This window comes from Cornus florida, unplaced genomic scaffold (genome assembly GCF_030987335.1).
Source record: "Cornus florida cultivar Cherokee Brave unplaced genomic scaffold, ASM3098733v1 CherokeeBrave_3.0.0_Hap2_Chr10, whole genome shotgun sequence".
Taxonomy (NCBI): domain Eukaryota; kingdom Viridiplantae; phylum Streptophyta; class Magnoliopsida; order Cornales; family Cornaceae; genus Cornus; species Cornus florida.
In genome coordinates, this window is record NW_026775580.1 from 89,167,259 (window position 1) to 89,280,404 (window position 113,146).

The window sequence follows — 113,146 nt, forward strand, 5'->3', positions numbered from 1 at the left end:
TGATGACTCCACTGTACACGTACTAATGGAATAGTCTTCGTGCGCAGTATCTGATTCCTACGATCGAGAATACAGTAAGGTTGTTCCAAATAGGTTGCATCGGGTTGCAACTCAATCTCACCCACATCAATGTGTTGATATCGATCTTCTTCCCGTAGAAATTTTCGCAGCATAGATACATGAAAAACATTATGTACCCTATGAAGATTATCTGGTAGAGCCAGATGATAAGCTACTGCGCCAATCCGATCTGTAATCATAAAAGGACCCACAAAACGAGGCGATAACTTACCCTTTGACCCAAACCGCATTACTCCCTTCAGGGGAGAAACCTTAAGCAAAACCTGATCTCCAACCTTAAACTCCAAAGCACGAGTTCGACGGTCAGCATAACTTTTCTGTCTGCTTTGAGCTGTACGCATCCGATCCCTAATGATAGCGATCTTTTCTGATGTGTCCTTAATAAATTCAGGACCCAAAAAGCTGTTCTTACCAACTCCAAGCCAACAGACCGGAGACCTACACGGTCTACCGTACAAAGCCTCAAATGGTGCCATACCAATAGTTTTCTGATAACTATTGTCATAAGCAAACTCTGAAAGCGGCAAATATTCCTCCCAATTGCCCTTAAAATCAAGAACACATGCCCGCAACATGTCTTCTAAAATCTGATTAACTCGCTCAGTCTGTCCATCTGTCTGAGGATGATAGGCAGTGCTAAGATAAAGTTCTGTACCCAAAGCCTGCTGAAAGCTCCTCCAAAATCCTGATACAAACTTCGGATCTCTATCTGATACGATGGACAATGGTACTCCATGAAGTTTCACCATTTCTGCAATATACAGCTTAGCATACTGTTCTGACGTAAAGTTTGACCGAACAGGCAGAAAGTGAGCGGACTTGGTCAATCTATCAGCAATGATCCAAATAGAGTTGTGATTATGCTGTGAAGTAGGTAATCCCTCTATAAAGTCCATGGAAATACTCTCCCATTTGCACTCTGGTATGGGAAGTGGGTGTAACGATCCTGGCGGTCTTTGATGATCAATCTTAATCATCTGACAGGTACTACATTTAGAGACAAAGATAGTTATATCTCTTTTCATGCCGGCCCACCAAAACTGGCGTTTCATGTCCTGATACATCTTGTCTCCTCCTGGATGTACAGAGAACTGAGAAGTGTGTGTCTCTCTCATCACAACATTTCTCAAATTGTCAGCTGAAGGCACAATTAAACGTCCCTTGTACCTCAATCCTCCATCAGTCCCTATAGAATAAAAAGGAACATCTCCGGAGGCTAACTCCGAAACCCGATCAATACACTGTTGATCTGAGAGTTGCGCTTGAATGACCTGAGGAATGATAGAAGGAGTTACTACCACACATGCCATAAAAGCGTCTGCTAACTCATCAACAGTCTTCAAAGCATCCCACTCTGTTGCAAACAAAGCTGAAAGGCTGACATGGGGTCGGCGGCTGAGTGCGTCTGCTACAACATTCGCTTTCCCTGGATGATACTGAATAGAGAAATGATAGTCTTTCACGAACTCCAACCATCTGCGCTGTCTCATATTCAGTTCCCTCTGTGTGAACAAATACTGTAGACTTTTATGATCACTAAACAATCGAAAAGTCTCCCCCAAAAGATAATGTCTCCAAATACGCAAGGCAAAAACCACTGCTGCGAGCTCTAGATCGTGAGTCAGGTAATTAAGCTCATGAGGCTTAAGCTTCCTAGACCCATAAGAAACTGGTCGCTCTTCTTGCATCAACACACAACCCAAACCCTTCAGAGAAGCGTCGGTAAATACTAAATACTCGATTCCACTCTGAGGTGTGGCTAAGACAGGTGCAGAAGTTAACTTACTCTTCAATTCAGCAAAAGCAGTCTGACAAGAATCATCCCATACAAATGGTACATTCTTCTTAGTCAGATGAGTAAGTGGACCCGCAATTTTGGAAAATCCCTAGATGAACCTGCGATAATACCCCGTCAATCCCAGAAAACTGCGAATCTCTGTCTGTGAGGTAGGCTGTCCCCACTCCATAACGGCCGCAACCTTGGCTGGATCTACTGCTAACCCTTCTTCTGACACTACATGTCCCAGAAATTTGACCTCTTTCTGCCAAAATTCACACTTCTCAAACTTCGTAAACAACTGATGTTCTCGAAGTGTCTGCAATACTGTGCGTAAATGTCTGGCATGGTCCTTCTCCGACTTAGAGTAAACCATAATATCATCAATGAAAACAATGACAAACTGATCTAAGTACTCTCTGAATACTCTATTCATCAAGTCCATAAAGACAGCTGGAGCGTTCGTTAAACCGAAGGGCATAACACGAAACTCATAAGATCCGTACCTTGTGAGAAATGCTGTCTTTGGAACATCTTGTTCTTTGACTCGTAGCTGATGATAACCAGACCTCAAATCGATCTTTGAGAAGTAAGTAGCTCCCTTCAACTGATCAAACAGGTCATCAATTCTGGGCAACGGGTACTTGTTGCGAATAGTGACCTTGTTCAGTTCTCTGTAATCAATACAAAGACGAAGAGATCCATCCTTCTTCTTGACAAACAGTACTGGTGCTCCCTATGGTGCAGTACTCCTACGAATAAATCCCTGGCTGAGCAACTGCTGAATTTGATCCTTCAACTCTCGCATCTCCACTGGTGCCATTCTGTACGGCGCCTTAGCAATAGGCGTAGTGCCTGGAGCTAAATCAATGACGAAGTCTATCTCTCGACTCGGTGGCAAGCCTGGAATTTCCTGGAATATATCCTGGAATTCCTGTACTACCGGGATGCTGTCAAGAGATACCGTAGTCGCTTCCTGTGAGTCTTCCTCAAGAACGAATAAATAAGTGCTAGGCCCTCTATCAGGTTGTGGTACAACAAGAAGATACATCTCCTGTCCTGGTATAGAAAATACAATAGACTTTTCGTAACAGTTAACCTGAGCATGGTACGGAGATAACCAGTCCATCCCAAGTATAACATCATACGAATGCATATCTAACACTAACAAATTTGCAAGAAATCGAAGCCGGCCCATATCTATAAGGATATCACCGCTACACTCTCGTAAAATTGCGCCAACTCCCAATGGTGTATAAATATTAAGAGGTTGGTCACATAGAGTCGTCATACCAGATAAGATGACAAAAGATCTAGACACAAAAGAATGTGATGCACCAGTGTCAAACAGTATACGAGCAGTTCTACCATGTATAGAAAACATACCCTCAATAGCCTGAGGAGCCTGCGCATTATGTGGCATGAAGTTATAAACTCTGCCATGATGTAACTGCTGTGGAAGTTGTCCCGGAGGGAATGGTGGTGCTGGAAGTGCCGGAAAATTCTGAACTTGCCCACGTGGCATCGGTGGGGCCGGTAGAGGTAACGGCTGATTAGGTCTCGGCTGCCCATACTGTCCCTGCTTAGCTTTGGGACACATCTTGGCCGGATGCCCAATCTCTCTACAGTGATAACAACGTCCCGTAAAAGGACCTGCCTGCCTCCTCTGTTGACTTCCCGACCACTGTTCCTGTCCGGTCTGAGGTATCCCACCTTGTCTACCCTGATTTGGGACTCCATCCCTCTGCACATCTGGGTTTCCTTTATTTTTCTTCCAAGGTTAATGTCCTTGAAATTTGCCCCGATCATTGGACTTGGTACCACAGCTGCTTCCTTTCTCCACTATTTGGGAGCCTCGGTTAGCCCGCTTATCTCCCTTGGACTTCTGGTAATCACTCCTCATCTGGCAGTGTTGTAAGGCGGTATTAACCACCTGGATATAAGTAGTATATGCCGGACTACCTATGATCACCACTTTAATCGGCCATATCAACCCTTTCACAAAGCGGTCTCTCTTCTTTTCTTCCGTATTGACCTCCTCTGGTGCAAATAATGACAAATTAATGAACTTCTGTTCATACTCAGCCACAGTCATATCCTCCTGTTGCAGATCCAGAAATTCAGTCTTCATCGCTGATCTTACTGACATAGGAAAATACTTGTCGTCAAAGCGAGTCTGAAATTCAGCATACGTCAATCTGGTCCTCTCTTCGACAGTAGTAATAGACTCCCACCACTGCAACGCATTGCCTATCAGCATAAACGTAGCTAGCATCTGTTTCTGCACTTCGGTACAGATTACCATCCGAAGATGACGCTCGCTCTCCTGTTTCCACTGATATGCTAACAAGACATCTGTGGACCCCGCAAATGTCGGTGGATTCCCCTGATAAACGAGTGATGAGTTTTGTCCTATGACATTGGCTGTGCCACTGGTTCAGGAACAGGTACTATCGGAGGAGGTTGCTGGTTTCGTAGAGCAGATGCTACTCCTGCTGCCACAGCTCGTGCAATGATATCAGCAACTTGAGGGGAAAATTCCTGATTCTCATTTTGAGTTGGGGAAATACTGCGATGCTGGTTCGCATTTCTTGTCCCACGCCGAGACATCCTTCTTTTGAATTCAAAAAAAATCTAACGTCAGTACATTATAATAGACCGACTAAAAGAATACAAAGAACCCTAATACTTAGGCTCTAATTATCAGAATACACAACGCGGAAGTATAGTAATCACAGATCCCTAAGACACTCGAATCTGGAATGCTCTGATACCAACTGTAACACCCCCACATTTTCCACGCATAAGTTGATCAGGCTTATACACGAAAAACGAGGGATATCAAAAACAATTGGCAATATACAAGCATGGAATACAAAATGATGATAATAAAAGAATTTAGACAGGAAAGGAATACTAAATAATACAACATCCATCTATCCTTTATTTAATACCGTACTTCATTACAACTTGGAAATCCTATGTCAAGGATCCCTAAATATAACCCTGAGAGTTCAACGTCAAAAGTAAATAAAAACTGAAACTGAAGTAATACATAAAACTTCTACCCTGAACTGGATCGTAAGAGTAGATGAGTTCGGATGGTGGTCCCACACTGCTAACCTCAACCTTGGAACGGGTACTGACCGTAACCTGAAATAACAACAAGGGTGGGTCAACCCCACGAGCAAGTCCTCTCTACTATGACCCAAATCAGAGAATCAAACAAATTAATCATTATGAATCGGTTGAGTAATATATCTGTATACATCCTAAGGGAACTATCCAATGTATAACATGACCTCAACCAGAATAGACGGTGATCACTTAGACTCACACTAGGTGGTTAAGTGTCGCATTTCCCTACCCGGGAAATCAGCTATTATACATGGTGCACGGTACTGACAACACAGACTATAACGAACTACACAGTGATAACACTTCGCAAAGTACCGATGAATATACTGAGCATATAAATTAAGCAACACATGCCGACAATATTAATAAATATACCGAGTATGTCAATTAGGCAACACATGCCAATAATATTAAACCACATACCCCGACAGCCACACATCTGTCTATAGCAACGAATGCATAAGGTATAAGTGAGTCTAAACTTATTAGCCAGCTCATATGGTTCTATATGGCAACACATCCATATAATATAAATGCGACTTAATTAAACAGTCCATTTATTTCCTGAAATGCACACAGCATACTAATCATGGTTTATATATCAATTAACAGTATAAACATCCCATAAGATATCATGGATAATTTATCTGACTAACACCGTGGCCTTATTTAATTTAACAGTAATGTTTGATACCATTTAATACGATAATAACACTATTTATATTTAACAATGTCGTTAAATAAATCACATTAGTATCTGTACTGTGAACGAGCCAATAAATGCTTAGAAAAGATTAATCGGTCATAAGAATAAGTAACGGGTGTTAAAATAAAATTTTCGTGGCCCGTTAAACCCGTAAATACCAACACAGTACCTAAAAATCCAAGTTTAAGGTTCTGGAATTTACAAAACAGGCCCTAGGGGTATTCTGGTAATTTCCAGCAGCTGTAGAGACCCCACACGCGCCCTCACGCGCCTCCCAGAGCCTCCCCACACGTAGCCCAACCTTCCCCACTCTCCCACGAGCCTCCACGCGCGTCTGGCATCAGCCACGCGCGCGCACGCGCTCCCACGCGCGTCTGGAGAGTTCCATGCGCGCGCATGCGCTCCCACGCGCGCGTTGATGGCTTCCTGTTGACGTGGCGTCCTCCGGTTGGTTGGCTGCATCACCTTTCCTACATGCGCGCCACACCGGATCAATCCACCTATGCTCCTTTCATCCTACGGCTGATGATTAGCGCGCACCATCATATGGTGTCCCGCGCTACACCGAATCAATCTAAGGATTCACAACCCATCTAACGGCTGCTGATCCATGCGCATGCTTGTTACAATACACCGCAACACACCAGATAACTCCGGTCACCTTCCTCACTGCCGGTGGCCGGAAAACTCGCCGGAGTCTCGCCGGAAATTACAGAAAATGCCCGGAAAATTCCTAAAAATTCTAAAAAAAATCCTAATGCCTTAAGGAAATACTTTTAGATATTTTGAACATCATAGGATAATAACTAATTATATACCGTCCTAAATAATTAAAAATTCATTAATTTAATAAACTAAAAAAAATCATTTAATAAAATTTAAGCATGCTCTCAATGCCCCATCATAATCTAAATAATTTAAACAATTAATTTATGAATTCAAAGGGGAAAAATAGATAATAATTTGCCTTTAGGATTTAAAATAAATCCACCGGTCTGCGCGTAGTCGGGTAAATTGCCTACGCCGGTCCAAGCTCCCTTCTTTCTCTCTCTTTCTTTCACTCTTATCAAGTAACTCACAATTACTTATTTCTCTTCTTCCTCCGTGGATCCTCAACCCAAAGATAACTAACTTCTATATATAACTAATTTATATAATTTAAATATTACAAATATCTACTTATCATTACTTCCTTAACCTCCCCATCCTCTCACCTATATTCCATTAAGCCTAATGCCCCTAAGTCCTCTATTTCACATAAATGAAAGTTTCATTTCAAACATACATCATGACTTTGGCTTAATAATATTATTATTATTATTTCCACTATATTATTATATTCTAATTATTGTTATATTATTATTATTCTTATATTCTAATTTTTATAAAACATAATCCATAAAATATAAATACTAACCTTAGGATAGGTAGAGCACGTAATATACAAAGCCCAATATAATATTATTTTATTATTTATTATTCTTACTTTATATTATTATAAAACACAAATAAATAAAATATAAAAAATTAGCATTATAATACGTAGTGCACATAATCAACATTTCACGCACAAATAATTAATTTAATAATCTAACATTAAAAGATGAATAAACCTACACACTATAACATTAATTTAAATAATCACTTCCAAAAATACGGGGTATTACAGGTTTCTTGCAATTGGGGCATAGGTCAGGAGGGTTTAATGCACTTTACCCTAATTTATATTTTTTGTTTTAGACGTTTAAATGACAAAGAAAATTACCAAATTTCCACATAACATCTTTATTAAGACAGCAACTTAGAATTTATAAATAGGCTACTAATTGTGTTAAATGGTCTTTAAAAATTTAATAAAAAGTTAATAAAATTTACTAAAAATCTATTTTTATTTAATTATGTTGTAAAACTTAACGTATAGTGTGTTTTTAAGAATGTTCCACTGACTTTCCGTCCGCAACGAGTTACTGTAAACTATGCGGCCCACGTGGGGAGGTCTTGCTTAAGCCATTATCTGCCTTACCTTTATGGCTTTATGTAAAAAAATTCAAGCAACGGCCCTCGGTTGATCTCTTATTCCCCCGACCGGTCGGCAAGTTAGTCAAGACTCAAAAGCGCTTAATTGTGGGAATATATAAATTACATCAGGTTTCACAACTCCACCAGAAGTGGACCAATCATTCTTTGCCAAATTGTAATACATGACTAACTGCTAATCAAATCACTGCATTATTATGTAGAAACACAACCATGCGTTGCACAAGATAACAATTTGAACCTTACAAAGCCCACCAAAGTACGTCACAAATTGTTTTCCTACCGTCATGCGGTTCTCCAAGCTAAATAATGTGAGACAGATTCTACATCTTGAAACCAAGGCATTATGGTGTGAGACAGATTCTACATCTTGAAACCAAGGTATTTTTGGAGCGCGTTTCTCGTCAAACAAATAGGGAAATTTGCATTACAGAAAGAACACCAGTGAGAGAAGGAAGAAACCATCGTCGGAGAGAAAATGACACCGTCATCGGAGAGCAGTCCTTCACCTAGGCCTGGCGGTATGAGGTAGGCATCACTCTGTAAGGTATCAACACATTGGTAGATACCCATTCTTGATACCTTTTTAATTATTTCCATTTCAAGTGGGTGTCCCCCTGTTATATGACGTCTTTTAGGGATGGCTTTTATTAGCATCTGTAGTTTTGAACTCAATTAGTACTAGTAGTTTATAATGGTGTCGAATTAACCTCTTTCCATTCATTCTAGTATTTGTTAGGCTACAGCATACAGTATAGCTATTACCAAGTTGTTTAATTCCGTTAGATCACCATGTATCTAGTAAATTAAAATTGACTTGCGGAAATTCAAATTAGATCTGCAACTCAATTTCCTTGACAACACACTAAATTTTTTCATAATTAAATAAAAATATTTTTGTTTTTTATTTTTATTGTTATTTTTATTTTTGATAACTATCTTTGCTCTGTTTTGCATATATCAAGCATCAACAAATGAAATTTTTTGGGATATGATAGAACTTTTGAAAAAAATTATACATTTCTTTATTAAGAAAGGAAAAAATATATATATATTGAAGTAGTGACGGACCCAAAAAATTTTGTGAGGGGGCGACTTTTTAATTTGTGGGTATGAAATTATATGTTGGGTTCTTTTTGTAATTTTAATAGGGTTTTTTTTCATAAATTTTAAAAAATTTAAAGTATAAAATGAAAAAAAAAATAAAAAATCAATGGGATAAATTATAATTCTAGTGGGGGCATCTTCATGAATTATCAAAATTTGAAGTATAAGACATCCTTTGCAATGTCAATTTGGATGGTTAGGAAAAGCAGGTCTTTAACCATCAAGCCTTTTCAGCTTTTGCCCTCCGAAGTTTAGGTACCAATGCAAAGTAATATCTTTAAAACAACCCTTCAAACAATCAATGGAGACAATCAGTCAGTTTTTCCGTATTAGGCAACTTGTTATAGCTAATATTTATGGACATTAAAGACTCTTTATTAGAGTTTTTAAAAGAAAACCAGTATTGTTTTGAAACACTTCATTCCATCATTAGTTTGATTGAGGTCAAGGGTGGTTCAGTTAGAGAGAAACTGTCAAGCATTTGGAACATTTAATTGGACACGCTTTGAGCTAGCTTAGTGCTATAATGAGATGGATTGTAGAGATGTGTTTGAGCTTTGTTTCAAATGGTTAGAAAGGGGGTGAATTGCTGCTAACTGTTCGAGCACAGCAACAGTCTCCATATTCTTAATTGCTAATATGAGACAGTGTGAGTGTGTAATACTGATACATGTAGTATATTTTGGAAGGTTATGTATATAATAAATATATGCTCTATATATTGCCACTGGGCAGCTTGCGTTAATCTTACTGCAGAAATTATGTATAATTGCATTTGAGAGTAATTAGTTTGAAATCTGAAAGTCTAAAGGATTTTATTTATTTGATGATGCTTCAAGGGAGGAAGGTGTGATTTGGTCTGGGGAATTTCAAGCTATGTACGCCGCGTTTATTGGTATATTAGGTGTCCTCCTTCAACTGAAGGATGATTCTCCATTCAAAACTCACCATGCAAATGCAATGGCTTCCTTGGTAGCCACCTGTGTATATTTCTCGGCAGTATTACTACCACAAATGAGGAAGAGAATGCAACAGAGTAAGCACTCTCCAATCTTCAACCATGTTATTCACATCATTGCAGCTCTTTCTCCAGTGTGTTTGGTGTCGATCTTCCTTCCAAACTGTCTCCGTTACCTGGTGTTGAGTGCTTGGACCTTGATTTCGGCAATAGTACTGATACGCAGCTTATTTCCGGATGCCTGTGACCGGTTTTACCAAAACACCATGAATGCCTGTGACTGGTTTTACCAAAACACCAGGAATGCAGCTTCCCGCCTACTCGACGTGTTGAGAAGGTTAATGGGACGCAGCTCAATGGAGCCAGGAGGCCCAGGACGTTTGCCCGTGTAATTCTCTATTGGTACTTCCTTTTTGAAGAACAAAACTTTTTTCCTGGAATTTTAACCCTCTTACAAATTTTGTTGCTAGCAATTTGAACTTTGGGTGGTGTTGTGATACTGTATACAAATGTAATTAGATAACGTTAGTTATCTCTATATATATATATATATATATATATATTCTTGGAAGAAATACGAGATACTTTTAATAAATTGTATGTTCATGTTTTGCTGGCCACAAGAAAGATGACACTTCATCATTTTCAAAACAGTAATTCAAAATTCTGGAGTTGATAGAGATTTATCTACTGGCAGCTTAAATTTTTGTTAATAATCATTTTATTATTTTTCGAAGCCTAAATTCCCAATTCCATGAATTTAGAAATAGATATGGATGGGTTTAATTAACACCAACCATGCCAATGCAATATGAATTGCTCACATTAGTGTACAATTATATATATATTTGGATGTTTTCTCTCATAGATCACATGCTTTGTTTCTGTTTTCTCTCCTTTGCACCTCTTAAAAAATATTCCCAACTCTGTTACCAAATACATTAAAATTTTACAAGAGAAAGCAGAGGAGGTTGTACCTTTGGAGAAGATTTTGGGCCCTGTAGTGGATAAAATTGTAAACATTAGATTTACATTGCCCCGATGATTTGAGTGACTAGAGGTGATCTTTGAGGCAGGTAATACTCCATATGGGCCATATCGGCCCAGGACCTTCCTAAATAAGAGGCTTTTTTTTTTTTGCAATAAAAGGCCTAAATAAGAGGCCTTTTTTTTAAAAAAAAATTTACAGAGGTCCATAACAATACCTTAATACAAGCCTTAAAAAGTAGGGATGTTGTATCGAATAATTCCGTAAATGCATGAGAGGCAGAGTTTGTACTATTTTGATCCGGTGAAACCTGAACATGCATTGTGTAAGAGGGTCCGGTGAAACCTGAATATGCATTGTGTAACAAGTGGGTTCTTGGCAAGTTACTTAAAAACGCTTAAGGTAGTGCGACTGCATACCATCTATTTATACCCATGTCAATTTCTATTTGGATCCGATGTGAAACAAATACTGTTTGTAACACACTCCCTCACTCGATCTCCCAACGCCCTCTTTGCAATTAGGTCACCCTGCCTACCCAAGTGGGCTCATCAGGACACTTCCAGGCCCAACGCTTAACGCGATGCGAGATCAAGGACTATGTTTCTGATACTAACTATAACAGGTGGATGTTTGTTCATTTATCAAAAAAGAAGTTATTGGATAGTACTATATACCCATCCATTTATATTTTTTTTATTTTCTATACGGATATGTTGTGGAACAAATATGTAACATATTGCATGAGTTTCTTTCTTCACATTTTTTATTTTTTTATTTTTTTTATTTACACATTGCTTTAGTAATCATGCCAGGCATTGGAAAGCAAATTCATTTGGAAGTCTTTCGGAGACCCACTTTATCCCATGTCAGCAGCATATATCACGATGAAAATTTGTACAGAATTATTCAAAGGGTTCAATATACAGGATTGATGTTGAAGAAATGCTCTCTTGGCCTTGTGGTTTATAAAGGCAGTGGCTAACAAGTTTTGAGAGAAAAAAATAAATAAATAATTCCTCTCCGAAGACCCATTATAGTGCTAAGCGAGTCAAAGAGCACTAAAAAGTTTGATATTCTTTGATGGCCCTCTGGCAACTTGAATGAAACCAGCAATGGTGTACCGGGTTTATGGTGTCAATTGTCAAAGATACAAATCTAAATTGCCAGAAGTTGCTTATCATCGATAAATCTCTATGCATCAGAACTGGTGAAATCATCAGTGTGAATTTGTACAAAATGACGCCACTGAGTGGAAGGAGAGGACACAGAGACATATTAAAGCAGTAGTCCACGGTAGTTTATACAGGGTGGGTCCTGAGATTAAAAAAATCTTGAGAGGCTCTAGACAAATTTTAAATGTGAGGCCCTTCATGCATAAATTTTCACATACGCAAAAAAAAATTATAAAAGGGCGAAATTGTCGTTAAAGTAAATGTGCTGTATTGCATTCTGAGTTACAAAATTATCAATTAAAGTGCTCTAATAAAGTTTTTCCAACATTTTTTTTTTTTAATAGATAAGATCAATTCATTCAATCTTTCTTGTGTAACCATCGGTAAGATTTGATTAACTTCAATTTTGAAAAGCTTCTTTTTGCTGATGCAATTGAGATAATCAATAATATTGTATATGCAATCCAAGCATTTGGAAAACAATAACCTATCATTTTTATAAACTTCGATACTTCAATTACCTTTTTTTTTTTTTTTTTTGTTGGTAAAGCTTTTCTCAACTTGTAGTTCTAAAAATAATTATGTCCCAATAATATTAGAAATCATGTCATGTTTTAGGAGATTTTCGAAGTTACGACGTGAACACTTCAAACTATCATTATTTGCAAACTTCAAACTCTCCAAATTAAACAAAAATGAAACAAAAAAATTCAAGCAAAACCCATGAAGGATAATACAATGAGGTGCCACAAAATCTAATAGATTGAAAAACATAATAAGCCAAATTAACCAATTCAATGAATGAATGAAAGATCTCAGACAACACATAGGCACTTGTTAGCAAAATAATGAAGTGGGCCGACTATGCAATGTGAAAACAATAAACCCAGAGAAAAAAATATCTGGGGCCTATAAATTTTGAGGCCCCATAAACACAGAGTCATTTTTTTTTTTTTTTTTTTGGGTGGCCCATCATCCATAGGCCTGTATAAATTTTGAGGCCCCATAAATTTTGAAGCCCTAGGTGACCGACTTGGTTGCCTTAGGTCAGGGCCGGCCCTGAACTTATAGCGGACACTTTCTCGGAGAAGGCATCCGACGGAGTCGATCGGAAATGCATTGTCCGACAGTATTTCGGTCGGCTAAGATGTAATGATGACTACCATCAAGTACTATACTATACGTTTTTTTAGGAAGAACACGAAACTTTCTTGTAGGACAGTTCTTTTTGGCGGGTAATGTTATAACTGAAATAACTGTCAACCATATTTCAGATTTTCACGCTTCTTATCAGTCTCCATTTCAACGCTACAACACTAGAACCCAAAAAAAAAAAATGTCACTCTCTTCTTCACTTGCCATTCCCTCCAATCTCCACGTCCTCTCCGCCTCGGATCCTCCATACAAGCCTCTCCATAACCACCCATCTCTAGCTCTCCTCTCTAAATGCAAAAGCATCGAAAATTTGAAGCAAATTCACTCTCAAATCATCAAAACTGGCCTCCACAACACCCAATTTGCACTGAGCAAGCTCGTCGAGTTTTGTGCTGTTAACCCTTCTGGTAACCTCTCGTATGCCCTCTCAATCTTTGATTCAATTGAAGAACCCAATCACATTATTTGGAACACCATAATTCGAGGTTACTCGTTGAGCTCCTCACCGATTCTAGCTATGGATGTTTACATCCATATGCTCTTATCAGGCGTTGAACCGAATTCGTATACATTTCCTTTCCTTTTGAAGTCTTGCGCGAAAGCCACGGCGACTCCTGAGGGGAAGCAAATCCATGGACATGTTTTGAAGTTTGGACTTGAGTGTGATGTTTATGTACATACTTCCCTTATAAACATGTATGCCCAAAATGGTGAATTGGGTAATGCACGATTGGTGTTTGATAAGAGTTCCTTTAGGGATGCTGTTTCTTTTACAGCATTGATAAGTGGGTATATATCCAAGGGCTATTTGGATGATGCTCGTCAGCTGTTTGATGAAATTCCTATCAGAGATGTGGTTTCATGGAATGCTATGATTGCGGGTTATGCACAAAGTAGCCGATTTGAAGAGGCATTGGCTTTCTTTCAGGAGATGCAAATAGTAAATGTAAGACCGGATGAAAGCACTTTGGTGAGTGTCCTCTCCGCTTGTGCTCAGTCAGGGTCACTTGACTTGGGAAATCGGGTTAGGTCTTGGATTGATGACCATGGACTTGGCTCCAATCTTCGGCTTGTTAATGCACTTATTGACATGTACTCGAAGTGTGGTGATCTGAGCACAGCTCGCAGATTATTTGATGGTCTACATAGGAGAGATCTGATCTCATGGAATGTTATGATAGGCGGTTATACTCATATGAGCAGCTATAAAGAAGCCTTGGCTCTTTTCCGGCAAATGCAGCAATCAAGTGATGAGCCTAATGATGTCACCCTCTTAAGCATACTTCCAGCTTGTGCTCACTTGGGTGCTCTTGATCTTGGCAAATGGATTCATGCCTATATAGACAAGAACTATCATAATCTACATAACACTTCTCTCTGGACAGGTCTCATTGATATGTATGCCAAATGTGGAAATATAGAGGCAGCACGACATATATTTAATGGTATTGAACCTAAAACTTTGGCTTCTTGGAATGCAATGATATCAGGGCTAGCCATGCACGGGAATGCACTTGGAGCCCTCAAGCTTTTCTCAGAAATGGCCATCGAAGGATTCAAACCAGATGACATTACCTTTGTCAGTGTTCTATCAGCTTGTAGCCATGGCGGTTTGGTTGATCTTGGCCGCCAATATTTTATTTCAATGATCCAAGATTACAATATCATACCGAAATTGCAACACTATGGATGTATGATAGATCTCCTTGGCCGAGCTGGGCTGTTTGACGAAGCAAAGGATCTGGTCAAGAATATGGAGATGAAACCAGATGGTGCCATCTGGGGTTCTCTACTCGGGGCTTGTAGAGTTCATGGGAATATCGAATTGGGCGAATATGTTGCCAGCCAACTCTTTGAATTGGAGCCCGAAAACGCTGGGGCTTATGTGCTCTTATCAAACATCTATGCTGGAGCTGGTCGATGGGAGAATGTAGCAACAATAAGAACCATGCTAAATGACAAGGGAATGAAGAAGCTCCCTGGTTGTACCTCCATTGAAGTTAATAGTGTTGTTCATGAGTTTCTCGTGAGTGACGAAACACATCCACAGAGTGACGATATATACAAGATGTTGGATGAAATAGACAGTCTTTTGGAGATGGCAGGGCATGTGTGCGATACATCTGAGGTGCTTTATGACATTGACGAGAAATGGAAGGAAGGGACATTGTCTCAACACAGTGAGAGGTTGGCAATTGCTTTCGGGTTGATCAGTACAAAGCCGGGGACAACAATCAGAATTGTGAAGAATCTTCGCGTGTGTGGTAATTGTCATTCGGCAACAAAACTGATATCAAAGATCTTTAACAGAGAAATTATCGCTAGGGATCGTAATCGTTTCCACCATTTCAAGGATGGTTCTTGTTCATGCATGGACTATTGGTGAACTAGTTTGTATCATTTAAAATTGATTATTGGTGAGGAAATTGTAATAATATATATACAGTTCACTCTAATTAACAATTACTATGTGAAAACCATAATGTTGTTGAAACCAGATCTCTATCTTTATTTATATTAAGAAGGCGGGCCATATTACATATATATCAAATTGCATTAAAGTTCAATTTGAGTACATTTAGCGTACGTTAAGATCGATTTTAGTGCTAAGCTAGTGATCATGGTTGGGTGATAGAGACTGAGCCATTCTTGAAGGAGTTTCGCCGTGCAGATGCCAAAACAGTCTTGTCTGCGACTATGAAATATGCCGCCCCAGCCGCTGTCATCAGTCACATTTTTCATTAGCACGAAAGAAAATAACAAGAAAGATGAAGGTATGGTGATAGTAGAGAGAATAATTAACCTGTGGAGATTATGAGAGCTTGAGCAGTAGGATTCAGATAGGCTTTAGCCCAAGGCAGCATCCTCACACTAGCCAACTGCATGTTCAAAATGTCATCAGTCCACAGTGTTAAAAGTGGTCAAATTATTAGTAGCAAGAGTAATGATTATTTATTTATTTTTTTTCCTAAATAAGAGTAATGATTATTATTATTTTTTTTCCTAAATAAGAGTAATGATTATTTAAGCCGAGTATGATACAAATTTGCTAAACCGACCCTTTTTTTGGATGCATTTAGGTTATACTTGAATGTATTAAAGAGAGAGCCTCATTCGTTGTTCTTTTAATAATGAAAATTAGTGTATAAAATATTTTAATAAAATTAATAAATCATAAATCTTACTTTATATTGAAGATCATAAATCTTATTCTTTTTGTTTGTGTGTGTGTGTATACAAGTAAAAAGAACCGGGAAGAGAGTAATTGTTAGAGAAAAGACTTACAGTTGGTATAGCAGTGGCAATACTAGCAACAATAGCAGCTTTAGCTCCGGAGATAACCCCCTCTGTAGTTCCAATTGGGAAAAATAAAAATAAAACCAGAGTTAGTAAGGATATTAAAACAATAGTTCTGTTAAAATTAAGGGAATTAATTAAATCAGTTTAAGATATTTCTTGATGAGAAATAAGTACTATATAATTAAATTAAAAAATAATGATAGTTTCTAGCACCAAGTCACGTGGCCTTCTATATATGACCCACTAATAATCATCAATGTTGACTGTAAGATCAGTCAAATGCTCAAAGCTTCAACTCAATACACATATATTTTTCCAGAAAATATCAGTAGACAATACCTTTTTTTATAAAAAAAGCTGAGGGCCTAAACTTTATACATGCAATTGGGAAAAGCATGACACTTTTCTTGCTAGCAGTACCAACTAGTATATACATTGGGACCATCAAGTACCAAAACTTCCTCAATGAACTAAGTATATATGCACCACAAACATGTATGTATAGAGATATATATATATATAGTTTAATTTGTGTTATCCCTTTTATCTCTCAAAGTCAAAAGTGTAAGTTTTAGTGTAAATAAGTAGATGGCAAAGTGTAAAATAAAAACAAAAATAAAAAATAAATAAATAAAATTCCAAAGAGTTAGCCTAGTTGAAAAAGATTTGGACTCTAACACTATCAGAATTGATTTCTCTTAAGTGTAAATGATTCCTTAAGGATCACGCTCGCAGATATAATCGGAATTTTATTAATCCGTGTGAGGTGCACTTTACAATGATCCCGTGAACCAATCCTATCAAAAATAAATAAAAAATTAAAAATTGGGAATATCATCATACTTGATAACAAGAGAGATAAAATGTACCATGAGAACAACGCTTGGCCATGGCTAGCTTTTGGTCGAATGAAGCCAAGCTGTTTCTTTCAAGAGGAGACTGAGCAACATTTTTGGCCATTGTAGAGAGTAGAAAAGCCAGTTAAAGAAATTATCAAAAGAAATTAAGGTGAAAATTAAAGTGGTTTGTGATGAGAGAAAATTGATCGAGAAGGTTTTTGAAGGCGTGCATGAAGAGGAGTAAAGGGTGAGTTTGGATATTTAAAGGCATTTTTGATGGTGGCAGTAGTAGTTGGTGAGAGAGAGAGAGGTTCAGGTGGTGGGATAGAGTTGGATGGTTTCAGATGATTTCTAGCGTCAGAGACACTTGTTTTCAAATTTTCACCTCGGCTTCTGTTATGGTCGGTTGATTCTTGTTGCCCTGTCCCAATTACGCCCGTAGTTTTTGGAGGGATTTTATGTTTTTCTTCTTTTTAGGTGGTAGTGTGTAACAGGGGGTGCTAGTTTTTTAGGTGTGTGTCCATTGAGCGTTAGTCCTACTTAATAACTTTAGTTTTTGAACCGAATCGTGAATCATTCATCTGTTATAATTAGTATTAGAACTAAACTCAATTCTTGATCCAGTGTTACGCCAAACGTCTAGTCCGGAGGGCATACGGGTCTGCAACCTGGATAGACAGGGTGATCTAAGCCGCAACGAGGGCGTTGCTAATTCAGGTGAAGGAAAATGTAACAAGTGGGAGTTTGTCCCACGTCTAGTCCGGAGAGCGTACGGGTCTGCAATCTGGATAGGTAGGGTGATCCAAGCCGCAACGAGGGCATTGCTAGTTCGGGTGAAAGAAAATGTAACAAGTGAGAGCTTGTCCCACGTCGAATCCGAATGAAAAAGTGAATTGGTATATATGGGTTGAGTGTTAGCCCCGTCTAATAATTTAATATTTTAAATCCAATCGTGAAACATCCACCCAGTGTGGAACTTGGACTTGCATAGTACATTACAAAATGGATGAAATTACTTTATGGTCCTTGTCTTAATTAATTTAATTAAATGAGAGAAAGAGAATAATGATCTTAAAACTTGGATGTTCCATTAATTGGACATTAAAAAAAAAAAAAAATTCAAGATATAAGTGGACAAACATATGGACTGTTTATTAGATAATTTTTTTTTAACAAAAATCCCTGTATTAAGGAGGAAATGAGGTCTGAACCGTAATACTAATAATTAAATGGCTCACCACATTCACTAGTGTATTTATGATATCAGGTTTATTAATTAATTATACTTAAATATTTCTGAATTGCTGCACAGAAGCCACTGGTTTGGAGAAAAACTTTGCCCACAAAACCATGGGTAAAACTTTCCATCATCGTCATCATCACGTGCTATTTCTGGATCTAGTGCAACCTGCCAATTAAACCCATGAGATCGAAACACGTGTCCAAAATGAACGGCTCAGATTCACGAGTTATATGCAGGTACATAGCACTAAAAGCACGTTTGATGGTTTCACCTTGTTTCATGCTTTTGGTCAGTAGCCACTAGCCACCGGTTTTATTTTTTTTGTTTTCTGGCTCCTCCCCTATCTTTTCCTTTTTAAGTTTTTTTACCACAAAATTCTTTTAAAAAAAACTTTAATAAAGCAAGAAAAGCAGATACAGAATTAAAATGCCACCTAACATTAGCAAAAGTAGTAAAAGCAAGTTTTGTCGCTTCCTCAACTATACAACCACTCAAAAATATTTTAGACCAACTCAGTTGATCAACTGTTCATTGGGCCTTCTGTGCAGCAATTCAACGAGAATTAGATGAAGGTAGCTAGCTAGACAAAGACCATCAAATTTCCATCAAGCCAAAATCCTTTTGGAATTGACTAAAGTTCAATTCTTATATAATTCACCGATTCTTATATAATTCACCGACTTTAAAGGTATAATAATAGATTGGATTCGAGTTGAGTAGTTAAGATTAAATGTTGAGTTAGATTTGAATTGATATATAAAATTAAGTTCAAATTATATTTCTAAGTATAGGAGTTGCTTCCTTTTTGTTTTGTTTTTTTTCACCGGGACGGTTATGTAGGCCGGTCTGACTCGTGTGCTTATTTTGTTGTTGGAGTCCTAGTGCCCTGTTTATTCACACTCACTTGTTTGTTCCGTAAAATTTTGAAAACAATTGGTTGTGGATAACTCTATACTAATACCATTGAGGGAGTGATCTAATTTTCTGTTCTAAATATTCAATATTCTCAAAAAAGTTCATATCTTGAATGTATTATAATTTTTTTTAAAAAAAAAATGTCAACTAAAAACTCACACTTTTTTCAAAGAATTTATTTTTACTTTTTTCTTATATAAAATTACTCAATATATCATGTAAAATTTATCGTGAAAGTAAAACAACTTTTCTAGTAATAAATAAAGACACTCTTCTGGTAAATCTTCTCATTAACAAAAATGAAATAACACTTAACATTTGTTTTTAAGTCTTTAATTGATCATGGTGAGTAGCACCATATTATTGTAGTTAAACTAAAATTTGCAGTAAATTTTAGTAATTCTGAATGTTCTGCAAAGATGGGTTGTTGTTTCATGTTGCACTTAGCATACCATAATCTAACCTTTTGGTTTTTTGGTAGGTGCCATAATCTAACTTTGTAACAAATACATGCATTTTTAGAATAGATTTTGAGATAACAACATGGATTCGCAAATTGAGTTATGGATCGAATTGTATGTGTCTAACACTTGAGAGTGGTACAATTACAAGAAAAATGAAATAATAATAATAATAATAATAATAATAATCTGAAAATATGTTTATTTAGATAGCTAATTTTGTAAACGCCGCAGTTTTAGAAAATCATTTTAATTTTTTATATTAAAACACAGATAATTAAAGAACCAAAAAAAAAGAAGAAAAAAGAGCAAGAATCATGATGAGCTTGCCATTTTTCATCTTTCTTTAATCAGTAAAAGGACATACGAATGCGGGATATGAAAGTGGTGGATCATATGAAAAAAAATAAAAAGAAAAGCTGGTAGACATGCATGTTGACAAAAAGAAAAGAAAAAAAAAAGGATAGGTTGAGAGTAACTTTATAATTTATTATTTTTCCCATCATTGAGAAAGTAATAATGGCAATCACATGAGTTCATGAGTTCTCATAAGGAAAAAACATAGCTAGGGACTATAATGGGCTACTTGTGGCTTTACAGATCGATATACACAACAACTATATGTTATAAGGTAGGTTTCGGTCCAAATCTGCTACTTCTCTTTTCAGTAATTTAGTGCTTAAAAGTTGCAACTTCAGAGTGAGAAAAAAACACACATTTATATGTACATAGTTAAGTGACTTGTTCACATTTTTTTTCTTTCTAATATGATCGGGTTATCAAACTTGATGATATAGGTTCGAGTTATAATAAGAGTTGTGTTATGTTAATTACCAAAAAAAAAAAAAAAAAAGTTGTGTCATGCATAATCGTAACTGTTGTGAGTGTGCAAGATAACCAATTCCCATAATGAGATCACATGATCCAAAGTAAGTGATTATGTCATTGTCGTCTGATTCCATGCCAACCTTCTCAATCCTCTTCTTTCACTCAATTGTATCATTCAATATAGATCTACTTCTTTTAAGGTTTTATTTTTTAAGAAACCTTTCTCTATGAATATTGTGTTTTTTTCTTTTTCTATTTTTGTGTGGATGATGGTGGTGTCGAACTTCTTAAAGTATCTCATAATCTTTTATCATGTAGATGTTGTCTCCTTATTCCACATTTACCGAGCAATTATTAAAAAAAAAAATTCTGATGGTAGCCCTTTGAAGATTTGAATTCTCAACTTCTAAAATGTGAAGCAAGAATCTTTATCATTACGCTATCCCTGTCTCTTTTTATTCTATGAAATGCCAAAAATATATATAAGTTTCATGGATCCTATGTATGTAACATGCACTCACAATAAAATAAACCGTGTAAACAATATTCTTGGCAATTAACCTGCTCATAGTTTCATACATTATCCAAATCTTTATGATTAGCTAGCTAGGAAAAACAGAGAAAAACAGCTCCTTTTTTTTCTTTTCTTTTTTTCTCTTCTGGGTCATGTCATACATGATATGTGCTTAATTGCTGTCCTGTTTATATCTATTTTATATATCTATAGCTAAAAGTAGTCAAAATGATGAGGGATCTGAAATGGTGCATCTCTTTCTTTCTTGCTCAACTTTGGCAAGATGGCTCTACTCCTTGTCTTGTGAAGAACATCATTAGGGACCTCAGGTGGCCTAACGGACCTAATCAGAGCCCAATTCACACCCTTGAAGAACTCATGCCTCTTGATCTCCACAGAACCCTTCAAGCTTCCAATTCTCTTCTTTGGATTCTTCACTAATAACTTGCTTATAAGGTCTTGAACTTTCACCATCTCTTCATACTCTTTGCTACTACTAACTCCTATTCTTGGGAACACCAGTGGCTGCTTTAAGATGTTAATGAGAGTCTTCTCATTGTTCTCTCCTTTGAAAGGTGTCTTACCATACAAAAGCTCATACAACAACACCCCAAATGTCCACCAGTCCACTGCACTTCCATGGCCTTGCCCCGATATCACCTCCGGCGCCAAGTACTCGTGGGTCCCCACGAAGGACTTGGATCGAGCGTTGATCGGTTCAGTCACCAGTTCTGGATCATATTCTTGAACCTGATGATGATCAACATGCGTTGTGATTGTTGTGACGGCCTTGGCTTTGTTCTTTTTCTTGTTGGAATAAGCTGAGAAACAAGAGAGCACAGGCTGCATTGGAATTGCACAAGAGGGTGTTGAGTCCTTTGTGCTCTTACAATCAGTGCTAGCCTCCGGGTTAGGTTTAGGCCTCCTAACAAGCTCCGGGACGAAGTCGCATTTGAGAGAGAGATCGAAATCTGAGAGCATGATGTGACCATCTTCTCTAACGAGCACATTTTCTGGCTTAAGGTCTCTATAAACAACACCCATCATGTGAAGATACTCTAGGGCTAAGAGTGTCTCAGCAGCATAAAACCTGTAATTTTATAGCTGAGTGAGTGAGTGGTTTTATAATAAAAAGTGACAAAACACAACCAACTTGGTGCATATTTAATAATACACATTTTTACAATGTCAATATTATTCAGACCTAATAGTCTAATTGATAAGACTAGTAAGTGAATTTGTATCCTCCCATGCATGTTGGCCAAACTAGGAATAAAAATTCCTCCACTAACCTTCTCAGTTAGGCTATTTTCACTCTCTTTAAAAACAGTTATAGTAAAAATAAAAAAAAACAGTTGTAGTGTTCATTTCAGATAACTAAACCAAACAGGCCTGATATTTAAAAATTTCCGGACAAACTTACTTAGCTGAAGAAATGCTAAATCGCTTCGTGGGTTGGCGTTGGCGGGTGGCATGCAAGTCACCGCCGGGACAAAACTCCATAACCAAGCAAGAGTAGTGAGAAGCATCAAACTCAGCATACAGAGTAGGTAGAAATGGGTGATCAAGCATACCCAAAATCTCTTTCTCCATCTCTGCTCTTTGTAGCTTCTTCCTTATGGCAAGTGCTTCTCTGTCCACAACTTTCATGGCATAGAAGCACTGTGGCAACCCCACAACCGGGTTCCGGATCTGGCAGAGGTAGACGTTTCCGATGTCGCCGCTGCCGAGCCGGCGAAGGAGGCGGAAGTGATCTAAGCTGACTCGGCCTTTGTCGGTTCTGAGCCTCTTCATGGCTTCCCATGCGGCTTGGTTGGCCTTGTGAGGCTTGTGACAGTTAGAGAAGTAGTTGTCGCCGTAGGAGCAAACGGAGATGGAGCTCCGGCTGCCAAAGCTGAGGTTGCTCATCCAGCTCCGGCTGGAGTCCGGCACCGTAATGGAAGAACAGCTGCTGTCATAGTCGGATTCATCTCGGGCTATGGTTGCCATCATGGTTGGGGAACATGTATGAGGTTTCTCTTGCTTTATGAGCCTTTATATATACAAACACTTTGTGGGTATTAGTAGATTATGTTTTTTAAGTATTTAAACTAATTAGAAAGTTACAAAGTCATACTTTTTCTTATAGAAGAGTCTGTTTGATCAAAAAAATATTAGCCATCTAAAGTGCCTTTGTTTCAAGTTATTAATTTATATCACTTTTGTCACATGATATCATATCACAGTGTTGCCATTTTTATATTAGTCCAATTAATAATTGATTATCTGATGTGCGCCAAAGAAAATATTAGGCAAAAAAAAAAAAAAAAAAAAGTCAATATTGTCTTTGTATTATAATAACATTTTATACAATGGAAGAGCTAGTAAAGCTATTATTTTATAAAATTTGATCTCTCTTGAAAAAAAAAATATTAAAGATATTGTTAAACATACACGCTAAATATTAGAAGACATCAACGAAATAAATGTTTTATGGTGCAAAGAATGAGAACTTTATATATATGGGACTTACTTCCCTTTTCTTTTTTTTTCTTTTTTTTGGTGTGTGTGTGTGTGTGTGTAAGCTTTGTGATCTGCTGAATTAAAATGTACCAATATTCCAAACTTTTAAGAACCAATTGACCTAACACTGACCAAAATAAAAGGACTTTATGTCCGTTATGCTAGATACAGAGAATAATAATAAAGCGGTTGTTGCTTGAAATTTGAATATAACCTACCCATTAAAGAGGCTGTTGGTTGAATATATAAATACATATACATAGGTACATATATTATATGTACATCACTAAAGTCCATGACACAACTCAGCTTTAATTTTTACTTATTTAGATGAGAAAACATTTTTTTGACCCGAGAACACTTTCTTCCTTCTCAACATACCACCAAGTTTATGTAAAATCTATCATTTTTTCTTTTTCTTTTTATATGAATGTAGGAATTGTCTTTCTACGTTTGACGGTCAAAGGGTCCTTATCGTTTCTGTTGAAAGCTACATACGCAATCCTCTTTTAATGGTAGTTTCAAGGTAAAGTCAGGGGGCTTTCTGTAATTTTATACAAATTTTTGCAGTAATAATAATAATTGCGTTTGATGAAGGTGTAAAAAGCTGGAGAGTACACGAAGCACCCGTGCCACATTCATTTCCACCTCACATGTATATATTATAATATATACATATACATATAATGTATGTATATATCAATATATGTGTTCTTTTTAACTGTTAATTTTTGTATATATTTATGGTGTGCTTGTGATGCATGTGAAGCCATGTAGGGAGGGGACCTGTATTGAGCCTGGATCCGCGGCTACACACATGCCACTGATGTTGGTGTAGAAAGTAGTAGTAATTGACGCAAACCAGCTCAAAAGAGTAGATTGGTCTTACTTCTTACTGGATGAGGTAAATTTGGCTTTATTTTCATATATTTGTCTACATATATGACATAAACATGTATCATCTGGTTTACCATTCACTTCTAATGAGAAAAGATGACAGCATATCTAAGTCAGGATGATGGAGAATAAGTTACTGATGATTATGGAGATCATTTGAATCGACTATTTGAATCATTAGAAGACCAAACAGATATTAACATCTTTCAAAATAGTTTTGATGGGCTTGTTTTGACACAAAAGACTAATTATTGATCAGATTCGAGCCAACGATCAATACAAACAAGATTCTCTTGTGATTTTCGGCCAAATTTCTTAGTTTAAGGTTCCGAAATTGCATTTTAGCTTTCCATGTGTTTTACTTAAAGATTTTTTTTATTATTATTATTAATACATGTAGGCAATGATTAGTAATTAGTTGAAGGAGAGAAAAATTAATCGAACCTGAGACCAATGGAATGAGACCACCTTAGGCTTGGCCCTTTTATAAGTGGGGTAATACCGTCACACCTATTAATAATATTTTCAAAAGTCTCTTAACCTTTTGAAAATTTTGGATTCAAAGTTAACGTTCATAACTTGGGTTTCATCACATGATTCGCTTGTATGAAAATTAGTAATAAGATAGAGAAAGAATGGAACAAAATCCAATATCAATATTGAGTTGTCTTAGGTTAGTTTGTAGGAATTTTTAACGATAACGGGCATAAAGTACAACCAGAGAAGCTTCCATTTTTGAAAATAAGCCCATCAATAAGAGATGTGAAATAAAGTGCCAATAACTCAGGTGAGCTATTAAACTCCCTAGCTCCTTTTCTTCACCTTCACTAGTTTATACTTAATACTTGCCTCTTTGTATACCATGTATAAATTTCACTTATAATGACCATTTTTGATGCAGAATATTATCTGTCATATACATATATATATATATATATACACACACATAAGTATGAAATATCCCATCCCACATTGGTGATCTAATGGGCCCAGAAGTACGGTTGATGATCATCACCATAATCACACCATCCATCAAAATGTCCCCTCAGTAGAACATCAAAATATATTATGGGTTGATTTTATTTTATTTTTGTCATTCAAAGACTCAAATGTCTAAATGTCTGGCCAAACTAAACTAAAACTAAAAAAAATATAAACCCAAACTAAAAAAAGACATACAAATCTTGAAGCAAAGCAAATAAATGAAGAACAGGCTCTAAATTTGTGGAGGAAATAGAGTTCAACACTCTACAAACTGAACCACCATGAGAGAAAGTAGCAAACTGGAAAGATCGAAATGTCTGGCCATCAGCATGGCAACCGCTCCAAAGGTACAACTACAAGGTGCTCCGACACAAGAAACCCCGCACAAGATCCAATCAAGGAGAAAATGATCAAATCTAAGCGGGGAAAAATACAAAACCGGCCTAGATCAGAGATCTAGTCGGAGAAAAATAACAAATCTTCCTAGGTGAACCGAAAACAAAACAAACGAAAGTAGATCTAGCCAAACAAAAACAAAAACAGCTTAAAAAAACACCTACGGAACACACTTATTCAAACACGCTGAATTTATTGCAACTGTGGAGTTTCCGTTAATATATAAGGTTGGACATATTTTTTTGATAAAAAAGATTTTATCCTTAGTATCTTCCAAAAAAAAAACAATACAACATGTTTCAATTGTCATATTTCCATTCGTTTCTCCCCTTTTCTCTGCAGGATCTTATCAGTTTTCCTTTTGGTTGCAATTCAGGCGGCATACCCGGCAATAGTTGCAGCAATGCAGTGTGGCAAATATATTGAAACTCTCAAACCTCCATAACCTGCCCCATACATTCTTCTCCCCCTACCAAATCTTAATTTTCAAATCCGCCTTCATTTCTTTTCTCTTGTCTTTTGACTTGGAACCAAATTAGGGACTAGTTTCAACTACCAAAATTCAATTATTTTAATCAGTGGATATCAGACAGATGGTATAATCTCTCCTCCTTAAAAAAAAGAAAAAAAAAAAAAAAAAAAAAAAAAAGAAAGATTGAGTATTCGAGCCTAGCAATTTTGTGGATGTGTGCATTTTTCTTTAAACTTTCAAGGAAAAAAAATTTTAAAAATCAATTATTCTATTTACCGTTCAACTTGTTATCATCTATACTTCTTAAAAACATCGGAGTAAAGTTATGAATATTCATAAATAACAAAGTTGTACTTTGAATCCACAAAATTAAGAGAAAAATGCAAAGCAATATGATATATTATTGTTAAAATGAATTTTGACTAAGTTCAGCTGCATGGAATTAGAGTATTAGAGTTGGTAGAACTGGAAAAAAAAATTTAGTTCAAAGTTGCGCCAATTTTTTTTTTTTTTAATTCTGCAAATTCTAATTTCAAGTTTACAATTTCATACAACCGAACACAATCGATATTTGTTAGTTTTAGAATTAGAATTGATGAAATTTAAAAAAAATTAGTTCAATTTTTCAGAAAAAATTAACCCGGTAGAGAATTGTGTTTAGAACTTGAAAATAAACAATTTATGGATTGAAAAAGATGGTGATATTCGTTTGAATCAATAAAAATCAATCAGAGAAAGCAATGGAGGAGGACAGATTTCAGAAGATAGTACTAGTACTATAGAATCATTATCCCAACTGCAAACTTCCACTCCTTCAATAATGTGCAAAAATGCACTGACCAAAGATGGACAATCTGACAACCCCACAATACCACATATGAAACAACCAAACAAAAAATATAGAAAATCCCAATATATATATATATATATATATATACTATATATCAGCAAATATTGATAATGAGAAGCATAAATTTCAGTGAAAGTGGACAAATTTTAAAAAAAGAAAGACATGGATGCATATAACTGAGGAACTGCACTGATCTTTCTTTCTCTGTTTATAGCATAGCCATTGTCTGGGACAAATCATCATGGGCAGCTCCAACCCATGGGGTCAAAGACATTTATTTTGTTTTATGTTATGATCAGTTGGTTTGAATATATTATATATGCTAATGTATATATTTATGTCGGTCCACACACTCCTCACCAAAATGGATGCACATGGTTTAGTAAAATTAAACAAGAGAAATCTTATCCTTAAACATTATTGAAAAAAAAAAAATAATATGCTTTCTTTTGTTCAAATAGTTCATATACTTGGGTCTAGCTGATTGTGCGAGATAATTCGATAAAAATCAATATATAAATTATTTATTTAATTTAATTCTAATTACTATTTTATCCATACATCATGTTCAACTCGACACTATAGATGTTATGAATCTAATCTTTATTTTTTTTATTTCATTGTAAAATCATATTTGCTGTTATTATCATATTCTAAGATTTAATTTGTTATCTTGTCAATTCTATATTTGTTCAAATTGTATAAAATAATGAAAAAATTTCCTTAACAAGATTGTTGAGATATCTTTAATCTAGTGAGATATGACATATGAAGTCTTCTCCTCTTTATGTGAGACTCTGGGGCCTAATTCAGCTAACTGGTTGTCTAGTTGGTTGGGAACATAAGAAAATGAAGGAAACGATTGCTTACCATAAAAAGTTGCAGAAAAGCAATACATGATAGATTGATGGATATGAAATGTTTTTGCTTCGCGACAATGTAGCTCAAAGTTTTTATTTATTTCATCCACCGGTAATATCACCATTCGAATGAGACTAATCCCCTAGACACACATAACACTTTCAAAAACGTTCAGGTATAATATCCGAGTGAATAGTTGATAAAATTATATATAGAAGAATAGAAGAAATGAATAATTCAAGGGTGTGGTTCTTAGTGACCAAAAACCATCCTCCACTGGATTTAAAGTTTGTAGTTGAAAAATACAATGCATCTAATCTAATAATCGTAAAGCTTACTGGCTTCTGTAATAAATTCAGTGATGAAAGAATAATGTCTCCTTTTGTTTAAGAAAGGCACATGTGAAAAGACATACCCAACCTCAAAACCTTCAATAGGTCACCAGGTATGAGAGACGAGCATGCTAAGCAATAAACTTCAGGATATCAATTTGGGTTCCAGTGCTAAGCAACAAACTTGAGGATATCAATTTTTATTGGGCCATCTCAAGAAAATCTATTTGTATTAGGCCAACTCAAGATTGATTCACCCCAATAAATTACATCCACTTTATTCATAGTCAATATACAGTATATTTATAAATATATATGGAAATCAATTTTAATTTTTGATTTGTACAACAAGCCTCATATCAAGTAAATAAGCAAATAAGAAATCAGAAGACTAGACAAAACTGGGTAAACAATTAAGAATTGTCTCCTGAACTGCTTCTCCTTTCTCTAATATCATAGCATAAGCAAAGTTTACAAACCATATCAGAAGTGTTTATATATTAGAGATTTAAATAAGAACAAAGGAATAATAACTCAGAAATTGACCATGAACACGTATAAATTAGTTTGCAAACAATATTGTACAATTTGGCAGTTTTCTCTTTGGCCGTAAGCTATAGAAGTTTGTTAGCTATTATCGTGCTTCAACCCCAGAGAATGTCAAGCCATTGGAACACGGTTTTCGCCCTCTTCCAGGCGAATAAACATCCATTACAATTAAGTGAGTAGAAAAGGCAGGCTGCTTCGGTGTAGGTAAACTTGTTCTTTCATTGCTAAGCATTGAAACAACATCCGACATGGTTGGCCGATCTTTTGCACTTTCTTGGATGCATAACAGAGCGACCTGGATGCATCCCATAAGTTCATCCACCAGACATGAGTTAGCAAGTGTTGGATCCATCAATTCCATACCTTGACCATCTTTCCACAGATCATAAGCCTTTCATTTTCACATTGGAATATTGAAATGAATGTACTAAGTGTCAGACAAAAAAACATTATTATGCTGAGTTTAACGTGTAAACTAAAGAGTGTGGGACAAATAAATATATAGAAGAGTTACTCACATAACCTAGCAAGTTCAAAGAGCGGTCCGATTCATAAAAAGAAGTGTTCTTCCTGCCACTAATGACCTCCAGCATAATGACTCCAAAGCTAAATACATCAGATTTTGCAGAAAAAATGCCGTGAACTGCATATTCTGGAGACATATAACCACTAGTCCCAGTATTTTAAAGAAGTGTGTTAATATCTGAAGAAAATTTACATGTGTTCTTGTAACAATGCCAACATGTATAAATGAATTTGGGCTTAAACTTGTATGAATGTTCGTGCAGTGCATGATCAAATAAATATGAATCACTACTAGGGCTGTAGCCTATTGGTATGTCCTTGCCTTCCAAAGTAAAAGGTCGAGAGTTCAAGTCCCCATGGGGCAAAGTGGGTGTGTGTCTTGCCAAAAATAAAAAATAAGAATCACTCACTATGTTCCAACAACCCTCTTTGTTTTTGCTCGAGAATTATCTTCATTCAAGATTCTTGCCATGCCAAAATCTGATATTTTGGGGTTCATGTAATTGTCCAACAATATGTTGCTGGTTTTGAGATCTCGATGAATAATTCTTAATATGGAGTATAAGTGAAGATAGAGAAGACCTTGAGCAATCCCTTCAATTATGTGTACGCGCTTTCTCCAGTCTAGTATACTTCTCTTGGATGGATCTGCACCACTTGTATGTCAATCAAATCAAATGGACAAAAGCTAAAGTCAAAGAAAAAGATATGCATAGATGAACTATAAATATTGACAAACCAAAAATGAAAGAATCCAAGCTGTTGTTGGGCATGTACTCATAGATTAATATCTTTTCTTCTGGTTGAATGCAATAACCCAAAAGCCTGACAAGATTCCGATGCTGGAGCTTGGAAATTAGTTGAACCTCATTTCTGAACTCCTGTAGTCCTTGTCCGGATAATCTAGAAAGTCTTTTCACTGCAATATCATATCCTAGTAACTTGCCCTGCAACAACCAGATATGCTTGTAATTTCTTTAGCATAAAAACTAGAATGTACAATAATGATACACTAGTATCAGAAATTTCAGTGTCAACTAATATAATGCCATAACATGTCGCTTCTTCTTCTTTTTTCCTTTTCTTTTTTTTTTTTTTTGGGGGGGGGGGGGGGGGGGGGGGGGTGTGGAAACTGTGATTAGGGTTCAGTAGCAGACCATAAATACCTTGCCCCTGATTCCTAAGCATTGACACAAATCATATATCACCACATACACATAGTGGTTATGCTTTGAATAAAATACTATTACAAAAGAATGCAGAGGAGACAATCAAATCGTACATGTACTTCCCATTTTTAAGACAAAAGTAAGCAATGAATTCATTCATCGTTTTGGCCATTTTGCGTAATGATACCTTATAAACAGGACCAAAACCACCCTCTCCAAGCTTATTTGCATTAGAGAAGTTATCGGTAGCTGTTGCTATGCAAGAAAAACTGAGCAGTGGCAATTCATGACCCTTCTTCCTGCTGAGTTCAATACCATTTGCGTTGTTACCTTCATCAACAGCTGCAAGGTTAGTACCAAACTGAAACAATAATAGTGACGCGCTCTCCCTTATGGCATCTTGTCTCCCAGTCATATCTGGACCATATCACAAAGATATTCCAGTTAACATTGTGTGATTAGTATTATAAAGATGTGTAGGCTAGTGTATAAAATCGATAAGAGTACCTATACAGCTGTACTTTCTCCCTCGTAAATAGCACCATACAAATATGAGCATAAGCATTGCGAAGGAAACCACTGTAACTATAACAATCAGCAACAGCCTCCTCTTCTCTTGAATATCTGCAGGGAATATAAAGAAACAAAACCTTTCCCTCTGAGTTATGCAAATTGACGATTTAAATTAACCCTTCATCACTTTAATAATGTCAATATTAATGGATGTTAAAAATTTAGGCATATGTGGCAGTGGTATGTTGATCTAGGTAAATATGTTTTAGCTATCAAGTATTAAACACATTACGTACAGTAGTCACACATGATATTTAAATTTTTGTATTGAAACCTCCTAACAAATTAGCAGTTCAAGTAAAGAGAAAGATAGGAGTTGAAATGCCATATGGCTCGATTCGTATCATTTGTTATGAGTGTCCAAATAACTTGAGATAGTGTTCATTGATCATAAAATGCCTTCATATTCTCAGTAAGGCTTACCAGAATTTGTAGGAGAATCCCCGCGGACATAGATAAGGTTGTCATTGCCTTTTCCTATTAAGTCAAAAAGATCTTTTTTGTCCCCATAATAAAGCTCACATCCTGTTCCATCATCGCGAAGAGAAGCATAAGCAGTACAGGAACAATTGCTTCTGCACATAATCTCGCAATCACTTGGACCCATACGAACTGATGCACTTAAAATCATCGAATTTGGCATAGAACCTCTGATCTCCGAGAACTTATCATTGTCTCCACACACGGATGGCATTGGTATCAAACAACCTTTAGATTTCAAAAGCGATTCGCCTGCACATAGAGTGTGATAGACAAATGCAACCCCGTGATCCAACATAGTGAATTCATTGATTTCCCCGGTTGAAGTCAATACAAACCAGGAAAAACTATCATTTCCTTTATTATTGAATGTAAGGTAGATCTCCTTGCTGCTGGATACATAGGTGAAATTGTAACTGGCTGACTCAAAGAATAATCTGAACCTATGACCATCCCAGAAACCGATCTGTCGAAACACAAGATCTCTACGCCAAACTTTGAAGACCGTCTTATTATTCGTATCCGGACCTAAAGCAAATGGTCCGGTAGTTGGGACCAATGGACTTACCCATGAAACGAGATACTGTGTCCTCATGTGATCAGTGTCTAAATTGAAGAATCCCAATTTCATGCCAGGCAGAAATGTATCAGATGGATAGTTAAAACTCTGCCACACAATCTTCTCTGATTCTGTAAGAATCAGGTTACCCGAATCAAGAAGCTTGGCGCTTGTGTTACTACTAGTCGCAAGCATTCCATAGTTTACTATTATGGGTATCCGCCTAACGTCCGTGATCACCAGGTTCCCATCATACCTTATTCTTAGAAACCCTGAGGAGTCCAAAATGGGATTTTCGCGGTTTGCTACCCAAACTGGTTTCTTGTACTGGTCATTCTTGAACCAAATTCCCAAGTAGTGATTGCTGCTTGATGATCCACCTGAGCTGAAAAAGCCTAATTCAAACACCCCACGAGCAGAGATTAAGGTTTCATTGTTTCTCAATCTGTCTCCAGGACAGAGGGTGTCTGTTGAGGTAGACTGACCAAAACATGCCAAGTAGCAACACGAATTTACAACATAAACTAGAAAAGCTAATCCTTTTGCCACTTTTGTGTTAGCCATTACAGAGAGGTTACTGGTCCAAACAAACTGCAGATTGTAGACAATAAGCATTACATTAAAAGATAGCATTAAAATTTAATGTAGATAACAAAAATAAAAATAGGTTACAGATCCAGAATTGACTTAATTATATTCATAACGTGCTATAGTCTATATTCTATAATAAGTATACACTTCAATCACTTTGACAAGTTTTATATATATATATATATATATATATATAGATATTAAGAATAAGAATGAAACCCAGATCCCAGTCTTCTTTTAAATGCCACAGCAGCACTAACTCACCATGTTACAAACTAAGTAGACAATAAATGAAACAAATCACACAATCAAAAACATAACAATTTGACTGCCTAACTTGACTATTCAAACAAAAAAAAAAGTCTAAATCAATGTTCTTTCTAACATTAAATTATAAAATAATTTTATTGCTATGGTCAAATAGAAATCGATTTGCGTACTTTTTACCGTCATCTTCGCCGACCCAATTCAACTCTCAAGACACTACTTTCAGTGGAATTCCTTTTGACCTTCATTTTATATAAACTTGTAATTGCAAAAAGTTGTAAGCCATAGAAATGATAGAATAGAGCTTAAAATATGTCAGATGTAAGTTTTTTGAGCTTTATTTTGAAGAGTAATGAGTACCTGATCTAATAAAAGACTAGTCCCTTTTGGCAGCTAGGCGAGCTAGACAGTTAGATAAAGTCCCTTTTGGCGCCTTGGCGACTAAGGCGAGACGGGACTAGAAGGAAGAGGCCATCCCATTGGACCACAAACCCTAACCTGTAATGGAGGGTTTTGGAGAATAGGCATCTGTTTGTAATGAAAACGAATCTGGTTGGGGAGTACTCTTTGGCGCTTGCCCCACCAGTGGATATTGTGTATGGCATATGGGTCTTGTGTTTCTCTTTTGGGGTGGTGCTCGAGTTGCTTTTGGCGACTGTCGTTGCCTCTTCTGATCGATTTGTTGCTTATTCCGGAGTTCGCCGGTTCCTATGGAAGTTTGTCAGCGAATTTGGGGCCATCGATGAGTCGGCTTGGCGTCGGTGCTTATTTCCTCGGTTCGGAGGGGTGCGCTGTCATGGATGACGTGTTGAATGCTTCATGTGGAAGCTGCATATTGGAAGCTGAATATTGTGACGTCATGTATGCTGTTTCCACACGATCTTTTCTCTGCAATAGTTTTGCTAATCTTTTGTCTAAGGCGGTGCTGCAACTGACATATCGCGGTCTGAGTTTTACTGCGTTGCAGCTTTTTCTTGTACGCCTTGTTCTGACGTTTGTGGCTCCGGTGGCTTGGCACAGTGGATACGCGGCTTTGGTCGCACATGATGTGACGGTTGCTATGGACCTTGTTGGTGGTAAGGTTGGAATGCGATCTGAATCTTTTGAAAAGTCTAGAGCTCATCTTGCGGCTAGGATTTATAAACTTCAGAGTCCTCCCAATCTGTTGCTGTGACTCAGCTAGTTTGCTTGTGGGTGTTAGTACGCCCACAATTACTGGCATCTTTTAGACTTAGGCTCTTGTCAAGACCGAGAGCTTGACAGGGGTGTTATATGATTTAGCTAGCTTTTTGATATTGTGTGTAGTTCTTGTTTAGTTTGTGATGGTTGATCCTTACCTTGTAGATGTTGTATCACTTTGACGCTTTTCTTGTCAGGAAAAATAAATAAATAAATAAATAAAGCCTTAAACATTCAACCCATGTTTGAAAAGAACGAATACTATACCATTTTTTTTTTTTTTTACCCCATCAACAACACTATGTCAGTATTCAAAATAAAGTCAAAAGTGAAGAGATTTTAGATTTTCTTTTTTTTTTTTTTTCTTTTTTTTTTTTTTTTATATGAGTCACAATTTTGAAGATAAACATCTATTTTTGTACGGATACAATATATATTTTTAGTAACGAGTAACGATAGTTACACTAAAGTCATGTACTGAATTATTAAGCAGAATGATGTGACAGTCCAGTTGATTTTTTACTAATCTACTTATTCACGTTTACTATTCACTATTCCTAATTTTAGAAACTTCTCTGTCGTCCCCAATTAATTTGTAACATTTTTTTTTTTTCTTCCGATTTAATGCGATATGTAACAACTTCAAATGTTTTAGCTTTTTGCCGATACGATATAGTATTCGTTCTTTTCAAAAATAATATATTAAATCATAAGGTAAAGTGCAAAAAACTTCCTTGAACTATATTTGAATTTACAAATAACCCCCTTAAACTATAATTTGTGCATAAAACCTCCTAAACTATCTCATTTTGTTGCAACATATCCCAAGGACTATACTATATTTCATTAAATAACTATAATGCCCTTTCTTATTGAATTACATTTAATATATTTTTCTTATCTAACTAAATGATGAAAATATTCATATTAATTTGATGAAATATTTTTCATTAAATTTGCATAAATTGACCTTTAATTTTTTTTTTTAATGAATTATTTAAATAAAAAAATTTAGTAGAAATTTTTTTAAATTTTTAATGAATATATTACATGAAAAGAATGTATTTTTTTCAAATGTATTTTATTAATTTTTCATCAATATATTGTACGAAAAAAAAAGATATTTTTTTACGATAAAAATGTTTAAATTGGTTATAATACGTTTTATTATAAATAATAAAGTTTTAATAATAAGTTAAACAATTTAGAAAATGGTAGTTACAAATCTATTTATCTATTTTTTTTTTTCATTTTTATGATAAATTGATACTAAAAATAAAATGAAGGTAAATAGTATAATTAATATTTTCATAAGAGAAAAGATAATAAAAATAATTTAATAAGAAACGAAAATTTTAATGAGAAATGGTAAAATAGTCTTTTGTGATGGATTTGTTCTTAATTGTAACAAATCAATAGTTCAGGGGCGATTTTTAGTTCAGTGGGTTATTTGCAAAAGGGCAATAGTTTAGGGGGGTTTTTTTGCACTTAACCCTAAATCATATAATTATTCATCTTAAACCATTGCATACCCACCCATTTATACCAAATCACTTTCTCATTCGGATCCGATATGGGACAAATGACCCTTGTTACATTCTCCCCCCACCTAAACTCGCAACGCCTTCATAGCGGCTCGGGCCACCCTGCCTATCCTGGTTGGCTCACCCGGGCACTTGGCGTGATACCGGATCAAGAATTGGGTCTGGTTCTGATATTAACTATAACGGGTAAACGCTTACCCATTTACCCAAAAACTCAAGTTGTTGGGTAGTGTTACATACCCACCCATTTATACCCAATCACTTTCCCATTCAAATTCGATGTGAGACGAATGACCCTTATTACACCGAGGCAAGCGTGTAATCAATAAAACAATTTTTATAAATATTTATTGAAATAATTCTCGTATCAAGTAAATAAGCAAAATAAGAAAACAGAAGACTATTATTATCAGAAAAAAATAAAAATTGGAATGGTAAAGGTAAAGGTAAAGGTAAAGGTAAAGGAAAAGTAAATATACACACATCCTTTTTTCCACACCATTGTACGCTTTAAAGACTATTACAAAATTTTATCGCTAGACAAAACTGATTAAAAAATTAAGAAATGTCTCCTATAAACACAAATAAAATACTAGTAGTTTGTAAACAATATTATACAATTTGACAGTGTTCTCTTCCCCGAATGCCATAGAAATTTGGTAGAGCTATTATCGTGCTTCAACTTCAGAAAATGTCGTGTCATTTGGCAGACGCTTACCCATTTACCTAAAAGCTCAAGTTGTTGGGTAGTATTACATACCCACCCATTTATACCCAATCACTTTCCCATTCAAATTCGATGTGAAACGAATGACCCTTATTACACCGAGGCAAGCGTGTAATCAATAAAACAATTTTTATAAATATTTATTGAAATAATTCTCGTATCAAGTAAATAAGCAAAATAAGAAAACAGAAGACTATTATTACCAGAAAAAAATAAAAATTGGAATGGTAAAGGTAAAGGAAAAGTAAATATACACACATCCTTTTTTCCACACCATTGTACGCTTTAAAGACTATTACAAAATTTTATCGCTAGACAAAACTGATTAAAAAATTAAGAAATGTCTCCTATAAACACAAATAAAATACTAGTAGTTTGTAAACAATATTATACAATTTGACAGTGTTCTCTTCCCCGTATGCCATAGAAATTTGGTAGAGCTATTATCGTGCTTCAACTTCAGAAAATGTCGTGTCATTTGGCAAACGCTTACCCATTTACCTAAAAGCTCAAGTTGTTGGGTAATATTACATACCCACCCATTTATACCCAATCACTTTCCCATTCAAATTCGATGTGAAACGAATGACCCTTATTACACCGAGGCAAGCGTGTAATCAATAAAACAATTTTTATAAATATTTATTGAAATAATTCTCGTATCAAGTAAATAAGCAAAATAAGAAAACAGAAGACTATTATTACCAGAAAAAAATAAAAATTGGAATGGTAAAGGTAAAGGAAAAGTAAATATACACACATCCTTTTTTCCACACCATTGTACGCTTTAAAGACTATTACAAAATTTTATCGCTAGACAAAACTGATTAAAAAATTAAGAAATGTCTCCTATAAACACAAATAAAATACTAGTAGTTTGTAAACAATATTATACAATTTGACAGTGTTCTCTTCCCCGTATGCCATAGAAATTTGGTAGAGCTATTATCGTGCTTCAACTCCAGAAAATGTCGTGTCATTGGAACATGGTTTTCGCCCTCTTCCGGGTGAATCAACATCCATCACAATTTAAGTGTGTAGAAAAGGCAAGCTGTTTTGGCATAGGTAAACTTGTTCTTTCACTGCTAAGCATTGAAACAACACCCGACATGGTTGGCCGATCTTTTGCACTTTCTTGGATGCATAACAGAGCAACCTGAATGCATTCCATAAGTTCATCCACCAGATCTGAATCAGCAAGAGTTGGATCCATCAATTCCAGGCAACGACCTTCTTTCCCCAGATCATAACCCTTTTCATTTCCACATTGGAATATTGAAATGAATGTAAAAAGTGTCAGAGAATAGAACTTTATAAAGTTAGTGTTTAGTGTATATACTGCAGGGTGTCAGACAAGAAAATATATATAGACAAAGGCTTGGAGAAGATACTTACATATCCTAGCAAATTTGAAGAGCGGTCCGATTCATAAAAGGTAGTGTTCTTCCTGCCACTTATGACCTCTAGCATAATGACTCCAAAGCTAAATAGAGAAAATGCCGTGAACTGCATACTCTGGAGACATATAACCACTAGTTCCCAGTATTTTCAAGAAGTATGTTAAAATATGAAGAAAGTGCTTATATTAAAATATGAAGAAAATGCTTATGAGTGTTATGGTAACCATGCCACACATGTATAAATGAATTTGGGCTTGTACTTGTGTGAATGTTCGTGCAGTGCATGATCAAATAAATACGAATCACTTACTATGTTCTAACAACCCTCTTTGTTTTTTCTCGTGAATTATTTTCATTCAAAATTCTTGTCATGCCAAAATCTGATATTTTGGGGTTCATGTAATTGTCCAACAATACATTGCTGACTTTGAGATCCCGATGAATAATTCTTAGAGTATTTGTGAAGATAGAGAAGACCTGACCAATCCCTTCAATTATGTTTACATGCTTTCTCCAATCTAGTATAGTTCCCTTGGATGTATCTGCACCAGTTGTGCATCAATCAAATCATATGGACAAAAGATAAAAGTCAAAGAAAAAGATGTACATAGATGACCCAAAAATATTGACAAACCAAAAATGAAGGAATCCAAGCTGTTGTTGTGCATGTACTCATAGATTAATATCTTTTCTTCTGGTTGAATGCAATAACCCAAAAGCCTGACAAGATTTCGATGTTGGAGCTTGGAAATTAATTGAACCTCGTTTTTGAATTCCTCTATTCCTTGTCCGGATAATCTAGAAAGTCTTTTCACTGCAACATCATATCCTAGTAACTTGCCTGCGATAACCAGATATGCTTGTCATTTCTTTAGCGTAAAAACAAGATTCTACAATCAATACCACATTCATATCAGAAATTTCAGTGGTAACTAGCATAATGCCATAACACGTTGCTTCTTTTTTTCAATTCTTCATTTCTTTTTGGTGTGTCTGTTTGTGTGGGACTGTGATTAGGGTTCTGTAACAGACCATAAATACGTTGCCCCTGATTCCTAATAAATTAGCACTAATGTTATGTCACCACATGGTGGTTTTGATCTGAATAAAATACTGATTGTAAACGTATGCAGAGGAGACAATCAAATCTGACACATATTTCCCATTTTTAAGACTGAAGTAAGAAATGAATTCATTCATCTTTTTGGTCATTTTGTGTAATGACACCTTATAAACAGGACCAAAACCGCCCTCTCCGAGCTTATTTGCATCACAGAAGTTATCAGTGACTGTTGCAATGCAAGAAAAATTGACCAGTGGCAATTCATGACCCTTCCTGCTGAGTTCAAGACCATTTGCGTTGCTACCTTCATCAAGAATTGTAACAGTAGTACCAACCTGAAACAATAATAATGACGCGCTCTCCCTGGCATCTTGTCTCCCAGTCGTATCTGGACCATATCACAAAGATATTCTGGTTAACATCATGTGAATGTTGTTCTAAAGATGGGTAGGCCAGTTTATAAAATTGATAGGTACCTATACAGTTGTTCTTTCTCCGTTGTAAATAACACCATACAAAGACAAGCATAAGCATTGCGAAGGAAACCAATGTAACTATAACAATCAGCAATAGCCTCCTCTTCTCTTGAATATCTACCGGGAACATAAAGAAACAAAATATTTCCGCCGGAATTATGCAAATTGATGATTAAAAAAAAAGTTAAATTACCCCTTCATCATTTTAATAATGTCAAGATTAATGGCTGATAAAAAGTTAGGCATATGTGGTAGTGATCTGTTAATCTAGGTGGCTATGTTTAGCTATCGAGAATCACACGTATGGCAAATTGTAGTCAAGCATCATATCTCAATTTTCATATTGAAACCTCCTAAACAAATTAGCAGTTCAAGTAGAGAGAGATTGGAGTTGAAATGTCATATGGCCTGATTCATATCATTTATTATGAGTGTCCAAACTACCTAGAAATAGTGTTCGTTCATCAGAAAAAAAATGCTTTCATATTCTTAGTAAGGCCTACCAGAATTTGCAGGAGCATCCCCGCGGACATAGATAAGGTTGTCATTGCCTTTTCCTATCTCGTTGAGAAGATCCTTTTTGTCCCCATAATAAAGCTCACATCCTGTTCCATCATCGTGAAAAGAAGCATATGCAGTGCAGGAACAATTGCTTCTGCACATAATCTCGCAATCACTTGGACCCACACGAATTGATGCACTTAAAATTATCGAATTTGGCATTGACCCTCTGATCTCCGAGAACTTATCATCGTCTCTGCACACGGATGGCATTGGTATCAAACAACCTTTAGATTTCAAAAGCGAATTGCCTTCACATCGTGTTTGATTTACAAATTCAACCCCGTGATCCAACATAGTGAATTCATTGATTTCCCCGGTTGAAGTCAATACAATCCATGAAAAACTATTATTCCCTTTATGCTTGAATGTCAGGCTAATCTCCCTGCTGCTGGATGCATAGATGAAATTGTATCTGTCCGACTCAAAGAAGAATCTGAACCTATGACCATCCCAGAAACCGATCTGTCGAAAGGCAAGATCTCTACGCCAAACCTTGCAGACTGTCCGATTAGTCCAATCCAAACCTACAGCATATGGTCCAGTAGTTGGGACCAATGGACTTACCCATGAAACAAGAAAATTTAACTTAATGCTTTTAGTGTCCAAGTTGAATATTCCCAATTTCACGCCAGGCAGAAATGTATCAGATAGATAGTTAAAACTCTGCCAAACATTATTCCCTGATTCTGTAAGAATCAGATTGCCCGCATCAAGAAGCTTGGCGCTTGTGTTACTACTAGTCGTGAGCATTCCATAGTTTACTATTATGGGTATCCGCCTAACGTCCGTGATCACCATGTTCCCATCATACCTTATTGTTAGAAGTCCTGAAGAGTCCAAAATGGGATTGCCGCGGTTTGCTACCCAAACTGGCTTCTTGTGCTTATCATTCTTCAACCAAATTCCCATGTAGTGATTGCTGGATGATCCACCTGAGCTGAAAAAGCCTAACACAAACACCCCACCAGCAGAGATTAAGGTTTCATTGTTTCTCAGTATGTCTCCAGGCCTGAGGGTGTCTGTTGACTGACCAAAGCATGCAAAGTAGCAGCATGACATTACAACATAAACAAGAAAAGCTAATCGGTTTGCCACTTTTGTGTTGGCCATTACAGAGAGGCTACTAGTCCAAAGAAACTGCAGATTGATTAAAAATACTGAATGAACTGAAACCATAGAGGGAGAGAGGCTAAGATATCAGGGGCATAAAATTGAATGACAAAATTGATAGGTGGTTCATCCTTTCCAGAAGTGAATTAATATTCATAACGCGTTATGCTCAAGAAGTATAGATTTCAATGAATTTGACAGGTCTGACTTGACAAGGCTTCTTATCTTAAAATAAACTATAAGACCAAAACCCTGTCTTCTTTTACATTCCACAGCAGCACTAACTTACCGTGTTAAACACTTGGAAAATCAAATGAAACAACTAATTATCTTGATGATGGGGATAATGAAAAGCAAAACTATGACCAACTACAATATGTCCTGACAATGTTTATGGAAAATAATGAACCAGTGTTTGGTGCAATAATAGAAGTTGGCCTGTCAAATTTAGGAATGTAGATTCAAATACGAGGACAGTTAAAATATTCATTCAGTTAGTGCCATCTCAACATGCATCCTCAATTAAAAGAAGCCATATTACTTTTTTTACTTTTTTCCGGTTTATGGAAAGAAGCTCATTATTCAAATTGAGACAATGATTAAAGAATTGGGCTAGAGGTAAATCCCCACAATCAAAATTTGTCCAAACCCAACTATTTGACCGGCTGGCTTGACTATTTCAAACAAAAAAAAAAAAAAAAAAAAAAAAAAAGAAGTTGAAGAAAATAAAGTCTAAATGAATTATAAAATGATTTCATTGCTATGGTCAAATAGAAATTAATTAGCATACTCACCAATCCAGTTCAATTCTCAAGCCACTGACTGAGTCTTGCAATTTGCAAGTACTTAGTGGGTCATCAATCCAGTTCATTAAATTATTGTAAAATGATTTGAGGAATGTAAAAAGTTGTCTGTTGTTGTCCTATACCTATCCTATTGTCATCTGAAACCTAAAACAGCAAGTTTCTTTTGTCAAAGATTCCGGTCGGCTAAATAAATGTTTTTTCATGGTTCAATTCTATCTATCTAAGGTCAATTCAAAGAGTAATTTTTCAAGTGACGTTTAAACGAACAACAAAAGTAAAACATGTCAAAGCTAATAGAGGTCAAATGCATTTCTTTACACAACCTTCTTAATTATCAACGAATGACAATAAAATAATTGATAAAATATTATAAGATATTTGAATTTATATTCAAAAGAGATTATACATATACCTGATCACATCTTGATGCTTGAAGACATTAAAAGTTGGGTGTGTATGTTCAAAAATTTCAACTCGCTTATCTGATCGATAATCAAAGCCATAGAAATTACAAAATGTGAAAAAGAGATAAAGTGGGTTCCAAGAGTTGTTTATGAGAGAATGGGCCATGGTGGTGGAGTTAGCAGTCGTTTATTGGGTGTACCGTGTCCAGTGGAGGGTTTGAGATGCACGGTGGTCAATGTTTCTGGAGATGGAGGCGAAGGTGGAGCCCGGCGACGGCGACAAAGGTCCCGGCGGTGAGAATGATGTGTTAGTGTGAGTCTGCGAATGACTGCTAGGAAGTCTTCGGTGACGAAGATAAACAATGGCAACGATGTACTACAGGCCCTACAGGGGTCGTATTTAATTTGTGGGTTGCATTAAAGTTTTTCTAAAATAAATAGGAGTGGGGGGTTAAATTATACTAGTAATCTTTTACTTCTGAATAATCTTTTTTTTTTTTTTTTTTTTTTGAAAAGTGACACATTCACAAATTCTTTTTTAATTAAATAAATAAATAGGATGTTAGTTATATTTAATAATTTAAAAAATAAATAAATATATAAAAATTAGGTGTTAATTTCATTTAATAGTTTAATACTTAATCTGAGAGCGTTCAAATAAAGCTGAATAAAAAATAAATAAAATAGTCAAAAAGCACCTACCGGTTGCTCCATGGGACTTTTAACATTTAAGTCTGTGTTTTGAACAGAAGAAATATCACTCAAAGCCACATTTGAACACGAGTACCTTTGATGTGATTATGGGTATTTTCATAATATGTATTTTTTCAGTAAATCACTAAATGATAATACTTAATTTTGTTAATAAATGTTATACATATATAATATTATAGGAGGGTTAAGTGCAAAATATATAAAAAAAAATGTGTAAGAAACACCTTTACTAAAAATTAAGTACTTTTTTTTTTTTTTACAAGGCAAGAAGGTTTAGAAGTTAGATTAGCAGTGCAAAGATTCGAAGCATGGCACTTTCAAAATCCACCGGAGCACCAATCACTGGGCTATCGAGGCATCAACTTTTTGAGCAAATTATTCCCTAATCATCAATTTTTTTATAAAAATCCTAAAATACCCTTGCTAATGTAAGAAAAAAAAAAAAAAAATTGTATTTAGGTAATTTCTAAAGCAAATTGCTTAATATATATATATATATATAATTTGAAGATTTTATATATATAACACGAAACTAACATCACAAAATATTTAATTGGTGAAGACATGGAGAGAACGAACAACGAACGTGTTTATTCGTGGAATTTGAAATATAAAGATTATTAATATTTATTCAAGATGAGTATTTTCAATATGTCCCGAGTCATACATACTTTTTACAATAATAAATGTTGTGTTGATTTTGACATCATCTCAATTTGCTTAGGTTTTAGTCTATATGACCATGGAGCCTGAGATGCACAAGTTTAATTGTCCCTTAGTTGTTCAAATGTGCATGTGATTGGATGTGATCTTAATTGAGCCACAATTTCATTTTGATACTTCATAGGCTCATAGCAACATTTATATATTCCAAAAACTCAAAAATTTAAATTATGTGAACATTGTTAAATTAAACTGTTAAAAAAATTAAATTCTACACCAGTATGTTTAGAGAAAAAGAAAGATTTTGCTTCTAAAATCAGAGTTATTATGGGTTGATTGCATATATCTTTGTTAAAGATTTTGCATCTCATATATATATATATATGACAAGATCAATAAATATATAAAAGTTGTTGAAAAAATTAAAATAAAGAAACAAATATGAAAGTAACCTGGGAAGAGAGTCCCACCAAATAGTGAAAACAAAGAGAGAAATATAGGAGAGAGAGACCTTTCAAAAAAAATAATAATAAATTAGAGGAGAGAGGGGATATTTTGATTTTTGATTATTATATTTTTTATTTTATTATATTGGTATATATTTTAGACATTTCAAAATTTACATAATGTCTTTATTTGCACAAATTGTAAAACGTAAGGGTTTAATGGGTGAATTGCACATTTTATATATTATGAGGGAATTTTTTACACTTAACCCAATATTATATTCTTAAATTACATATGTATTATTAATATTAATCTTAAATTACATATGTATTATTAATACAGACCTAGCTTACATGTATCATCATCCTTCACTGTACATATATTGAATTTTTGTTTTGGTTAGGAATCCTTTTGGGTTGCACTGCCTTGGAAAAATTGAATATTTATTTTGATTTCAACCTTCTCAACTTATCTTGTAACTCACCCACCTCTCTCGCCGCCAAGACTGTTTTCCCTTTAGTCAAACATTAGTAAAATTTAAGAAGATCTGCAAACCGTTGTGTATATATATATATATATTTTGTGTAAATTTAATGTGTCATAATAAATTTATATAAAAATTTTGAATTATTTAATTTTAACTCTAATGATTATTTTATACCTTTTATGTAAAAATATATTTCCCAATAATAATCAACCATGTGTCATATCAGGACCCACATAACTTTTACAAACTTATTTAATATATGATTAATTCTTTAATGAAATAAGAAAGAGGGATGAAAAAAGAAATATGTTGATTTGGCTGTATAAAAGGCTGTGTAAACCTTTTTACACATTGGTGATGTGCCAATGTATCTTAACATAATGCTGGAGATGGAAAAAATTTACACATAAGTAACATTGTATATTTTACACAAAAGGGTATTTTAACATATGGCTGAAGATGCTCTAAGAAAGTAAAGAACAAAATATATAGAAAACAAGGTTTGTGTAAACTTTTTTACACATTAGTGATGTGCCAATGTATCTTAACATAATGCTGGAGATGGAAAAAATTTACACATAGGTAACATTGTATATTTTACACAAAAGGGTATTTTAACATATGGCTGAAGATGCTCTAAGAAAGTAAATAACAAAATATATAGAAAACAAGGCTTGTGTAAACTTTTTTACACATTAGTGATGTGCAATGTATCTTAACATAATGCTGGAGATGGAAAAAATTTACACATAAGTAACATTGTATATTTTACACAAAAGGGTATTTTAACATATGGCTGAAGATGTTCTAAGAAAGTAAAGAACAAAATATATAGAAAACACGCAAATTTAGCCTGATTGATTCTCAAGTGTTTTCTTCCTAATTACTAGAATATTTGTTACATAAATCACATTTTTTTTTTTTTTTTCAAATTATTACAAGCAATATAAGACTCCCAATTATCAAAGATTATATTTTACTAACATTTTCTCCACTTTTAAAGTAGCATGAAAGCAAGTGAAATAATAAGATTTTCAGCTAACTTCAGAATATAAATTTCAAATTTAATCATTATTTAGGATCCGTTTATTAAATCTTTCATTTTCTTGTTTATTACTTTCCCAAAAAGTAAAATCATGATTTTGATTTATTGATTTGAAAGTGAAATAATGTTAAATAATTTATTTTACTTTCAAAAATTTGAAATCAAAAAATAGAAAGTAAGTTTAATAATTTTAATTTTATTTTCCTCTTATATTTGTCTCTTTAATTTTTTGTATCTTTCTCTCTCTAAATTGATTACTATGTTTACTTTGCTTGCTGCAACTTCCATCTCATCTCAAAAAAGAAGAAAAACAGAATACCAGTAGTAGAATAGAGAAGAGAGAGAGAGAAAGAGAAAGAGGAAGAATAGTGAAGAAAGAGAAAAAGGAAGAGAGAGAATTCCCCATACATCATTCTTTCTTTCTTTGGTCGTCTTGTGTGTAAGAGATCGGTAACACACAGAGGCTTCTTGCGTCTGAGATGGGAATTATTGTGTGCCGATGCCGGAATGCATGGAGACCATCAGGACAGTGGATAATAAGTGTATATTTGCTTCAATTTTTCATAAAAATAAAGACCCGGGGTAGAAGAGGAAAGAGTCCTAAATTTTGTAGTTCACTAATTTACTAAATTAATAAAATTTTGTGAAAGGAAAGTGGGTTCGGTTGGCAATGGTGCAATTTGGGTCACCAAGTGCTTAAAACTTAAACGTTCCTGATATACACGGTGTACATAAGTAAGAATGCATAGCGTGTCATATATTATGAGTGTGTAATATCATATCATCGCTACAACAACGAGAATATTAAAATTTTTCTACTCATTCACCCACTGTATTATATATTATGTTAACCAAGAATTTGGATATCTTCTTCGTCAATAATTTTTTTTGGATGCTTACCCACCCTCTTATATATCATGTTAACCAGGAGTTGGGATATTTTCTTCATCAATATCTTTTTTGGAATTTAGGTATCAAGGACTTTGCTCCCATGACACTGTATAAAACAACTCCTCCACACAAATCGATAAAACTGGAGCTTTCACTCATAGGCATAACCCCCAAAAAGTCGTACATCTTCTTCATCTATCCTTTTCCCCTTCCATGCATTTGGCATTCTGTAGTTGCTTTCTTTACGTGAACCCAAGGGATCCACCATAACCACGAGAATTGACAATCGTAGAATCGTCGTCCATGGTGGTTGTGCCGTGCGCAGACCACTGCTACCTTGGTGCGTTCTATACAATGCATGGATTGGTCCTTGTTGACCTTGTCAACATGTTTTAGTAATTGTGTCCATTATTATGACTCATCACTTGGTGTTTCATTATTTATTATTTTGTGTTAAAAATTTAAAGAAAGGTCAAATAATGAAATATCCATACGTTTTGTAAATATAATGATTATTAATGACTTTTGCAGGTATATTTAACCAATTATTTTTGTCCATGTATATTATGCATGTCTTTATATTTTTCAATTCAGTTTACAATTTGATTGTTCAGAATGCCTCTTCAATCCCACCTTATTTAAAAAAATTAAAACAGAAAAGGGAGGGAAAAAAATCCATTTCCTTCTGCAAGCCGTGCATGGAAAGGTGGCCAAGTTGGAAAAGCATTCAAGAGTGTAACAATAATATATCCTAAGCATCACCATCAAATAACTTTGGCTTATTCTTAATTAGAATATATATCTATGTGTCTACTGTCTACTCGGGGAGAATTAAGTTACACGTGGACCAATGGATTATTTTGTAATGAAATTAATATTATATGTTTAGTTTGGATAGACTGGAAAACAAAAGAAAATAATTTTACTTGTCAAAAATGTACTTATAATTTTAAATACTAAAAATACAAATAAATTTGGGTAAAATTAATTCATGCATCAAATTTTGTTGTTGATAATAGTATTCATAACATGTATGAGACACTAGAATTTCTTTACTAAAAAATATTTTAACAAATATATATATATATACATATATATATATATATGGACATTATAATTTATATGATAACCGTAAGGACTTTGATGAAATCATATATATATATATATGGACATTATAATTTATATGATAACTGTAAGGACTTTGATGAAATCAAATAAGGTTAGGATTGTTCCAGATGTTTGTTTACATTAGAATAATCAAAACTAATAGAATGACAACCAAATGTACGGAGGGTTTTCTTTTTTAATTCAACTAGAATTATATAACTATAGAATATTTATTATTTTTAAGGAAGTATAAATTTCCTAAAACTTATAATAACTCTAGTATCTAAATTCTAAAACCTAGATGATATGTATATATACATTTGTAAATTAATATAATGTACTTAGAAAATACTCACCATAATATGTATATGTATGTACGAATTTGGAAGGGGAAAAAATGAAATAAATAAATAAATATATAAGGAATAAAGCGTCTAGTTTTATGCAAGATAAAAATACTAAAAAAAACAAAAAAAAAATGCTAAAAAGAATATCTCCCTGTTTCAAGAGTTTATTTACGTTTGCAAAAAAAAAAAAATGTACCTTTTTTGAAAAAGGGAGAAAAAGATAAAGCAATTCCAACTAATAATTATGGGTATAGTAAGAATTCAAAGTATAACTTAACAACTTTCTCGAGAAACAAAAAATTTTGCGTATTTTATACCGAAATCGTTTTAGAGAAAATTAGCAACTGTATTATTATTATTATTCTTTCAGAGTATTTTTTTTGGAAAAATAAAAAAAGCCATATATATTCAAGTTAATTACACTAATACCCATCAGGTTAAGTCTAATCTCACATAGATAAATATTTTGATATTCACGTTTCGGAGTGTTTCTATTTTTATGGAGCATTAAAATCTTATTTTATATGACAATATTACCCTCTTTGGTTTATTGACTAATATTCTCTCTTTTCTTCCGTGTCTATATATAAAACATATACTATTATACTATGTATTGCTAAATCTTTTTCTTCTTTTGTTTTTTTCGTTTGAACTGTCTTTAAACTGCCGAATTCATTCTTTCTTCTTCGTTTTTTCGGTAGTCATTTTATTGATGATGAATTCTGCACTTATTGAATTTTAGTTGAAGTAAAATTGTATAATTGAGTTTTTGTTATTTTTAAATTATAAAAATAAATAATTTAATAAAGAGAAAGAGAGAAGTATAGTGGTAATATGAATCACACTTTAGATATAATAAGATGGTTTGATAAGTGATGGATAATTATAGATGATAACAAAGATAAACGATTGATTTTATTAAAAAAAAAAAAAAAGTGTAGAATGGACGGAGAAAAAAAATAAAAGAAAAGAAAATGGATTATTTTGTAATGAAATTAATATTATATGTTTAGTTTGGATAGAATGGAAAAGAAAAGAAAAGAAAATGATTTTACTTGTCAAAATTGTCCTTATAATTTTAAATACTAAAAATACAAATAAATTTGGGTAAAATTAATTCATGCATCAAATTTTGTTGTTGATAATAGTATTCATAACATGTATGAGACACCAGAATTTCTTTACTAAAAAATATTTTAACATTTATATATATATATATATATATATATATATATATATATTTGAACATTATAATTTATACGATAATTGTAAGGATTTTGATGAAATCGAATAAGGTTATGATTGTACCACTAGATGTTTGTTTACATTAGAATAATCAAAACTAATAGAATGACAACCAAGTGTAAGAGGGTTTTTCTTTTTGAATAGAATATTTATTCTTTTTAAGGAATGTATAAATTTCCTAAAACTTATATAATAAATATGTATGTACGTATTTGGAAGGGTAAAAAAATAATAATAATAATAATAAATGAATAAAGAATAAAGCGTCAAGTTTGTATACAAGATAAAAATACTAAATAAAAAAAAATGCTAAAAAAAAAAAAGAAAAAAAAAAGTACCTTTATTTGAAAAAGGGAGAAAAAGATAAATCGATTCTAACTAATAATTATTGGTATAATAGGAATTTAAAATATAACCTAACAACTTTATCGAGAAACAAAAAATTTCGCGTATTTTATACAGAAATTGTTTTAGAGAAAATTAGCTACTGTATTATTATTATTATTCTTTCGGAGTATTTCTTTTGAAAAAATAAAAAAGGCATATATATTCGGGTTAATTACATTAATACCCATCAGGTTAGGTCTAATTTCACATAGATAAATATTTTGATACTCACGTTTAGAAGAATTGATCCAGTATTTCACTTACACTCTAAATGTCACTTTTTAGAGCACTTTTATGTGTAAAATGACAATATTACCCTTTTGAGTTTGTGTTGACTTTGTTTCATGTATAAAATGACATAACTACGCCCAAGAAACCTATTTTAAATTATCAAAATATCTTAAACTTCAACCCTCTTAAATTATCAAAATATCTTAAAATTTATCACTCTCTCTTCTTACATTGCCAAAATGTGTATATATATATATAACACTTAACCAATTGAAAATATGTATGTATGCTAGTAATTTCTTATAAATTTTAGGGCAAAATAAAAAGATGATTGCTAATTGCAGCCGCATTACGCAAGTGTCCTTCAACAATCGCATATGTGATTGGTTAAAAAGGTAACTATAATTAATACAGTGTTTCTATTTTTATGTAGCATTAAATTATATATATATATATATATAACACTTGACCAATTGAAAATATGTATGCATGCTAGTAATTTCTTATAAATTTTAGGGCAAAATAAAAAGAGGATTGCTAATTACAGCCGCAGTACGCAAGTGTCCTTCAACAGTCGCATATGTGATTGGTTAAAAAAGTAACTATAATAAATACAGTGTTTTTATTTTTATGGAGCATTAAATCTTATTTTATATGACAATATTACCCTCTTTGGTTTATTGACTAATATTCTCTCTTTTCTTCCATGTCTATATATAAATATATATAGCTAAATCTTTTTCTTCCTTTGTTTTTTTGGTTTGAATTGTCTTTAAACTGGCGGATTCATTCTTTCCTTCTTCATTTTTTTAGTAGTCTTTTTATTGATGATGAATTTAGGACTTATTGAATTTTAGTTGAAGTAAAATTGTATAATTGAGTTTTTGTTATTTTTAAATTATAGAAATGAATGATTTAATAAAGAGAAAGAGAGAAGTCTAGTGGTAATATGAATCACACTTTAGATATAATAAGATGGTTTGATTAGTGATAGATAATTATAGATGATAACAAAGATAAATTATTGATTTTGTTATAATAAAAAAAAAAATAAAAAAATAAAAAGTATAGAATGGACGGAGAAAAAAAAAAAAAAGAATGAATCCGTTTAAACAAACCAAAAAAGAAGAAGGAAACAATGGATTGACAGAATATTAACTATATACATATATGTGTTATATATATAGATAGACACGATTGAAGTACGAGTAACAGTAACTAAACAAAAGAGGATAATATTGTCTTATAAAATATAATTTTAATACTCTATAAAAGTAGAAACACTGTACTACATAAAAATAGAAACACTGTATTAATTATAATTATTTTTTTAACCAATCACATGCGACTGTTAAAAAACAATCGCATATCTTAACTGCAATTAGCAGCCCTCAAATAAAAAAACCAATTCCTCTTTGTGGTACCTCCCACTCCGTTTGTGGTCATCGACATCTACCAGCCTAGCTCTCATGGACATTATCACAAAGCCCGCTGACAATGGTAATTATGATCTTTATTTTTCACAGCTATAACCAATCTATGAACATGTTATGAAAAAGACTTAAATCATTAATTTCTCGTGAAATCAATACACCTTACACAACTTAAATAAGATGTTTGATGTCGGCTAACTCTAAGGTTATGGGTGATCACAGAGACATCTATAAAATCAAGGGAAAATTAAAATTTAGTGACCAAATTCAAACAAAATTGTTGTATAGTGGCTTTAAAGTTGAGAAAAGATGAATAGTTATTAATTTTAAAACTTAGTTGCTAGCAAGTGACCATTTGATGATTTATTACTTAAATATTCTTATTGTAATACATTATTTTTTAATTGAACAAGTTTACCTTATACATTAAACACAATTGAATATCTTAAATTGTTAATTAAATTATTACACATACACTGCTTTATCAGAATAATAAATTGAGATGTTACAAAGAAAATGTGATGACTACTTTGTTACATGGGTAGTTATATAATATACCGTACATACATATAGGTATAATTTGATAGGGTGTGATTTAGAAACTGTTGACCTTAAGGATTCCATCTAAGGACAATCTAGAGGTTTTGATGATAACAAACCATTAATGATGTTTAAGGACTAATGTTTACATTGAGTGTTATAGATGATTTGCATTCAAAGAAAAACTTCAATGAAGATCATAAAGACCATTCCAAGTGTTCCATTACTCAAGATCACATCTATGGAAAGCAAAAGAGACAAAGACTTGAAGTTGCAAGGAAAGATGGCTTGAACTACAACGAGCAAGAAAACAAGTCAAAGAAAGCAAGAATACCTCAAAGCCTTAACGATCATGTCAAAGCTTGAAGAAATGGTAGATAGGATGGTGAGTGTTTATGATTCAAAGTCAAAGTATTTATGAATTCATTTGAAACTCATCTCTATAGGACCATGCATATCATATCATCATTCATATGCTCCTATATCAATTAGTAATAGACTATGCACTTCATTCATATATAATTGCACAATAAAGTCATTGTTAAAGAGTGAATTAGTTCAAGCTTGCATAAGCTTTGAAAGAACTCATCACTTGTGCTAGAAATGTTAAGACTGTGCACATCAATCATATAATTCATATTGGTCAACAATTAAGGCATGAGAAGCCTTTATTACTATGAGTTGGTAGCGGACATTAGGACCCCAGAATGCGCGTCATGAAAAATTGTGTTTTTGGCAAAGTGTGAAAAATGAATTTTTGAAATAATGATTATTTCAAAATAATTTTTCCCGTTAATAACTCTTTATACTTAAACTAGCCTAAACTGATTTTATCAGAATTTTTGACCAAGTCTACATTGGTCTACATAAGGATTCAATTTTACCAAAACAGTCGGAAATTCAAATTTGTACTAAAACTGAATTTCTACATTTTGATTTAGTTGGATTCCAATTTTTTAGTATTTTTTATTGAATCCAAATGGGGGTTACTTCCTTATTTACATTGTAAACTTAAAGTAAAAGACATTTACTTAAATGTTTTCAATGAAAATAAGGTCTGTGCAGATGTCCTGTAGAGCACTGTCTCATCTGTTAACTTAGAACACAACTCATGAAGCAGCAGTTTCATTTCGGCAGACCGAAATGCATAGGCAAGTTATTTCAGCCTACCGAAATAAGGCACTCAGCACATCTCATTTCGTTTCAGTCGACCGAACCTTGCCCAGATCTGAATCAAACGGCTATTTCCTCTCGGGGAGTGTGTATAACAGCTCTATTTTTTGAATTGACTACTGAAACTCTATAAATAGAGTAAGGGGACTTCAAGATTAAGTGTTGCTACCATATAGAAACATCTTCTAACATCCAAAGAGCTTTTGTTCTTCATTTCATAACATTCCATATCATTAGAAGAGTATTGAGCTTCATTGTATTCATATATATACTCTAGAGTGAGCTTGTGAGCTTAAACTTAGTACTACAAATCTGTGAGAGATTATCTTGTACTGAAAATCTGATATTCAAATCTATTGTAAATCTTAAGAGGAGGTGTTCTCTTAGCAAAGGAAGAAGAAACTAGTTGGCTTCAATTTGTAAGTGTTGGTGTGACTCAAAAGAAGATTAAGAGAGGTTGTCTCTTAGCAAGGTGAAGTAAGGTGTTACTTCATGTAAAGGTTTGCTCTCCACCCGTAAGGAGAAGCTATAGTAGATTGGGAAGTCTCAAGAGGGGTCTTGAGCCGAGGAGTAGGAGTTTCCAAATCTCGCTAAAATCGCCGTGTGAATGTTTGCAAATCTCTCTTCCCTTATCTCCTTTACATTTATACTATAAATTGCTTATGCCATAGATTCTATTCACATCCCCTCTAGAGTCAATACTTGAGCAACAGAAACTCATTAGTTGATGCTATTAATATATATGACATAAACTTCAAGTTGATAAACTCGTGTATGATTGAAAATAAATAAGTAATAGTTGTATTTATTTTTGGTTATGTACTTAGTCTATTTTCCGATTATGGTGAAAAACTTTGAAAAAAAAAAAAAAAAAAAAAAGGTCTATAGAAACCCTAATTTTAAGAGATAAGATTATAAACAAACTTAATGTTTTAATAGGTAAGTTAGCAAACAAAAATGGAAAAAAGAAAAAGTTGGATGAGAGAAAGAAGGATGAATCCAAGGGCAATTTTACCATCTAAAATTTAATTTTAGAATGTGTAATAAATAAGTAAATGTTTTGACCAAATTATCTTTAAATGGTTACTCATTAGCAATTAAGCTTCAAAATTGGTGACTATTAATCTTTTCTTAACTTTAGGGTCACTTTTGAACAAATTTGTTTAGATTTGGTCACCAAAATTTAATTTTCCCTAAAATCAATATCTCTTTAAGTGCCAATTGTGCCATACACTTGCACCAAATATTTACATAATATAATATAAGAATTTAAAGAACCGGCCAATTATTGAATTGATCAAGTGATGATAAAGACTATTTTTGGAAAATCTAATGCGGGTAGTTAAAGCTAATCTTGCTCAAATAAATGAATAAATAATAAACCAAATTTTAAGTCCAAGAATGCAAACAACCCATGTTTGGGACTTTGACGCGCCGCGGGCGCGGGGGTGGGGGGTTGTTATAGATATTTTGTATTAAATTATATTAAAAAATTATGAATAAATGAATCAATTCGTTGGTGTCGGAACTTAAAAAATAATTTAGAGTGTAATTAAAAATTAAAATTAAAATGTTGATATATAAAATTTGATTTAACCTGAACAAGGAGTCAGTGTAATTAACCTTATATATTTTCTTTTGTTTAAATAGTGCTAAATAACCAAACTTTGTAAATCTGATTGACCAAATGGTCCTATAAAGTTATAAATTCAATCTTGCAATCACGATATCGAAGGGGAAACAGACTATAATATCAAGGAAAAAATAATAGAACTTGTGAATTTGAAATTGATCCAGAGGTAAGTTCAAATTATTATTATTTTTTATTAACCTTCAATTTTATTTTTTAATAGAAATTCTAGCTTAATTGAGCAATTTGAAGTTACGAATTTTCATATTTCTATTAAAGAATTTCCCCAAATTATTAGGAGAAAATTGAATAATAAATTTAAAATAGCCAATTTTATGTGAATTCCATATATATATATATATATATATATTATCATATGCGAATTCCAAATTCATTTCTCAAATTGAACCAAATATTTAAAGTATGTGGTATATAGAATGTTTTGTCAACCTAATTTTGCTCATTCCAGATTTAGTCCATTTAAATCCAGTTTTTGTCGAAATTGAGAATATTCAATGAATTTTAGAACCATGATCCTTGAGCCAAATATAAAAGAATCCGAATCCGAATCCGAATCCAAATTCAGAACGCAATACATTAAAGTGTATACCCAAATTATCAAATTGAATTTTAGAACCACGACCAGCCAAGAATAAAAGAATCAAAATCTACTTTCAGCATTCAAAATGCATGTGCAAATTATTAAATTGAGAATTCAACACTGATAAATATTTTACAGTGTCAACATGAATTATTAAATTGAGAATGTAACACTAATATAACACATTTATTTTAAAAATCCTACACTTGTACATCATAATACAACAGGCATGCAATGTGTGAGCTATAAATGAGTTAATACGACAGTATTTTTTGACTGACTATTTAGGTTTATTTGTCAAATTTAAAATTATAAATGAGTCTAGCAGAGTAGTGGACTATTTTAGCTCGGCTAGGCTATAAAATTAGATGTTTGAGCTCCGTTTGAGGTTGAGCCAAACTCTTACAACAATGTTCGAGCTCGGCTTGAAAGTTGAGCCGAGCTCGAAGCTTGTTAACAAAAAAGGCAAAGACATGTAACAGATATATATATATATATATATATAGAAAAATGATAGGTCTTCTGATTTCAATTGTCGACTCATCCTTCGAATACAACGTAGTTGGATCACATTGGAACTCTTAAAACAAAATCCTGTAAGCATCTCTTTCTTTTCGACTCATTCACAAAGATGCATCAAACAACAAAAAATTACAGAGATCCTTATAGAAAAAATAGATATATCACATCGATGCATTCAGGAAAAAACGTGATCTCCCCAAAAATAAAAAATATATTTATATGAAATTACAAATTCTACACTTATCTTCACGCTAATCTTCTCCCAGAACTTCAAAGGGATGTTCTTGTAATGTTTTTACATCTCCTTTTCAGTCTTGATTTGGAGGAATAGAAGAAGGATGAGGTTAGATTAGGTTAGGGTTTATTTATATATAATGGGCTTATGGGTTCTTGGTTGGGCTAAGATGTTTCATTTTATATGGGCCATAATAATAGATCTTATGTTCTCATTTTTTAGATATCTGACATGTATAAGTTTTCACTATTATTTACATATATATGATGTATATAATTACATGTGTTCACGAACACTTTTACAGACTTTGTTTATGAACAAACGAGCCGAGTAGAGAGTTATTTGAGTTTGACTCGTTTACTAATCGAGCTTGAAATTTTTGTTTGAGTTTGGTTCGTTCATTAAATAAACGAACTCGAACCAAACTTTTAGCGAGCCGAACTCAAGTAGTTTGTCGAAAGCTTGGTTCATTTATAGTTCTAGTCAAAGTGAATCAATTAAAGTCATTGATGACTTGAAGTGGAGCCTAAAATAGAGTTTTATTTTAAACCTTGTTTTAATTTGATAAATAAGTCTAACCAGTAAACTTAATATCATTTTCCTTACTTAAATAATAAGTCATACAGTAATAATATAAGTTAAATACTAGAATTCGCACCAGGAAAGAAAAATAATTTAATTGTCCATGTTAATCTACTTTGGAGTTTTATCCTATTACATTAATAAAATTTCTTGCGGGTGAAAAAAAAGGGTAGGTGCGAATTCAACTCATTATTTACAAAAATATAAGTAATTGATATGTTTCTGATTGCGAATTGTTATCTTAAATTTAAAATTTGAACTAAAGTTCCTTTACTTCTAAATTCAAATGCTTCCATGTATTTCGAAAATTAATTCTTATGTTTAATGGTCTTTAATGCCATGTATAACTGTTTCTACAGCTTATCACAGAGGATTATTCCTCCATAAAATAAATTTTATATTTTTTAATTAAAAATAATAATAATAACAGAATGAAATGATGAAATTGCTTTGTAGGGCCTAAATCCCACAAGTATCCCATCCAAAACAGGAATCATCCGGACAGGGGCAACTTTTGTAAATAGCAACAACCTGAAGAGCATATTTCTAACCCTGTCCTCTCATACTCCTACCATAACTATATAGCTTACACACACAGTACATAGCAAATGCTATTCTCTCTCTCTCTCTCTCTCATGGAAGACTCCAATCTCTCTGTTCGTAGTCGACCCATCCAATCAAAGAAACTCAAGCTCTTGTGCAGCTTCAACGGCACATTCCAACCCCGATCACCGTCAGGCAAGCTCCGGTACACCGGTGGTGAGACACGATTCGTCTTGGTCGACCGAAGCATCGGCTTTTCAACACTCAGAACGAAGGTTTCGGAGCTTTTTTGCCCTAACAACGGCTCAACAACATTCTCTCTCAAATACCAACTCCCTGGCTCTGAATCCATCGACGAAGACACCCCTTTGATTCTGATCGAGTCAGACGACGACGTTCGCTGCATGATCGACGAGTATGACAATTTCGAATCGCACGGTAAGCCTTCTAGGCTTTGGCTTTGGCTTTTTGCGTGTAATGATAACCACCATGTTAATGGATACACTGTAAACAATAATATATCTGTGACTAGTACTGAAACTCAGAACTTGAAGGAAGGGTTTGGGGTTGGTGATAGAGAGGTCACTTGTGTCAATGGGTATGAGTATCAAAATTCAAGAATCCATTTTTTTGAAGGTGATAAAATTAACAATTCGGCCACTGATGTGGCCGGAATTCACTACAGTGATGATTCATTGAGAAAAAGGGTTTTGAAACAACATCCGTTGGAGAAACAATCAGCAGCTCTGATTCGGAGTTTTCTCAGTGGTTCGGCTTTAGCTGTTGAACGGACTGAGATGGATTTCAAGAGTGAAAAGCAAAAGTACCATCGACCATTTATAGATTTAGTCTCTGAAACACAGGGCCCCAACAGCCCCGAAATCACAGACACTAAAATCAGCTCTGAGAGTTCTAATAAGTTTGTTTCTGCAGCGCAATTACCCAAACAATCATGTAAATTCAATCTAAATAAGATGCCTACTTACTATCATGCTGAGTGTGGGTTGAGAAGTATTGAACAGGCACCATTGAGGAATTTAACTAGAGAGAACATCGTGTCATGGGATGCTAATTGCCATTCAGCGAAGAATCACTTTGCACAATGCCCTTGCAGCAATCAATTGGTTGGAAGTGTTTATCCAATGAAGTCTTCATACCAGGGTGAGAAGGTTTGGGGCTGTATTCGCAGTGGCATCCAGAACCATCGGTTTGGTCTCGGGGATGCAAGAAACCATAGAGCATGTCCATATTATGTTCAAAATCATCGGAGTAATCTCAGTGTGATGGGGAACTGCCAGAATGATACAATGGATGGAAGGCCTTGGGTTCATCCAGGGCTTAGGTCGAGCTCAAGCATCTCAAAACAGGGGAAGGCTATGAGGTCATGCCTTCCAACTTTGTGGAAGCCTTCATCTGGTTATCATGATCATAACAAGGAGAGATTTGGGAAGATTATGAATTCTGGCCTAAATAACCAAACATACTCATTAGATCACCCTTACGGTGGTAAAGAAAATTTAGCAAACAATGGTCGCTTTGGTGTTCTACAACATGGAGCACCAAATACTAAGAAATGTCATATGGCTTATTATGGTGAATGCACTGGCATGTCTGACAAATCTCTCTTTCCTCTTAAAGTTACTGAGAACCCATCAACATGTGTAAGGGCAATGGATGCTCAGGAAGATCTCTTAACTGGTCCAAGTGAATCCATTTGTGATGAATTGAAAAATGAACCATATCTGATAGACTTACAGAAAGCTGTGAGCATCTCTGGTTTTTCGAACAATCTGGGAAATGGCAATGGAATGGAATTAGAAGGCATTAGTAAGTTGCCAGATATACAAAAAGGTATTAAGCCATTTGGGAATCTTCAATATAGGGCTCATGCAATACAAGGTGGGACTGCATCTTCGGTGGATCTTTCTTTTTGTAATCTCTTGTCATCATCCAAAGAAATGGAATCACCAGCCAATTCTTCTGCTGCTAGCAATGATGTTTCTGAAGCCCCGTTTAAACTTCAATTGGGACCTTTAGAGCTCATGGATGAAGGACTCTTAAGCTCAGGCCAACAAGTTGAACAGTCAGATGGAGTTGCATCCAATTATTCTTCTCAAAATGCAGCCGAATTGGGAAAAAACGCAGAACAAAAGCAAGAGATTCAGCAGGACCCTCCAACCAGTTTAAGCATTGGTGACAAGGTATACCCTTAAATGTTTAATTTATGTCCACTATATGACTTGAGAAAAGGGAACAACAGCGAAAATACAACCACTGGTGGATTAAAGGCCCTTCGCTTTCCATGGTTTTGGCTAATTAGTAGTTATTTTTGGCAGATTGACATTAAAGGATCTCACAAATTCTCCGAGGTAAATGGTGGAATCCCAAGTGGCCTTGTTGCATTTTATAGTCATCTAGTTACTCCAGAGCTGCAGGTAACTCTCAAACATATAGGAGTCTTGTTTCTTTATTTCTCTTCAAGATAGCATGTGAACAAAAACAAGTGCTTGTTTTTGCTCATATTTTTACGTTGTCTGCAGATCATAAAAAGTTCCGACCTTGAATGTATTAAAGAACTTGCCTCGGGTACATTTGGAATTGTTTTATATGGAAAATGGAAGGGCTCTGATGTTGTCATTAAAAGGATAAAGCCCAGCTGCTTCAAGGAAGTTGCACTTGAGGATGATCCATTGGCAAGTGTTGATATTTTCTTTTCCAGTTCCATAGTTAGGGAACTTCCTGTTTATTGATCAATTTTTACTGAAAGAATGGCTTTGTTGTTTGGACCAACTTGGTTCGGAGAGTTTTATAGCTCTATTTTGAGGACTCTTATACTGTACATTTTTGGGTCAACCACCTACTTTAGTTTTCATTTTGTCCCAGTCCACTGATTCGGACCTTGGACTAGTACCATGAAATTCACATTGATGAATGAACGCCTTGCATGATTCTGAGTAATCTTCTATTTACTTTTGTGCAGGTTGCGGACTTATGGAAGGAAGCTCACATACTAGGACATCTTCGCCATCCAAATATTGTTGCATTCTACGGTGTAGTTACAGATGGGCCTGCAACAAATTTGGCAACAGTGACAGAGTACATGGTGAATGGCTCCCTCAAGAAAATTCTACAGAAAAAAGATAGGTATGGCATTTTTTTTGCTTTTTTGTTGTTGGTGGTTGGGTGTGTGTGTGTGTGTGTGTTTTTTTTGGGGGGGGGGGGGTGGGGGGGTGGATATTGAAGGGCATGTTTTACATATTAATTGTTCTAATGTGCAGTAATTACATGGGAACTTGAATTGAGGAAAAAAAATAGAAAATTGATGGAGAATTATTTGTGTGGATGTTAAATACTGGTGTGCAACAAAACCCAGAATCCTTACTTATTTAGAAGAAACACTCCTCTTTCCCATCTGGGTTTTCTTAGTTTATGAAAAAACTCGAGAATTGATGTGTGGGAGGAGTCGTCTACTTTAGATATATTTACATTGAGTTGCTTGGCTTGAACATAATTGTTATTGAACAAACGAATGACACTCCAAAAGGTTAGGATAGCGTTGGAATACAATCATGTTTCCTGCTATAATTATGTCCACAGGCAAGGAGGACCAGTTTTGTGATTGGATATACCGGGGTCAATGGTGCACAGAGTGTGAATTTTTTCTTCAGTTGCATGACTGTTGGTACAAGGCTGTGTGACTTAAAAAGTCGGAAGTCTTGCTTAAATCTTTTTTGGTTTCTTTCCCTGGGGACAAAAACATCTGCATTATCACTACACATGCTTCGTTGATAAGAGCCTTAGCAATTATTTGTTACATTTCAAATAGTCAACCAGAATAGGAAAAAAATTTAGTCAGATTTCAAATGGAGATAGTATGTCATTTTGTAGTGGTTCAAAGCGAAGGTTACTACCCTAGAAGTTGTGTTAGGTCCTCTCTTTTGCAATTAAGGTTACAGGTCCTAAATTTGTATCGCATTGAATCCGATGCATGGAAATTTCATCACTTTCTGCTGTCACCAAGACTGTTCTTTTCAATTTGCAGAACTATTGATCACCGGAAAAGGATAATTATAGTGATGGATGCAGCCTTTGGTATGGAGTATCTACATGAGAAAAATATTGTCCATTTTGATCTGAAATCTGATAACCTCCTAGTAAATATGAGGGACCCTCAGCGACCAGTATGCAAGGTAATCAACCTTAGAATTACTCTTTGTGCTTTGAATCTGAACTTCTTTTTTGGGCCTTCATTTTGTAGGTTAAATTATCTTTAACATCCAGCATCTTCATTTTAAATGCTTCATTCTTTTAAATCACTCTCTTTTGAAATTTGACATGGTTCTCATTCAGATTGGTGATTTTGGCTTATCAAGAATCAAACAAAGGACATTTGTCTCAGGTGGGATACGAGGAACTATACCATGGATGGCTCCAGAACTCTTGAACAGTCAAAAAATGGTAACAGAAAAGGTAGAATGATTATCTTCAAAAGATCGTTAAAGATGTAATATTTTTACTTTGTATCAGTTGCATCACTTTTAAATTTTCCTCTGGTGCTTATATGCAGGTTGATGTGTACTCATTTGGAATAGTCATGTGGGAACTCTTGACTGGGGAGGAGCCTTATGCTAATTCACGATCAGAGGAAATAATTGGTAACATTACAAATTGACAAGTTTATTAGCAAGTGGATATTTTTAAATTTCTTTTTAATGAAAAACACTTGGTAAATGCATTTATGGTGGCATCATAATCTTTTTTGGTTTTTCAATCCCACATACTTGAATTTAGGAATATAACATGAGTCATTTAGTCATTACATTAAATCTGGAATGGTCTTCCTCCATTGAAAGGCCTGTTTAGAATTTTTTGTGGAGTGTTCAATTATTTTTCATGGTAAAGTGAAAAAAAATAATAATAATAATAATAATAATAATAAATCACTGCTACAAACAGAATGTGCAAATACTTCCCTGGTGTTCAAAAAAACCCCTACAGTTTCCAAATTGAGCAAATAAGGACATTTTATCAATTTGGAGTCTAAAATATCTAAAATGCCCTTAAGACACAATAAAAATAAAAATAAACTGAGAGAGAGGAGAGACAGATTATTAAGGGTATTTTGGAGTTTTTATAAAAATTAATTGGTCAAAATTGACGGTCAACAGATATTAGGGGGAAATTTATACATATTTTCAAATGTCAGGGATTATATGCACATACTAAAATAGCAAGGGTGTTTTTTGCACTTTTTTTTTTGGGAAGTATTTTTTTTTTTTTTTTTTTGGACTTCACCCTTATTTTTATTAATGTTCTTTTGGTCTACACACACAATTTCAAAGCCAGTCCATCTTCAAACAACTGGTTATTCACAATCCTTTTTGCACTTACATCTTGATTTATTGGCATTGCAAGTTTGTTTGACATTTCCTCTAATGATGTTTTCAGCTGGTATAATCAAAGGTGATATGCGACCGGAAATTCCGAGCTGGTGTCACCCAGCATGGAAGTCTTTGATGGAGAGATGTTGGTCACCTGATCCCGAGTCTAGGCCAGCCTTCTCAGAAATTGCAAAGGAGCTGCGTGCCATGTCAGCAGCCATGAACATCAAATGACTACAGTGTGGTTGAGCCACCCATGTACTAGATTAATCTGTGTAAATAAATACTTATAAGAACACAAAACACAGGGCATACAGAATTGTGATTACTATTTGCAATCCGCTGTGGTGTTGATCAGAGCATAGGGAACGCCAAATCAGTTGAAGCTTTTATTTTTGCAATCACTGGTTTTAAATAGCAAGTGTACGTATAAGAGGGTAGGAACAACTTCTTGTATCAGTTAGCCAGTTACGTTTTTTTTTTTGTGATCATGGAATGGGCTTCTACTTTCTTTTATGTGATGCCACAAGTGATCATAAACCATTTTTTGTACAAAAACAATACAAAATGATCTTTGTGAATGATATATCTGACTCTCTCTTGTCGATCTGTGTTGATATATACACACATACCATATTTTCTATATGCTATATATATAATATGGTGCTTCTCTAAGTAAAAGATTTCCATTATACTAGAGCATCTCTAATGAGCTTTTCGGATTTCGCTTGGTTCTATCAACTGTATGTAGGAGTGGAAGAATTGTCCAATGGTGTGGCATGGCACACACAAAGGACCCTCTCGTACGCCTACGCTCATATTGGAGGCGGTTGCCTCAAAAGATTTGTACCTTATAATGAAACGTGCATTATCATTCACAATATGATCATTAAAGGTGAGCGCTATGTCAATGTTGAAAGATGGACTCCACCACCGGAGGAGACAATCTCGATTCCCACTTTAATCCAAAATTCACCAGTCTTAACGGCACACATCTATTCTCGCCAAGTCCAAATTCGCAACAAAGAAACAAATACGCGGTTGAGGAAAGATTTAATTGAAAATTTGTGGAACCGCTTTGGTGAAGAACGTGTTTAATTTATGTTACATTATTTTATTTTTAAATTGTTATGAAGTTTATATAATGGAATATTTATTGTGTAATGTTTTATTTTGAAATAAACAATTAAATTGTTTGTTGATTAAATTATTTAGCCAATATGTATAAAATCTTGTAAATAATACAATATCTAATAACATTTGACTTATTCATTTATAGTGAAAACAAAGACATTTTTTTTAATAAGAAAATCATATTTTAAAATAAATTTCAATTTGTTAGGGAAAACAAATAAATAAAAAAATTGTTTGGTTAGCCAATATAGCCATTAAGGCACTGTTTGGGTCATCCAAATAGTACCTAAAATGACTATAATGTCAATATGAACATTGAAAATTTTGAAAAGGAAAAAAAATCATTTTTTTTCAATTTTTTAGAACTTTTTTTTTGCTAAAAAAGCCAAACAGTGTCTTAACGTTATATTGGCTAACCACTTTTGTTTGAAAAGGAAAAAAAATCACTTTTGTTTGTCTCAGCTAAACAGTGCCTTAACGGCTCTTTGGTTCAATTATTTTGAGAGAAAAAAAAAGGGGAAAAAATAGATAGACCAAAATAAGCCAAAAATCTGAATTTTAGCTTTTATTTCAGCCAAACATGTCCTTAGAAACAATGTTCTGGGCCTGAATTAAAAAAATAAAGAAAACAAAAATGGGCCCACAAAAAGTGAGCCACAATCGCTTTCACAGTTGCCCTTTTTGGCGATCTGTTTGGCAATAAAAAATAAGTAGTCCACTTTTTCGATAGCCCATTGGAGCAAGCAGTCTTCAAAATTTGGGCCAATTTCGCCAAAGACAGCACTAATGGAGCTGCTGTCAGCAGTTGAAGATTTGTTACTTCCATGCAGGTAGGTTTAGCATAGGAGTAAAACACTATAAATGCTGAATATTTAGGCCAAATAATCTTTTTAATTCCAATTTATATAATATTTTTATTTGGTAAATTCCATTTAATTTTTTCCATTCACATTGATTAGTTAATTAAGTACTCCAAATTTACTAGAAGTCTTTTCGAAATGAAATAGTGAACCGACTAAACAATGCGAATTCAGGATAAGTACTAGAGATTAAAAAAGTTATATTATGTGAACAAAATGACTATTATTAGATAGTTTAAAATGAATGTGAGTACTCTGAATTTCCAAAAATTCATCAAATATGTGACTGAAGTTAATATTTCTTTTTTATATACTACGTATACATTTATGAGTTGATCTGTTCACTTTGAGGACCAATTTATAAAAAGAAAATCAATAAATATTTGGAACAAAAGAAGACACTACTAGGCACTTTCCTATGATTTGGCAATAATCCCCTCTCCCAATTTAAATATCATTTTTGGAGAATAAGATTTTTTTTCTGAAAAGTTATTAATTTGACTTTCTAAATTTTAAATATTCAAGTTTGAAAATTTAAACTCCAATGATATATATAAAAAGATGTCAAATATATTTTTTGGGAAAAAAAATGACAATTATTTTGGAAAAAAGAAAAAGAAAAAAGTATGACATTGTTGTTTTTGGGTGAGAAGGAGTATTACCCCAGCCATTCCTAAGGCCATCCGCAGCGAGGCTCTTCAAAACCCATTTTGGGCGAGCAAATGAACTGTGTCAGCTGCAGCGGGCTAGCTATAAGTGGTAGGGCCCATTTTTGCTCGCGGGCCGGCTCTTGGTATTCAACGAGCCGGCCCGCAATCTCTGCCTTCTTTATTTTTTATTTTTTATTTTTTTATTTTTTTTCTTCAAAACAGCGCAATTTTGGGCTCTCCCTATTTTGTCTTATTCTCCGGCTTATGCAAAGTGTGCCAAATAATGTCTTAAGGCACTGTTTAGCAGATTTTTTTTAAACCTAAAAATAAGTTATTTTTAGCTCTTTTTAGAAAAAAAAAAAATTAAAATAAAATTCATTAAATAAAAAATAAATTGTTTAGGCACTATTTATTTGAAAAAAAAATTATTTGGACAAAAAATAAATTCAAAAAGCTTTTTTTTTTTTTTTTTGCTTAAAATTTGTTTTTTTTAATTTTTAATTTTTTTTGGCTTTAAATTGTAATCCTTATTTTCTTATTTCAATTCATTATTTTGTAATCCTTATTTATTTAGGCTAAAAATAAATAAAAAAAGCTTTGTTTTTAACACTTTTTGTAAAAAAAAAATAATAATTAAAATTACAAATTCATCTACTTATTCCCATAGAATTTTGTAATACTTATTTTCTTATTCCAATTCATTATTTTTAATCTTAAAAAACCATTACAGAATAAAAATTATATTACACGAAATGTCATAATATCTTAAAAACAAACAAAATGCAATATAAGATGAAAAAAATAGCTGTTAAAAATATAACTGTTTAGGAAAAGTTAAAAGAAAAAATTAATTTTAATTTATTACTATTATTTTTTTTGAAGAGTAAAAATTCAAAGAACCTAATTGGGTACATGTTTTTTAAAAGCAAAAATTACCGAGGTGATTCTTAAAATTATTAATGTGATGTTGTTAAAGAGTCAAAATCCAAAAAGACCGATGCACATGGCCTAAAAGCCAAAAGACTGCCGCTAAATGCTAATAATTGTTCACTAAAAGTCCCATGTGGCTGCACGAATTTCAAAATATGACCGAATGATAGCCAATTTATGTTTGTCAATAATGTTTTGAACTGTGTTTTTTTTTTTTAACAAAATATATAATTGTTCACTAAAAGTCCCATGTGGCTGCACGAATTTCAAACTATGACCGAATGATAGCCAATTTATGTTTGTCAATAATGTTTCCTTTTTTTTGACAAAATAAGGCTACCTCACGCCAGTGAAGAGTTGAAAACAACTTAGATGTGTTTTAAAATATTTTCGAGTTCGTTATTTTAAAAAATATTATATTCAAATGTGTTTAGTAATTATTGGAAGCGTTTTTAATAGTTATAAAATTTAACTTAGTGAAACTTTTAATGAAGTTAGAATTTGGGCCTTTAAAATTGTGTTATGAATAGAGGTTAAATATTTAAAGTAATTTTTTTTCAATCTAAAAATTTTGTCATTTTTATTTTTTATAAAGACAATTGTACTATTTTCTTAATAAAATGTTGTAACATAAAAGGATATTATTGTAAAATTAGGATTAGAAGTGTTTTAAAAAAATATTATTACCAAATAAATTAAAAATAATTTAATTGAATAAATAAAAATAATAATTTAATTGTGAAAAATACTTATTATAATGTGTGTCACCAAACACCTAAAATATTTTTTTACTAACAGCAATTTTTTAACAGCTCTACTAATAAAAAACTTTATTTTATTTTATTTTTTCTTTTTCCAACAACAAATTCAAATGGAACAGTTACATAATATATATATATATATATATATATATATATATATATATATATATATATATATATAGGCATGTTTACAATTATTAGATGTTGGTTTAGAAATAATTGAAAAAAAAAAAAAAAAACACTAATGGGGAGAGACTAACCTCATATTTTTTCTCGCAAAAATAATTTTTTAAGAGTCCGTTTGGTTAACTAGAAATTGATGAGAGTGAAGTAAAAGAAAATAAAATTTATTTTCTATTATGCATTTGGTTAGCTTGAAATCTTTTAAGAAATATGTAAAAAAATATTATTTAACTATTTTGGATAGTAAGAGGGTGAAAGAAAAATAATTTTACATGACGAACTTACTCTTATGAATTTAATAGTAACTAATATACATAATGCAATAAACAATAAGTAAAATAATAAAAATAGTAATGAAATAATATATACCATTAGATTTATGAATATATATATATAAACTAGAAAGAGACAACCAAGTAAGCATCTGGACATATTTATTTTATTTGGAAATTTACATTATACATAAGTACTCTGCTGTCAGATTAATTTATTTTGTTTTGTAAGTGCAGCGAAGAGACAGATGGGACGTTTCAACTGTTTACTGCTCAAATTGCATTTCTAGGATCATCTAAAACTGAAACCTCATTGCAAATGAAGAGACACACCACTGTAAAGAAGATTGTCCAAGTGGTAAGGCCAAAATTTTAGTTATAACAGAACAAAAAAAAAAAATCCTTTTATTCAAGGCCTTTTTCCCTCTTTCTCTCTCTCTCAAAAAAAAAAAAAAAAATCATAAAATACTCGGTTTCCACAGCAAGGACCCACCACGATGGTTAATGGAGCTAGATTAGATGGTGAATGGGAGACCACCATTGTTTTTGGGTGAACCGTGATGTCTCCCATTGAGTTCAACCAAATCAATCAATTGGACACGCGCCAAAAGCGCGTGTTTAACTCACAAGATTAAGAACAGTACAAAACGGCGCGACTTAAAACAAAACAAAACAAGACAAATGGTTTAAATTTCAAATAGAGAACAGTAGTCGTCCACGTCGGCTCACACAGCTTATATACGGTGCCCTAATATATATATATATATATATATATATATATTTAGCAGTAGTATCATTTTCATCTCTCTGTACAATTGAAGGAGACCTAAGAAGCTGTCTCGCTTCTTCTCTCTCCTTCATCCAACTCAAAATCAAAACCGATCTCTCTAGTTTTTTTGTTTTTCCCTTCACAGATTGAAAGAAGCTTAGTCAATACAGAATCAATCAAGTCAGCACATAAAACATACAGTTCTCTCAAATCGACTCGTCGAAGTTCTGGTAATCCCTAATTTCGCTCCTTTTGGAGTCCGATTTCATTTGGATCTGGTCTTTTTCTCTTTTTCTGGGCTTGGTTTGGGTATGGGGTGTTATCCGATTTATCAATTCTTGTACTAATTAGGGAATCCAATTTTGTTGGGTAAAAACATGTTTTTTTTTTTTTTTTGGTAATGATTGTTCGGTTTGTGCTGATTTTTAGATGGACAGGTATGAGATTTGAGTTTGAAGTCTTGTAAGCCATAGTGGAGTGTGGACCTAAATCAACCAAATTTTCTTGTAATTGAATACATGAATCCCTTTTCAACCATATATATTTATATAATAGAAAAGGAGAAAAAGATGAACACAGAATTAGAGTGTGGTTTTTTTTACATTTAATGACAATTCAAGACTATAAACCTCCTTTGGATTTGGTGTAAATGAACTATCTCATGGTTTGTAATATTATGTAGTATTTGGTGGTTTGTAATGTTTTGAAGGTAGCTTGATTAGTTTTTGATACATTTGTGCAATTCAACAATTTGAATGAGTCCCATGTGCTTTATTGTGACTGTGTAATTGTGATTGAGCATCTTTTTTATTTTTTCGAATTCGTAGATTATACATCCATTTTTTTTTTTCTTTTTATTGTCAGCTTCTTTAATTTTTATTTGTTGATTTTTTGTTACTAAAATTGACTGAGATAAAAAGCAATTTATATAGTCGGTTCTAGTTGCATATTTGTACTTATTCGGAAGCAAGATGGGGTACAAGGGATAATTCTTCATTGTTGTTGTCATTTGTTTCCTTGTCAAAAAGATTTGCAAAGACAGACTGAAAATTTTGTCTGATATGACTAATTGTTGAACCTCTTTTGGAAGTTGGGGAAAGGGAGGAGAAATACCAGTAAGAAACCAAACAATTAAAGCAGCAAATGGATTCTTAAGTAACTTATCTCAAACAACTGGAAAAGATTGCCATGGGTCAAAACAGCAGCGTCAGCTTGATAAAACGTGAATTAGATTTGGGAAGAAAGGATATTGACCTCTTTTCAATGGAGAAAAGGGCTCTGAATAAGGCTGGATGGCAAAGAAGAATTTGTATAGCTGATCCGTGCTGTTTGGAAGTTGGGATCAAATCCTTCTTGTTGTATTATTATATTATAGCCATGATCAACAGTTTGCTATAACTAATGTTGATGTAGTCAATTAAGATCAGAAAAGGAAGTTTTGTCTTAAAGAACACAGACAGGAGTTACTGTACTAAGTCGTCATCCTGTGAAAACATAATTCTGTTATTGGGAATAAACTAAGACGTGTAAGATGTACTGGTGGAAGAAATTATCACTTGATGTATTATATTACAATGGTAAATTGCAGATGAAGGTTTTTGTTGGGACTCAGGAGCCAATGAGATCGTCCATTGTATTTTGATCTGCAAGCGCATTAGGATTTTCCCCTCCAACCTGCATGCTTTTGGTTCTTTCAGGAGGACTCTGATTATCGCTTTGTCTTTCCAAGGTGTGCCTCTTCTGAGTGATTTAGAAGAAGAAACACTTGTGGCGAGTTTGCATTTGGCCAATGGTACAAGAATCCAAGTGGTTTTTTGGTACAACTAATAGAAAGGAGAGGTACTTTTATGTGTATGATTTTCATCAAGTCAGTGGGTAATGTGGTTTCCATGAATTTGGTTTTTAGAACAGTATATGCTTTCCAGTAATCTAACTTGGTTTATCCATTAATTTAGGGATACAGCGAGGAGTTTGTATTGGTATGGCATCATGCTGATGTTGCCAAGACATTGGGAATATTCTCGACCAATTATTGTACTTCTCGAATATTTCTTCTTCTCTACTCTTTCCAAATAAATCTGCAGTTTGAAGTGTGGTGGGGGTTGCTGCTGGAGGTCGTAATTGACAATAAAGTGTTTAATGGCAGGATTTTGAGCTTTTGTGAAGTATGCTTCTGTCAACTTCTAGCCTCTGCTATCTATGTGAATACAATTTTATTTTTTCCAGGTCATTTTATATATTAGTTGCACCAGGATTCTTATATCGCAAATTCGGTAGTCTTTCTTTTCCTTTTATCATGTATTTTACCTTTTATTATATGAACTGGTGTTAATTCTAATAGTTTCAGTATTTTTATGGAATAAATTTGGAAAGAAGTTTGATGGAACACAGATGAAATTTCTCTTATTTAAGTTATTAGGATGTGATGTTTGTAATGGCTTTGTTCAAGTTTTTAATGGTTTAAGATCAATTGTTTTATTGCATTCATGAGCCTCTCTGCTTTTGTGCATTCTGAGTTCGTACTTGGATTAGTTATGAGTGTGAATTGTTCTAGAGAAACTACTTATTGTCAATTGTTTCCATTTCATTTCTCCTAGTTTAAATTATCCTGCTGCTGCCTTGTGGGAGGTGCCAGACGTCTTGGTGTTTGTGCTGTTATATTGACATCTCGACATGCCAAAGGAAAGAAGAGATCGCTCTGTGTCTTTTGATAGGTCCAGAGCATCTCCTTACTATTGCAGTTCTAGTAGTCGCTCAAGACGTTCATTACCCAAAAACTCTTCCAAAAGTGAGGATAATGTGAAAGAATGGGAAGATGCCCGATGTCCCGTTTGTATGGAACATCCTCATAATGCAGTTCTCCTCCTATGTTCTTCTAATCAGAAAGGCTGCAGGCCTTTCATGTGTGACACAAGTTACCGGCATTCAAATTGTTTTGACCAGTTCCGCAAGTCATTTGCAGATACCTCACCAGCAGTGTCACCACAAGTGCTTCCACAAGGAGAAACTCCTCTGTCAACCACGCACATAACTCGCACAATGACTTCAGAAGCAACAGTTGTTGATTTGCAGGGTGAAAGAAGCGAGGAAGGGTCCACCTCCATGCATGCCATGTCTTGTGAGAACCAAGCGAAGGCAAAGCTGGTGTGCCCTCTCTGTCGTGGGCAGATAAATGGGTGGATTGTTGAGGAGTCCGCTCGCCAATTTATGAATGCAAAATCAAGAAGCTGTGCCTGTGAGACGTGTGATTTCAGTGGCACATATACAGATCTGAGAAAGCATGCAAGGTTAGTTCACCCCCTTGTGCGACCATCGGAGACTGATCCAGAACGGCAGCGTAACTGGAGGAGGTTGGAACGGCAGAGGGATCTTGGAGACTTGATTAGCACGCTCCAGTCTTCTATTGGAGAGGATAGGAGTGAAGAAAGCAGTTTATCTTTTGACGATGGGGGTTGGCTGACCGTTTTCTTCCTTATTCGAGTTTTCCGACGCGGGAGTAATTCAAGGAGCAGTAGCTGGTCTGGAACCTCGAGAGCCAGAGCACAAGTGACTGTCAGGAGGAGATCAACAAGACTTTGGGGGGAGAGCTATGATGGAGATACTGTCTCTACATCGAGGGACGATGATAACGAGTCTTCAGATGGTGGGTCAGGTCCCCGGAGGCACCACGAGCGAATCCGGCGACAGCCAACACCAGACGATGAGGCGTGACTGCAAAATTTTTCAATTTGCTTAATTTTCAATTTGCTTAATTGTAAGTTCTGCTTTAGTTCATCCATTATAGCTGATCTACTTTTGTGATTAATTATCCTTTGATTATTGGATTGGGCACAAGGAGTTCTAAATATTTTTGTTCATTTTCAGGTGGAACAAAAGGGAAGAAATTGCAAGTTCTGTTGTGTATGCTTTAGAATCTGTTTCACCGAGCGCGAAACAGATACTGGTGTTGCGGACTTGCAGCAATGTGAACCAAAACTCAACAATTTGTAATTTATTTTTAAAAAAAAACATAATTTACTTTATATACCTTTTGTTGGTGAATCTATGTTGCTCAGTGCTTTCTGGTGCGCTGCAAGTATTTCATTGATTACATTTCGATGTAATTTGTCAATCTTGCACTTGCTTGGGTTTCGATATGACAGCAGAGACAATCAGGTCGTTCTGTCATTAGGCCTTTTGTTGACTATTATTGAATCCTTGTTTAACAGTGAGTAGTGGTAAAATATATATGGTTATGCTTTGACTTATTCTCTAAATTTCAGCTGGGTTCGATTGACATAGTTGGGGAAAAGTTTTAACCTTATTCTCTAATTAAGCTAGCCATTGGGTGGTACTTGCTATCGAAGGAATTAACAAGTTATTAGGAGAGTCAAAAAATTTATTAAAAAATTATTTAATTTGTACCGATCTAAAAAATAAACACATAATGGATATATCTCTGTATATATGGAATTTCATTACTTTGAAAATACAATATTTATTACTTCGACAATATGCATGCAAACAATACTATTGAACATATACAACCCGAGTTTGGATTATACCATACAGTTTTTTTTGGTGTTACATTATGGTTTAAGATTTTGTATTCCGAAGTTTAAAATAATTGCGTAGCACAATATAATTATTTTTTTTGAGAAGATCTGAATGTTACCAAAGAGTTAGCAAAATTTGATGATTAATCTGACAATTGTAGAACACATAGAATTTATGAAGAAGCCCAACACTTCAAAGCATTCCGGTCATAAGATTCTTTCTTGTGAAATTTGTACCTCTTACAGAAGTAATGTTATAAAATACTGATTAGTATTTTGTGCGACTCCAATTTGTTAGTTTATGGTGCCGGTTTGGCGTTGTTGTTGTTGTAAGGTAAAAATGTTTTATCAATGAAGTTGTCATACAAATGTTGTTAGTAAAAAACATATTAGGTGTTTGGTAATACAATTTTAAAAACTCTTATTTCTAACTTAATTGAAGCACGTTATTATTATTATTATTAAACCTTTACTCCCTAAAAATGCATTTTTTATTTACTAAACACTATTTTTCAAATTGAACATGCTTTTGCGTGTTACAACCGCAATTTAAACCAAAAATTTAATACTTTCTATTTCATTCAAATATGGACTGTGTTAACACTAGTATAGGAAAAAAGATTCTTTTCTATTCAAATAGGGACTAAGAATCTTGTTTATTGAACACTAGTTATTAGAGTGTTTTTTTTCTTTTTTTAAAAAAAATGCACTATTTATTAGAGTTGAAAATGCCTTTATTGCCTATTAGACACTAGTTATTAAAGTTTTTTCCTATTCTTCTAACTAGTTTTTTTTTTTTTAATGCTATTCTTCTAACTAGTTATTGGAGTAGAGAACGCCAATAGGTGTCGGTAGCATCTAAAAATTATCATATGATTCAGAATCATTTTTTCACACTAATTATCATTTGACACCAAAATAAATATGTTAAGAATATAAATATATTTTTAATTTAGGTGTTAATGGTGCTTAAACCATTAATTTCTCGCGTAGTATGGTAGCAGTACGGTTTCTCATTATATTTTAGCATATGCGTTTTTATTTTTCCACTTTTGCCCTTCCCCATTGTCTCCAAAGCTCCAACCTCTCTTCTCTAGCCACCAAGATCGATCCCAGAGACTCATTGTTTGATTGTCGAGAAATTGACTTGGAAAGAGAAGTCGTTTTGAGGATTATTTCAAAAGAAATCAGGTATCAAATGGTTGCAGAGAATTCCTCGAACTCAACTTCTGAATACAATGGTGGTGGTGACAACAGCACCAATTACGAGACCGAAGTTGTGTTGAATGTGTATGATCTCACACCCATTAACCAGTACAGCTTCTGGGTCGGTTGCGGAATCTTCCACTCGGGTATTGAAGGTGAGAAAATTCAAGTGTCTAAATTTGATTAGAAACACACATGTATATGTATTTTTTCCCCCTTTTCTTTTCGTTCTGATAATGTGAATTAGGTTATTTCTGTTTCTCAGGATATTATTGTCTCTGTACAGATTAGTGTATTTCCTGACACATGAATTGGGTTTGGGTTCTTTGATTTAATATTTGGATCAAGTTGTTAGAACTTGAAGGTGAACTTACTCGTGAACTTATGAATTGGGTTTTTCTGTGGTGGTTCTTGTAAAGATGGTTTGTATTTAACAATCAATAAGGATGATTTATGCTAGGCTTATGCATTGTATTGTTGGATTTAGGGAGGTAACTTTCTTATGTTGAAACGAATTGCATCTAGATTGTTGCAGATATGATGCTTGCTTTTTATGTAGGAGTAGTAATTTTGGTAAAGTGACTGGTCAACATTCATGTGATTGGCGACACAATTACATAAGTGACTATTCATATAAAATATCATTGATTTATGTTGTTTGGTTATAGCTGATTAGCAAGAGATGTAACAAACAAGCTTTTTTAAGGCCAGTGGAATGCTTGGGCAATGTAAACACATTGGAGAGTTTTGTTACCAGGCAGGTGCCCTAAACATATGTGTAATTATCTAAAGAAGAAAAGATGAAATCCAGGTAGATGGAGATAAAAAGAATCTTTTGATCCTCCAACGATCTAGCAAATGACTTGGGAGCACTACGTATTTGCCTTATTTCCATATGCATGGGGTTGATCGCTAGTTTTGAAGAGTCCATGTGACATAGGTCTCTATTCCTTTCTATTGCCCTCTATCTCACCTGCCATTTTTAACCTTTTAAAGTCATCTCTAATAAATTCATCCATTAATTTTGGTTGTCCTCCCCGTCTTTTACATTCTATGGAAATTAAACTTGCTCTTCTCACCGGCACATTTATAGGTCTCTACTCTCTAGTGTATGTGCCCAAACCACCTAAGTCTACTCTTTCTAATTTTTTCATTGATGGTTGCCACACCTAATTTTTTTTTTTCTTGCATTGTCATTTGTGACCTTATCTCTTCTAGTCACTCCAACCATCCTTGACAAAAAAAAAAAACAAAACCCAACCATCCATTTTAGCATTATCATTTCTGCTACATGAAGTTGTTGTTCTTGTTTCTTTTCTAAAACCCAACACTCTGCTCCATAAAGCATGAGTTGGCCTAATAACGATCCTATATAAATTTTCTTTTAACCTATGTGATGCCACATGAGATGCCACTAGCTTGTCTCCATCAGTTGCCAGTTGGGAGCTCTAATGATGGAGTCAATTAGGGGGGACTTCTCTTAAATTTACTTCAAGGATGGTGGAGGGTGGGACAGGTCTACCTTGGAGGAGGATGTTTTCTGTGTACATTCTCTTTTGTGTTCAACTGCATCACGCCCAACTGTGTTCGACGACGTCAATTTGGAATTACTTGGGAGAGTTTGTAATAGGCTCAAAACACAAAAGAAAACCAAACAATGGATCCCTATACTTCGGCCTATCAAGGCCAATAAGTTCAAGTGATTGTTGAGAGATAGGGATTTCTCCTCTTCTGATGTAGGATAGAATTCTGAACAGTTCGAAGTAGTTCCATAAGTCCGTTTTCGACAAACCAATAGTGTTTTTTGGGTGGAAACGATGCATTGAGAAAAACCCACTAGCTTTAGCTTGCGGGCCATGCTGGTTTTCGGCTGAAAACCTTCGTTTAGGGCTCCGAAATCGCGTTTTATCGTCTTAAACTAGGCCTGGTAATTATTTTGGGATTTTTGTTCAAGGCCTTAACGAATTGCTCTAAAATTTTAGATTTAGTATTTTTTATTTATTAGGTTTCTTATTTTATTTTTTCAGAATTTTTAGAGAAACTTTATTTTTAGGCTTATTTTCCTTTTGTTATTTGGTTTCTTTATATTTTTAGTTTCCTTCTAGTGTTAGGCTTTATTTTATTATAAATATGTGTACTACCAAGTACATAATTAACTTTTATTCATTCAATTATCAATAATATATTAGATTTCTCTGAATTATCTATTCGTTTTGTGGATTCAAAACACATACTTTGTGGATTCGAAGTAAATTGTTCCTTGTGAACAAAATTTATTGCTTTCGCTTACGTTAATTGATATCAGATACTTGTCTTTTCTTGGACTGATGGCAATTGATTGTTTTCGTGGCAATCTCGCTGGCGACAAAGACCGACAGAGAGTGGCTCTTTTCAGAGTCAAATTTCAAGGCTATCAACGTAAAACCCGGCGGATGTTGCTAGATATTCAAGCAATGCTTGCTAGGTTTGAGTTGGAGCATAACCGTGATAACAACAGGTTTCTTAATGTTAACGAAGATCGCGTTCATCCTGTTCGGAACCATAACCCCATCCCGCCGCGTAGGCAGCCAGCCGATGAATTCAATGATGATGATGATGATTACCCTGAAGACGTGTTTAGGGGTCATTAAGACACGCGAATATATTATAATCATGGGGATTATATGATCCTAGGAATTTTCCTCCTAGTTTTGATGGTCTCTTTCATGTTGAAAATTTTCTGGATTGTCTAGAAGATTTTGAGAGGTTCTTTAATTACATGGAAATTAAAGAGGAAAATAAGGTGGTGTTGGTCGCATACAAGTTGGAAGGAATAACTTTTAATTGGTGGGAACAATTGCGAGTTTCTCGTGCACGACAAAGAAAAGTACTGGTACAATCTTGGTTGAAGATGAAATGTCTTTTGCAAGCCAAGTTTCTTCCACCTTACTATGACATGAGAAGAATTTTGTTATTTCACCTCTTGTTGTTGAAGTTGATGCCGTTAAGGAATTTAACACGGCAAAAGAAGGAGATGGCGACAAGAAGTTTGACATTGAAAGCTAAAAATATGAATTAATTGATGACGGGGTCAAAGAAAATTTTAAATTGCATGTCCAGGTTTTGATGAATTTGAGATTCAAATTGGTGAAGGATCATTATTTTAGCAAATTGCAAGTGAAGATGCTTTTATTAAAAAATGTGCTAATGAAAATATTTTGGTGTTGTGCTTTGGAGATTCTCATGGCAGTGGATAATATGATTTTGTGGTAGGCAATAATTCATGTTGTTCGCGGCCAAACTCGAGGACGAGTTTTTTTGAAGTAGAGGGGACTGATGTACGATAGAATTATGAATAGTTCGACAAGCCCGTTTTCGACAAACCAATAGCGTTTTTTGGGTGGAAATGACGCATTGAGAAAAACCCACTAGTTTTAGCTTGTGGCCATGATGGTTTTCGGCTGAAAACCTTCGTTTAGGGCTCCGAAATCGTGTTTTATCGTCTTATACGAGGTCTGCTAATTATTTCGGGATTTTTGTTTAAGGCCTTAACGAACTCGGATTGCTCTAAAATTTTAGATTTAGTATTTTTTATTTATTAGGTTTCTTATTCTATTTTTTTCAGAATTTTTAGAGAAACTTTATTTTTAGGCTTATTTTCCTTGCGTTATTAAGTTTCTTTATGTTTTTAGTTTACTTCTAGTGTTAGGTTTTCTTTTATTATAAATACGTGTAGTACCAAGTGCAGAATTAACTTTTATTCATTCAATTATCAATAATATATCAGATTTCTCTTAATTATCTATTCGTTTTGTGGATTCAAAACACCTACTTTGTGGATTCAAAGTAATTTGTTCCTTGTGAATAACTTTATCGCTTCCGCTTACGTCATCTTCTGAGGTTCGAATGCCTTGTAAACAAGGACTTTCAGATTGCAAAGATTGATGGAAAGTAAGTGGGAACACTTTGAATGCAATGAAACAACCAAGCATTTCATTAACTATTAATGTACATTTGAGCTAGAGATAAACTAAATTTACACTAGCAAAGCACCGTAAAGAACTAATCTAAGCAACTAAGCTATTCTAAGGAATTGAAGTAAAATGATTTGTGTTGATGAAGTTGTCACACGCGTGTCCCCACTAAAATCTTTAGTCTTCTCTATCTCTTACAACCGTTACTAAGACTAATTTTTAACGATTTAAGCTGTGGTAACAATCTAATTCGATTTATTTCTTTTTTATTTTATCAAATTAATTTATTAGAGTGTTGATTTCAGTATTTCGTGTTTTATCTGATGTATTGCAAACATTTCCAGTCCACGGCATGGAATATGGATACGGAGCTCATGACTACCCTATTAGTGGAGTGTTTGAAGTGGAACCAAAGAGCTGCCCAGGTTTTATCTACAGATGTTCCATTCCACTGGGCCGCATTAATATGCCTCCCGCCGAATTCCGGATGTTTATTGAAAGAATTGCTACCGAGTATCACGGGGATACGTATCACCTCATCTCCAAGAATTGCAACCATTTTACAGATGATGTCTCGTGGCGACTGACAGGCAAGGGGATCCCTGGGTGGGTGAACCGGCTTGCCCGGCTAGGTGTGTTGATATTTTCTTATTAACTATTGCTTCTTCTTCATTTACTCTCTTGTTTCACGTTTTATATGTGTTATGATGTTCTGGGATATTGTTGCAATCAGCTACACTTCAGCAGTTAAGTAAAAATATCTTTACATTTGTGTCTATCTGTGCCTTTTTGTATTGTCCCCGCAATGATCAATCTACAGTATCATATTTTTCCAGTAAAAAGTTTCTTATATAAACAAAAATCTGAACATAGTTGTTCAGGGATATTTTGGATGCGCAGGATGCCCCATGGAAATTTGAATTACTCCATTGTAATTTTCATGGAATCTCTGTTGAGACATTCTAGTTTATTTTTTCACTTTTAATCACAATATAAATGAACATGTTTAATGTTTTGTATAGGATTGTAGTGTCAGGAGTTGATTGAGTGATGCCATATCACTTTGTTTATTACTTCTATAATGGATTCTATCATGTGCAATGGTGGAGATGAATCATTCTTTTATTCTTTGATGAATCTTCACGTGTTAATAGAAAAACACTAAATGATTTAATTTCCATGGGACATACAAAATCCACCTGATGTTGCCGGCTTTATTTGTTTCTTTGACTTTGAGTATATATTTGCTTATGGCGCACACATTGATATATATATTTTTTGAATGGTAGCGCGCGCACTGAATTTTTTTGTAGTGAGAAACATTTCATGTTGTTGAAACATTTCTTGATGAAAACTGTGGTACAGAACTGTGGTCATAGGTTTAATTATCTTTCCTGGAAATTGATTAAACTCCCACTTAAAAACTCATAATGTTACAGTTATCTGCTGCAAAAGAGATTAACCAAGCATTGTTAAAAATCTATTCTCTTTATTTAATTTGGTCTTTATATATTCTCATAATCCATAAAACACAACAAAACTTCAACATGCTTCTGGTCCAAATTTCAGGTGCTTTGTGCAGTTGTTTGCTTCCTGAAAGCCTTCAAGTATCTACTGTTAAACAACTGCCTGAGTACCATGCATGTACAGGTATTTGGTTGATCCTTTTCTAGAATTCTCCCCTTAATACTGTTCAACTTTGCCTCTAGTGTATGTAGTTGCTCCACTGTTGACATTCGTGTGTTTTTTTCTCCACTTATTGCATCCAGAAGAAGATGGGAGCGAGTCTTCCTCAACCATCTCCCCTCATGAACCAACAGAAAGTGATGATGGGGATCAAGATAAGCTCCTGCTGTCACCATCTGCCGGAAGCTCGGGAGTTGCTTTTATTAAGGAGGCCCAGAGGTGAAGTTAATCTGCCTTTTGTAATATGATTTTAGGGATTTCGAGGATGGAGGAAGAGATTTCTTCTCACCATCATATTTCTTTAAGAAAAAAAAAGGCTCTTTGGAGGGAAAGACCTGCTCATCATTTTTATGGCAATTCTGCCACACCATTTCTTATTGCTTCTACGCGTTACAGATTGTGTGATTTGTTTTAATATTTTTCCCCTCCTTTATTTTGTCCCAATTCTTGCCTTCCTGTTTTAATTGTTTGTTGGAAATTTGTAACTGAAGGACCTGGAAGTAGAAAGAAGTGGATTGTTATCAACGATTCTACGAATTTTGTGTATTCGACTCTGAGCAATTGGATTTGGCTTCTCCACCGTATTTAATCATTTTATTGACTCAATCTAAATCTCTGTCTTGGGGTTATATGTTTGATTTGAGTCCGGATCTCATACCAATTTAAAATTTAAAATTTTCATCAAGGTATGTCATTTTTTACCCGTAATGTTATTTACTTTTCTATAATCAATTATCTATATTTATTCCAATATTAGTGTGTGATCATTGATAACATTTATATGTATTTTTTGTTTTCCTAAATTTACCAAGCAAGAAGTTTGATTGATTCAATAAACCTTTTTTTTTTCTCAAATTGTGGAAGTATTGTGGAAGCCTGATTACCATTTTTTTTTTTTAAAAAAAAGAAAGTATTGTTGAACCGTGATTTCTATCCGTAATGTAAGAATTTGGTGGGAATAAGAAAAATATAAATAATTTTATATCAAGTGCCAAAATAATTTATTAATAATACCAATTTTGTATCAAGTACCGGAATAATTTTCAAATAATACCATGTAGATTTAGGAAAGATAACATGAGTGAGAGATGAAAGAATGAGAGGAGTAAAAAATAAAGAAATTACAATATCAGAAATCCTAACTTAGTAGAGAAGGGTAATAATGATATTTAAAAATGTAAGAATTAATAAGTTAGGGTCTTGGAACTTTTTGTAATTTTAGTTTAGGAGAAATAGAAAGTGAAGCGTCTGCTCAACATTCTAGTTGAAATGTTCGGCCTAAAACATTTCAGCCATTGGATGTTATAGAAAGGGACCCACACAAAGATCTACAGCATTGACTAGAATGGAGCATTGATAATACTTAAGTCCAACAATCTGATTAGAATGGAAAATCTATGGTGTTATTTGATTACTCAATTCAATATTTAATTATAAATAGATTAAACACTTATTTAATTAAATGCGTTCCATAATGTAATTTGAATATTACTGAAAACGATATGCTGTCACTTAAAATGGAGTAAAATATTATGTAATAGAGATATAACTTATCACTGAATATTGAAAATTCGAAAAAATATCAAAAAAAAATATTTATTTTTTAATTACCACTTAAAAATTAATACTTAAAATTCCTTTGGAATTGAGACGTTAGTTGGGCCAAGGCCCTTGGAATCATTGATCATTTTATAGATGGAGTCCATTGAATAGTTGGAATATATTCCATCCTTGTGATTGGTTAAGGCCCAACCCTTGTGTTCATAAATTTTAGGACCGATTGGTCCACTATATCAAGACTTACACCCCACCAGATAGATTGAACGGTTCAGATCAAATACATGGCGCCCAATGGATGAATCACCTATGGGGTGCACAGCAGTACCCTGAACTGGCGATAAACTTGAACCGGCTCGGATAGATGATATATATCTGCTGATTGATACACCTGATTTTTATATACCTCTCAATGGGGTCCACAATGTAATGAACTGTATGTATACTAAAGTCTGCTGCCCTAAGGATGCCTCTCCCTCTCTCTACAACCTAGTCATTTTCTCTTTCTAGGTGCAAGGCGACATGGGGAGCTCAGCGAACGGCGTCGTCGGCGACCGCACAACCACCCGCAATGGCGGCGCCACCGTCGATAAGGGCGTCGACTTTGCCAACTATTTCTGCACCTACTCCTTTCTCTACCACCAGAAGGAGATGCTGTCTGACAAAGTTCGCATGGATGCCTACTACAGAGCCATTTTTGAGAACAAACATCACTTCCATGGAAAGGTCTATATAATATAATATATATATCTCAGGTTTTCTGTTGGCTAGGTCAAATGTTTTCATCAGTATTTAGGCTTAGTTGAGTAAATGCTTTTGTTTTCAAAATCTGAAAATTCTGTTACCCTAAATCATAGCAGGAACTAAAGAAAGCTATACTTTTTGTATGTCTATATGTATGTATAAATGCGTGTGTGCATATTTTGGAGTCTTCGCCACATAGATTTGAACTTTCGAAAATATTGGGTTCGCGTGTATGCATAATTGCATATACACATTTACACATTACTCATATCGGTTTCAGTATAATACTTGTTTTTGAGAGTGAGACTAAATTGGTGAATCCATGGAGAAGACTGTGTTGGATGTAGGAACTGGGAGTGGCATCCTCGCAATCTGGTCAGCTCAAGCAGGTGCGAGAAAGGTCTATGCAGTGGAAGCGACTAAAATGTCAGAACATGCCCGTGAACTTGTGAAAGCAAATAACTTTCAAGATGTGGTTGAAGTGATTGAGGGTTCAATGGAAGATGTTACCCTGCCAGAGAAAGGTTATTCTTATTAAGTATTAGTGGCAGATAATGTTCATAATGTCCCTTATTTATCATGTTTATATGCTATTTACATTTGGCTTCATTTTGATGTTTATTGTTTTGACTTTAACCTGAAATCGATTACTCCGCAGTTGATGTAATTATCTCGGAGTGGATGGGATATTTTCTTCTGCGTGAATCTATGTTTGATTCTGTGATTTGTGCACGTGATCGCTGGCTAAAGCCAACCGGAGTTATGTAAGTAGTTCTGTACTTTGATGTTTTCATAAGTTTACTAGAACTATTTTGGTCTGAGTTTCATTATATTTTTTGGGAGTATGCGCCTTCTGATTACCGTTCTTTTAACTATTATCTGGCTACAACAACTGAAAATATTTATTTACTTGGATCTTGGAACCTAATCATGCATGGAGTTTTTGTTCTAAGCTGCACTCGTGATAGTGGGCGAGTTTAGTTCAACTACAGAGGCTAGGAGAGTGGAGGTTATAGACTCACTCCAGAAGGCGGTGATACAGAGTTTGGAGCATCTGGTAGTGACCTTTCGAACCCTCATGCAACTGGGTTTGGGAAAGCTTTGACGATGGAAGAATGGGTAAGAGAGGCTGGTTGGCTGGTGGTGTGGCCTTTTTCAGAGGATTTGGAGAGGGAGGGTCATCTCTTCTCCGGGAGTGTTGGGGATACAAATTTGGATTGGATGAAACTTCTTTGGTGATTATAGAAATAGGTACAGTTAAGGTAATAAAGTGGGGGATATAGGGAGCATTGAGAGGGAAGAAGAGAAATTGTGGAATGATGGGTAGATTTTGATGACGAAACTTAGGAGAAGAATTGGTTAGGGAGTTACACTCACTGGCGGATGGAAGTGTATAGTGATGAACAGGGTTGTTTCCCAAAGCCGAGTTGTATATCTTACCAACTAGTGCTTGCTGAATGAAACATAGGAACCTTTTCATGTTTTAGAGTGAACAGAGTACCTAATTTCTTTTGAAATGTCAGAAATACTCTTGGAAAAAAGTATACGTGGTTTTCTTTTGTGTAGTGAGTTTGATGAAAGTCATTAAAAAATTCCACTACTCAATAATTCTATTAGTTACTTGTTTGTGTCATTCTTGAATTGTTAGCTAGAGTGGTTTAATTCTACATTTATTTTAGTATTATACAAGAGCACATTGTTTAAGTACTTGTAACAAAAAGAGGTAGCATCTCGACCGAGTGAGAAATGACTTTGATCAAAATATTTTCTGTTAGAGTTCATTGTACTTGATAAAAGTGAGAGGAAAGAGTGAGATGTAAGGAATAAATATAGCTATCAATGTTATTACTTATTTTCCCTACTGCTTTAGTCTCCTAAATGTAATAGGTCATAGGTAAGCAATGTGCTTGTATGTGAAATTTTTAACCATGGAATTCTTTTGTGTTATTCACTAGAGCGGGTGAATCGGGTGATTGTAGAGTGAGTTGGAGCGGTGGTTGTATAATGGGCTTTAAATATGTAGTTCTGCAATAAGCCAAAATTAACTTCGTTATGATTTTCTCTCACCTACTCTGAAATGAAAACTTACACTTCTGGCTATTTTAATAATTAAATGTCTAACATCTTTAAAAAGGATTTAAAATCTCTATATGGCCATGCGATATGTATCCTTCAGATTTAATGTCAGCTAGTAGGAACCACTAATCAGTGCTCTTGTTGAGCTTGTGTAAAATTTATGATTCTAGTAATTTTGAAGGTGGTTTTTCTAAGCAATGCGGTTTGTCTTCTTACCACACAGTAGGCTGAGCCAACATGCTTTGGTTTTGCAGGTATCCCAGCCATGCTCGCATGTGGGTGGCACCTATCAGGTCTGGGTTAGGAGAACAAAAAATGAATGATTATGAAGGAGCTATGCATGATTGGTTTTGGTTTATGAAAGAGACTAGAAAATATTATGGTGTTGATATGAGTGTTTTAACAAAGCCCTTCTCTGAAGAACAGAAAAAATATTACTTACAGGTGAGTCCTAGATTTCTGGCCGGTTAAGAAACATCTGAAGTAATTAACAATCATTAACCGTTATAATGGTTTTTATCAGTATGGGTGATTTGTTGTTACTTTCTTCTATAGACTCATTCATTTGCTCTAACAAATTAGTTTTGACTGCTAAACTGGATATTGATTTGGTGTACATGTCCGTGTTATTCAAATGCAAACCCCTGCATCTGTCTCCTTCTTGGAGTGTCAAATGCACTAATATGTATATCTACATCCTATTTTGTTGCAGGAACTTGCTAAAAAGTTTGTGGCCCTTTTTCCTATTAATTTATTTTCAGGATATATTTGGTATTTGGGTAGTAGAAATACTTTCTAAACATAGCATTTGGTGTGTTTGTTCCCGAAGCAATTTATTCAGCTTGGCACCATTACCACTTCTCAGCTAATTTAGTGGATGACCAATTTCTTGTTTTGATATAGCTGCAACTCCAAAATAGGATTGAAATTTTCAGCATTTTTTTTCTTTTCACATTTATATAATGAATATATACACTAATATAATATGAGTTATGTTATATATACATGCAGTTTTCTGATCCCTGAAGTCTACTCCTTCCTATTTGTTGGTTGCATCTAACTCGATAGAATTTTTACTACCATACTGTTCAACAATTTGAATCCTTTGATTTCTGAAGTTTCTTCTTCAGTTGTTTCTTTGGATCCTTATTGTCTCTAGTCATTGTTGTGAATTTTTATAAATTTTGTGGTGCGTTGCGATCATCTTTTGGCATCTGACTCTTGTTTATTTTTATTTGCATGTATAGGGGTTTTCTAGCATCATTTGGTCAGAGTTTTTAAGTTTCGATTGCTTTTATTAAGTCTGCTGTACTAAGTTAGATTTCGTAGACTTTGGTGTTGGAGAATACCATTTTAGGTTCCCACTTTTTTCCCTAGTTGAAACTCATACACATCTTTGCCTGAATGGGGATTTGAACCCTCGACCTTCCACTTAAAAAGGCGAGGAAGTTCCATTAGGCTAAAACCCTTGGTAGGATCTATGAAAATTATTTTTAGGTTTCGAAGGATAAGTAATATAGCTATGTTAATTTATTTTTTGTTCTTATTTGCTGTTGATGTTGCACGTTCAGATTGTGTGGTGGTATGTTCTATGTAATCCATAATTTTGAAGACCTTCTCCACTTTGACTTAATTTTGTAACTTGGTTTTTTATTTCTTAAACCCAACTTATACATCATTTTGCCTATGAAATTATATTATTGACATATATGCCTTGCTGGGATTTGAATCCTATAGTTTTCTTGTTGTGAGCAGATATAAATGATGGCATCTTTTGGAATCACTTGGTCGGAGTAGGAGTTTAGGTAGCCATAGTATTAGCTATGAAGCAGCATACGGATTTTGTTCCTCACTTTAAGTTCTTAGGGATTTATGACTCTTTGACTTTTGTTGATCATGTCACTTCTTGCTTAGGAGGAGAAGTTGCCTTGTTTATTTCTCTCTCTAACACCTACTTTGCGCATATAGATTAATTGTCAATTGAGAGGCCTCTACACAACTCTGTTGCAAACAAAAAAATTATGGGGCCTCCACGCACATGTTGGTTCCGTGTTTTCTCTTTCAAATTTGATATGCTTAATTTTTCAGTTTTTTATTGCTAAAATTTAACTTATGGTGCTGGCTATTGTCCTTTTACCGCCTCCTTGACTCCTTGTACATGTTAAACAAGCATACTATTGAATTTCTGTAGACATCGCTGTGGAATAACCTTCATCCAGAACAAGTTATTGGAACGGCTGCCATCATCAAGGAGATTGATTGTTTAACAGCAACTGTAGATGACATCCTTAATGTTACAGCAAGCATTGAATCCTCAATCACTGCAGAGGACACACGACTCTGTGGGTTCAGTGGGTGGTTTGACGTCCATTTTCGAGTGAGTTGACTTTCACTAACCCCATAATATGGCTTGGGACCTGCATGCTAACTTGAATAGCTATTTTACACTTATTTTCTGTACCTCAGGGAAGCAAGGAGAATCTGTGTCAAACCGAGATTGAGTTGACAACTGCTCCTAGCGAAGATAACGGCACACATTGGGGCCAGCAGGTTAGTAACACTAATCATAGAATGGCTTTATGCCTTGCAATCACGATAAATTAGTTGGATGGACTTTGAAGGTGATTAAGCAAAGTGGATTTCAACTAAAAAAAATCCTTAGCCCTAACCATTTTGGTAGCATACATGGCTCTTGTTTTGCAATTATACTGTTGTTGGCGCTATTTTTCTGTCAAGTCGTCAGCAAAACAGAAAATTTGTATCTCGCAAGCCTTTTTTTGGAAAATTTAATGTGAGTTCTAGTTAGATTGACTATCAAGTCATAGAATTTATCATGTCATACCTGCAGACTGTGTGATCGATATCAATACGAGTTTTTGTAAGGATGTCCTATTGTCCACACGCCTTGAATATGAGTGAAGTTACTTATCCTTTAATACTAATGTCGTGCTTCTGATAGGTTTGAATCAAATTAAAATTTATAGCAACAAAGGTGGTGTTCTTACAAGCTTACTTCCATTTAGTAGGATCTTTTTGTTGCAGGCTTTCTACAAGTTGTTTAGGGGCCTTTACTTCCATGTAGTGGTTTTCTTTGCTGCTGAGTCCATCTTCAAGTACTGATTGGTAGTATGCTTTTCTTCATTACTCTGGTTTAACTATGGTATTCTTCTCTTGCTTTACACACAGGTGTTCCTACTGCAGCCTTCTACCAGTGTTACTAAAGGTGATAATTTGATTGTTAACTTCTCAATGAATCGCGCTAAAGAAAACCATCGATTGATGGAGGTTGAGCTCATCTGTGATATAAGACAGTCTTCTGGCAAGCTGCTTCCGCCATACAGAAATAAGTTCTCCATTGAGTGAGGAAGAAAATAGATGCATCGACATTTATGCAGGTACGTTATTTGGCACCATAGTTTTATAAACATGTTATATATGCGTGTACAATGCTGATTTTATTAGTGTGCCATTGTGGTGAAATTGGTTCAAATTGTGTTTAGTAAGTCTAACTGGCTTCAGTGCTTGCACAACATTCCTTCTGACATCTGAATGGAGTTTGCAATTCATTGAAGTTGGTCCAGAACTACCCAACGGTCCCAACCTAAACCTGACCTGTCTGTCGTCGGATTGAAAGCTAGAATATGAAGCCTACCTATTGAGGGTGCTGCTGTACCTGCAGAACCAATAATAGCAATGACATTGAGAACAAGATAATAGTGGCAAGAACCATGAACCATAATGTCAAATCTGGTTGATTGCGTCTCATATCTTAATCTAACAAAACCAGTTTGAAACTAAATTAAATTGGGTTGTCATCCAAATTGGGGGTTATCGGAATTTGATCTTTCATGATTGGATGGCAAATACTGTGGTTGATGGGTTCCAAGTATTGTTAAGCTTTATGGATGCTTTGGACATTGTTGGTATCTATTTATAAGTGTTTATACTTGTATGCCTCTATTTTGTTTTTACCAAATATGCTAGCAAATGAAGCTTTATTTTTCTATGGCTCAGATTTTATTTTAAAATTTTAATTTATTTCTTATTTTGATTGATGATCTTTGCTCATTCCAGCGCCTGCATGCGAAGGACATGCACATGTAAGTTCTGGTGCTGACTGCATCCTCGGATAAAAATATCTGCAAGTGTTTGTGGGATATCTGGAACAATTTTTGCCACTACATTATGCTGTTGTGTTTCTTATCGTGTTTGAAACACAATCTTGTTAATTCAATGAGAATTTTGGTTTCATAGGGCTTGTAATATTATCGCTCTTTTTTTTACTTCTACTTTCTGGGGGTGCAAGAAAGTTGTTATACAATATTTTTGTATAAGAAATATACAAGTTGTAGCAATTGATTTAGAGTTCTCTAATTCACGAAAAAAAAAAAAAAGATTTAGAATTCTCTCTGTTAATTGATTTAGGAAATATTGTGTTAATAGCATACATGCTTTTAGAATTTAGTACTGGCTGTTATAACTGTTTACTGTTCAGTGAACACTGTAGCTCTCTGCATTACAAGAGAGTGATCAAATGGAAAATGCTGCTATGTAAAAACTGGTATCTATTCTAAGTTTAGTATTGCATTGTTCCCTTTGCATGTTGAAAGTAATAGTTTGTAGGTTTCAACTCAAGAAACTTTTATTACCGAGTTCGGTGCCATTTGGGATTATAGAAGATGCTTCTAATGCCTACTGGCATATACATGAAGATCATTGTCATAGATGGTGTTTTATTTTTATTATATAGGACCATCTAGTCCTGTCAATGAATTAAAATGTAAGTAGCAAGTTTGTTTATTGATAGGATTTGATGGTCTATAAATTAAATAGTTGGGATTCTTTGTAATTGTCCCGTTTTAATTATGTTGGCCTTTTCATTGCAGCACTTTAGAATATTCAAGAAACATTGCATGCTTTTGTGTTTATCTATATGTGTGCGCGTGTGATATACACAACTTCATATATATTTGCATCATTGCATGTATATTATATGTTTATAAATGTATACAATATAAAATACCAATCGTATGTATAGATGTGTTTGTTAAGGTGACTTATACACCACTTGTATATTATATGTTTATAAATGTATACAATATAAAATACCTATCATATGTATAGATGTGTTTGTTAAGGTGACTTATACACCACTTGTGATTCCAGGAGCTGACGTCTTGAATCTGACAGGCAGCTGTATTTGGTTTTTATATATCCAGTTGGTTGGTTCTATGCCTTGTCTGTAATAACCTTTATTTTAGATGCGTTGATCACATGCATCTCTCTCTCTCTCTCTCTCACACACACACACGTTTTTGGCTCTGAAAACAAAGTTGCATCTCTTCTTAACTTCCAATGCATTGGGGAAACTTTCAAGAGTTTAATACTATTCCGCATAATTCTTATTCTCTTACCATTCTATGTCCTTAGCTTCTGGCTTTTTATATCTATGTTCTCTTAAGCTAGGATATATCAGTTATCACTTGTCCTTGAGAATGTATAGATCAGCAAGTTTAGCTCGAGCCTCACATGAGTTCTTGGTCAACTTGTCACCGGCTGCCTCACCATCTCCGAAAACAACAGCGACCGGTGAATTGCCGATGTACAATCCCATCTCTGATGCCAACATGAAGGAGATCACTCTTCGCCACAACTCGTTTGGCAAGAGTGTGGTTCATCTTATCCCCCTTGTTTTGATTCTTTGTGCTTTGATTCTGTGGTTTTTCTCTAATCTAAGAAAATTTTCATGAGCTTGCACAACTCTATTTCATGCTCCTTTTTACCTCATCGGGTAATTTAATGTGGAGTTTTTTTCGTCAAGGTTAAGGCTGTCATTTCCCTAATTGGCAACAAGTGTCTTTCTACATTTGAATCATTCCTATGTCTAAGTTTAGGGAGAGTAGTCAATAAGATTTTGGTCTTTTACTACACCTTTAAAAGTGTTCTAATTATAGATAGCCATTCCTTTTTATATTAATCTTGGGATATTTATTTTAAAATTCATATTGAATTTTAAAGGAGCCCTCTAGTGAGCGAAGACCTATGTATATTGTTCTCGGGATGTGTCCAACTAATTTTTTGTTTTTTATTTAAAAAAGAGGCTAATTCAGTGTATGAGAAGGTTTAGCAATAGCTAAATAAATACTCAAAACTAATATTTGATAGGTTTAGTCTTGCTTCCAAGTAATGTATAACATGATACATGAACCCCACTTCAAAAGATAAACTATACTTGTATTATGTGTGTATATATACAATTTATGTAAGATTGATGCTCAAGGCACGTTTTGTGAAATCAATTACGCTATCTTTTCCGTGGATATAACATGTTAACTGCCCCCATACACAACACAAGGAATTTCCTTTCCCTCGAGTTCATAACAGATTGACAAAGCTAGTCAAGTTTTTGGACAAATTTTCTAAATTTAAATGGGGTTAAATTGATTAGAGAATATATATACTTACGCCTTAAATTATGACGTACAAGCTAGATTTAGTCAATGGAATAGAAATTTTTGTGGTAGAAGAACAAATTAGATACTGTACAAATATTAACAAATCATGTGAAATTTTTGCAAGCATAGATGTACAAATTCTATTTGTAATCATTTTAATAAACTCAATTATAGTACGTGGGATGTGACCGAGTATGCAAATAATCAAGAATTAAAAAGGGCAAAAAATAAAAATAAAAATTAAAATTAAAATTAACTACTACAACAAATTTTCTGGAGGAACCATAGTTTTTGGAATTGAAACCCAATATCTTTTAGATATACATGATTACAAATAGTATTATTAACCCTTTAAATTAGAGCTTTCATGGCAGTCGCGCGATCATGTTTTTGGGTCTTGATTATTGATATTGTATAATTTGTTTTGACTTTTCCCTACAATGTATGTGATGAAATGTTGAGAAAGTCTTAGTCAACTAAGTCAATCGGCCTTGTGGCTGCTAACTAAAATTCAAAACAGTGTGAAGGACTATATATAAAAAAAAAAATGTCTTGACCATGGATCTCAGAACCCGAACTTTGAAATTTTCCACTCTGTTTAAACCACGTCCATTGACTGCAAATTTACCATCAAGAATATTTTAAATAGTGCTCTTCTGTTTTTCACTAAAAGCTCCATTCACATGTCATAGAGATGGCGGACAAGTATGGTAAAAATGATTGCCAAAGATAAAATATGAAAAATTTATATATATAAATTTTTTTAATTTCACGGGCACTAAGTGAAAAAATTAATTCTAAAGAAATCAAATTTCTGACCTCAAAAATGTTAAATGAGAGTCTTTATTATTGGACATTCAAAACATCTATATCAAATGAAATTTAAAATTATATCTAATTTTTTATGAGTTTGTTTCAAAAATATTCATTCATTGTCATCCCCACCAAGCAAATAAGATAGAAATATAGTATTTAAAACAGTAGAATTGACGCACTTTTTGATTTTATATTAAGGCAAACCCAAACAAGGGGTACATTTTTTTCATCCTAATGACAATGACAAATGAGATCAATTACAATCTCAAGTTAGCTTAGTTATCAAGTACTTATTTATTCAATCACAATTTGTTTGCTACTTACCCATACGTGTATCATAGTCATTAGTTTGCTATTTAACCCATACGTGTATCGTAGTTATTGCTTAATGTAATAGTGAACAAGTTGATAAAGTTTGCTTTATGTAATAGTGAACAAATTGAGAAGTGTTGATATTTAAAGAAATACTCTGGGTATGATAATAATAAAAAAAATAAAAAAATAAAAAAAATAGAAAGCATATATTTTTAATAATTTCTATAATTTAATCAATCTCATTCATAGTGTAAATTTTACCATATAACCAATGGAAGAAACAATTGTAATAATTTAATCTCATTTTTAGTTGAGAGGTGAATTTTATCATACCACAAGATCTTGATTAACTTAACATGTTAACTCCCACACTTAACCCTTCATTCCATCACAAATGCATATTTATTATTACTCCTTCATTCCATCACAAGTGCATATTTTATTATTACTGAAGTGTTGTGTACAAAGGCGGTCTCACACTACACTTATTTATAGGCCTCTTATCCACATTCTGTATATTTACAAGTCTACAAAATTCTCTCAACAAGAATATATAATTTTTTTAATAATTATTACAATATTCTATAATTCCCTACACAATTACTAAAGATTAAAGGTCATCTCCCCAACGCATCTTGTGCATCCTATCCTTCTAAAGTTAGGCGAGATGTCTTTGATTAGACTAGAAGAGTGCTACTAACTATCGTTCAAATAACTCTGGCTCCATAAATAATTGATTTTCGACCAATTACAAAAGATTACGAAAAATGATTATACAACTCTAAGCAATGTCGTTACCGAACTAATTTATTATTGAAAAAAAATAGTGATAGCATGTCAGATGTACTATTGAAGAATAAGTGATTAGTGGACGTGATCTGAGTTAATTTTAGACAATTAATAGTAAAATACTTAAATCCACGTTTTAAATGTAAATAGTAAATACAAATTTTAATGAGATAGTGCGCACTACACACCATGGCACACAATAACGCAAAATAGTTAATCCAACCTCAACAAGCTATTCTTAGGCAGTTGGCAACTTCGACACAATGCATACTATATTCGTTGTTAAATTAAATGATAAAAAGCTGTTTCTCAAAATAAATAAATAAATTAATTAACCAAAACATAAAAAACAAAAACACAAAAACCACCGCTATCACAACATTCACAACAATATCAAAAGAGAGAATCTCTCTATACACAATTTCAGATTAATAAACCCAACACAACTTCTCTAGATCGATCGAAAAATCTCCGATAAGGTCAGTAAAAATTCATTCCCATCTCTTCTTCAATTCCATCGATTCTCAGCTCTCAATACGTTCGATTTTAGATCAGTTTGTCTTGCTTTTAATTTTGAAATTATTAACTTTAATTTTGATTCTCTGAAAGTTGAACTCATTTTGGTTTTTTGTTTCGTGAAACTGCATTTGGTGTCTACATATTTTTGCTTTTTTGATTTTTTTGTTGTTGTGTGTAGTTCGTTGGATTATCTGATTATCATCTACTGAAAGTGTTTCATTTTATTCCTATTCTTTTTCTTTTCGTTGTTCATACAACTATATATATATGTGTATATATATGTATATATGCGGATGCATAGTTCATAGATTCTACTGATTGTGTTAGTTTCGCAATACATTTACTCTCCAATTTTTAATAATTCAATAGAATGTACAGATGATCTCTCAACGTGTACTAATTTTTGTTATAATCAAATCAATTTGAGATAGTATTCTCTCCCTTTCTGTTCATAAGATAAGATGCAATTGTTAAAATGTTTATATTACGGTCATCCATGTCCCCATTTTGTTTGATTATTTCTTACATCATTATATGTTCAACTGAATGACAGGTTTTTTGTACTGGAATTTGGGGGTGATAATATAAAGATCATGAGACACAAGAAAGGGAGTAAAGTGGAGGTCTTGAGCAAGAACGAGGTGCCGTCGGGTTCTTGGCGTTGTGCTGAGATAATATGTGGGAATGGGAACGATTATACTGTTAGATATGATATGCATCCTGGTGCTACCGATGAGGCAGTTGTTGAAAGGGTATCTAGGAAGTCAGTTAGACCTTTTCCTCCTCTGGTTAAACTTTCGGAGAATTGGATTTCTGGTGATGTTGTAGAGGTGTTTCAGAATTTCTCTTGGAAGATGGCAACAGTGTCTATGGTTTTTGGTAGGAATTACTTTTTGGTTAGATTACTTGGATCCTCTCAGGAATTCAAAGTCAGTAAATTTGACCTCCGAGTACGACAATCTTGGCAGGATAACAAATGGATCGTGATTGGAAAGGTAGTTTAATCCGTATCTGTTTTACTTTTGCAAGTTATTCTTTCATATGAAACTCCAAGAGTGCCTTTCAAGGGCTTTTTTGAACTGTCTTGATTCTTTTGAAACTAATTTAATTATTTTGTGCACCGGCACACTATAAGAACTTAGCTCTAGTGGTATTTCCTCCACTTTCCAAATTGGAAGGTTGAGGGTTCAAGTCCCAAAAAGGTGCAATTTTGGGTATCCAATTAGAAAAAAGAAAGAAAGGTAGAACAAAAGTTCAACAACAGTTCTGGACATATTATCTCACATTGTAGTGTAATGTTGAAAATAGGTGATTCATTTTTGGGCTTTTCGTCTTTTAATTTTCACTAGTCAAAAATTTTTAGCAAATGAACTCCTTATATTAATTTTTGTTGTGTATGCAGGGTTCTGGAAATTGTGAAGATAAGAAATGCAATGAACGGTCAACTCTGACGTACAATAAACATTCGAACTTCCAAGTTAAGCAAACAGATACAAGGGTGAATTTTTGTGTAAAAGATGATCTTTTTGAGGCAAAGAATTATGTCAACTTCCCGGATAGCCATATTGTTTCCTCTAGAACTTTGAAGAGAGGGTCACCCTACGGTTATTCACAAATTGAAGTCCATGCTGGAATGTCTCGGAAATTTAGAGTAGTTGAGAAAGATGGTTCACGTTACTGCATGCCTGCACATCCATACCTGTCACCTGAAAAGGTAGACACTATTGCGTCCCTTCAAGAACTGCCTGGTGAAAAACACATGTATGTTTCTTATAACAACAAAACAACTCGCTTTCCTGAAATGGATGAGAGGAAGAAATCAAACAATGCTGTTGGGTGTTCACGGGCAGTAAGCTTAGAACCTAATGTCGCTGATAGTGTCACATGCTCTGTGGGTAGTTGTAGCATTACTAGCAACAATTTCTTTAAGTTGCCTAGTTGTTTTTATACTGGTCCTGTTGAAGATACCGATGATCATTTTAGTGATGCTGAATCTGTTTGTCAGTGGGGGCATGATGAAGGGGATTGCTCCCTTCCCACTAAGGAGGAACTTGCAGCAGAAATCCATAGGTTAGAGTTGCATGCTTACCGTTGCACTATTGAGGCATTGCATGCATCAGGACCCTTAAGTTGGGAACAAGAAACAATGGTAACGAACCTTCGTCTATCGCTCCATATATCAAATGATGAACATTTGATGGAGCTAAGGAACTTAATTTCTACTGCTACCAGCATTTCTATTAGTTGACAGGAAAATCAAACATTCTTTCCCCCCCTTATTCCTTTCCATTTTATATGAGTAGATTTTTTTATTGCATTCGGTTTAATAGCCTCACGTAATCGTAAGAAGCGAGACAAATTGTTGTTTTCTGTTGCTTCTATTTTGGTTATAAAATTTACAGTGTTCTAATTGAAATGTTTGTACCATAAACATTTGCAAAGCAATGAATGTTTCTGAGCTCATCTCTGTGTATCTTATATCCTTCTTGTCTTTCAAGGGCTTGTACTGTTTCGGCAGTTTGTCAATGAGTATCTTTTTAAAAATCCATTCAATGCATTACAAATGCAATGGATGTCCATGTACATTCCCTTATGTGAATTTGCTGTTGACAAAGTTTGTCCTTAATTAATGATGTTATTATATAGCCAAATGCCTTTGCAATTTTATATGCTTAAAGCTTGTGATTTCCTCTTTATTTTCATAATCTGTTCCTTCTCTTCTTCATTTTTCTCTTTCCATTTAACTGGAGTTCATAAAGTTACTTCATTTTGGAATTCTAAGGAAGTGTACCTATGCTCTCTGCTTTTATGGGGTATCTTGTGGGGTCCATTTGTCAAATAGATTGGTTGTCTCCATTCCATTTGGCATCATAAGCAGTAATTTTGAGGAAATTGTTGATGCTTCCCCTGCCTTTTCCAGGGCCAAAGTAGGAGGCTGGTACACCTTGCTTCCAGATCTCTAAAAGATGATGCTGGGGTCTGCCACCTCTCTCTTGGTGTAGACAATGGTTAAATAGCAGCATCAAAATAGCTACAAATGGGACAGCTTATGATGCTCCATTGGCATGATTATTATATCTGGTTGCTGCATTCTTCGATTTTGGGCCACCCCTGAGCCTCAAAATGTATTTTGCCAAAGGATGTAGGACCAGAATCTTGTGGCTGCCATGGGATGTCCTGATATGTGGATGCTCACAAAAGGTTTTGTTTCCAACTTCACCTCAGCTCATCCATAACAAGTGATCTTTTTTTTTTTTTTTTTTTTTTTTGTGTGTTCGTGTTTTCGCTCTCCACGTTTTGCAAAGTTTTTTCATCTCATGGTACACATCTTTGTTTTATGGAGTGATGGTGAATTCTGTGGCATGACTATCGAACAATTGATCTGTATGCATTCTAATAATTGTTACAGGCAGATAAACACGTCCCATAAGCGATCCATATAATGTCAAATTGAACAAGTATTAACCTCATGAAGGATAAAATGTTATTAAGAAGCCAGGAAACAACAAATTTGTGGACAAAGAAAAGTACAAAAGCTTTTTCTTCATTTTTTGATTGGAAAGTGCTTGTAAAAGTTGCTGATTATAACAGCATGTTAACAAAAAGGTGGTACATAGAGAAGGCAAAGACAGTGCAATACATGTATAAATGCACATATACACACATAGTTTGGCTTTACAGAACAAATTACCTACACTGTCCAAATTGCAGCATAGAGGTCTTATGGTACTTCCATATGTGCAAATCTAATGTTAAGTCTCAGCATAGTAAGATTTCAAAACTTACATTTACTTTTACCATTTGGAATATGTGGTGTTTCTATTAAAAAAGCTCACCAAGTGGCAAGGAAAATTGTATGGGATGTGGCTGACTCTTTGGGTGTGCATTTCCAGGACTTGGTGGGGGAATGGGGATGTTTTCTTTGTGATTGGAAGTGGTTACTTGGCTCTGGTTTTTCAGTATTAGGTTGTTGGGGTTTCTTTTGTTGTATTCCTTTTAGTAGCTATTTTGTTTTATTGTTTTTTATTGGCTAATTTTTGGAAATGAGCCTTCTTTAATGTTGTGGCCTTAGCCTCTATTTTTCTTGTATTTTACTGGTTTTTGGTTAATATAAAATTGCTTGGGAGGAAGAAAAGAAACATATATACACATACAAATATACCAGTTCTATATATGTGTGTAAAATAATGACTTTGCTGATTAAAGCAGTTGCTAGATCTCACTGCTTTTATTTATTCAAACAGCTCAATTTTATTCTTCACCTAATAATTTCGTATAAATTGTAAATTGATACACTTTTGAACGATAATAACTCAAATAAAATTTGTTTTTAACAATTATGCTCCTTCTAAAATGATTTAGAACTCATATCTTGAAGTGTCTCTCATGTCCAGCATGTGTTATAGCTCCCTTATTTTGTTGAGAATGCATCCAACAGACACTGAAAATTGTCAGAAACTTAATACTTGCCCAACACTGACAAGTTTCTTTATGAAAGTTTCGCTCTTTGTAACACTGTCATTTAAACGTGCACCAAAATGTAGAATTTTTTGGTGTATTGTTACATAAATGACAACCATCTTGTGCTACATATATATATATCTAGTAAATGTGTGTGTGTGTGTGTGTGTGTATATATATATATATATATATCACCAATTAAAACATAATAGCATAATGAGTTAGAAATTTCCATGTGTAGATGTGTGTGTTTTGATAGCATAATGAGTTAGAAATTTCCATGTGTAGATGTGTGTTTTTTCGCATATAGTATGTACTGTATCTATATTTATTCGTTTTCTAATACTAAATGAAATACCGTACATATCAAATGGTATCCTAGATTGTTGCCATTTTTAGGTACTAACGTGAATCGTTTTAGACCCTAGATGATTTTCAAATAACTTAGTCACATATTTTAGACCCTAGATGGAAGGTGTACGCAAAAAATGATATCTTCCCTAGCCCAAAGTTTGCAAAGTTCTGCTCCTAATAGTTTTTTGGTTTTTCTATCAAAATTATGTTTTGAGATTTAGAACCACCTACACTCTTCTCATCTCCATGTTTCTCTTTGCTCAACTCAGACTTGGTAAGGTAATTGTTTCATCCTACATGTTGAGTGTTCGGCTTTTGTTTATGTTTCAATGTTTGGGATACTACTGTTTCTTTGTACAGCATCAATATATTTGGGTAAACACCATGATCACTATCTGGAAAGTGCTCTCATAATAACCTTGCTCTATATACTTCAATCGTCTTCTACATGCCTTATTGGGTATACTAATGGTTTCTATTGTACATGTTTCTTGATTGAAAGTGTGTTAATTCAGCTTAATGTCACGCCCACCTATGTGTAAGAAGGTCGAGTATAGACGACACTAGGAAAGACTTTGTAAAGAATGACATGAGTTGGTTCTAGAGTCTTTCATATTTGTTTGTGTGTGTGAAGTATTGTAGGATTGAATAGAGGATCTTAGAACATTGGAGAGTTCATAACAGTTGATAGATTGAACAAAATTCGGGTAGAATGTTTTGTAAATATCTAATATTTATTAGAGAGTTCTATAGAGTAAATTTTAACCATTGATTATAACGTATCATAACCGTTCATTAGAGAAAATAATGCCTATATAAAGGTGGAAGGAATAAAAGATCGAGTAAGGAGAAGTTGTGATTGTTAAATTATGTTAATTCCAAACAGAGAAAATAGAAATTGTACAAATCACAAATTACAATCCCATCTCAAAACTGAAAAAAAAAAATAGAGATATTATGTTAAATCTCAAATGGAGTTATCATGTCAAGGAATGGGACAGCATATAGTCTTCTTATATTTCACCAAATATATATATATATAGATCTAAGATTTTATTTCAGTGAAAAAAAAGAAAGAAAGAAACAAAATGAGTGGAGAATAAAAATCAGATTGAGCATTGGCCACTACAATTATCACCGTACACAAGATGAGCGGTTTAAGTTGCTCATCTGGCTACTACCATTGCTTTGGGGTTGGATTTGTATCCTGGGCTGGGCTATAGTTGTAGCCTTGTTGATAGCTTTGGGCATTACTTGTTTTTATTCTATTCGGGCCTAAAGGCCTATTGTAATTATTATTTAATGAAAGAAAATTGTTTTAATTTTCTGAAAATAAGTTGATTGTTTGCATTTGGACTATACCTTAAGCGCCACAAGGTCAATGTGCCCAGCCCAGCCCAAAGATTGGCCAACAAGGCTTGGTCTTATAGTGGCTTGGGCCTGAGCTTAGACTGAGAAGCTGATTTTGAGGAAAAAAAATGCAGTGTTATAGTGGGTTGGGCTTGTATCAACGAACATGTAGAAATGAGAACCATCCATAAAAAACAATATCATTAACCAATTCTTGCATTACTTGCAGGGCTTCTTGCACCGCTTCTGTATAAACTCCACCCAAAGTTGCAGAATAGTTCCAGCCTTTGTTGCCCCACGGTATAGCAGATGAAAGAAAGAGGTTCGCTTTGTAGGAAGAATTGCTCCTCACAGGCAATATCTATTTCTTTATTTCTTCCAATACTGTACAATAATAATAGGAATGCCATGAAAGGGATGCTTTTGTCCCGGCCATTGTATCACCTGTCTCGCCCAAGACATGATGACTTGACGTAATCCTCACCTTCCTCCGGCTTATCACCAGCAGTCTATACAGGCATCCAAATAATTTAATCTTGATTTAATCTTTTTTGAAGATACGATAGAACAAAAAAAATCAGAAAGTTCTTCTTTGCGGTGATAATGCCAAATTATCAAATTGGCTCCGCCGTCGTTATCTTGATCCTGCCTCATTCCTAATTAAATATTCAACTAGATTTGGAGAATTGTTATTTTCTTCGTGAATATGATTACATTTATATAGGGTTTGTGACCTCCCACGTGTATTATAGATTTATAGGAACATTTAGCAGTTAATTGTTAAGAAAAATATTTTTAAATTTATTCTTTTTATGATAAGTTTCATGCATTCTAAATTATGGAATGATAATTTAGCATTATTTTTTAATAAAAAAAATTCATATATATAAATCATATTTAATTATGTTGAAAATTATATTTTTCTTTCCTTCATTATACTTTTTTTATTATTAAAAATTTTCATCTAATAAAATAGAGAAAACTCAAATTTATAATCTTTGATAATCAATTCGCAGCAGTGTTGCGGTATTGGTCGTTGTCACGGTGTAACGGATTCGGACAAAATTAGTGTAATGCATATCGAATTTGTATTAGATCTGAAAAAAAATATTGTATAAGCCGATACTTCGCGTATATGATGATACGTTGAATCATTTAAGAATTTTATTATTAAGGCAATTGTTTCCATTTTTTTTTTGGCATTCAAGTTACAACACCATGAATATGACAGGAGTTTGATAGATGGGAAGGGTGTTACATTTATGTGGTTCCACCAAATCCACTGCCATTGTCTCTTAATTTGCATCTCTTCATGTTTAGTGCTCCCATGTGAGGCTGCCCCCTCTCAGACGCAAACTCAGCGAGAGAGAGAGAGAGAAACGAGCTTCAAGGACGACAATTCATCTGTGTAAGTCTGACTTCCTACTGTTAACAAAATATGGATTTATTATTTAATTTTTATATATGAGTTATGAATAATAAGGTTATTTTAATTTTAAAATTGAGTGCATTTATTAGAAAAGAAACTGCAAATATTATTAATCAAAACGATTCTTTACAACTTCCCATCTAATAATCCCCACATTGATCAAAATTTTCAAATGAAATAGAAAAAATTAAAATTCTATATAAGTAGCGGTCGCTATTAATAAAATTCTGGTCCAAACTTATATATATATATATGCGTCCACATGTCATGTGACATGCTTATTTATGTTACGGTACTATACCTTTCACATTTAGGGACATCGATCAATTCCATGCATAGCTGTCATTGATCATCATCAATATTGGATCTAATTCACTCACGTGTTATATACATACGTATATTGCTTCTGATTTATAATATTCAAGCCCTTGTTTCGATCACTGCCTAACAATCTCACATGACCTCTATATATATTTATATATATATATATATATAAACAAACAATCTCACATGAAATTTGAACTTCTTCTTGATGGAAAATGATATGATGGAGGATGCCTGTCCCTCCCTTCAATTGAAAACTATGCATGAAGTTCTGTACACCGCCAACGATGGTGATTGAACATTATATATTATTGTAATTGGATCACTATGTGACGAGTCTTATTTAGTAATATAATCGATAACATACAAGATCCTTTTTAACATTCGAATGAAAGATCTAAAATAAAATGGCGATGGTGCATGTGGTTCTTATCATACATATGGATGACCTATCAAAACAAACAATCTCACACGAAACCTAGGCAAGCTAGCTCTAGCTTGATGGAAAATGATATAATGGAGGAATGCGGTGTGTCCCGGCTATTGATAACTTTGCATGAAGTCCGGTACACCACCAACGATCTTGATTGCACATTAGGTGATGTAATTGGACCACCATGTGACGAGTCCCGTCTAGTAATTCAATCACCATTGTAGGGGGTGTCCAAGACCTTCTCAGTATTCGAGATGGAAGCCTGATCTATAGAAAAGGGCATGAGATGGTACTTGTGATTCTTAGCGTAGGGATGCTCTCATTGTAACCCTTCTCGATGCTCTCATTGTAACCCTTCTCTCCCTGCTTCTTTGTAAATGCGTAATATTAATTATGCTTCTCTGTATATGTGTGTGACTGTGTGTATGTGTGCAATATTAATTAGGTCCTATATATGCTGGCAAAGAGGCCATGACAACCAAGTGTTATTACCAATGTCTAAATTATGATATGGCAGCTGGTAAGATATTACGATGAGCAGCTAATTCAACACTGAGATATGGATGATAAGAAAGTGGCTATATATATATATATGCGTGTGTATATATTTATGGAGCACGAAATGGCCAATCATGTAAAGTCAGTACTTGCTTGTTGGTCCATAATAGCCCGACAATTGGCATTAATCAAGGGCAGACATTAGCCAGCTCAATTCCAATAGCATGATGGCAACTATAGGAAACATTTGTGATTAATTTAAGTAGTAGAGATGACTGATTTCTGATACAACCATAAATCTTATGGCATTTACTAGGGATCTTCAAAAACCCCATTTAAATCCTAAGATAACCTAATGAGCTGGCCATCTCTGGATTATGAAATCTATATAATATTATTGTCTTCTTGCTCGTATGCATTAATGTGGACTTGCCATCTCTATAATAGAATTTAGATATTTTTCACAGCCAGATAGAGTTAGTTCTCTATCGTTTATTGGTAACTTAATTAGTAAAGTGTTCATCTCTCCAAATGGGTGTGCCTGTACGTATTCGATTCCCTTCTTTCGAAATTTGCCAGGAAAAAAATATATAATAGTTTGATCAAAAGTAGAGTTTACATTTTATGAGTTCCACCTAATGATCCAATCTCCATCCTTATGAACTATAGATCGTTCCCCTTTTTGCCATATAAATCTTTATAAGAAGACTGATTAACTTTTGGCTGTTGGTGGTTTATAAACAATGCTATTTCTGTAAAAGATTATAAATTAAGATATTGAGTGATTAGATTATTGATATATTCTTTTTGGTAAGTGGAATATTGTTAAAATCATTTTTGTCCCTCTTGGAACAATGGGTCCTATTCTTTTTCATAGCTAACGGGGTACAATGGTCCTTAAAACTATTAAACATGCAATTAAATGTCCATCGGGTCATCATTCCAGTGATTTATCTTTGTATACTGTTCCAATATTATTGTACTAGTTGTGTCAACTTTGTTCTAGATTGGCGCTAAATCATTTTATAATTTTGTATACGTTCTTTATTTTGTTTGGTGAAGTGGTGTTCGATTTTCATACTTATGATCATATTATTTGGACTAATGACAGTATATATTTCAACATTCATCAAGTGTAACTCATCAATAAATATCAATATTTAATTTTAATGGTAAATATGCATATATATGTGTGTGTGTGTGTGTGTGTGTGTTGGGGGGGGGTGGGGGGCTTATTAAATGGATACTTTGGGAGGATGGTTTGTCGACATTGCCCATATGTTATCGTGCATTTGCATGCTTAAGATAAAGCACAAAGGCACAAAGGAACAAAAGGCTACAAGGCTATATAAGCTAATAACTAAAGACTAAAAGATAAATTAGGATATTGATTACTACAAATCAAGGAAAAGCACGTTCATTATTAAAGTTATAAAAACTCATCAACCCTATACATGTGTTTATTGTTAATTTCTAGTGAATCCAAGAAATGATTAATTAGTTGAAATCGATATTTTAGGTGTTGGGGAGAGAATACAGTTCATCTAAATTAAATGGTTAATGGTATAATTGGCGTCCAAATTAGTAGTTTAATTTTTGTACTTGTTGCACTGAGATCGAGATTAGCCATGTTGATAAGGAAGAATAAACACGTAACAGTCTCTAATATGCCAAGATGACACCAAAAGATGTGGTTAAGGAATTGAAAAACTAGGGTTTTTAAGGTAATGATGGAAGGGTCACATGCTTGGAGTAGCATGCTTTGATTCCTTTTAAGAATAGTGATGAAAAAAAAAAAAAAAAAACTGGAAATAGAAAAAGAGTGGGGAAAGAGATGTCCCCATCCACTTGCTTCATGTGGGGACCATCAAATCCCCTCAATGTAAAGCTCTCAAAAGGGTACCCCAAAAAAAAAAAAAAAAAAAAGCAAAGTTTGTTGCCCCAAATCTTACTTCTCACTACATTACAAAAATAAAGCCCTAAACCCCGTAAAGGGGAATATAAAAAGTTCATTTGCATGCTTGTTTACAGTTAGCTTTGCTTTAAAACAAACAACATTTCATGTCTTGGGCATTGCATTTGTTCTTTGCTTTTTAATCTTATAGTATTAACATAAAGGTTTGTGATTATGGGTCAATTTTGTTTTTTTTTTTTAATGAAAGGCACATCACCACCTTCCAAGAACTTTGCCTTCCCTCTTTTTTTGTTTTCCCCTGTTTTTTTTGGTTTATGAATAAAAAAGCAAATCTAAATTCTTATCTAACTTGTCAAGGCTGCTCAGACTATAGGGTCTTCGATATTTTGAGGTCTCAAATTTGAATCATGCTTTGAATAATATCTGGAGTTTACGTTGTAGGCCTTCAAATTACGCGTTGAATGATGAATTTTTTATAAAAAATCCATTGCCAATATTCTAAATTAAATCTTTGATGAAAAAATACAAGAAAATTCAATTTCCACGAGATCATCTAATAAGCAACCACTTCACATTCTTGAAAGTATTACAAAATTGTGTTAGAAATTGTGCACATATACATTGCATTACACATGAGAGAGGGAGAGGTCTCTCTCCTAGACTCTAACTAAATCCTAAAACTAGCGTTACAAGCCAATAGCCTAAACATTTAGCAAAATACATAGGCACGGCCATTTTTGGGGTTAGTAATAAGCTAGACTAGATGATGAGCATAATAGTAGCGACAAATATAATGATAAAATCAAAATATATCCTAATTCCTATAGTAATTTAAATTTTTTTTTTTTTTTTTCCCCCAACTCAAAACTAAGCATATTACAAGAAGACAATAACTTAAGAGCTTAGAGCCCTTGATCTTGAGTACTTGTGACATCATCAGGCAACTGTCGGAATATAATTGGTGCACCATATTGCGGGTATAGAAGCATCAGGACCGTTGGTGCGTGTTGATAAGTGGGGCTCAAGCTAAAAGAGAATCTCTGCAGTAGGATCGCAAGAGTTAGTTTAGCCTGTAATATTGCTAGATTTTGGCCAATGCATGTGCGGACCCCAAGCCCAAATGGAATGAACGCCACAGGATGTTTTGCTGCGCGGGCCACCCCTTCTGAGAATCGATCAGGGTTGAATTCATCAGCGTCGTTGCCCCATATTGCTTGGTCGTGATGAACGGCCAGGATTGGTATCAAAAGCTCGGTCCCACGTGGGACCTTGCATCCCCCGAGCTCCACATCCGCTTTTGCCCGTCGGATTGTCGCCACGATTGGTGGATAGAGTCGTAAGGATTCATTGATAATCATGTTCAGCTGCACACCAGATCACAAAACCAAAATTATGCGGAGTACTTCCAAATTGTCAAATTTACCCCTCACATTCTTTTCATGGTAATGGTGAGTTTCTAACATTATGATGGTAAAAGAGGGCATGTCCCTTGAAAAGTATGGTCTTTAAATAGTTCAGAGCATTACCATCTTAAGCTTGACAATGCCATCTTTGGTAGGTACGTCACGTGGTCCGCACACCTTACGCACCTCGTCACGTGCTCGAACCTGCCACTGTGGGTGCATAGCTAGCAAAACTGTCGTCCACGTCAGCAAATTCGACGTCGTTTGCTCACCGGCGAAGAAGAAGCTCTTGCACTCCTCGGCAATGTCGTGAACAGTGATCTTCGACGACAACGACGACGGCGATGATGGATTTAACTCCTTGGTGCTGGCTTGAATCATAAGTCCCAACAAGTCCTTGGCGCCATTTTCAACCATTTCGTTCCCCCAATTCTCTCTCCTTCGATGGATGACATTCACTAGAGATTTCTTAATTTCTCTATCCAATTTCCAAGACTTCATGTTCTTTTTCGTAGGCAGGAATCTAAAATAAAAAATTCCCAAAAATAATAAAAATTAATCTTTTTTTCAGCCATATTTTTGAATTATAAAGTACTAGAACATGTGACCACCTGACAATTAGTTAAACTAGTAAGCAAAATTTTCAATTATTGAAATATGGTTATGGAATAAAATTGATTAATCAATGTAATGTATGTATATATTACCTATAACCAGGGATGAAAATCTTTTGGAATGCGTCGGATGCAAGCTCCATCTGTTGAGCTTGTAATCCGAAAATGGCTTTTCCATCTTCATAGCTGCTGCCGAATGCTGTTAGTGTAACGATGTCTTCTGTCAACGTTTTGAAACATTCAGAGACTTCAATTTCGATTTCACCCGAATTCGACATTGCACACCATTTGTCCAACATTTTTGTCACACTACTTGCCACCACAGGTATCAACAACTATAAACATTACAATAAAAAATAAAAATGTTACATAATTGGAATATATATATATATATATATATCAAAATTTGCAAGTGTTGAATCAAAGTAGCAAAAAGAGGTGAATTAATGATTGAACTTACTTTGAGATTTTCCATATGGAAGGTGGGGGTGATGATTTTTCTATGGTGAGCCCATTTCTCTCCTTTGAGGCTTAGAAGTCCATCACCTTCAAGCTGTTTGACAAGTGGGTGAGCCTCATTTTTCTCATAGAATTCAGACTTGGAAGTGAAGATTTCTCGAATTAGGTCCGGATCGGAGACGGTGAGACGAACCGTGGGTCCGAACCACACTAGAAATGTTGAACCTGTGATGGATATCACAAACCATAATTACAAATTACAATTACAATTACAACTAGAGAATGGCGAGTAATTGAAGTTGTAAAAGGTAAAGAGAAGCTTTGCACCCAGAAGGAAATGGCGTAAAGCTTGAAGTAGTAAGTGTCAAGTTTGTTCGAAAGAGGTATGAGAAAGAAGACAGCCACTTATTCACAAGGCATGGATAGTGTAGACCCAGAAAGATCTAGAGAGAGAGAACAAAAACAAAAGAAAGTAGGAAGAAGACAACCCAAGAAGTAAAACAAAAGAAAGTAAGGAAGAAGACAACTCAAACCTGTAAAACACTATCAAACACCATTCAACTTCATTATAAGAAATTTAACCGCCCATTAAAAACAAGAAAAAAAACAAATTATAAGGACATGGGAATCGGAAAAGGTCGTGAAAACTCCATCACCATGATGTTAAAAAATCTCAACGTTATCATTACAAATATGACTCACCGGATGATTGAGGGGAAAGCAAAAAAAATTTAAAAAATCAAAATTACCACTACAAATATCTCACACACACACTATATAGTATATTGGACCAGAAAAGAGGGTACAATTGAAGCAAGAGAGTAAGAATGGAGAAAAATAAGAGTGGAGCACTCAGAAGTCTGACATAAGCATCCAAACTGAGAAGGAAATATATATATACATATACATATATAAGCCTTTCGAAAGCCATGAATGTTAAAACAAGTACACCAAGCTAATGAAACATAATAGCCAAGGCACAAAGCCAGCGTAAAATCAAGAAAATTAGGAGTTAAAAAAGAAAAAGAAAAAAAAGAGCCCACCCTCAACTAATAATTAATATAAATCTAATGGTTGCAAAAAATTCACAATTTTTTTTTTTTTAAAGAAGGATAACAATATATATACATGTATATATTTATATATATCCAAACTAAAATTTCCAAAATAATTTTTTTATGACAGAAATAAATTTCAAAAAAAAAACACACACACACACACGCAGAGACACACATACACAAACAGAGGAGAGGAGAAGTTGAAGATATACATATAGATATATAGAAGAAGAGAAACATACCATAGATTTTCTTCCAGTGATGATAGAAGGAGAGGACTCTAGGGAGAATATTGTGAGAGAAAGGTTGAGGCATGGGTTGAGAAGAGGCCTTCAACATTAGGCTCACAAGTTCCTTAGCATTCCCTATGAAGAAGCGATAAGGGGGTCCTCTGATTCCTTGCTTTGAGAAATGGTCTTCAATCTTTCTGGGTCTCCACCACAGCAAGACACCAAGCTTCAAAACACACACCAACACACACACACAGATGAAGACTAGCTTCAACCCACAAAACAACACCTCCTCTTCCATGTTAAAACTAATCACTACTATATCTATCTCTTTAGCCTCACAACAACACTACTTGTCTGTTTGTGCTTGCTATCTATAAAATGCGGAAAAGCCAGCAGCTTTTCTTTTCTTGTTGGGTGGTGCCCCTTATCTTCTTTTCTTATATGTTTGTTACCTCACTGTGTCTTCTGTTTTTAATACCAACAACTTTAGAGAGAGAAAGAGAGAGAGAGAGAGAGAGAGAGAGCGCTTGGCAAGGCCACCGGCGTAGGGGCCGCCATTGGAATTATACGGGTCAACGAATGATGTAATTTTTTTTAATTTTTTAATCTTCTTAAGACAAGGTTACCCTTGTCTTTTCCAATTAGTATCATTATACCCCTTGAATCTATTTTGTCTTTTCCATCCGGATAAGAATATTATGAAACAACACTGTATAAATTTATATAGTTTTAGAATTTTGAAAGTCTACATGTATTTGTATGTGTGTGTAAGGTATGCATGTTTGGCTAAATTAGTTGATTCGTGTTAGAGAGATTGTTGGATTAAAGGGTTTTTATCTTCTGTTGGAGTGGATAAACTTAACTGTTGGTCTCATTTAGTTTTTTTTTTTTCCTCAATTCTTTTAGTTTAACAAGGATAAAATTTTATATGCATAGTTTGATATGACAATTAGAATGATATAAAAATTTCTTTCACATCTAAACAAATGGGCACAACAATTCACTACTACCACTATGTCTTTCCGCCTTCCACCACCAGAACCATCGTCTCCTGCCACCATTGCATTTTGCCCCTACCACCGCCTTCCGACATTACCACCTTCATCGCTTGAAATTATAATTATACAAATCGATCTAACAAGTATAGCTAAATATCATTTCCTAAAAAAAAAACCTTTTACATGCAGTTCCACAACTGAAAGATGGATGCTTTATATACAAAATCACTGTCAAATAGTATATTTCTGGAATGATCCTCATTCAAGAAATATGAAGATATTTCTGACAATTAGTCCAATATAAAATTGAAGGCATGAATGGAGAGGATAACAGAGGGGCGTGAGTTGTATACTTACAAATATTTTATATATATATATATATATATATATATTCATGGAAGTTGTGTACGTATGTATGTTATTAAATCAGAAACCACTTCGGCCACAAATTTCGTGGTAACAATTAAAAAGGCTCATAACATTGCCCAATGTTGGATTTTTGTAAAAATTAGTTGAAAGAGACATTAAAGGGAATGTCACCAGATTAAACATTATTAACTATGCACCACTAATACTGTCTCGAAGTTGGGTCAAATTCTCATGCTATTTTACAAATATTCCATGTCACCTCTTCCTTTTCCAATCCAAAAAACAATGAGGGTTGTTTTAAATAATATGCTTAAAATTAATACACTCTTAGTCCTTTATTAGTAATTTAATTTTCTCTTTTTACATATCTCAAATTAGTTGTCCTTTTTAAAAAGTCAAAGCATCTTTTTTTTATATTTCCGTCATTATCCTATATCTTTTTAAAAAATTTTAAACTTTGTAACTATATATATTTAAATTAAAAAGAACAATTTAGTAATTTTAAAAGCGGACAATGCATTAATTACATGTCACCTTAAAAAGTTATAAAACTAAAGATGAACAACTAATAAAGGAGGGAGGTAGTAAGTGATTGAGTTATTGAGTTTTACGTGTACTCAAACTGATTGACAATCCAAGTCAGTTTGTACCTTTTCTTAGTAGGAAAATAAATTTGATTAATAAACTCTTAAGTAAGAGTGTGGAAAATTTTATCAAGGGTTTTGTGGTTTAGTAGTATCTCTTTTATCTTTCAAAGTGTATGATAAGGGGTTCGAGTTTTCAAATGAGCAAATTATGTGGGTGAGTGATGCGTGTGAATTTCTTGCTAATGCCAAAAAAAAAAAAAAAATTGAGGAAATTTCGTAAGTCTCTGTTCAACTCCTCTGCTCTCATATATAATAATAATTCAGTCTCTGTTTATAGGAAGCTTAACGCACACAAGGGCACATGAATCAAATCTCTGGACCATATTTGCCATTTGCTCTTCCCATAACCTGTCTCGATCATAACTTTTGAGTTCCCTTCTATTTCAATTGATTTAATGAACATCCTTGTAGCCATAAAAATTAAAATTAAAATTAAAAAACTATCTTTTAAGTACCAAAATTTTATCAATGGAACAGAAGATCTTCCATAATTGGAAGATGCAGACTCCATAACTCTTACCGTAGTAACATATATACCCCACCTGCCTCACCATTAAATTGTGTACTCACTTTCACTCTCTATCTGTATATTCTACTACTTTTAACTTCAATACTATGTAAAGTCAACACTTAATCAAAATTGCTTGTAAAATACTAGGTAGTAACTGGTTCAAATTATGTGAGAGTCAAAGTGATTATATGAGTTTCTTGTCAAAAGAGACCTAAATAATTCTCTTAAATGTATTTCATGTGATATTTGATTATATAACGTTGTCGTTTTTCAAATATAAATACGAGTATGATGCAGAATGTAACTTTTCTTTTAACATTCACAATTGATCATTGAAAAGCCTTAAATTATGGTATCATTTGATTTTTGGTTACTTCGAAAAATTCTAGTCACAAATGAAAAATCATTGAAAGGATGAGCCTCAGACAAATTTGATGAGTTTAAATTCCATGAATATGATTTCAAAATCATTTGCCTAATTTGTGGTGTAAAAGCATGAGGGTAATTAGCTAAGATGGGCTAAATTATTGTTGGTTGTTCCCCAAAAGATGGTCTGGAAGGGTAGAACGAAAAGGGGCACAAAGGTGGTTTGTGAATTTGGAATGTTGCTCTTAAATTTGGTGCACATGGGAACAAGGCTGTCTATTTAAGGGTTTCTTTGTGTGCCCTTTGGTGGGGGATATATGCTTTGGTTGACCCAACAATGGCTGGCCTCTCAAAGGCCAATTCCCCTACTCTTGTCTTAATAATCCCAAGACATGTTTGTTTCATGTGCCCTTCATGGGTCCTACGTTTTCAAATACATGTTCAACCGCTACATTTCAAGAGTTAAGGGGCCGAGAATACCGTAGCTGTCTCATTTCAACTACTACTAGTATACTTGGGAATGGATTTTCAGGTATTAATTTTACAACTCTAAGACGTCACATTAATACTTTATTTAACTAATGAATATGGTATGAATTAGAGAACAAAGTTTCGAGTCTCATGTTTTTCAATCTAACTTTCATATTAAGGAACAGTTTCCTTCTTATAATTGAATTATTTTCTCAAAACCAGACAATCTTTCTCTTAAAAAATATGAAGGATTCGTCTCTCTTGAAAAACAGTGTCACTTACTATCTTCATAAAAATCAATCTCGCACAGCATGGATCTTTGTAAATTGGAGTTATTTTAAGGGTTTATGTAGAAATCTCAAATTTGGGCAATACTAATTTTTCTAGAATTTGTGAATAGGAATATAGGTATGATTAATCTTGCAAACCTCTAGTTGTAACAATCAAAAATTGTTGATGGTAGAGGAAATCGAAAAAGAAAGTTTTAGAACGGTGAGAAAGTGTCGTAAAAGCGTATTTAAGTATATTCACTAGTTAAATAAGTTGTTGATGTAACGCTTTAGTAGTCGTAAAATTAATACCTGTAAATACTTGAAGAGAATCCGTTCCTGTATATTTGGACATTTCATCTCATTACAATATAATATAGAGAGAGACACACACTTCCAAAAACTTCTGAACTCTTAGATGAGATAATATTAGATTATAGTTCTTGATATTATACGTTTAAAGAAAACCATCATTCATTTGTTTGAGTTGGATATTAAATTGAAAGATTTAAGTAGGAAGGGACAAAATAGATATATATATATATATATATATATATATATATATATATATATATATATAAAATTAAAATAAAAAAAGAGTGGCGGTTAGGGGATTAATGCCCTAAACATCTAGTGACAAGGTGGAGCCATATGCCTTGTCTAACGGGGCCTAAGGCACTTGATTTATGGTTATGGAAACACTTATGAATCCCAAATAATTATACTAAAATACTCATCAATGCTACCGGTATTATTAATGAGTTACAAGAAAAGGTTATAAAATTCGTATGTTAATAGTTAGTGAATTAGTGAAAGCGACTCCAAATCATATATGTTTGTTAATTTTTATTATTAATTTAAAGTGTGAAAAGTTAAATGAACCATACATATGATATGTAAGATTGTTCTACCACTGACAAATATTTGACCACTTGAATATCTCTTCATGCCTATAGCAAATAGATGGTTAGAGTCCACGGATTAGTGATGACCTTAATTAAACCACAACCTTAGACAGTAATTGAAACACTCTCTCTATCCCCTTAGTTTTTGCTGGGAGTTGGGAATTATCCTTACTATTATTCCTTAGTACTACTACAAGTAAACACGGATTTTCATTGAATATTTTAAGGAAGATCTGAAATTGTCCTTGGGTGCCTCTTTCTTTGTCTAACTTTAGTGTGATTGAGTTGGTGGAAATGAAATTTTGTGTGCCAGAATAAATTTAATAAAATAAAATAAGTGTAAAATTAGAATGAAGTTTTGGATTCAAAAAACTTACTGGAACCTGTCAAAAGGACAAGAGCAAATCATGACTTAAGACCATGTGGAATTTTCGAAAATGAACAATAACAGCCAGCCAAAAAGCCTGTTGCAACTACTGTATTTTCAATATTTATCCATTTTACTTTTATACTTTATAATCTGTTTTTGTCTCTATGTTTTTTATGTCAGATGATAACAGAAAAGCAGCAACCCGTTACACTTTTGATGGGAAAAGGACATATGATTTGTACTGTATCTATAGCAATTGGTTCTGTTATTGGTTTTTGAAGAAATTTCCTAGCACTAATTATATTGGTTTAATCTTTTCAGTTAAAAAAAAAAAAAAAAAAAAAAAAAAAAAAAAAAAAGAACTCACAAATCATTCAATATTGCATTTACTTAGAAATAATTTTTTAAGTGATTTTGTTCTTTTTCTTGTTGTATATTGAAAACACAGCTACAATGTAAAAATTACACTGTTAATTCCAATATTACTTTGTTGTTATTGTTGTGATTGACACTTGTATATATAATCTGAAATGTATGACATTCAAGAATGTTTATATGTTATTTGGAATGACATAAACTTTTCTAGAATAACATATTTTCTATAATTTCTCAACACATTAAACGCAAGATCTGTTACTTTAAAAGGTGAAAAAGTATTGCTACATTCTAGCCTTCAAAGAATAGGAGAGACTTGATGCTTTTAGAATTTTGTACATTGTGCATGTAGACATGACCATCTGATTATATGTTCGTAAAAAGAGCATTAACATTATTTACCATATGCTTATAGTTT

At 34.2% G+C, this 113,146-nt stretch overlaps 11 protein-coding genes across 21 annotated transcripts; 5 read left to right on the top strand and 6 right to left on the bottom strand.

Moving 5' to 3' along the window:
• The first annotated feature begins 13,003 nt into the window (after positions 1–13,003).
• On the top strand, positions 13,004–15,637 carry LOC132279954 (pentatricopeptide repeat-containing protein At1g08070, chloroplastic). The gene has a single exon (XM_059782030.1). The coding sequence runs from the start codon at positions 13,304–13,306 to the stop codon at positions 15,506–15,508; it is 2,205 nt and encodes a 734-aa protein (XP_059638013.1). The 5' UTR covers positions 13,004–13,303; the 3' UTR covers positions 15,509–15,637.
• A 72-nt stretch (positions 15,638–15,709) lies between these two features.
• Positions 15,710–17,459, bottom strand: LOC132279955 (early nodulin-93-like). Its single transcript, XM_059782032.1, has 4 exons — positions 17,292–17,459; positions 16,408–16,469; positions 15,926–16,001; positions 15,710–15,841 (listed from the first exon to the last, which is right to left on the bottom strand). Exons 1-4 carry the CDS (start codon positions 17,380–17,382, stop codon positions 15,741–15,743), a joined length of 330 nt encoding a protein of 109 aa, XP_059638015.1. The 5' UTR covers positions 17,383–17,459; the 3' UTR covers positions 15,710–15,740.
• Positions 17,460–21,224: 3,765 nt separating this feature from the next.
• On the bottom strand, positions 21,225–23,255 carry LOC132279956 (protein kinase PINOID 2). Its single transcript, XM_059782033.1, has 2 exons — positions 22,646–23,255; positions 21,225–22,312 (listed from the first exon to the last, which is right to left on the bottom strand). Exons 1-2 carry the CDS (start codon positions 23,212–23,214, stop codon positions 21,436–21,438), a joined length of 1,446 nt encoding a protein of 481 aa, XP_059638016.1. The 5' UTR covers positions 23,215–23,255; the 3' UTR covers positions 21,225–21,435.
• Positions 23,256–29,029: 5,774 nt separating this feature from the next.
• LOC132279959 (G-type lectin S-receptor-like serine/threonine-protein kinase At1g67520) lies at positions 29,030–33,724 on the bottom strand. Of its 2 annotated transcripts, none has more exons than XM_059782037.1 (8): positions 33,590–33,724; positions 31,756–32,962; positions 31,267–31,383; positions 30,947–31,176; positions 30,330–30,537; positions 30,001–30,238; positions 29,584–29,734; positions 29,030–29,456 (listed from the first exon to the last, which is right to left on the bottom strand). In XM_059782037.1, exons 2-8 carry the CDS (start codon positions 32,933–32,935, stop codon positions 29,151–29,153), a joined length of 2,430 nt encoding a protein of 809 aa, XP_059638020.1. In that variant the 5' UTR covers positions 32,936–32,962; positions 33,590–33,724; the 3' UTR covers positions 29,030–29,150. The 2 variants fall into 2 exon arrangements, with proteins under 2 accessions (XP_059638020.1, XP_059638021.1); XM_059782038.1 differs by having other exon boundaries at positions 29,325–29,492.
• A 3,716-nt stretch (positions 33,725–37,440) lies between these two features.
• Positions 37,441–39,014, bottom strand: LOC132279962 (cysteine-rich receptor-like protein kinase 10). 2 transcript variants are annotated; one of them, XR_009471435.1, is made up of 3 exons: positions 38,714–39,014; positions 38,075–38,621; positions 37,441–37,931 (listed from the first exon to the last, which is right to left on the bottom strand). XR_009471435.1 is itself a non-coding variant. In XM_059782040.1 (2 exons), exons 1-2 carry the CDS (start codon positions 38,189–38,191, stop codon positions 37,692–37,694), a joined length of 357 nt encoding a protein of 118 aa, XP_059638023.1. In that variant the 5' UTR covers positions 38,192–39,014; the 3' UTR covers positions 37,441–37,691. The 2 variants fall into 2 exon arrangements, 1 of the variants encoding a protein (XP_059638023.1); XM_059782040.1 differs by having other exon boundaries at positions 38,075–39,014.
• An 858-nt stretch (positions 39,015–39,872) lies between these two features.
• Positions 39,873–42,403, bottom strand: LOC132279960 (G-type lectin S-receptor-like serine/threonine-protein kinase At1g67520). Its single transcript, XM_059782039.1, has one exon. It carries the CDS (start codon positions 41,356–41,358, stop codon positions 40,108–40,110), a length of 1,251 nt encoding a protein of 416 aa, XP_059638022.1. The 5' UTR covers positions 41,359–42,403; the 3' UTR covers positions 39,873–40,107.
• A 25,882-nt stretch (positions 42,404–68,285) lies between these two features.
• LOC132279965 (uncharacterized) lies at positions 68,286–72,355 on the top strand. Of its 5 annotated transcripts, XM_059782044.1 has the most exons (5): positions 68,286–68,495; positions 69,854–70,104; positions 70,221–70,430; positions 70,863–72,019; positions 72,130–72,355. In XM_059782044.1, exon 4 carries the CDS (start codon positions 70,939–70,941, stop codon positions 71,974–71,976), a length of 1,038 nt encoding a protein of 345 aa, XP_059638027.1. In that variant the 5' UTR covers positions 68,286–68,495; positions 69,854–70,104; positions 70,221–70,430; positions 70,863–70,938; the 3' UTR covers positions 71,977–72,019; positions 72,130–72,355. The 5 variants fall into 5 exon arrangements, with proteins under 5 accessions (XP_059638027.1, XP_059638028.1, XP_059638030.1 ...); XM_059782045.1 differs by having other exon boundaries at positions 69,854–70,140; positions 70,221–72,019; XM_059782047.1 differs by having other exon boundaries at positions 69,963–70,104; positions 70,221–72,019.
• Positions 72,356–73,817: 1,462 nt separating this feature from the next.
• Positions 73,818–80,251, top strand: LOC132279967 (deSI-like protein At4g17486). Of its 2 annotated transcripts, none has more exons than XM_059782051.1 (5): positions 73,818–74,161; positions 78,304–78,591; positions 79,529–79,609; positions 79,732–79,864; positions 80,137–80,251. In XM_059782051.1, exons 1-5 carry the CDS (start codon positions 73,831–73,833, stop codon positions 80,147–80,149), a joined length of 846 nt encoding a protein of 281 aa, XP_059638034.1. In that variant the 5' UTR covers positions 73,818–73,830; the 3' UTR covers positions 80,150–80,251. The 2 variants fall into 2 exon arrangements, with proteins under 2 accessions (XP_059638034.1, XP_059638033.1); XM_059782050.1 differs by having other exon boundaries at positions 73,825–74,161; positions 79,729–79,864.
• A 1,405-nt stretch (positions 80,252–81,656) lies between these two features.
• Positions 81,657–88,377, top strand: LOC132279966 (protein arginine N-methyltransferase PRMT10). The gene is made up of 8 exons (XM_059782049.1): positions 81,657–81,928; positions 82,278–82,470; positions 82,605–82,710; positions 84,277–84,466; positions 86,214–86,399; positions 86,489–86,572; positions 87,209–87,417; positions 88,097–88,377. Exons 1-7 carry the CDS (start codon positions 81,725–81,727, stop codon positions 87,383–87,385), a joined length of 1,140 nt encoding a protein of 379 aa, XP_059638032.1. The 5' UTR covers positions 81,657–81,724; the 3' UTR covers positions 87,386–87,417; positions 88,097–88,377.
• Positions 88,378–92,711: 4,334 nt separating this feature from the next.
• LOC132279970 (uncharacterized) lies at positions 92,712–99,852 on the top strand. 4 transcript variants are annotated; one of them, XR_009471436.1, is made up of 5 exons: positions 92,712–92,876; positions 93,470–93,911; positions 94,319–95,065; positions 95,837–96,117; positions 99,311–99,852. XR_009471436.1 is itself a non-coding variant. In XM_059782054.1 (4 exons), the coding sequence occupies exons 2-4, from the start codon at positions 93,510–93,512 to the stop codon at positions 95,927–95,929; spliced, it is 1,242 nt and encodes a 413-aa protein (XP_059638037.1). In that variant the 5' UTR covers positions 92,712–92,876; positions 93,470–93,509; the 3' UTR covers positions 95,930–97,064. The 4 variants fall into 4 exon arrangements, 3 of the variants coding, with proteins under 3 accessions (XP_059638037.1, XP_059638039.1, XP_059638036.1); XM_059782054.1 differs by lacking the exon at positions 99,311–99,852 and having other exon boundaries at positions 95,837–97,064; XM_059782056.1 differs by lacking the exon at positions 99,311–99,852 and having other exon boundaries at positions 92,713–92,876; positions 94,319–94,986; positions 95,837–97,064.
• Positions 99,853–104,231: 4,379 nt separating this feature from the next.
• LOC132279971 (cytochrome P450 734A1-like) lies at positions 104,232–107,951 on the bottom strand. Its single transcript, XM_059782057.1, has 5 exons — positions 107,457–107,951; positions 106,158–106,381; positions 105,791–106,032; positions 105,207–105,606; positions 104,232–105,044 (listed from the first exon to the last, which is right to left on the bottom strand). The coding sequence occupies exons 1-5, from the start codon at positions 107,743–107,745 to the stop codon at positions 104,583–104,585; spliced, it is 1,617 nt and encodes a 538-aa protein (XP_059638040.1). The 5' UTR covers positions 107,746–107,951; the 3' UTR covers positions 104,232–104,582.
• Between the last annotated feature and the right edge of the window lie 5,195 nt (positions 107,952–113,146).

Bases quoted from the DNA above. Each gene is read 5' to 3' on its own strand.
- LOC132279971 (XM_059782057.1), bottom strand. From the start codon at position 107,745: ATGGAAGAGGAGGTGTTGTTTTGTGGGTTGAAGCTAGTCTTCATCTGT. The intron at 105,607-105,790 runs GTAATATATACA...TTTTTATTTTAG, and splicing joins ATTTTCATCCCTGGTTATAG to ATTCCTGCCTACGAAAAAGA. The intron at 105,045-105,206 runs GTAATGCTCTGA...TCTGGTGTGCAG, and splicing joins GCATTGTCAAGCTTAAGATG to CTGAACATGATTATCAATGA.
- LOC132279962 (XM_059782040.1), bottom strand. From the start codon at position 38,191: ATGCAGTTCACGGCATTTTCTCTATTTAGCTTTGGAGTCATTATGCTA. The intron at 37,932-38,074 runs GTAAGTATCTTC...GGAAATGAAAAG, and splicing joins CTTCAAATTTGCTAGGATAT to GGTTATGATCTGGGGAAAGA.
- LOC132279955 (XM_059782032.1), bottom strand. From the start codon at position 17,382: ATGGCCAAAAATGTTGCTCAGTCTCCTCTTGAAAGAAACAGCTTGGCT. The intron at 16,002-16,407 runs GTAAGTCTTTTC...TTGAACATGCAG, and splicing joins TTGCCACTGCTATACCAACT to TTGGCTAGTGTGAGGATGCT. The intron at 15,842-15,925 runs GTTAATTATTCT...GACTGATGACAG, and splicing joins AGCTCTCATAATCTCCACAG to CGGCTGGGGCGGCATATTTC.
- LOC132279970 (XM_059782053.1), top strand. From the start codon at position 93,510: ATGAGACACAAGAAAGGGAGTAAAGTGGAGGTCTTGAGCAAGAACGAG. The intron at 93,912-94,318 runs GTAGTTTAATCC...TTGTGTATGCAG, and splicing joins AATGGATCGTGATTGGAAAG to GGTTCTGGAAATTGTGAAGA.
- LOC132279965 (XM_059782045.1), top strand. From the start codon at position 70,939: ATGCCAAAGGAAAGAAGAGATCGCTCTGTGTCTTTTGATAGGTCCAGA.
- LOC132279960 (XM_059782039.1), bottom strand. From the start codon at position 41,358: ATGGTTTCAGTTCATTCAGTATTTTTAATCAATCTGCAGTTTCTTTGG.
- LOC132279956 (XM_059782033.1), bottom strand. From the start codon at position 23,214: ATGATGGCAACCATAGCCCGAGATGAATCCGACTATGACAGCAGCTGT. The intron at 22,313-22,645 runs GTAAGTTTGTCC...ATAAAATTACAG, and splicing joins TTTAGCATTTCTTCAGCTAA to GTTTTATGCTGCTGAGACAC.
- LOC132279959 (XM_059782037.1), bottom strand. From the start codon at position 32,935: ATGGCTAACACAAAAGTGGCAAAAGGATTAGCTTTTCTAGTTTATGTT. The intron at 31,177-31,266 runs GTACTCTTATCG...GATATGGTCCAG, and splicing joins GAGAAAGTACAGCTGTATAG to ATATGACTGGGAGACAAGAT. The intron at 30,239-30,329 runs GTTTGTCAATAT...CAAGTGGTGCAG, and splicing joins CTTGGATTCTTTCATTTTTG to ATCCATCCAAGAGAAGTATA.
- LOC132279954 (XM_059782030.1), top strand. From the start codon at position 13,304: ATGTCACTCTCTTCTTCACTTGCCATTCCCTCCAATCTCCACGTCCTC.
- LOC132279967 (XM_059782050.1), top strand. From the start codon at position 73,831: ATGCGTTTTTATTTTTCCACTTTTGCCCTTCCCCATTGTCTCCAAAGC. The intron at 78,592-79,528 runs GTGTGTTGATAT...TCCAAATTTCAG, and splicing joins GAACCGGCTTGCCCGGCTAG to GTGCTTTGTGCAGTTGTTTG. The intron at 79,610-79,728 runs GTATTTGGTTGA...TATTGCATCCAG, and splicing joins TGAGTACCATGCATGTACAG to AAGAAGATGGGAGCGAGTCT.
- LOC132279966 (XM_059782049.1), top strand. From the start codon at position 81,725: ATGGGGAGCTCAGCGAACGGCGTCGTCGGCGACCGCACAACCACCCGC. The intron at 82,471-82,604 runs GTTATTCTTATT...ATTACTCCGCAG, and splicing joins TGTTACCCTGCCAGAGAAAG to TTGATGTAATTATCTCGGAG. The intron at 82,711-84,276 runs GTAAGTAGTTCT...TTGGTTTTGCAG, and splicing joins CTAAAGCCAACCGGAGTTAT to GTATCCCAGCCATGCTCGCA.